The sequence below is a fragment of the Schistocerca serialis genome, chromosome 5, assembly GCF_023864345.2.
Source record: "Schistocerca serialis cubense isolate TAMUIC-IGC-003099 chromosome 5, iqSchSeri2.2, whole genome shotgun sequence".
NCBI lineage: Eukaryota > Metazoa > Arthropoda > Insecta > Orthoptera > Acrididae > Schistocerca > Schistocerca serialis.
In genome coordinates, this window is record NC_064642.1 from 786,431,993 (window position 1) to 786,576,171 (window position 144,179).

Consider the following 144,179-nt stretch of genomic DNA (forward strand, 5'->3'; position numbering starts at 1 on the left):
ATTGCTTTGGGCTATGCGAAACATACAAGAGGCGGCGTGGATTGGCCTCCCTATTCGCCAGACATGAACCCCTGTGACTTCTTTCTGTGGGGACACTTGAAAGACCAGGTGTACCGCCAGAATCCAGAAACAATTGAACAGCTGAAGCAGTACATCTCATCTGCATGTGAAGCCATTCCGCCAGACACGTTGTCAAAGGTTTCGGGTAATTTCATTCAGAGACTACGCCATATTATTGCTACGCATGGTGGATATGTGGAAAATATCGTACTATAGAGTTTTCCAGACCGCAGCGCCATCTGTTGTTGAAAATTGTAACTACTGTAATTTCGAAAGTTTGTCTGCCTGAAAATGTACTATTGTCCCAAGCATATTGCAACAAACGGTGTATTTCTATCGCTGCTCGTTTAGTTTTTATTGCCGTTTCAAATATACCGGTCATTTTTGAAACACCCTGTATATTCTGACTGATAAAGATATAATTGTTTACAAATAAATATTTTTTTCTCACTATATTTTCAAGATAATTATCTTTCCGCTTAACTGTGTGATTAATTTAAGGTATTTGACTACAGGGAGTACACTAATTTCGCTTCGACTCTACTGTCATAGGGGGAGAGAGTACAGTTGGGCGAACAGTATCTGAAACCATACAGATGAAATCGAATGAGTTGAAATACGCCTACATAACATGTCTTACAGAAGATCAGTGGAAAAGAACTGCTGAGCGCTTTCAGCCCCTATGGAGCCTTCCAAAATGTATGGCGGCAACAGATGGGAAACATTTTGGCATAGAGAAAATTCCTGGTACTGGGTCGACTAACTTTAATTATGAATCATACCACTCTATAATACTACTAGGATAAGGTGATGTCGATGGTATTTTAACGATGAGTGAAACTGGGTATGCTGATAAAACAGTGATGGAGGCATTTTCAGAGCCTCAGCAATTAAAAGCTTTTTATCTAATTCACTATTCAACATACTACCGCCGTCTAAGCTTCCCTTAGAGGACTGTGATGGCTGTGTTTTTTCTTATTACTTTGCAGAAGATGAAGCCTTCCCACTATATCCCGATGTTTACTAAGACCTGACTCAAAACGTACTCTTGGCAAAATTAAACGAACTTTCAACTACCGCATAAATTTGGGTAGGAAATCAATTTACTGGACGTATGGTATGATGACTGAAAAATTCCAAGCACCGGGTGTTCAGGAAGTGAGGACGATTTTGAATTTGGCGCCGTTTTATCATAAAACGGTTGGCAACTGTGTTTTTTCATGTTTGCTGTCTGATATCCTCCCCGTTAGTAGCATGATAGCTTTTGCGTGGTGAGCATTGTTGTTTGATGTTTATTTTCGTCATACAGCAGATGGCAACGTATCCAGGTGATAAAAAGTTATTACAAAAACAGTGAAATCCCACGGCAACCGTTCGCTAATTGCGTGTGACTCTTGGAGATAATGCTGTTCCAACCGAATCACCAGTTCGGCAATTGATCCCGAAGTTTCAGACCGTGTTCTATCCGAACACAAGAAAACACTGCTGTCGTGCGTGACGAAGTGACCGTGAGCCCCAGAAAATCGGCACACGGTTGAGCTCAGCAAGTGATTTTATCACCAAGTTCACTGCCAGAAATCCTTTTAAAAGGTCTGAAAATGCATGCTTACAAGATTCAACTTACACAAGAATTGGAGCCTGGATTTTATTGGGAAGAGTCATCTCAAACAAATGTGTGTGAAATCTTATGGGACTTAACTGCTAAGGTCATCAGTCCCTAAGCTTACACACTACTTAACCTAAATTATCCTAAGGACAAACACACACATCTATGCCCGAGGGAGGAATCGAACCTCCGCCGGGACCAGCCGCACAGTCCATGACTACAGCGCCTGAGAACGCTCGGCTAATCCCGCGCGGCGGAAGAGTCATCTATTTGGGTCGACAAGAGGAGAAGGAGAACTCACAAAGAGAATAATTTTATCAGACGAGGGGTACTTCAACTTCATTGGGTTTGTCAGTTAGCAGAACTGCAGAATTTAGTGCAACGAAAATCCGCGACTGAATGTGGAAGATGAGATACATCCAAAACGCACGACTATGTGGTGTGGATTGTAGGCAGCAGGAGTGATCGGCCCGCAATTTTTTAAAAATGGTGAGGGAGCTGCCGTCACTGTGAACGGCGACCGTTACCGAAACATGCTTTCTGATTGGTTTTTCCCTCTTATTGATGAAAATGACGATGTTTGGTTTCAACAAGATGGTGCGACATGTCACACATCCCGTGAAACGATTGCACTGCTGAATGAAAAGTTTGCTGAAAAAATTATCCCTTCGCGGGGCAATCAGGAATGGCCTGCCATATCATGCGATCTTACGCCTTGCGTTTTTTTTTTTTTTTTTTTTTTTGTGGTGATTTGTGAAATAAAAAGTGTCCGTGGTGAAACCACAAACACTACACCAACAGAAGGATGAAATTAAAAGGGTTATTAACGATATCCATCAGATGTTTGTGAACGCTTCATCGAGAACTTCTATGAACGCATAGCTCGTTGATGCGCGGCCTTGGGTGGTCATTTGGAGGATATAATTTTTCATACATAAATGGGAGAATTTACAAAATGTTTTTGTAAAAAAAAAATTCATTACGTTTTGTATGTTCTATAGTACTTTAACATTCGTCCCTACTTCCTGGACACCCTCTACTAGGTACTGTGATACCTGTCGGGATAAGGATACGATCGCCGGCCAGGGTGGCCGAGCGGTTCTAGGCGCTACAGTCGGGAATCGTGCGACCGCTACGGTCGCAGGTTCGAATCCTGCCTCGGGCATGGATGTGTGTACTGTCCTTAGGTTAGTTAGGTTTAAGTAGTTCTAAGTTCTAGGGGACTGATGACCTCCGAAGTTAAGTCCCATAGTGCTCAGAGTCATTTGAACCATTTTTTAAGGATACGATCAATAGCATCATGAAATGTCTTTGCCTGCTTCATAACTGCGTTAGAAAGGAGAGATGGATATAATACACAGCACAACGAGTGTACCAAAGTGTCAGTATCACTGGCTCTGCAACCCCGTTGGCTTTACCTTACCACCTCGAGCCAAAATACAAAACCATTCTATTGCTAGAGACGGTTTAACATATTATTTTCTGACTCCAATGACATCACTGTCCTGGCAGTGGAATTGTTGCATTTCAGAGATACACATAGGCTTAAATACGTGTTCAATGTGGCCGATTGTGTACTTTCTACTTTAATCATCTTTATTTGTGTATACTTTGTATTAATAATGTAATGAGCTATGGAGCGAGTATGTTATAAAAATAAGACTGGATATAAATACGTGACAAGGTTAGTTCCTTAGCAATCTCATTCCTCACTTTATCCGTACACTTCCTTCTTAAATATTCTTGGAGGGTGTAGCCGTGTAGCTGAGGATAGTTATACACTCCTCCCACAAATTTTATGTTCAACAACGAGACGAAGAAGTTCATTTTATTGTTATTGCCCTTATTATTCCGCGATACTAAAACAATCTATGGAAAACCTTGATGGTAATTGTTAACTCGCTATTATTCCCCGTACGATCTGACTTTGTTGGCACTTACTCTATGAAATTAGTGCATGTTGATTCTGAGGCCACGAACTAAATTCATGCATTTGTCTGATCATGTTGTATATTATGTAGTTCTTTATTTATTTATTTTTTTATTTATTTATTACAAGTTGATTTCAGTTATTGCACATATATCTCATGGGCTCTACATTGTTCTGCGTACTAGAATTTATATACACAGGGTGGTCCAAGGATAGTGACCGGGCCAAATATCTCACGAAATAAGCAGCAAACGAGAAAACTACAAAGAACGAAACTAGTCTAGCTTGAAGGTGGAAACTACATGGCGCTATGGTTGGCCCGCTATATGGCGCTGCCATAAGTCAAACGGATATCAACTGCGTTTTTTGAAATAGGAAACCACATTTTTTAGTACATATTCGTGTATTACGTAAACAAATATGAATGTTTTTGTTGGACCACTTTTTTCGCTTTGTGATAGATGGCGCTTTGATAGTCACAAAAGTATATGTACGTGGTATCAGGTAACATTCCGCCAGTGCCGACGGTATTTGCTTCGTGATGCATTACCCGTGTTAAAATCGACCGTTTACCAATTGCGGAAAAGGTCGAAATCGTGTTGATGCATGGCTATTCTGATCAAAATGCTCAACGGGCGTGTGGTATGTACGCTGCTCGGTATCCTGGACGACATCATCCAAGTGTCCGGACCGGTCACCGTATAGTTACGCTATTTAAGGAAACAGGAGGTGTTCAGCCACATGTGAAACGTCAACCACGACTTGCAACAAATGACGATGCCCGAGTAGGTGTTTTAGTTGCTACAGCGGCTAATCCGCACACCAGTAGCAGACAAATTGCGCGAGAATCAAGAGTCCAAAAGCGTCGGTGTTGAGAATGCTACATCAACATCGATTGCACCTGTACCATATTTCTATGCGCCAGGAATTGCATGGCGACGACTTTGAACGTCGTGTACAATTCTGCCACTGGGCAGAAGAGAAATTACGGGACGATGACAGATTTTTTGCACGCGATCTATTTAGCGACGAAGCGTCATTCACCAAGAATGGTAACGTAAAACGGCATAATATACACTATTGGACAACAGAAAATCCACGATGGCTACGACAAGTGGAACATCAGCGGCCTTGGTGGGTTGATGTATGGTGCGGCATTATGGGAGGAAGGGTAATTGGCCCCCGTTTTACCGATGGCAATCTAAATGGTGAAATGTATGCTGATTTCCTACGTAATGTTCTACCGATGTTACTACAAGATGTTTCACTGCATGACAGAATGGCGTTGTAGTTCCAACATGGTGGATGTCCGGCACATAGCTCGCGAGCGGTTGAAGCGGTATTGAATAGCATATTTCATGACAGGTGAATTTGTCGTCGAAACACCACACCATGGCCCGTACGTTCACCGGATCTGACGTCCCCGGATTTCTTTCTGTGGGGAAAGTTGAAGGTTATTTGCTATCGTGATCCACGGAGAACCCCTGACAACATGCGTCAGCGCATTGCCAATGCAAGTGCGAACATTCCGGAAGGCGAACTACTCAGTGTTGAGAGGAATGTCGTTACACGTATTGCCAAATGCATTGAGGTTGACGGACATCATTTTGAGCATTTATTGCATTAGTGTGGTATTTACAGGTAAACACGCTGTAACAGCATGCGTTCTGAGAAATGATAAGTTCACAAAGGTACATGTATCACATTGGAACAACCGAAATAAAACGTTCAAACGTACATACGTTCTGTATTTTTATTTAAAAAAGCTACCTGTTACCAACTGTTCGTCTAAAATTGTGAGCCATATGTTTGTCACTATTACAGCGCCATCTATCACAAAGCGAAAAAAGTGGACCAACTATAACATTCATGTTTCTTTACGTACTACACGAATATGTAATAAAAATGGGGGTTCCTATTTAAAAAAAAACGCAGTTGCTATCCGTTTGCCCTACGGCAGCGCCATCTAGCGGGCCAACCATAGCGCCATCTGGTTTCCCCCTTCAAGCTAGACAAGTTTCGTTCTTTGTAGTATTTTCGTTTGACCCTTATTTCGTGAGATATTTGGCCTGGTCACGATCAATGGACCACCCTGTATGTATAAGGTAGTTTACCTCGTGATGTGCCATCCGCTCGTCACGCTGGAACTTTGGCGTGCACTGCTCGCAACCACTTCGAGACGAGTACGAGATGACTGCGGACCGACGCGTTGTCGGCTGGCTATTCACTTACGTGGGCAGTCGAATGGGGATAGAATCACGTCGAGAATGAGTGCGAACTGACCCAAGTGGCTCTGAGCACTATGGGACTTAACTACTGAGGTCATCAGTCCCCTAGAACTACTTAAACCTTAACTAACCCAAGGACATTACACACATCCATGCCCGAGCATGCGGTCGCGCGGTTCCAGACTGTAGCGCCTAGAACCGCTCGGCCACTCCGGCCGGCGGCGAACTGACCCAGGGTCGTCTCTTGCGTCCTGCAGTGTACAGGAAGTTACGAGCGTGACGAGCGGACAGCACGTCATGGAGATCATTTACTTTGTATTTGCCCATTAATTTTCTGTATTTCGAATGCATGTAGCGCGGAAACACATATGCGGTAGTTGAAAAATCGTCTTATATTCTCAGGAGTCCATTTTCAGTAAGTTCTAAGTGAAGCATAGACAATGGTGGTACTTTAAATAATGAATTATATAATAAAATTTTAACTGCTGATGCCCTGAAAATACCTCCATTACTGTTTTTACCAGCATACCTAGTTCCAGGCGTCATTAAAATACCATGAGCATCAGATAATCCCAGTAATACTACAGAGTGGTTTGATTTATAATTAAAATTAGTCGAACCAATATTAGGAATTTTCTCTATGCGAACATGTATCCCATGTGCTGCCCCTATACGGTTTGGAAGGTTTCATAGGGACTGAAAGCGTTCAGCAATTCTTCCCCTCTGATCTGCAGTAGGTCGAGTTATGTAGGCGACTTTCAACTCATTCCATACGAGCTGCGTGGTTTCAGATACTATTCACCCAACTGCAGTCTCTCCGAAACAAAAGTAGAGTCACAGCAAAATGAATGTACACCCTGTGGCCTAATATCTGAAATTAAGCACACAGATAAGTGAATATATTATATTCAAAACATGTTGAGAAAAACATTTATTTATAAAAAGTTATGACCTTATTAATCAAAAACTATGCATTTAGTTTTCAGCTACAGTGGCTGAGTGCAAGTGAAAGTGGAGGATCCCGAGCAGTACGTTCGTGGAGAATCTCAAGCCCAGACCGAGTGGTAGTCGAGCAACAAACAAGAAACTCTTATACTTGACAGATGCAATGTAATTTGCTGTTCCTTTCGTATAAGTATCTGGCACGCCTACAATCCGTCATTTCTCACCAACACCAGAATGGAAAATTTCAACGAATTAACACTCTTCTCAGAAAATATTTCGTCCGAGCTTGAAGTTATCACAACTGACCAGTAACATCCACGCTCCTCTCCATCATCACCGACACATAGCGACGGCAACACCACCGCAGTCATCTCCGGCCGTGATACCAGGACGACCTTCGGCATTTCGTGAGAATAGGGTGATAGCATCCCCTGATCCCACGGGTAGGGGAAGACTTGTCAGTAAAGGAAAATGTTCAAACTTTCTAAATGCGGAATATTTTTCATGAAAGGCGGCGAAGATTTCATGCACCTCGTCTGAAATAGATGGGAAAGGCCAATGTACACAACTCTCTGGTCAGCCTCGTCCCAGACCTCACGGAGACAAGTGATTTTCAGTTGACGTGTATCCCAGACGAAGGGTTGCGCCATCCTAGCAGGACAGGGAAGGATTCAACGTCAACGACAACCAGTTTCAACATTCTTCCATCACTGAAGAAATACCCACGAGAAGTTGTTTTTCCATGTTGACAGAGCCACCAAATCACCTTGAACATTACATCATTCCCCTTATCACTAGAATTGTTCATTATACAGATGATCGTGAAAGGAAATACGCAACAAAGGTTTTCTAGCTCCCTCTTGTAAGTCAAGACCTGCTTGAAGGATGGCGGGCGCCCACGGCGACTGATAATCGGCCAGTGTGTGGACGGCCCAAGACTTGTATAGGAGCAATGTATACTGCTACGCCACAATGCCTAGACAGTCCCTTGATTTTAATTAGATACCTGAAGTACACTACCAAGATTCTCATGATCTAGTGTTACGACATGCTTTAAGGGGGGTAGGACGTCAAACGGGCCGACTTGGAGCAGGAGAGTCACCACAGGACATTTTAATTTCCACAGTCTATACTTTTACAAGTAAATTCATAAAACTTATTCAGCATGACCAGGAAGAATTCAGGATTCACACTCACAGCAGTGGAGGTTCAAGAACATAAAAAAAATTATTTTCATATGAAATTTCGTCATTTTTTTCACTTACTATTTGCTGCATTTGTTTCTATAGGTACACTTACCATTGTAAATAAGGGAGATTCTTCGATGAATTTTGCAGAGCATACAAACCATACTTAGAGGTGTATGAAACTCTAGAATTTACTTCATTTATGAAAAAATGAATGAACTGTTACGTTTAAACTTCATGTGTAGAAAAACTCAAATTTTGTAGTTAACTATCTCAATTTTTACCACAGTTTCTAATAGATTTGGAAAATTCTAGAGTTTTCATTAAGGAGTGTGTGTTTAATAATCATACCAAGTTTGAAAGTAATAGGGTATTTATTTTGGATGTAATAGGTACATTAGAACAGAAATTTGTGTTTTGCGGAAAGTGGCCGTTAACGTTTCTGCTTGTATTTGGCATTTTTTGGAACTGTCGAGCACCATAAGCAGGTTCTTTTTTTTATTTTATAAATCAGTTTTCTTCCTTCTCACGTTACTATGATGCAATCTTCTTGATTTTATCACCTCCAAAAATGATTTATCTGCTTTCACTACACGCTCTCTGTCTGTCGCATACAAGGCTTTGATGCAGTTCACTCCGAACGTAATTCCCATTTTCCCTGAAATATATTTCCTGCTTTGCACACCATCATTAAAACATGAAACTGCATCATACACACCAATAGAAAGTGCATTTCTCCCCACAAAAATGGTTTATGGCAATCTTTCCCATACTCATTGGTTAAAACAATGCACGTCGATAGCAGCAGAGAAAGTATCGATGTCAAAGTTCGTTTCACGTATGACAGTCTCTGCCGCAAATATAAACATTCGAACTCTACAGACCCGAATACACTTATGTCTGACAGAAGAATGTTGTGTAAAGGGGTGTGACGCTGCATCTTGATACACTACAGACCAAATAACGTGCCTTATAATCTCTCAAATATATATGTTTTATAAATCAAACCATTCAGGAAGATGTGCGCTACAGAATAGGCATATTTTGGAAAAATCGAATATTTTTAAATTTTTCACGTCCGAAGTACCGAAGTAAGTGGCTTTTCTTCCTTGTCCGTTCTGAAACGAAATCACTCTTTCAGCAAGGTTTGCTGCTGCTATGATGCAAGACGTAGTTTATTGAGTATAAAAAGTGGTTCCCATATCCGTAAAAGGTGAATGCCCGTATTGTTGCCGGCTGGTATGGCCAAGCGGTTCTAGGCGCTTCAGTCTGGAACCGCGCGACCGCTACGGTCGCAGGTTCGAATCCTGCCTGGGGCATGGATGTGTGTGATGTCCTTAGGTTAGTTACGTTTAAGTAGTTCTAAGTTCTAGGGGAGTGATGACCTCAGATGTTAAGTCCCATAGTGGTCAGAGCCAGAGCCCATATTATTAATATTCTCACGTCCATAATGTGCATGTACCCCTTTGAAGGAATCCTGCCCTCATCAGCTGTGCACGAGGAAGTAGCAACATTCTCAGAAAATATATTTTTTCGCAGGTTTCACATGACTTTCTTAATGTGGAGCTTCACGTTAGTTTCGCCAGCGAAAAAGCACCTGATAACAGCGACACCGAAATAGGTACCTGAGAGCGATGATTAGCTCAAAAATTTTGATGTATGATCCGAAACAGCACAGAATTAATTTTGTGCTACTGCATTCGTCCGTCATTTGCTACGATGGACGCTCGAACAGTTGTGCAATAGGTGCGTGAATGCAGAAAATAAAAATTAGAGTAGGAATGGTTAGGGGATCGAGTGTGTTGCGAAAAGGCCGGAAATGGTAGTCCACGTTCGGCAAACCACGTACTGAAAAACAAGACCTGCTGGAGGTGATATTGAACCTCTATCAAAGTATAGCCGGCCGGAGTGGGCGAGCGGTTCTAGGCGCTACAGCCTGGAACCGCGCGACCGCTACGGTCGCAGGTTCGAATCCTGCCTCGGGCATGGTAGTGTGTGATGTCCTTAGGTTAGTTAGGTTTAAGTAGTTCTCAGTTATAGGGGACTGATGACCTCAGAAGTTAAGTCCCATAGTGCTCAGAGCCATTTGAACCATTTAAACCTCTATCAAAGTATCAGCTAAATAGCAGTTGAATTTTACACCACAGAAAGAAAGTCGTTATAAAAGAAGCGTCTACAAAATACTGCGGCCCTCAAGTAGTTTCTTGGAATATTCCTGCTACAGTCCTGAGAAGGAAACGCAAATAACTCAAGATAAAGTGTTTTCTTGGCAGGTAGCTCTTCTGCGTCGGCTGCGACAGCACTTCGTCTACCATGCGGTCGATTACAACTTCCAGCAGGCTACGTGCAACCTTTGCGACGCTTCCAGGTTCTCAGTCTAGGACGTACACGAAGCTGCGTCGTTAGGTGGCGATGTCGACGCCTGACATCACGGCATGCTGCGCGGCGGTTCTCCACTGCAACGGTGTGTCCACCAAGAGCTGCAGGGCGCTGCAGTGGTGACAAGACAGATGGGCAAGTGGGAAGTCGAGCTACCGCTAGCCGAAAGCGAACGCTCCATGTAAGTTAAGTCGCCAGTTTAAAGACAGAAACAGCAAGGTACCAACATCGGCAAACTCACGCGTGAGGCGTGCGGAATTCAGCTTAGAGGCTTGAAGACCGACGAAGGCAAATACAGTTTCCGCAGGACGCCGAGCGGGATGTAGGCAGTACGGAAACGGTTATTGTGCAGGAGTGACTCAGTACTGGAAATAACGACCGTGTTGTTTAATGCAGTTTCCATTTACTACGAGTCTGTCCATGAAGAATGAGTTATACAACGGGCAGTCTCATCACCCACACGGTTGGGAAGCAAAAGCAGAAAAGTATTGGAAGGGAACTGATATTTCAGTGTAAATACGGAATAATACACAGAAGTGACAAAAGTGGTACGATAGCGGCACACACATATGTAGATAGCGGTAGTATTGCAGACACAAGACATGAAACTGCAGTGCACTAACGGAGCTGTCATTTGTATTCAGGTGAGTCATGTGAAAAGGTTTCCGACGTCATTATGGCCCTCCGACGGGAATTAACAGACTCTGAACGCGGAGTGGTGGTTGGAGGTAGATGAGTGGGACATTCCATTACGAAAATCGTTAGGGAATTCGACATTCAGAGGTCACAGCATCAAGAGCGCGCCGGCAATAGCACATTTCAGGCATCGACTCTTACTGCGGATAATGCAGTGGCCAACGGCCTTCACTTAACAACCGAGAGCAGCGGCGTTTGCCTACAGTTGTCACTGTTATCGGACAAGAAAGACTGCGTGAAATAACTGCAGAAATCAATCTCGGACGTACGACGAGGCTAGTTGGCTATGGTAGCGGACGACCAATGTGAGTGCTTTTTCTAACAGTACGACATCGACTGCAGCGCCTTTCCTGGGTTCGTGACCATATGGTTGGACCTCAGACGACAGGAAAACCGGATCCTGGTCAGATGAGTCTCGATTTCAGAGCTGATGGTAGGGCGCGAGTGTGTCGCAGTCATGAGGTCAAGTTGTGTAAGCTGGTGTTGGCTCGGCAAGAGTGGGCTGAGTTACTAGCTCCTCTCGATTTTCGGCTACCTGGACGCCATTTTCAGCCATTCATGGACTTCATGTTCCCAAACAACGATTGAATTTCTATGTATGACGAAGAGCCATGTCACCAGGCCACATCTGTTCACGGTTACTTTGAAGAACATTCTGAACAGTTCGAGGAAATTATTTGACCACCCACGTCGCCCTACATGAATCCCATCGAACATTTATGGGGCATAATCGAGAGGTCTGTTGGGGCACAAATGTCTGCACTCGCAACGCTTCCGGAATTGTGGACGGCTATAGAGGTAGCAAGGCTCAATATTTGCTCAGGGCACTTCCAACGACTTGTTGACTCCATGCTGCGTCGAGGTGCTGAACAACGGCGAGCAAAAGGAGGCCCGACATGATATTTGGCGATATCCGATGACTTCTGCCACGTCATTGTATAGTGACAGAGACGGACGTGAGTTACAAGAGACAGAGGAACATGGCCTAAGGCAAACAGGAGGCCTTAGACGCATTGCCCGAGGCTGACTGCTCGGGAGCAAAGCTAAAATCCGCGAAAGCGTAATCTCACGGTCTCTCTCTCATCCTTGCTGAATGGTTTTTGCGAAAATGGTGACCTACGCCGTTTCTTCATACGGAACCTATACTGCCCTCGGACTTTGATGCATCGATTCAGCGCTAACACAGCATCACTTGTGCTGGGCTATAACGACTGTAAATAAAACTAACATGTTAATAACAAACAAAAAGACAATAGAATATATTAATTTGCACGGGGTCCGCAATTAAACTGACGTCAGGAGTTTACACGTGTAAAAAGACAGCTACAGTTATTATCTGAATGTCAGGTTGCCTTTACACTGAGATCATTCCAAATATTAGAAATACATCTGACACGCAGCAGCAGAGAGGTAGTTCCAGTAACTGACCTAAATTGTTTTCAGATTATGTAGTCTGTTAATTTCCCTGACAGTTTTAACATAATAAGTCGTAAGACCTTATCACACTATAGCAGTATCATTTAGAGACTTCTCCTCGAATTCCCTGCACAGGTTTCTTCTAATTGATTGCAGAACTACGTTATAAACAAAATTTGTCAGGTGCGAGTAGCACTCTCGCACCGAGGCTGCCGCACGAGCTTAACTATGTATACAGACAGTTCATCCATTCTGGGAATCTTGAATCTCGACCATCTTCACCTACTACTGTCACTGACACTGGTGAGATATCCGTCCCAGGGATTCTAAGATTTTCGAGAATATTTTAATATCCATAATATAAATGTTATATAAAGTCATGTAGGAGGCAGGCGACTTTTATTGGAATAACGAGTAGTTCTCCATTCATGCTCACTCGGTCGTACAGGTAAAAGCCAAATATCGGCATACTTGAAACGCCATATTTAAGTATATTAATCACTCCTGGATATCTGGTGACGGATAAATTCCGAAACGCGCCATAAGAGCAATAAAGTCATTCCTTGTCTGATCTTTGACTTTTACCATTGTGGTCCAGTCAGCGTCGGATAACAAAAAAAAATGGCTCTGAGCACTATGGGACTCAACTGCTGAGGTCATTAGTCCCCTGGAACTTAGAACTAATTAAACCTAACTAACCTAAGGACAACACAAACATCAATGCCCGAGGCAGGATTCGAACCTGCGACCGTAGCGGCCTTGCGGTTCCAGACTGCAGCGCCTTTAACCGCACGGCCACTTCGGCCGGCGTCGGATAACAAATGACAAAATGAAATGATGATTAAATGAACACCCAAGCTGCAAACAGGCGTTGATATACTTCACTGGGGACATGTTGAAAATGTGTGCCCCGACCGGGACTCGAACCCGGGATCTCCTGCTGTTTGCAGCTAGGGTGTCTATTTAATTATCATTTCATTTCTAGCAAAGCTGCATGGTCATCCACGGTAACTGTTCTTTCGGGAACAGATACTACCGTCATATATAGTTAAAATATGGCTTCCCGGCCATTGACCTTCTTGTACGAACGCACATGCTATGCCCGAACTCGTACGGGACTTGGTAGATTAATCTGCCACGAGTAATGAGTATGATGGGCAAACATCTATTAGGTGCACTACGAATGTAGTGTTGTGGACATGTTGGGAATGTGGATCTCACGGGGAGCGTGCAAGGGATAAGTCCCTGCAGACGCACTATCCTCTGTGCCCTCGGTGGCTCAGATAGTCAGTGCGGCTCTCGCAGCCGAGCGACGCAGACGTGCGGTGTGTGCTCTCCGCTGTCAGAGAGAGCCCGCGCGCCTTGTTTACTTTCTTCGGCCGACACTAACGTGACGCCGTAGCGCTACAAGACCATGGCAAACCAATACAGAAGATCAACCTTGAAATTCACATTTCGGAACGACTTTACCCGACCACAGGCGCTCGAAGTCGAACGCTTTTTAAAAGATGAAGCCAAGATCCCGGCTGCCGACATTGTCGGCATTCACTTTTCGATCGTCAGTAGCACGGTCTATGTAAAGCTCATAAACGAAACTACATGCGACAAGGTGCTTCGTGAGATGAAACAAGAACTCCGCTTCTGCCACGCAGATGGCAATGTTGGCAACGTCGAGGTCGGCCATGCCGCAATGGGACTGCGGACTATCCGCATATTCGAACTTCCATTTGAACTCCCGGCGGCAGAAGTTGTAGCGGCGCTCCGCCCCTACGGCACGGTACATGAACACGTGGCTGAAAAATGGACCCAGTTTAAGACGTATCCAGTACTCAATGGAGTACGCCAAGTGCGCATAGATCTCCAACGACACGTGCCATCCTATCTACAGATAGGAGGATGCCGGGCCATAGTTATTTATGACGGCCAGGCGAAGACGTGTTCCGGATGCGGCAAAGAAGGACACCTTCGTTCCGAGTGCCTCCAGCGTCGGATCACACAACTCCCACCGAAGGACGTTGCACCACCAGCGGCGAAGACTGTTCTACCCGTGACTTACGCGGCGGCGCTCACGACGTTCTCCACACAACAGACACGGCCGACCGCTTCAGCGGTACAAGAATCACTTTCCACGGACAAAAACCTGGCTGATCCGCCGACCTGGCCAGTGGTGGAAAATAGTACTACGACTCTGGAGCTACCGAACGCGACAGACATTGACGCCGGCAAGATGGCAATTCATTCCCTTATTGTACCGACCGAAGCGTTTGTTCCGGCGGAGCGTGAGTCAGTGCCGTCTTCCGACAATGAAGGCCATGTACGGAAACAGCGATCACCGAAACGCCGAAAGCGCCGTCGTCGGACCGTGTCGGAACACAGCGGTTCGCATTCGGCCGGGGAAGAACAACTGACCCCTCAAGAATCCAGCCGCGAAGCTGAGGCTGTTTCCACTGACTCCAACCTTGCAGAACAGACAGAAAAACATGCAGCTTTCGAACATCAGCCCATTGAAAGAAACAGTGAGCAGCGGGAAGGTACCAGTGCAGGCAGCGAAGTCGCCCGGTCCCTTACTACCAATCATTCCGAGGCTATGGAACATGAACAGACATCCGCGCCCGCTTCGTGGGCCGAGGACGTCGAGACACAAGATCCCGACCCGCGGCCAGCTGAGGCGCCGCCGGATCATGCAGCATAAGCAGCACAAAGAGTACCGCGTTTGGCGGGGGGTGACATCACTTCCGATGTTCGCTTCTCTCCAATTTCAACATGGATAACCTCTCCCAAACAACGCGTTGCCAGGCTGGCGACAATGAATATCAACATGATCAGTTCTCCTGTCAAGATCCAACTTTTGAAAGAAACCATACGAGCCATGGGAGTTGACTTTGCTTTCCTACAAGAAGTGAAAACGACTGCACTCCCGCACTTTTACGGTTACGCCACACATGTGACGCCCGGTAGCCCTGCAGACACCGGAGTGGCAATATTAGTGCGTGAAGGTATTGAAGTTACCGACGTCACGTTTCTTCCCTCCGCGCGGGGAATAGCATTTACGGCACTCAACACCCGATTCATTAATGTTTACGCGCCGTCGGGTACCACAAGACGGCACGACCGCGCCAGATACTACTCCACAGATGTCGCTCCCCTTTTCCTTGGACGATACGACCACAGCGTCTTCGCCGGCGATTTTAATTGCGTACTTCACCCCAAGGACCAAATCCCACATTACATGCCTTGTCCGGAACTGGGTGCGATGATCCAAGAACTTCACTTGTGCGACACGTGGGAAAAAGTCCACGGTAACCGCTCTGGCCACACTCATCTTACCAGTCATTCGGCCAGCCGACTTGACCGCATATATGTGTCACAAGATCTCACACAAGGTGTGGTGGACGCCGAATTATGGCCTCAAGCTTATTCCGATCACAGTGCCTATATCTGCACTATACACCTACGCCCCCAACAAGTCTGGCGCAGCAATGGCTTTTGGAAGCTCAACATAACTCATCTCCAGGACCTGGATTGCCGTCGGCAAGTTGCAGCAACGTGGACTGACTGTGAACGCCGCCACCCACGATACACCTCGCCCCTGGAGTGGTGGCTCCTCTGTGCCAAACCAGCAATCCGTAGGACACTTATGCGATATGGCAAAGACGTGACTGCGTGGCATCGACAGACCCTCGATTTTTACTACGCGGCACTCAGGGACCTCGACGCCTTACCCCCTTCCCCGGAGAGACAACATGACCAAAGCAGAATCAAGGCTCACATACTATCATTGACGAAGCGTCGACTAGAAGGTGCAGTAGTCCGCTCGCGACGGCACGACCGAACGGTTGCAGAGGAACCCACTATGCACCACATTGCGGCGGATAAGCGCCGACAACGTCGACATTTAATCACACAACTCAGGACACACGACGGTCGCTTATGTACGACCCAAGCAACCATAGTAACGGCGGTGGAGGATTATTTTCGTCATCTTTACAAGGAAAGAACAGTCATTGACGAGGCCACTACTGAAGTGTTACAGCAGATAACACGTACTACCGACGAGGCTACCGTGAATGCACTAACAGAGGAAATCTCACTCGAAGAAGTCGAAGACGCCGTGGACAAAGGTGCGGCCAATAAATCTCCTGGACCTGATGGATTGCCCATCGAATTCTACCGGACTTTCCGTGACATCATGATGCCTCGCTGGGTTATAATGTTCCGCGAACTTATGTCTCCAGACTGTGTTGTGCCGCCAGCGTTTGTAGAAGGTCTCCTCATACCAGTACACAAGCCAGGTGGAGGGCTATCGATTAACGACTATCGGCCGCTTACAATGTTGAACGCCGATTACAAGATTTTCACCAGGATTATGGCGAGCCGTATTAAGACGACTTTGCCGATGATCCTCGCTCCAGAACAGACGTCGCAGGGGGGAGAAGCCAACATACACATGGCCACCGGTGACTGCAGGGACTTAATAGCGATCGCTTCTGCGTCCCGTCTGAGAGCGGCGATCGTCTCCGTCGATTTCAACCGCGCCTTTGATAGAGTGCACCACAACTTCCTCCTACGAGTGATGGACTGTATGGGATTCCCCCCGGGCCTCATCGACACCCTACGGCGTCTTTGGACCGCAGCCAGCTCACACGTCCAGGTCAATGGAAGGACTGTAGGACCAGTACCCATTAAGAGGTTTCTACGACAGCGTTGTCCCCTTTCTACCTACCTTTATGCAATCGCACTCGAGCCACTCCTAGGGGGCCTTAACCACCGCCTATCTGGTATCACGCTGCGGGACGTCACCTTTCGCTATAGGACATACGCTGACGACCTGCTACTGCTGGTTCGTTCCAATGACGAAGTTCAAAGCGTACTAACCTGGATTGAGCGATACGGACAGGCCGCAGGCAGTCTTCTGAACATCAACAAGTCGGCGGCGTTGGACACTGGGCGTGGTCTCGGACCGGAAGCCCTCACTCCCCTCCCACCAGTTTCTGATCTGCGATATTTGGGAATCACGTTCAAGAAAGATGTACGTAAAACAGCTGCAGCAAACTACCGACGGTTATTACAGATCATACGCGCAATGGTGCGACAGAACCTGCTCCGGGACTTGAATCAGCTACAACGTGTTGAATACCTGAACCTCTACGTAGCATCCAAACTCAACCACGTGGCACAGGTCCTCCCACTACCGCTGCAGATAGGTCGCTGGCTTCAGGCGGCCTTCAGTTACTACGTTTCCACAGGTCATATCTTTAATGTACGATACGACACTCTTACCCTCCCAGTGCACAAAGGAGGGCTGGGATTGGTCAACGTCAGGGCGAGAGCAGCTGCCCTTTACATGAGCAACATGAGGAAACGATGGAAAAGTCAATATACCTCTCTCACGGGTCGTTTACTACAGGTTCTGATGCCAGCCTCTAACGTCCCGCCGGTGTAGGTTGCGCACGTCGCACCACAGCTCTCCCATGTGTCGACCTTCATTCTTGATTACAGCTATGTCAGCTTGAACCTCTCCGCCACACGTCCACCAAAGGCGAAAGATTTTTATACCAACCTTCTGCGGGCTGTTCACCATAACGTGGTGGGAAACAAGTACCCTACGGTTCACTGGCCAAGAGTGTGGAAAACGATACACCACCACTTTCTGTCATCCACGGTGCGTTCGAAGTGGTATCAGATCGCCAACAAAAAATATGCCACACGCCAGCGACTTCACACTATTGGACTGGCAGACTCCCCTTATTGCCCAGATTGTCACCTTTTGGATACCGATGAACATCGTTTTACTTGCGCATCATCGTCCGGAGTTTGGCGACTAACACAGAAGATATTGGCTTGTTACCTCCGGGTCACACCTGATATGATTGACCCGCAGACCCTACTCTGTCCCGATGAAACTTACTTTCCGGCTGCAAAATATCATGCGCTTACATGGTTCAAAGGACTTACCGTCGCCTACATCTTTAGCGACGGAGAGAAAGAGCAGCTTGATTACTGGTGGTTCCTACAAAATGCTCACAATGCCCTCGAACACACACCGAAATACCGTACGCTCTTCGCAAATTATTTACGCAGCGTTTTCGTTAACCCCCCACTCAGCTGGGGAGTGCCAGGCTGTGGTTAATGTGCTGTGCCGCATCACACTAACGGCTCAACGTTCTGCCTTGTCAGCCATGACCAAAGGAAGAGGCAAGCTGCTGCAAGGATACTGTTTTCCTTGAGGCAGTAGCGAAGCAGAAAGCCTCCGTTGCAGATGCCCTTCAAAGGCGCTATTGGAGATTTCAGATAACGATGGCAAGGCTCCAAGTGGAACCAGTTACATTATTGAAGAACCTTTTAGTTAGAATTACATCAGTGGTTTATATTTTTATTTTTTTGATTACTCTTTTATGCCACCTTTGTTGTTGTAACACTTACTTGTAACACTTAGTTACCAGACTTCTCATTTGTACACGCTCCCTAAATGTAATCATATAAAAAAAAAAGAAAAAGTGGCAACGGATAGCCCTAACCTTGATTCCCATACCTCCCCTGGTCTATAGGCAGCTCTCTGGGGTGGGTTTCCTCAGGAGACAACGCCTGAAGTGGATCAGATTTTTTTTGTTATAGGATGACAAGTGGCGGTGGCACTTAGGTTTTTTTTAATTTTTTATTTATTTATTTATTTATTTTTTTATTTCCATTTTCCTAAGGGGCTTTTTAAGGGAAAAAAGTGGTCCAAAAAGGGGGTAGCGTCTAAAAAAATTAAATGAAAAAAAATAAAAAAAATAAAAAGAAGGGGTAAAAGAAAAAAAAAGATGGATAGAGCGTCTGCCATGTAAGCGGGAGATCCCGGGTTCGAGTCCCGGTCGGGGCACACATTTTCAACATGTCCCCAGTGAAGTATATCGACGCCTGTTTGCAGCTAGGGTGTCTATTTAATTATCATTTCATTTCTAGCAAAGCTGCATGGTCATCCACGGTATGTGTTCTTTCGGGAATAGATACTACCGTCATATATAAATGACAAAATAAATACACTCCTGGAAATGGAAAAAAGAACACATTGACACCGGTGTGTCAGACCCACCATACTTGCTCCGGACACTGCGAGAGGGCTGTACAAGCAATGATCACACGCACGGCACAGCAGACACACCAGGAACCGCGGCGTTGGCCGTCGAATGGCGCTAGCTGCGCAGCATTTGTGCACCGCCGTCGTCAGTGTCAGCCAGTTTGCCGTGGCATACGGAGCTCCATCGCAGTCTTTAACACTGGTAGCATGCCGCGACAGCGTGGACGTGAACCGTATGTGCAGTTGACGGACTTTGAGCGAGGGCGTATAGTGGGCATGCGGGAGGCCGGGTGGACGTACCGCCGAATTGCTCAACACGTGGGGCGTGAGGTCTCCACAGTACATCGATGTTGTCGCCAGTGGTCGGCGGAAGGTGCACGTGCCCGTCGACCTGGGACCGGACCGCAGCGACGCACGGATGCACGCCAAGACCGTAGGATCCTACGCAGTGCCGTAGGGGACCGCACCGCCACTTCCCAGCAAATTAGGGACACTGTTGGTCCTGGGGTATCGGCGAGGACCATTCGCAACCGTCTCCATGAAGCTGGGCTACGGTCCCGCACACCGTTAGGCCGTCTTCCGCTCACGCCCCAACATCGAGCAGCCCGCCTCCAGTGGTGTCGCGACAGGCGTGAATGGAGGGACGAATGGAGACGTGTCGTCTTCAGCGATGAGAGTCGCTTCTGCCTTGGTGCCAATGATGGTCGTATGCGTGTTTGGCGCCGTGCAGGTGAGCGCCACAATCAGGACTGCATACGACCGAGGCACACAGGGCCAACACCCGGCATCATGGTGTGGGGAGCGATCTCCTACACTGGCCGTACACCACAGGTGATCGTCGAGGGGACACTGAATAGTGCACGGTACATCCAAACCGTCATCGAACCCATCGTTCTACCATTCCTAGACCGGCAAGGGAACTTGCTGTTCCAACAGGACAATGCACGTCCGCATGTATCCCGTGCCACCCAACGTGCTCTAGAAGGTGTAAGTCAACTACCCTGGCCAGCAAGATCTCCGGATCTGTTCCCCATTGAGCATGTTTGGGACTGTATGAAGCGTCGTCTCACGCGGTCTGCACGTCCAGCACGAACGCTGGTCCAACTGAGGCGCCAGGAGGAAATGGCATGGCAAGCCGTTCCACAGGACTACATCCAGCATCTCTACGATCGTCTCCATGGGAGAATAGCAGCCTGCATTGCTGCGAAAGGTGGATATACACTGTACTAGTGCCGACATTGTGCATGCTCTGTTGCCTGTGTCTATGTGCCTGTGGTTCTGTCAGTGTGATCATGTGATGTGTCTGACCCCAGGAATGTGTCAATAAAGTTTCCCCTTCCTGGGACAATGAATTCACGGTGTTCTTATTTCAATTTCCAGGAGTGTATTTTCGTCGTGTGATATAATTACAAATTAACAATTTTCGAAATTTTTCCTCTACTTATATTGTGAAACCTTACTTATTTCTAAATTTCATCAGTGTACATCAGCGAGAAGTATGCTATAGGTTTTGATGACTGACTGTGCGAGTATCAAAACATATGATACAAATGGCCGTTTGTTTTGACTTAGTTAGGATTTTTTGCTTTCGTTGCACTTCTTACTGCCTAATTCCATGATTCTAGGCGAACGGGAAGTACCGTGTAGGCTTTGATTACATGTAAATTGAAGGCGGACGGGGAGAGAGGAAAAGAAAGGGAAGGAACGAGGGTTCACGACAATGACAGGCCGCGGAGCGTAAGTCACGAAAGCAGGTGTGACCCGCTCGTCGCTCAGCTCAGCACACAAACTACGCTTCTGCACCTGTTAACTCGTAATTGCGGGTTTTCGTACAAATGAGAAATGCATGTTCTACTGTGAATGTGGAATCAACGCTCGATGCCACACATGTTGGGGGTTGCAGTTATCGACCGCGGTCCGTATTAGTGTCCTTGTACCCGCGATTCTCGATCAGCGTCGCTAGCACCGCTCCGCGGCTTGTGTCAAGTTTCTAGCGAGCCCTCGTCCACTCTTGCTCGGGACGTCCAGTAGTAAAGTAGCATAGCCTTCAGCTGATAGGAAGCAACCTCTTACAAGGCGCTTAGTAACGTATGGCCTAAGAGAGGGCTCAAATTATTTTTAACAACGACTTCTAGTTATTTTAGTCGTTGCAGATCCAGACCATGCAGCCAGGCACCATGACTCGTTCGTGGTCGTCGTAACAGTGAATCCGCGATTGTGGAATCTGATTGTTTATTAGTCCTACAACGATCGAAAGTCCATATGTCTAATAATTTGCTATATGTAATAAAATTTTATAGGTTCGATTGGGTACTACATCTTGTATGAAATGAGGACTGTTAAGCAATAGAGACTAAATGCTATAAACGAACTGTTATACCATTTATGCAGAGCATAGATCTTAAATTACAGCCACTGCACAGTTGCATATTTTGTTGTAATACTAGTAATCAGTAAGGCAATAAAAGCAGATTTCAGTAGAATATGCAATTCTCGTTCGAACGTAGACACCCAGTTACGATTTAACATGATAGTAAATGCATTTCGTCTGCTGAGCTGAGCGAGCGAGGTAGCCCAGGCCCACCCTCGTGACGTAAGCGCCGCGGGCTGCCTTTGTCGTAGGCCTCGGGAAAGGAACTGCTGCATCGGGACGTCACTCGGAACGGCGGCGCCGAGTGAAAGTGTGTCCTGGACCGGGATCAGAGCCCGCGTCTGCCCCTGTCTAGGAGGTGCGTTAACCACAGTGCCGTCCACGACACAGTGTTAGCACAGATGCGCGGACTATCTCGGCACTGCTCAAGGACGGCGCACATCACCACCGAGCGCCACCTGCCCGCGGTCCCTGTTCAATTCCTTCGGACGTGTCCGAAAGAACAAACATCACCCATTCATATAATCTGATGAGTGAGTTTGCGAGTACTAAAACTGCGAGTGTTAAAATATGTGACATAAATTGCCGTATATTTGATTTGAATCACTTTGAAGCTCAGTTTTTTACACTGTCATGGGACCACAGACTACAGTGTATGACAAATTTCAACTCGATACGTCTGTCCGTTCTTGAGGAAAACGGTTTCCAAGAGTCGGACAGACAGACCGCCGAACAGCAAAGCGCTCCTTTAAGGTATGTGTGGTTTCTGTTTCTTCGCACATGTCCGAAAGAACAGACGCCAGATTTATATAATCAAGGCGATGACGGCCAGTAATCTACATCTACATCCATACTCTCAAGCCACCTGACGATGTGTGGAGGAGGGTTCTTTGAGTACCTCTATCGCTTCTCCCTTCTATTCCAGTCTCGTATTGTTCGTGGAAAGAAAGATTGTCGGTATGCCTCTGTGTGGGCTCTAATCTCTCTGATTTCATCCTCGTGGTCTCCTCGCGAGATATACGTAGGAGGGAGCAATATACTTCTGGACTCCTCGGTGAAGGTATGTTCTCGAAACTTCAACAAAAGCCCGTACCGAGCTACTGAGCGTCTCTCTTGCAGAGTCTTCCACCGAAGTTTATCTATCATCTCCGTAACGTTTTCGCGATTACTAAATGATCCTGTAACGAAGCGCGCTGCTCTCTGTTGGATCTTCTCTATCTCTTCTATCAATCCTACCTGGTACGGATCCCACATCGGTGAGCAGATTCAAGCAGTGGGCGAACAAGTGTACTGTAACCTACTTCATCTGGTATCAGCCAACTTTCCGTCCCTAGTACTAAGTTGGCATTGTGATCGTTTATTAATGAGAACAGTTCTGGGACCTTTCTATAGACGCTCCTGCAGTTTACTGTTACCACATTAATATTGTTATTCCCTGTTGCGGTTTGCCTACTACTAGCTTGGCGCGTCTCAGGAGGCGTCTTGTCGGGCCTAGGGAGTGAATTCTCGAACCTAAAAAACCCACATGTGCACTCCATACGTACTCCGCTACCCTTGTAGCCACTTCCTGCGTGTAGTACACGCCTGACCTATTCAGGGAGATCCTACATTTCTCCACCCGATAGTGGAGGTCGAGAAATTTGCACCCTAGATCTCCGCAGAATCGTCTGAGCCTCTGGTTTAAGCCTTCCACTCGGCTCCAAATCAGAGGACTGCGATCGGTTCTTGAAAGGACACTACAAATAGTTTGCTCACATTTGGTTTCCGTCTTCACCAACTCCGCAACTGCCTGTACGGACTGAGAATGACCTCTGAACCCAGACGGCAGGTGTCATTGGTGCCGACATGAGCGACAATTTGCAGTCGGGTGCATCCAGTGCAGGGCCTCGTCCACATCTCGGATGAGACCCCCCGGCAAGCAGAGTGAACACTGGCCTTGTTCCCCGACATTTCCGCTATTTCCCTAAGGGGCTCCATCATTCGCCTAACATTGGAGCTCCCAATAACTAATAAACCCCTCTCCCCGTGTGCCTTCTCGGACCCTGCTGAAGGAGCGGCCACATGTCCACACACAGGCAGAGCGGGCGATGCCACACGGCCAGCCTCCACAATGACCCTCCGCCTCGTGCGACGCGAACGCCGCTGAACCCGCCACTCCTCTTGGGGAGAGGGTAGCTCATCCGCGCCCGGCACCGGCGAAGATGTCTCGGCAGCAGGGACAGTGGGTGAAGCATGTAACACCTGGGGTGTACCACGCGACGCACCAGACTCCCCACTGCCACTACACTCCCAGGCAGTAGCCTGAAGACGGCTGACCGCGGCCATCAACACGTTCAGCTGTTCGCGAACAGTGGCCAGCTGCTCCAGCCTCCGTACACAGTAGTCACACATCCTATCCATCCTAACAACAATTTACTGTAGAGAGTTAATCAACTTTTAACGAGACTGCTAATTCACTAAAGGCGGCTGATAGCTTACTAAACTGTGGTTACTAGACACTTCTTGTTGGAAACAATGAAAATAAGCACTACCTTTCTCTGGACTGTATTCAAAACAAACACGAAATCTATGGAACACTATTACTAGTAATCGAAAATTAAAGCTTCCTAAAAGCAAAAACATACGGAAAAAGAAGTTACAAGTAAGAATAACACAGTTAATACTTAAATTTACGTAGCTTGCTGCACAGCAGATGTGAAGCAGACGGCAGTTACGACGACACTTCAGGGGAGCGAAAACTGGGCTCTAACTCTGACGGGAATCGGCGAAATGCCGCGGATAATGAACATAATGGGCAAGGGGCTCTAAGTTCGTAGTGTACGGATGAGTTGGGAAGTTGCGTTCGAGGGTCGCGAGCCAGGGTAGTCAGTGCAGCTGCGATAAGCACTGTGTCCGGACGGTTCAGGGGTCAGAGCGACTGCCTAGTAAGCAGCAGACCCGGGGTTGATCCCCCTCTGGCAAAAGTTTCAACTTTCTCCACTGATTTACATCAATGCTGACTCGCAGCCAACGTCTGTAACTCATGTGTGTCTTCATCCTAAAAGAGTTCCGTTTTTAACGATTGAGGCACGGAACGGTAAAAACGATGCATGAATGCAAACAGCCACACCACGGGGCATGCGTAATAAAATATTCAATGAGACTGAAGCTAGGTGAATGCATAACCACACTTGCCATCAACATCAGGCGATAGTCACTCAGAGTGAAGTTGTATAAAATTATTTATGTTGCACTAAGGTCTTTTGTCAAATCTAATCGATCGATGCCTTTAAGATATCCTTTACTAACGTTGTCCACAGGTTAAGCAGAAATTGCTGATCGACACTTCAGCGCTGGTGTTGAAGAAGAAGATGCCGTTTATGGCGTTCATAATAGGCGACGACGGGCTGGCGTGTTCGGGCACCATTCCCTCGCTGACCACCGTTCTGACCACGGCGCAGTGCATCACCGGTGACAAGAAAATGAGTGAGTCGGCGCTGTTAGCCTTACTGTTATACTTACCTGCCGTTTGATCATTAGTAATTCCTCGCGGTGTCCCAGGGAGCGTAAATGTGACTGTAACGAAAGATACGTCATAAGGTAGATATGTAACATTAAACCATCTATTATTTCTTCGTGTTTATTCATGTATCCTCTTCGGGTTATAGCCTTTAGGCCGTCCCTGACATTGGACTTGGTTTTTACACATACTATTTTCATCATAGTACTTGGAAACGATTATAAAGTAACCGTTGTTGTAATACGATGAGCTGCGACGACTGCTTTGATCAAGCCCTCCACGCTGTTCTGTTTCTTGCAAATACTTTGATCCCTGTGTAACTACTGAAATGTTCAATCATTTGCATCTGCTTACTATAGCCAGGCGTTTATCTTCCTCTAAAGTTTTTAGCCCCCACAGTTCCCTGCATTACCAAATTTTTCACGCCACGCGATGTGTCCTATCAAACAATCCCTTTACTAGTCAATTTGTGCCATAAATTGGAATCGATTTACAGCCTCCTTATTACTCACTAAATTTACCTATACAGTGTTCAACTTTCTCCTGCAGAATCACTCTTCAAAGGCTCCTATTCTTTTCTTGTCTGAACTGTTTATCGTCCACGTTTCACTTCAGCATCTGACTACACCCAAGACAAATAACTCCGAAACGATTTCCTAAAATCTAAATTTATGTTCGCTATTAACAAATTGCTCTTTTCCAGAAATAATTTTCATTCTATTGCCAATCTGTAGATTGTATCCTCGCTACTTTCATCGTCATTTACTTTGCAGCCGAAATATCAAAACTTGTCTACTACTTTAGTGTCTCATTTCATAACATAATGGTTTCAGAACCACCTGATTTGATCAACTACTATTCCATTATCCTTATTTTACTTTACTTTTTTTTATGTTCACCTTATAACGCCATTCCAAGGCGGGTAACACTCCATTCCGTTCAACTGTTCTTCCCAATAAATTGCCGTCTCTGACAGAACTATAATCTCATCAGCATATCACAGACTTAATTTCTTTTCCTCGAACTTTAGTTCTCTTTCCTACTTCCTTTCCTTTACTGCTTGCTCATTACTCAGATTGAATAGCATCGGAGATATGCTACAACCATGCTCCTCAATGACTTGATTCCTGTGTGATGTCCATAGGTTAGTTAGGTTTAAGTAGTTGTAAGTCTAGGGGACTGATGACATCAGATGTTAAGTCCCATAGTGCTTAGAGCCATTTCAGCCTCTCTTCAATTTCTTCTCCTTTGACACTTGTAACAGCAGTCTGACTTGTGTAGAAGTTGTAGATAACTTTCCGAATATCCTATTATTTCCCTTTTGACTTTCCTGTCAACTATGGCAAACGATTTCTTCAAATATGCAAATGCAGTGAACGTAATTTTGACCTTCTTCACCCTATCTTCTAAGATTACAAATGTACCTCCTCACGCAATGGTGCAACCCGACTATAATATGGAGAGCAACATTAAGGAACTCAATACATTTTACTACTTACTCAGACCCATATAGATATTTTCTATCTTGTATTGTCATTATTATTATTGTTACTATTATTATTAACAGTAGTAGTAATATTGCTACTATAATTAGCATTAGTTCACAGTCAGTATGGTTATCCCACTGGGCGGTAGGTACATTTAAATCATTTTGTTACTATTTACAAATTTTGCAGAAATGTTAGAATCTTTTCGACATCTCACATGAAGAAAATAATTCATTTACAATTCGGTAGCGTTTATAATTGCAGTATAGTGACGTCTCATTAATGACTTAACTCTTGCAATATTTTTCATGCATTAATCTCAACTAAGCCCTGGATAATGATGTAAAAATTGCACTTTTAGCACTCCGACGTATTTTGCAGATATTATAGACTACTGCAACATCTTCGCTGTGACGAATAATTAATCTACGACCCATTTTTTTATTTTTTTTTTATACTGTAGAGCCATCTGTTGGAAACCGTGAGATCTACTTACTCATTGTACAACCAACGACGTAAGGCCCATTTCAACACTGGAGCCATTTATCACTGTGGTACAGGTACTGGTCGCATTAAGGACTCTTGTACCGTGGAGCAGTCTGATAGCGATAGCAGAAAGTAGGATGTGAAATTGGACTCGCATGAATTTACGTTTTCAGGGTGTTTGAGGTAGAAAACTCACTTTCGAAAAACAAGAATTCCTATTCTTTGTAATCAAATGTTGGTTTTCAGTTATGTGCCATGGTGAATGATATTTAGCTTTAAATCAAAGTTACCGGTATTACTGGGGTGCCAGCCAGTCGTTAAACGAATTTTTGGAAGTCAGTAATGGAAACATAGTTAGCGAATATTTCGGCAGTTCATATACTTTAAGATAAGTATTTGACTGGAGAGGAGGACACTCGGGGTCGGGGGTGATTCAAGCAAAATTTGCAGAAGCGCAAGGGGTGGCGGGGGGGGGGGGGGGAGGTCCTCCCCTGTTTGACCTCGACGTGTGGCAGGATATGATGATATCTGGAATGACCTAAAACATACTGAAATGCTGATACTGACATCGGCGAAATATGACATGCGGAACAGCGTAATTTTATCGTAGCTGAAAGGTCTGTTCTAACGCTCAGTTAAATGTCAAGTAAAGCCCACATTGCTCTATTATTCATAGCGCAGTGTACTTCCGTTAATGGTTATGTATTGTCTACATTTTCTTCCAGTCAGACGTTATTGTTTCCTCTCTTTCACAATCTGAATTTTTACGGAATTGTCGCCAAAATAAACCTGCTCTTCACCTTGTCACCCAGTCTACATCTAATAAGCCATCCACACATCAATTCAATTGTTCTAAAGTTCGCACAGTACACATTTCTTCCTCTGTTTCATTTTCGCTCTGATCTATTACTTGTATATCGCTCTTTTTTTTCGAACAATCTTAGTTACTTAAATCTGTAAATATGGTCTTCTTCTTATAGCTTTACATCAAGTAAAGAAGTTCCTACTTTATCTTCAGTCTCTGAATCTTAACATTTCGCTATACTTTCTTCTGGCTTGTGTAGTATTTGCTGAAAAAATTTTCAAACTGTATAATGTTTTCACTTTAATGGAAGGAGTTAGTTTCATATTTTTGTTTCATTCATGGCCATTTCTTCTTTCTGTTAACTTTCAGGTCACTTTGAATAAGAGGTGGTGATGCATGCAACATTATCACTAATTTCACCTGCCACAAATAATATCAGTAGTTGAGTCTTAACATCTTGTAGAGTTCTAACACCATTCACTTTGAATCGTCACCTGCTATTCCACAATCCAAAATTACGACTGTTTCAGCCATATGCTCTGCCACAGCACTTCTTTGGAAAATTTCTTCATCATCCTGAACTGTTGCTGTTGCATATTGTCGTATCCATGCCCAAGATAATCTTGAAATTTTTTCAGTTTCACTTTGGGAATACATCTACATCTACATCTACATCCACATCTACATCTACATCTACATCTACATGATTACTCTGCAATTCACATTCAAGTGCTTGGCAGAGGGTTCATCGAACCACAATCAAACTATCTCTCTACCATTCCACTCCCGAACAGCGCGCGGGAAAAACGAACACCTAAACTTTTCTGTTCGAGCTCTGATTTCTCTTATTTTATTTTGATGATCATTCCTACCTATGTAGGTTGGGCTCAACAAAATATTTTCGCATTCGGAAGAGAAAGTTGGTGACTGAAATTTCGTAAATAGATCTCGCCGCGACGAAAAACGTCTTTGCTTTAATGACTTCCATCCCAACTCGCGTATCATATCTGCCACACTCTCTCCCCTATTACGTGATAATGCAAAACGAGCTGCCCTTTTTTGCACCCTTTCGATGTCTTCCGTCAATCCCACCTGGTAAGGATCCCACACCGCGCAGCAATATTCTAACAGAGGACGAACGAGTGTAGTGTAAGCTGTCTCTTTAGTGGACTTGTTGCATCTTCTAAGTGTCCTGCCAATGAAACGCAACCTTTGGCTCGCCTTCCCCACAATATTATCTGTGTGGTCTCTCCAACTGAAGTTGTTCGTAATTTTAACAACCAGGTACTGAGTTGGATTGACAAGCTTGAGAATTGTACTATTTATCGAGTAATCGAATTCCAACGGATTTCTTTTGGAACTCATCTGGATCACCTCACACTTGTCGTTATTTAGCGTCAACTGCCACCTGCCACACCATACAGCAATCTTTTCTAAATCGCTTTTCAACTGATACTGGTCTTCGGATGACCTTACTAGACGGTAAATTACAGCATCATCTGCGAACAACCTAAGAGAACTGCTCAGATTGTCACCCAGGTCATTTATATAGATCAGGAACAGCAGAGGTCCCAGGACGCTTCCCTGGGGAACACCTGATATCACTTCAGTTTTACTCGATGATTTGCCGTCTATTACTACGAACTGCGACCTTCCTGACAAGAAATCACGAATCCAGTCGCACAATTGAGACTATACCCCATAGGCCCGCAGCTTGATTAGAAGTCGCTTGTGAGGAACGGTGTCAAAAGCTTTCCGGAAATCTAGAAATACGGAATCAGCTTGAGATCCCCTGTCGATAGCGGCAATTATATTGTACTTATGCAGTTCACTGTTCGAAAGTTCCTCTCTGTTCGTATACTTCTCTCAGTTTATCCTACGAGCATATTTTTTTCACCGGAGATTGCCTGCTTGCGGCAGCCACGTGTAAAGGCTCTAATTGGTGTTAGAGTAAATACAGGTTGGATAAGTGCTAGGTCAAACAATATGCCGGTTATCGGAAGGAGTTAAATGAATCTTCACACGCAGTAACACTATCGAGCCACTGTTTATAACACTGCAAACTGCTCTTTTTCCCAACATAACTACAAACATCTTAGCATTTTGGCTATTCATATTCTCTGAACTATGCTATCAGGGATTGATGCCAGCTGCCGTGTGGTTTATGGAGAACATCTACGGTGAAGAAGAACGTGGGGGAGAACTAACTGGAAACATATTATTAAAGTAACTTCTTTCGTGCTGGGCACACTTCTTGCATAAGATCATAACATGACACTTAAAAAAAAAAAAATAGGCACACGACAAGCTTGTTTCGACATTTCTGTCATTTTCAAATGTTCCTGTTGACATTACGTATATACGGCAATACAGCAAGCATTTCGATCTACCAACAACTAAAAAAAAAGCTCAGATCAGGAAAAAGTGATATCGCTATCTTTTCTAACGCAGGTGTGTACAATTGTTTTTACACTGATCAAACAGGACGAAGTTCTACAGTAAAACTTAAAGAACACAACATAAGTTCCGGAACCAACCAATCAAGTTTTAACCTACGCTTAAGAAATAAAAACCACAGAGTGAACAGAATCGAAAATGCTTTGCAAATTCTACATAGAATATAAAAAGGTCAAACAGTGAACATTTTGGAAGAACTAAATATTTGTGTGCACAGAAATAGGTATCCGAATGACATCCTAAACGAGCAAATCAACCTCAAACATTAAAATTATCTGGGAAATTTAAAGACAATAGAAAAGGAAGAAGGATGAACACAACACGATGAACAAAACACAATAGACAACGTCAAGATCACACATCTACGTAATGAAAATTATCTCTGGCAAATGATGTATCTGACTGCCTAAGATGTAATATACCTATAAACAAATGCATGAATGGAACGATCCGTCATTTGACAGCTTTTAAAAATAAACCGAAATTTCTATAGAATGTAAATACTTGACCTATATTAACAACGCAGTAAACACAAGAAATTGCGTTCCAAGATGTTTTATGGACGTTACTGCATCTAGACATAAATTACATAGACGTATAATAAAACGTTTTTTAAATGTAATATCAACAGTAACACTTGAAAATGGCACAAATGCCGAAACAACCTTGTAGTGTACCTATGTACAAATAAAAATAAATGAACTATTTGCAGCTAATTTTGTAAGAATATAAAGAAGTTACTATTAAAGCCATAAGTGATGGTGAAGATATTGCCAGTACTCCCCAACAGCGAAGCCGACAATAGACGGTACGCTGCAGTTCGATTAATGATGAGGAGAACCAGAGTAGCGAACCATGCAACCGGACTGTGATGTACATCGAACTGTGAAATGAAAAACACAATAAATTTATGTTCTGAACAACGGCAGTGATCGCAAGAACGCCATGGAGCAGATCAAGACAGCAAGAAGTAACGTTGTAGATTTGCCTAGTATTGCACCAGCACAATTTTTGGAGGTAGTTGTTGTATTTTTGAGTGTAAAATAGCATGTGAAACTAACTTTGCTGGATCTGTATCTTACATATTTATGCAATTCAGTTAGTGATTGTTAACATTGTTCCACTGCAAACTATTGTTGTGGTACAAAGAGAAACATCGAGATAAATAAGAACCTCGATCACAACAAAATGGAACAATTAGACACATCTACGGAACCAACGTTTTTTGATGGTAGTGAATCCGGAGTGGGAAATAATATTTCATACAGTACTGCACCTTATTCAGGGTCGCCTAAGATCGACAAAAGGTGGTTGTGATATAACACTACAAAATCACATTAAAGTATTAATGAATCTATTAATAACGGAGAAGGATGAACTATAGGCACAATAATTAAAACAGGAATGGGAATGGGAGACGCAACGGATAAGAGAGACGAAGAGCTTGAAGAAATTCTTAAGTCAATAAGAACTTACAGCCAAACGGGAAGAATTAGTTATAAACAGTCAGAAGATAGTTATCGATTTAGAATGACGACTAAGAAAACCAACCTTAATGAGTGACAACTATGGAAAAGGATATCCGGGCGAGTGCGGGTTCATCAAAGAGGGAAACGCCGCAGTAGAAAGGTTAATACCAGCAGCGCGTAATAGCGTCACCAAAACAGAGAACACCGTAGCGAAAAAAATGTCATGCCTCTATAAGCAAATGGTAACAGCAAGGAGCGTAAACGCCAAGGGCACTATCAGGACTGAAGACGTCAAACAGGAATGCATTATAGAGAAGTTAAAGGCAGAATCGCGTACAATCCACAACAGAATCATAATCGTAAGCCGTCACGTCTCTCCGTTAAATAGAATCGACAAATCTAATCCGGAAGCCAGAGTCCAACCTCTCGCATTTGTAGTTAACTTCAAAGAACGCTGGCCTACCAGTTTCCCGAAGGATGAAAACCTGTGTTTTGTATCAGGAAAGCTTAAGGGAGACACAGACGAGTGAAGTATGTACGTAGGACCGACAGTAAAAAACTTGCAGATTTTGAGGCGACGTTCCTGGAGAAATACTGCTCGGAGGAAAACGAAATAGATTTAAAGCTGACGTTACTGAGTGTCTACGGTTACCGTCGATGGAGTTGAATGGAACTACGGTACATGAACTGCAATTACTCTTCTGTTCTGTTGCATTTCTCTCTGTATTCATGCCTCTCCAACTTCGACTTGTAATTTTGACTTATACCTTTAAGCAAATTTCAGCTTCTTAGTGTATGGTGGGGTTCCTGGTACACTGATTTTAACTGATTCTTACGACCCGGCTTTAACGACGTGTTTACTGGTTCTACATGGAACCTAAAACGGTAATTAATTTAACAGTGCAACGGATCACGCTAACTATACCTTAACCAACACATTCATTATAGAGGCCAGTAACCGACAGGTTTTTCATGACTGTAGTTAAACTACTATTGACTTCTCTTCCATTAAAGTTTTAATAATTCCTCCTGCAGTCTCTTACTTTATTCTTTTCGTTGGGGTCGAAGACATCTGTGCCGTTGGGTTCTCCCTGCTTTTGAGTTATGTACCTGTCTCCTTCCGCTCTCTTTGGCTGCACATCAGCTATTCCTCATGTATTTCGTCTCTTCCGATTCATTCCCTTTTGGTTGCTACACACATCCACTAGACCTCTGTTCTCCTTCGAGTTTCTCGTTTTTATCGCAATAAAAAATCAGCGTCTCTCTTCTTTGTTTGATCAGCTTCAAAACTGCTTCAATATATTAAACGCAAATTCGTCGCCCTTGGCCAAAAAAAGATATGCTCTCTTGGTGGAAACCAGTCTTCTCCATACCCACAGAAGTTTCCCATTATTACCCTCATTAGTTATGGATTTCCTATACTTCGATCTTTGCTCTGATGAAACACATAACTTCATCATGGCAACAGAATTTTTTACAGATACTCTACTTTGAACAGCTGAAATTCGTAGCCCAACATAATTCGTAACTAACTGAATGGCGGTCCTGTGTGTAGATTATTTGACTCAAAATAATGTTACCCTTTATCTACTCCTTTTCATTTTCTCCTGCTTACCACCTTGTTAACCACCTCCGTATATGCCATGAGCCTCTCTCCCTGATTGGCACCCTAATAAATGACATTCTTCTGACATTCACAAACCTTCCCTACGGCTTCAGTGGTCTGTGCACTGCTTAGCAGTTCCTACTACGTTCACATCAATGCTGCTGAATTCCAACCATTCCGTTTTCAAGCCTTTTGCTAACATCAACAACATCTTGTCTGACACCTTCAACTTCTTGTTGAAGTGATTCTGCTGCTGTCTCACTTCCCGTTACCACTGCAACTAATCTCTCCTCAGTAATAGTGATTCTCTTCAAAGCGCTGGTTAATGACCCATTTTTTTTCGTTTATCATATCTTTTAATTTCTGAATCACATTTAAAAGATTCTGCCTGTGTTCATATGAACCTTGCCTCTGTTCCTGCCTCATTTCATTTGTGCTTCTCTTTCTGTCTCGTAAGTTTTCCGCTCTGTGATGTACTCCACGAGTCTGAACGGATGGCTTGCATAGCGTTTGTTCTGTGCCTGCACGGCAGCACAGCACTTACGAGCGAGCAAGAAATGGCGTATCTGTTGCAAATCACAATGAGTAAGAAGTCACAAATATCAGAACAACGTTACAGAATCTGACTGCGATTTCAGTCACAACTAGGAGTCGCCAGATAGAATTTAACATTCAACGCCATGTGTAATCTGTTGGCTGAATTTCGCACTTATTTCTGTGAACCTGGCGTTTTACTACCGAGTCTAGATGCGATTTCAGTGAAAAGTCTCAAGTACCAAAAATGAAATAGCGCAGTTAACACATGCAACGGCTCGACACACTGTCGAATCTGACTGCAATTTCTGTGACGAGTCGCAACTAGAAGTCGCAAGTAGCAAGTAAAAGGGCAGCTCACATTAGATTCCGTATGCCATCTGTTGACCTACGTCCGTACATCGTTCTTAAGAACCTTTTGTATCACGATATGGATGTTTTACATACTTACGGTTGAAGAAATGAACCAAGAAGCTAATTTGCTCAGAGAAAAAAATTATATTCGGTTGAGAACTGGTGCAGTCAACGAATGTGAATGCCTAATAAAGGTTGCGCTAATAGATAGATCTATATTGTAGAATGAAATTTTCGAGACTGATTTAAACACACTTTTCCACATAAATGTAAAAACTTAAGGGTAATTTCAGAAAACAGGTAATGGATAAGGCTCTTATGAGTATTTTGATGCACATTACACACATGTATCGTACATAAATTACTAAAAATACAATCTGGCATCCAATATGTAACTTTTACCATATGTTTAACAACTGTATTCACCAGATGGATATTTTTTCCCCGATAGTACAATACACAGTTAAACTTTTGTCTTTATTTCCTATTATTGCATTTTCAAATATTGCACTAGTAGTATCCCCAATATGAACGTTTAACTGTATGATCAGTACTTTCGCCGGCCGGTGTGGTCGTGCGGTTCTAGGCGCTTCAGCCTGGAACCGCGTGACCGCTACGGTCACAGGTTCGAATCCTGCCTCGGACATGGATGTGTGTGATGTCCTTTGGTTAGTTACGTTTAAGTAGTTCTAAGTTCTAGGGGACTGATGACCACAGATGTTAAGTCACATAGTGCTCAGAGCCAATTGAACCATTTTTGAATCAGTACTTTGCACTGTTTTATCTTGCACATCATCAACCTTGAAACACGCAGCCTTCCACCGTAACCTAGACCTTGGGTTACGCTACAGGTCAGTCTGACATCGCAACCAAAATTTCAAGGCGAGACTGATGAACGTTTCAATATAATGAAGCTTCAATATTTACGTAGTTAAAAGCTCAGTGTCCGAAGTAATAGCTGTATTGAGTGGCAAAAGAATTACAGTACACTACAAAAAAGAAGGAAAAACATAGCGAACAGTGTGAAAAACTTCTAAATGCAATATTGTGCTTTTGTGTCGGTAATGAAATGGTAATGCACCTCCAGACCAGATGAGAGGAAACGCAGCTCACTGAAAATCACCCCACCGATGATGCGTTATAACAAGAAAAACCGAAACGCGTATGGGGAAAAACAAATTAAGTTGTAGCAAGAAAAGGTGGTTTTATTGTTGCTGACTGTTTTGTTGATATGAAGTTTTGTCTGTGGGCTAGCGTATCTTTCATATATCATGTAACAGCTGACGAAGAAGCGCTGGATATATTAACTATACCTTTTCACATAACTTTTTGTGAGTTGGGTTATTGAAACAGTAATCTTAGGTAATGCTAAGTAATCGCTTGTACAGGCGAGAACGTATTTCTTGACTGTGTTGACGAAATTCACATCTTACTTCCGACTAATAAAGAGTAATATCTGCGGTGAGAATTCGCAGAAATCGCGTAAAGCTGAGAAATCGCAGAAGTCACAGGAATCGCAGAAGTCGATGAAATAGCGTGAATCGCAGGAGTAGTTAAAATCGCAGAAGTTGGGGAATAGGATTACTGGAGTGCGGAGGGATGCAAGTTGTGAGTTCGTTAGCTACGATTAGTAACTGCACAAATCGCAGCTGAGAATCGCAGTTACCTAAAAGTAGCATTCACAGAAGTCACTGATATCGGAAAATCGCAATTTAGCCCCTACATAACTGCGCTCCTCGTGGCCAGCCGGTTCGACTGGGCTGATAAATCCCTGAGTTTCCACGCCATTGTCCCGAAATTCTACCTGTGTTGCGTCCCTTCTTCCTGTCCTTGACATTAGCTGAGACTCCCGTCCAAGTCACCTACTACGATAAGTTCCTGCCCTCTAGCTAACCTGCTGTACTCGTCTGCGCTCTGTGATTCCTCCATAGTACCAAGACTTTTCGCATGCGACCTTGTAAGAATAAGTGCATCAGCTAACCTACATGCTTGTAATACACGCGCTATTGCAATACTTAAAAGACACGAGCACCATCACAATAAATTCCCTCCTTAGCATACAATTATTACTAGTAATGCTTACATCACACAAAAGAACATAAAAATTATCCTCCAAAATAGTAACATACAGACAGTATAATACATTTAACGTATCAACATAAAACGTTTTCTGAACTACAAAACGGAATTGTGCCTGAATAAACGATAAGTTGTTATTAGTACAAAACACTGTGACTCTTTGCAGATGGACCTGCAGCTCCGACTAAATCGTAAGCACAGGTCACGACGTGCGTAGTACTGTAGGTGGGATTAGACTGAACCGATATTTTTGTGGTCTTCATTCAAAAGTCTGGTTTGATGCAGCTGACCATGATACTCTAACCTGTGCAAGCCTCTTCATCCCCGAGTAACTACTACAACCTACATCCTTCCGAATCTGCTTAGTGTATTTGTCTTTTGGTCACCCTCTACGAGTTTTACCCCCCATGCTTCCCTCCAATACTAAATTGATGATCCTTTGAGACATCAGACTGTGTCCTACCAACCGATCCCATCTTCTAGTCAAGTTGTTCCACAAACTCCTCTTCTCCCCAATTCTATTCAATCCCTCCTCATTAGTTATGTGTTCTACCCATCTAATCTTCAGCATTCTTCTGTAGCACCACATTTCGAAAGCTTCTATTCTCTTCTTGCCTAAACTGTTTGTTGTCGATGTTTGACATCCATACATGGCTACACTCCATACACATATATTCAGAAAAGACTCCCAGACACCTAACTCTATACTCGATGTTAACAAATTTCTCTTCTTCAGAAATGCTTTCCTTGCCATCGCCAATCTAAATTTTATATCCTCTCTACTTCGACCATCATCAGTTATTTTGCTACCCAAATAGCAAATCTCATCTACTACTTTAAGTGTCTCATTTCCTAATGTAATTCCCTCAGTACCACCTGATTTAATTCGACTATGTTCCATTATCGTCGTTTTGCTTTTGTGGGTGTACGTCTTATATCCTCCTTTCAAGATACTGTCCATTTCAGGTTTTTATTTCTTCTCCCTGGATTTTAATTCCCACTCTAAATTTTTCTTTTGTTTCCTTTACTGCTTGCTCAATATACAGATCGAATAGCATCGGGGATACGCTACAACACTGTCTCACCCCCTTCCCAACCACTGCTTCCCTTTCATGTCCCTCGCCTCTTATAACTGCCATCTGGCTTCTGTACAAATTGTAAAAGCCTTTCACTACCTGTATTTTACCCTTGTCACCTTCAGGACTTGAAAAAGATTATTCCAGTCAAAATTGTGAAAAGGTTTCTCTACGTTTACAGATACTACAAATGTATGTATGTCTTTCATTAACCTCTCTTCCAAGATAAGTCGTGGGGTCAGAATTCCTTCGCGTGTTGCTACATTTCTATCGAATCCAAACTCATCTTCCCCAAGGTCGGCTTCTACCGGTTTTATCATTCGTCTGTATAGAATTCGTGTCAGTATATTGCAACCGTGACTTATTAAACTGATAGTTCGGTAATTCTCACACACATGTCTGCCCCTGCTTTCTTTGGAATTGTAATTATTACATTTTTCTTGAAGTCTGAGGGTATTTCGCCTGTCTCATACATTTTGCTCACGAGATGGAAGAGTTTTGTCATGGTTGGTGCTCCCAAGGCTATCAGTAGTTCTAACGGAATGTAGTCTACACCCACGGCCTTGTTCCGACTTAGATCTTGTTGTACTCTGTCAAATTCTTCACATAGTGTCATATCTCTCATATCATATTCATCTACGTCCTCTTCCGTTTCCATAATATTGCTCTCTAGTACATCACCCTTGTGTAAAGCCGGGCGAAGTGGCCGTGCGGTTAAAGGCGCTGCAGTCTGGAACCTCAAGACCGCTACGGTCGCAGGTTCGAATCCTGCCTCGGGCATGGATGTTTGTGATGTCCTTAGGTTAGTTAGGTGTAACTAGTTCTAAGTTCTAGGGGACTAATGACCTCAGCAGTTGAGTCCCATAGTGCTCAGAACCAACCAACCCTAGTGTAGACCCTCTATATACTCCTTCCACCTTTCTCCTTTCCCTTCTTTGCTTAGGACTGGTTTTCCCTCTGAGCTCCTGACATTCATATAGGTGGCTCTCTCTGTTCAAAGGTCTCTAATTTTCCTATAGGCGCCATCTATCTTACCCCTAGTGATATACACTTCTACATCATTACATTTGTCCTCTAGCCATTCATCCTACGCCGTTTTGCACTTCCTGTCGGTCTCATTTTTGAGACGTTTGTATTCCTTTTCGCCTGATTCATTTACTGCATTTTTATAGGTTCATCTTTCGTCAATTAATTTCAATAGGATTTCTACTGGCCCTCGTCTTTTTACCTACATGGTCCTCTGTTGCCTTCACTATTTCAGCTCTCAAAGCTACCCATTCTTCTATTCTTCTTCTACTGTATTCCTTTTCCCTGTTCTTATTAATCGTTTTTTATTCGTTATTAAACCCACTCCTACATTACTGTTATTTGATTTTGTATTTATAACCCATAATCACCTGACCAGAAGTCTTGTTCCTCCTGCCACCTTTCACCGAAATTACCTAATTCACACGATATCTAACTTTAACTTACCCATTTCCCTTTTCATATTTTCTAACCTACCTGCCCGATTAAGGGATCTGACATTTCGCGCTCCGAACCGTAGAACGCCAGTTTTGTTTCTCCTGATGACGACGTCTTGCTGAGTAGTCACCGCCAGGAGATTCAAAAGGAGAACTGTTTTACCTCCGGAATTTTTTACCCAAGAGGACACCATCATCATTTAACTATACAATTAAGCTACATGCCCTCGGGAAAAATTACTACTGTAGTTTCCCCTTGCTTTCAGCCGTATCAGCACAGCAATGCTGTTTTGGTTCATGTTACAAGGTCAGTTCAATCAATCGTCCAGACTATTGCCCATTGAACTACTGAGAAGGCCGCTGCCCTCTTCAGGAACCACACGTTTGTCTGGCTTCTCAACCGACACTGGTCCGTTATGGTTGTATCTAGGGTACGGCTATCTGTATCTCTGAGGCATGCAAGCCTCCCCACCAACGCCAAGGTGTAGGTACAGGAATTGCTTTTATTCTCCTATTCTTTCATATGTCCCCCAGTATTAGTGCCTCTGTGACTTATACCTTTATGCAAATGTAGACTTCTTACTGATGTAACCATATGGCAAAAACTCTCCTCTTTGGGTTCTATCAGTGACCAGAATCTTGTTCAGATATCTCTAATGGTTTTCAAGAAATGAGGGATGTTACGAATATTCCATTCTCGTGCTCTTGCGATTTGAAGTGAACATGCAACTTGAAATCCATTTTCCCGCTATTGGAGACAGATAGAGGTCTCGTCCCAAGTCTAAAGAAAATTTCAATGTCAGCTAAATTTCAGTTGCAGCAAATGATGGTGTAATACGCAGCTAATGCAAAGTAATAGTGACCTGTGTTTTTTTCGTTCTAATGTTTTCGAATTTGCTACATATATAGCAAAAATCGCACTAGCTGTGACCCCAAACGGAAATGATGAGCATTCTGCCATTAAGCTGACATATAAGGCTATAAGTACGGAAATAAAGTTTTTACTGACTATATTCTGTAAGATGGTTTGAGAAAGACTGCAGGGCGTTCACCTCAATTCTGTCGGTGCTGCGGCTCATCAAACCTGGCCTGTTAGTGTAACGTCACACCGAGCAGTCTTCTCTTTAGATGGCGCTAGATTCATGCACGTGAACACTGTCCACCACACAAATTATGTTTTATACGATAAGGATGGCCACCTCATCCAGTATCTTCGTGTTCAAAAAAGATGAGGTGGATTGACTCCATAAATAAAACCTAATGCGAAGTTTAAAATCTTAGGTACATTAATGAATTAGTCTCTGATGGTCTGTCATTCCATACCAAGGGATTAAAGCACACTACTTGAATGAGCATGTGGTAAGTAACACACAATGGCCGAAAACATGAAGTCCCTTAGGATTCACGAAGGCAACTCACCAAAAATGACCAAGTTATTACGTAGGACTTGGCTAAGGGCCATCAAAATCGTTATACTGTACTTGAAAAATGAAACAACATCTGAATCACTGTCCATTTATTTACCACGTAGCTTCTGCTACACACATACTCATACCTCACATATAAAGAAACAAGTTAAATACGAACCAGAACTCTCACAAAAGGAGTATCAAATTTTTCAGAATCACTTTTCCAAACATGAAGACAATTTAAGACACTCAAATACATTACGTGGATTTAGAACATATTTCATATGGACATATGATGAGCACTGAAGTTCCAGGACTAGACACAAAGAAATTACCCGAAACTGATAAAATGACTGAATAAAATTAGTCTGAACCAGTTTCAGTATTCTTTAGTAAATATTTAACACGATTAATCATCCATAAAACTTTAAATTTCAACTTGTTAATCTCCGCTCATAGAACTGGCGCAAATTCTAATATGCTGTAAGCCTTGTGAGAAAAAAAACGCATAAAACTAAAATTTCTCCCACAAAAACTACAATATTTGTAATAATGAAATAGCCCGACAGGTTCTCCCAAATGAACGAATTTTTTCGACAGTTATCTACAAAATAGAATGCATACATATTGGCCAACACTCATTCTCTACCATCACAACCACAATTTGCCTGTTTCTCTACACTGAGGTGACTTAAGGCATGGTATAGCGATATGCACATATACAGGTGGCGGTGGTATCGCGCGTACACGAGCTATAAAAGTGAGTGCATTGGTGGAACTCTCATTTGCACTCAGGTAGTTCAAGCGAATATGTTTCCGTCGTGATAATGGCCGCATGGCGGAAATAAACACACACTGAACGCGGAATGGTAGTTGGAGTTAGACGCACAGGACACTCCATTTCGGAAATCGTTAGGGAATTCAATATTCTGAGAGTCACGGTGTCAAGTGTGAGCTGACAATACCACATTTCAGCCATCACCTCCCTCCATGGACAAAGCTGGGGGCTACAGCCTTCACTTAAAGACGAGAGCAACGACGTTTGCATAGAGTTGTCAGGCAAGCAGTACTGCATGAAATAACAGCAGAAAGCAGTGTGGGAGGTACGAACGAATCCGTTAGGACATTGTGGCGAAATTTAATGATAACGAGCTCTGACAGCAGACGACAGACGCGAGTGCGTTTGCTAACAGCTAGACAGCGGTTGCAGCGGCTCCCTTGGGCTCGTGACCATACCAGTTGGACCCTAGACGACTGGAAAACCCTGACCTGGTTAGATGAGTCCTGATTTCATTTGATAAAAGCTGAGAGAACGGTTTCAATCTGTCGCAGACTTCACGAAGCTATGGGGCAACATTGTCAGCAAGGCACTGTGCAAGCTTGTGTTGGCCCCATGGCCGTGTGGGCTGTGTTTACATGGAATGGGCTGGGTCGTCTGGTCCTGCTGATCCGATCGTTGGCTGGAAATGATTATGTTCGGATACTTGGTGATCAGTGGCGGCCATCATGGACGTCTTGTTACCAACCAACGATCCCATGTCACGGGGCCACAATTGTTCGCAATTGGTTTGAAGAACATTTTGTACAATTTGAGTGAATCATTTGGCCATCCAGATCGCCCGACATGAACCTGAGCGAACATTTATGGCACATAATCCAGAGGTCCATTCGTGCGAAAAATCCTGCACTGGCAACAGTTTCGCAACTATGGACGGCTGTAGAGGGAGCGTGGCTCAATATTCCTGCATACGACTTACAACGACTTGTTGGATCCATGCCCGTCGAGTCGCCACACTACGTCGGCCAAAAGGACGTTAGACCTCATGTTATGAAGTATTCCATGGCACTTGCAACCTCAGTGTATCCATAAAGATTATGACGATTAAATCGTCTTTAAGACTTCCCTGATTACAATGACTCTAAAAGACCCGTTACGAGCAAGATCGGCAACGATGTAACTCATTTGTATACCTTTAATCCACCATACCACAAGAGCTCCACAACAGCGTCCGCATCTCAGGTCAGCTTGTCCAACAGTGACCAAGCATGGCGGACTTCCAGAGATGAAGTATCCTTGTTCGAACAACTTGAAAGGCATCGTCTCCTTTTGGGTGTTTTTGGCTAGTACCTCATCTTTCCATATGCGATCACAATCAAGCTTCATATAATCGCAGGCTCATGGCAGCAAGTAGACAGGAAATGGCAAGTGCGATAAATTTGAATAAAACGCGGGTGGTTCCATTTTCATGTCCACATACCATGTTCTCTGAGTAGAACAGAAAAATTCTTGTTATGCCACAGATTACCACGAAAACCAATCCATTGACACACAGTTTGAAATGGAGTGTATTGAAAGTACCGCTTCAAATGGTCTAAAATACCGAAGAGAGAACGTAGGAGGAAGGAATTCACGACGGCGAGGAAAGAATAATACCAGAACAATATGGGAAAGCAGAACGGATAAGAAAAACTTCTCACCAAAATCAAATTTGTACTGAAGAAGAAAGGACACAACGCATGTTACGGTGTGAAAAGAAACGGAAAAGGATGTAAAAGACAAGCTGCGAGCTTCCTTATGTAGTGCAGTAGTAGAAGCCGGAACGTACTGGCGTTTGTTAAAAAAAATGAATTTATTAACCTTCAAAATGATAGTTGTAATGAAAAAGGGCTACAAACGCAGGAATGCTGGGAGAAAATAGATTGCGTGGGGTGAAACTGAAGCTCTGTCAGCAGGGCCGGATGATAGTGTATGGTGGCTTGGAGCAGGGCTTACCCTCCTTAGTCAAAGCAAACTGTTTCAAGGACTAGACTGCAACTCTGCACAGTTGCACTACAAATCTGATGATTCACCGCCACTGCAGTGGGCACGGCTGGTCGTGAGCTATGCACATACACCGTGCCAAGTAGGTTATATCGGGTGGAGCACCCACCCTGTTCCGCTCGCATCACCTTATCTGTCGGTGTTCATTCACAAAGACCACGCTCCAGTAGCGCCGATGACTACCTGCTACCGCTCCACCACTATGGAGGAGGAAATATATTGTAATCTAATGAGAAAATATTTACATGCACTACATGTCGAAGGGAATTACAAAGTTGAAGGAAAGAGTGTTCAAATGTCATGATTTGTTGAAGCATCAGACAGACGCACAAATGCCAGTACATCACAGTGTCAATATCGCAACCATGACAGCAAACAAAAAGTAATATTAATCGGTGAATTAGTTGTTTCAGAGAATATAAAGACGATAGATATTAATTAGTATTTATTAACTTGCTGAAGAGTTCAATAATCTACTTTTATTTATTTTTTACTACTACTTGTTCCATAGATCAAGAATACGACACTTCGCAATGATTTGGAACGTGTCAGGTTAATAAAAGGTGTCTATCCAAGATATTACATTACACAAAACATTACATGACACTTAATATTTTTAATTTTTTTGTGTGTGGAGGTGTGGGGAAATTACCCACTTACTATATCCAAAAATTCATCTAATGTGTAGGAGGAGCTGTCATTCAGAAACTATTTTAATTTTCTTTTAAGTGTTATATGGCTAACTGTCAGACTTTTGATGCTATTAGGTAAGTGACCAAAGACTTTTGTGGCAGCATAATTTACCCCCTTCTGAGCCAAAGTTAGATTTAACCTCGAGTAGTGAAGATCATCCTTTCTACTCGTGTTGTAGCCATGTACACTGCTATTACTTTCGATTTCGTTTGGATTGTTAATAACAAATTTAATAAGTGAACATATATATATATATATATACATATATATATGTATATGTATATATATATATATATATATATATATATATATATTGTGAGATTACAGTGAAGATCCCTATCTCTTTAAATAAGTCTCTGCAGGATGATCTTGGATAAGCTCCAGCAGTTATTCGGATTACGCGCTTTTGTGCAATGAACACTCCTTTACTCAATGATGAGTTACCCCAGAATATGGTGCAATACGAAAGCAGAGAATGAAAATAGGCGTGGTAAGATAAATTGCTGAGATGTATATCGCCAAAATTTGCAACGACTCTAATAGCATATGTAGCTGAACTCAAACTTTTCAACAGATCTTCAGTGTGTTTTTTCCAATTCAACCCCTCATCACTGCATACACCTAGAAATTTTGAAAATTCTACCTTAGCTACCGATTCCTGATCTAAGTCTATATTTATTAATGGTGACATTCCATTTACTGTGTAGAACTGTGTATAATATGCTTTGTCAAAGTTCAATGAGAGCCCATTTACAGAGAACCACTTAATGATTTTCTGAAAAATGTCGTTTCCAATTTCATCATTTAATTCTTGCCTGTTGGGTGTGATAGCTATACATGTATCATTGGCAAAAAGTACCAGCTTGGCATCTACGTCATTATAGAATGGCAAGTCATTAATATATATTAAGAACAGCAGAGGACCCAAGACCGAACCTTGTGGCACCCCATTCTTGATTGTTCCCTAGGTTGAGAAATCACCAGTTTTTTCCATATTATGTGAACTGGTTATTTCAACTTTGTGCACTCTTCCAGTTAGGTATGATTTAAACCATTTGATCGATGTCCCATTCATACCACAGTACTTTATCGTATCTAGAAGTATTCCATGATTTACCAAAGAAAAGCCTTTGAGAGCTCACAAAAAATCCCCACAGGTGACTTCCGGTTACTCAGAGCATTTTATATTTCATTAGTGAAAATATATATATATATAGCATTTCCGTTGAAAAACCTTTCTGGAAACCAAACTGACATTTTGTTAAAACTCTATTTTTACAAAGGTGTGAAGGTACTGTACAATACATTACTTTTTCAAGAATTTTGGATAAAGTAACCTATACAATATGGTGTATACAGGAGGTTATGCATGTACCTCTCCCATATCTTTCAACAGACAAGAGAAAAATGGAGAATGGATAATGGCTGTAACATTCTTTTAAATTTTCCGCAATACGCCGAGAGCGAAAATAGGTGCAACAAGATTTAAAACTCACTTGCAAAGCATCTATGGATGCCTGCGATATCTATTGCAGAGGATATTAGTGTAATGGTCTGTGAGGTTCTACTGACTTGATATTATATTGTACATAATGTGGGAAGACATTTTTGCTTCTTGAACATGTCTCCTGCCATTCTAGTACCAGTCACATTACTATTTATTTGAGTCTTTGGGTGAAGGTCATATTACTTTTCTTACTATTTCTTTCCTAAAGCTTTATTCAATGCTTTATTCTTTCATTTTCTTTGATTTTGTATTAATAGAAGATTATACAGATAAGAATGTATTGAGATTCAAAGTTGACATCTCGTTAACACACAGAAAAATATTTTTACAAACTGAGTGACAAATAAATATGAAAATGAAAGAAAATGAATTTACAGTAATAAATCTGTTTCGTTCAGCACAGAATATTTCAGTAAAATTAACTTTTCCTTGTAGTAGTACATAGGTTATTGTTGTTGTGGTCTTCAGTCCTAAGACTGGTTTGATGCAGCTCTCTATGCTACTCTGTCCTGTGCAAGCTTCTTCATCTCCCAGTATCTACTGCAACCTACATCCTTCTGAATCTACTTAGTGTATTCATTTCTTAGTCTCCCTCTACGATTTTTACCCTCCACGCTGCCCTCCAATACTAAATTGGTGATCCCTTGATGCCTCAGAACATGTCCTGTCAACCGATCCCTTCTTCTAGTCAAGTTGTGCCACAAACTTATCTTCTCCCCAATCCTATTCAATACCTCCTCATTAGTGATGTGATCTACCCATCTAATCTTCAGCATTCTTCTGTAGCACCACATTTCGAAAGCTTCTATGCTCTTCTTGTCCAAACTGTTTATCGTCGATGTTTCACTTCCATATATGCCTACACTCCATACAAATACTTTCAGAAATGACTTCCTGGCACTTAAATCTATACTCGATGTTAACGAATTTCTCTTCTTCAGAAACGCTTTCCTGGCCATTGCCAGTCTACGTTTTATATCCGCTCTACTTCGACCATCATCACTTATTTTGCTCCCCAAATAGCAAAACTCCTTTACTACTTTAAGTGTCTCATTTCCTAATCTAACTCCCTCAGCATCACTCAATTTAAGTCGACTACATTCCATTATCGTCGTTTTGATTTTGTTGATGATCATTTTATACCCTCCTTTCAAGACACTATCCATTCTGTTGAATTGCTCTTCCAAGTCCTTTGCTGTCTCTGACAGAATTACAGTGTCATCGGCGAACCTCAAAGTTTTTATTTCTTCTCCATGGATTTTAATACCTACTCCAAATTTTCCTTTTGTTTCCTTCACTGCTTGCTCAATATACAGATTGAGTAACATCGGGGAAAGGCTACAACCCTGTCTCACTCCCTTCCCTTTCATGTCCCTCTACTCTTATAACTACCATCTGGTTTCTGTACAAATTGTAAACAGCCTTTCGCTCCCTGTATTTTACCCCTGCCACCTTCAGAATTTGAAAGAGAGTATTCCAGTCAACATTGTCAAAAGTTTTCTCTAAGTCTACAAATGCTAGAAACGAAGGTTTGCCTTTCCTTAATCTAGCTTCTAAGATAAGTCGTAGGGTCAGTATTGCCTCACGTGTTCCAATATTTCTACGGAATCCAAACTGATCTTCCCCAAGGTCGGCTTCTACTAGTTTTTCCATTCGTCTGTAAAGAATTCGTGTTAGTATTTTGCAGCTGTGGCTTATTAAACTGATTGTTCGGTAATTTTCACATCTGTCAACACCTGCTTTCTTTGGGATTGGAATTATTATATTATTCTTGAAGTCTGAGAGTATTTCGCCTGTCTCATACATCTTGCTCACCAGATGGTAGAGTTTTGTCAGGACTGGCTCTCCCAAGGCCATCAGTAGTTCTAATGGAATGTTGTCTACTCCCAGGGCCTTGTTTCGACTCATGTCTAACAGTGGTCTGTCAAACTCTTCATGCAGTATCATATCTCCCATTTCATCTTCATATACATCCTCTCCCATTTCCATAATATTGTCCTCAAGTACATCGCCCTTGTATAGACCCTTGTATAGAACATAGGCTATATCATATTTAAAATTCGTTTTCTTTTCATAGAATCATTCCACTTACTCTATTTACTTCTTTTATTCACTCATGGTGTTGGATTGTATTTTCACTCTGGATGAGAAGTTTCTTGATGCTGTTCCACTGTTTAGTAATGCCTTGTGGAAAACTAGGAAAACCTCAAACTGAGCCTTCGACTTCATGAGGTATTTAATCATTAATATTTATTTGGATTTTTAATCACAATGCTTCGTGACATGCAAAATTTTTGGTAAAATTTGCAACAGCATTATTTGATACAAATCTTATTTTTCTGTTGTTTTTTAGTATTGTCCATTTCATTTGTTAGTGAAGCTCGATTACAAGATGTAACATAACGTAGGGAGGTAGGTGTAGTAGCTGTATTTATTTTCGGTGTAGTGTGGTCTGGAACCTCAGTCAAAGCTATGATGACTTGGATCAGCATAGGACCGTCAGGACGCTTAAGCCTACAGTTCCCATAATCATCAATCACCGGATGGCAGGGTAAGAGAAACAGTCATACTATAAGGATCAATAAATAAGTAGAAACAATACGCTTCTAAAAGCTAAACAGTGTTACAGTTCCAAAATTCTTTTAAGTGGAGGCAGCGGTATTCATTCTCCTGAAAATCCTCTTAACCTAGCATAGACTGAAATAATGACGATCCAGGTAAAGCTGTGTGCAGAACATCTCATTCGACAGTGGCAAAAGATTTTGTCTGCTGGCTGAAGCAGTTTCGAATCCATTATCTCATGAGTCACACCAGAAGTTACAGTTAACTGTCCATAACGTCGAAAAGAACATTCACACATTGTTCTTGCAGATCGTTAATCACAGTATTGGCGATTTCCTATTATATTTAGATAATATGCTTAGTGCAAACAGTTTACCACTAACAATGTAGTCTGGCCAGTTTGATTGTCGTCTCAGAGTCGATTGCACGGAACTGATACGTTCTTAGCAGTTTTTGTGTGTGGTATATCCATGTGCGCCCTTCATGACGTATTAGAATTCGTGTTGATGAACAGTTTTGCACTCACCACACATCAACGTGTTTTCCCATTCACACTATCACTGTCATTGATTTACGGAAAGTGACCATTCCCAGTTTTAAGAATGCATAACCGAAGTCTAGTGTACATCACTCACACTTTACTAGCTGTTCATTCACAAGTGGTTCACTCAATCAGTGCTCATGTACTTATACTGCCAATCTGTAAATACAAGTTGATAAGGCTTACATTGCATCTTCACGTAAGAAAATTTTGCACTCTCATCTTATATCACATATTTAACCTACGCATATGATTAATTAAATTTACTGCACTAGTATTACAAACTCACCTACTCTTCAAGAAGTAATGAATAAATTGCACCTCTTTTTCTGAAACCTTATTTTTTTAGACACACCTTTAACTGGCAAATTATGCACAGGTAGTTGTTAAATACAGAACATAGGCATGCACTGTGATCAGCGCTGGGAATTAGTCATGGATTGTCTCTTTAGAGGTACATTTTAAAAGTGCTCAACAAAGGTGTGCAGGTGCCACCGAGGGTGTTGACAAACTAGAGAGCCTTAGAGGAACACTTCGCTGTTTCACTCATGCAAGTATCTATGTCGCACCACCACGTTATCACGCCATAGGAGGGCGCAAAACAGGATTGCTGAGAAAGGACGAAGACTCTTTTCTGCTTCAGATAATGTTCAAAATTCGCCAAATGGTTTTGAAGCGTCCTTAGTGGTTCAACCCTATATACCAGAGCAAACATGGCTTTAGTACTACTTTCCGAAAGGGTCAGATCACGTTCAGTGGGACTACAGCCTCACATTGTTCTTAAACAGGGCTGAATCGCCAGGGTATGTCAGCGACGTCCAACGTTGTCGAGATCTCCATTCTATTGCACAGTGCGCTGCGAAACGTCCTTTGTCACTACGAAATGTAAGTAAATGACTGCCCCAAGACAAGGAGTGGTTTCATTAATACCCTTTATGCCACCTCCTGAGGCATTATCGTATGAGTTTTGAATGGCGTTGGGTCTGAAATGTTTTCCTCAGGCACCCATAAGAACACCACACGACTTCACGTTTGGCTGTCGTAGTTGTAGCCTTCTTCGGACTGGTATCAAGAGAAGGAAATAACGTCGATGACAGTGCTGCTATAACAGAGTTACGAAACACAGCCTTCCGAAATTCCTTCACCAAAGAAGATGAAGTAAATATTCCAGAATTCGAATCAAGAACTTCTGCCAACATGAGTAGCTTAGAAGTAGATATCTTAAGGAGTAGTGAAGCAACTTAAATCGCTTAATGAAAGCAAGTCTTCTGGTCCAGGATGTATGCCAGTTAGGTTGCCTTAAGAGTACGCTGATGCAGTAGCTCTATACTTAACAACCATGTACAACCGCTCGCTCAACGAAAGATCTGTACCCAAAGACTAGAAAGTTGCAGAGGTCACACCAATAATAAAAAAACCGCAATAGGGGTAACCCGCTAAATCACAGGCCCATATCATTAACGACACATGCAGCAGGAGTTTGGAACATATATTGTGTTCGAACCTTATGAATTACCTCGAAGAGAAAGGTCTATTGACACACAGTCAACACGGATTTAGAACAATGTTGATGTAAAACACAACATGCTCTTGACTCACACGAAGTGTTGAGTGTTATTGACGAGAAATTTGAAATTGACATCGTATCCCTAGATTTCCAGAAGGCCTCTAACACTGTACCTCACAAGCGGTTAGCAATCAAATTGCGTGCTTATGGAATGTCGCCTCAGCTATCTGACTGGGTTCCTGATTCCCTGTCACAGATGTTATAGTTCGTAGTAATTAACAGAAAGTCATCAAATAAAACAGAAGTGGTTACCGGCGTTCCCCGAGGTAGTGTTATACGCCCTCTGATGTTCCTTATCTATACAGGGTGGTCCATTGATCGTGACCGGGCCAAATATCTCACGAAATAAGTGTCAAACGAAAATACCACAAAGAACGAAACTTGTCTAGCTTGAAGCGGAAAACAGGATAGCGCTATGGTTGGCCCACTAGATGACGCTGCCATAGGTCAAACGGATATCAACTGCGTTTTTTAAAGCAGGAACCCCCATTTTTTATAACAAAAAATGGTTCAAATGGCTCTGAGCACTATGGGACTTAACTTCTGAGGTCATCAGTCCCCTGGAACTTAGAACTACTTAAATCTAACTAACCTAAGGACATCAAACACATCCATGCCCGAAGCAGGATTCGCACCTGCGACCTTAACGGTCGCGCAGTTCCAGCTGGAGCGCCTAGAACCGCTCGGCCACCCTGGCCGGCTTTTTATTACATATTCGTGTAGTACGTAAAGAAATATCAATGTTTTAGTTGAACCACTTTTTTCGCTTTGTGACTGATGACGCTGTAATAGTCACAAACATATGGCTCACAATTTTAGACGAACATGTGGTAACAGGCAGGTTTTTTAAAATTAAAATACAGAACGTAGGTACGTTTGAACATTTTATTTCGGTTGTTCCAATGTGATACATGTACCTTTGTGAACTTATCATTACTGAGAACGCATGCTGTTGCAGCGTGATTACCAGTAAATACCACATTAATGCAATAAATGCTCAAAATCATGTCCGTCAACCTCAATGCATTTGGCAATACGTGTAACAACATTCCTCTCAACAGCGAGTAGTTCGCCTTCCGTAATGTTCGCACACGCATTGACAATGCACTGATGCATGTTGTCAGGGGTTGTCGGTGGATCACGATAGCAAATATCCTTCAACTTTCCCCACAGAAAGAAATCCGGGGACGTCAGAACCGGTGAACGTGCGGACCATGGTATGGTGCTTCGACGACCAATCCACCTGTCATGAAATATGTTATTCAATACCGCTTCAACCGCACGAGAGCTATGTGCCGGACATCCATCATTTTGGAAGTACATCGCCATTCTGTCATGCAGTGAAACATCTTGTAGTAACATCGGTAGAACATTACGTAGGAAATCAGCATACATTGCACCGTTTAGATTGCCATCGATATAGTGGGGGCCAATAATCCTTCCTCCCATAATGCCGCACCATACATTAACCCGCCAAGGTCGCTGATGTTCCACTTGTAGCAGCCATCGTGGATTTTCCGTTGCCCAATAGTGCACATTATGCCGATTTACGTTACCGCTGTTGGTGAATGACGATCAAGGTCGTCGCCATGCAATTCCTGGTGCATGTAAGGGTGCAATCGATGTTGATGTAGCATTCTCAACACCGACGCTTTTGAGACTCCCGATTCTTCGTCTGCTACTGACGTGCGGATTAGCCGCGACAGCAGCTAAAACACCTGCTTGGGCATCATCATTTGTTGCAGGTCGTGGTTCACGTTTCACATGTGGCTGAACACTTCCTGTTTCCTTAAACAACGTAACTATCCGGCGAACGGTCCGGACTCTTCGGTGAGGTCGTCCAGGCTACCGAGCAGCATACATAGCGTTTTGATCACAATAGCCATACATCAACACGATTTCGACGTTTTCCGCAATTGGTAAACGGTCCATTTTAACACGGGTATGCCAATACCGTCCGCACTGGCGGAATGTTACGTGATACCACGTACTTACAGGTTTGTGACTATTACAGCGCCATCTATCACAAAGCGAAAAACGTGGTCCAACTAAAAAACATTCATATTTCTTTACTTACTACACGAATATGTAATAAAAATGGGGGTTCCTATTTTTAAAAAACGCAGATGATATCCGTTTGACCTATGGCAGCGCCATCTAGCGGGCCAACCATAGCGCCATCTAGCGGGCCAACCATAGCGCCATCTGGTTTCCCCTTTCAAACTAGAAAAGTTTCGTTCTTTGTAGCTTTTTTGTTTCATGCTTATTTCGTGAGATATTTGGCCCGGTCACTATTAATGGACCACCCCGTATAAACGATTTAGGAGACAGTCTGACGAGCTGTAAAAGGTTCTTTGCAGATTAAGGTGTCCATTATCGTTCAGTAAAGTCGCCAGAACGTCAAAACAAACGGCAAAACGATTTAGAAAATATATCTGTACGATACTAAAAGTGGCAATTGTCTCTAAATAATGAAAAGTGTGAGGTCATCCACATGAGTGCTAAAAGTAACCCATTAAACTTCGCTTACACGATAAATCAATCAAATCTCAATGTCGTCAGTGTTGCTAAATACCTAGGAATTAAAGTTATGAACGATTTAAATCGGAAGATCCCATAGAAAATGTTGTGGAGAAGGTGAGCAAAAGACTACATTTTATTGGCAGAACACTTAGAAGATGCAGCAGATCTACTAAAGAGACTGCCTACATTACCCTTGTCCGTCCTCTTTTGGAGTACAGATGCGCGGTGTGGGATACTTACTAGATGGGATAAATAGAGTAAATTGAGGAAGTTCGCAGGAGAGCAACACGTTTTGTACTACCGAGAAATGGGAGAGAGAGTGTCACTGAGATTATATAGGGTTTGGGGTGGACATCATTCAAATAAAAGCGTTTCTCGTTGCAGCGGGATCGGCTCATAAAATTTCGATCACCAGCTTTGTCGTCAGAATGCGAAAATGTGTTGCTGAAGCCGACCTCCATAGGGTGAAATGATCATCATAATAAAATAGGGAAAATGAGGGCTCACACGAAAAGATACAGGTGCCCGCTTGTTATGCGCGCTGTTCGGGAGTCGAGTAATGGAGAATTAGTGTGAAGATGGTTCGTTGAACCCTCTGCCAGGCACTTTAGTGTGAATCGCGGAGTACTGATGTTGATGTAGATATAGAAGGGGTGAGACAGAGGTACGGCAGGGGTGTTGACCTTCCCAGCATGTGACACGTCCACCGAGTCGTTGGGCAAAGTTTTGGTGAAATTTGATGCCAGTTTGATGTCGTTAACCCACCACACATCTCACATGAAGTTTTGAGTTGTGGCCCTTTTTTCGCGTGTGTTGCCACCCTGGGGTTGACGTCATAGGGCGCCACGCCTTTGCTCGATTACAGATGAAGGTAGTGGGCACCTTTCAGCCAAATTTCACACTTCTGGGTCGTAATGGGGGAAGTGACTCTTTGAAATGTTTGCGTAGGTATGTGTTTTATAAAAATTATTTTTTGTTGTGGCTTAACTTTGGTATCCTGTAATGTTCTCATATCTCCAGATGGTACATTCTGTGTGTCACACGCTTCATCAGTATGATTTTAAATTGCGAAGATTGTTCATTTCAGTGTGGTGTACGTTGTAAACCTCCAGGTAGGCAGGAAAATGCATCTCCTACAACATTATTTTCAACCTTCATCATCACAATCATCGTCATGAGTCACACAACAGCTCTTTGTGAGACTTGGCCTTCTGTGGAAGATCATTCCATTCATACCTGTATAGTACCGAATTATTCAAATTCTGGATTTCAATTTTCCGTATGTCTTCCCATCTTAGGTTTGATCTACCAACTCTCCTGATTCCTTTCAGGCAGTGCACTGCATATGGTATTAATCATTCTGTCGTTTGCTCTCAGTACATGCCCTGTTGCTTCGAGTCTTTTAATCTTAATGTTGCTGAAAATGTCTGGTTCACTGTACAGATCATATAATTTGTGGTCGTATCTCTTCCTCCATTACCATTTTTCCTCTACTGGTCCAGATATTTGTCTCAAAATCTCTTTTTCGGATGTGTCCAGTTGCTTTTCATCAAATTTTGTTAAGTCCTTGTTTCAGCACCATATGTTAGCACTGGGGTCACTAAAACTTTAAACATAAGAGCTTTAGTTTTCGTGAATAGCATCTTAGATTTCAGATATATTCCGAGGCCGTTGTTGGCGAACAATGTTAGCCTTTGGATTGCAGAACTGACATTGTTCTTATAGTTTACTTCTGATCAAAGGTACATGAAGGTGCACACGACATCAAATTAAAATGAACCAATTTCTGTGGGTGGAGACTGAGCTGGATAATCTTTCTTCATAACAGGCGTATTGTTAGTTTGCCTTTCATTTAACTATATGTTTATCTTTCTAGCAGCTCTTTCAAGACTTGTTAAGGCTTCCTTGATTGCTCTTGGGGTTCTTGCAGTTAAATCGATATCATCTGCAAACGTCTGCACCTTAACTGGTTTTTAGAAGATAGTCCCTCTTGTACTAATTACTGCATCTGTTATAACCTCTTCCAAGACTATATTAAACAGAAAGCAGAATAATGAGTTTCCTGTCTTAGTCTTTTTTGTGGTCACAGCACTTGATAACATATTCTGTATTTTAATTCGCCTCCAGGTGTTTTCCATAGTAGCTTTCACTTAAGCAATCAGTTTACCAGGAATGTTTAACTTTTTCACTGCTTTACACAGATCCCTCCTGTCAATGCTATAGTAGGATTATCTGAAATCTAGAAAGAGGTGATGTGTATCAGTCCCAAACTCTTTGAATTGATCTAGTATTTGCCCTTTTGTGAAGCTGTCCTTGAATAAACCAACATTGACTGCCTCCAACAGAATTTTCAACATAGGACATGGGCCTCTTAAAAAGGATGTTGGAGAATATTTTACATACTGTAGGTAATACGATATTTCCCCTGTAGCTGGAGCACTTTTTAATATCGCGATTCTTGTGTACTGGGCGTTGGATACCTACATTCCAGTGAACAGGGATACTTTCATCTATCCAAATTCCTAGTTACAAGCTTAATTACAAATCTTAGACAAACTGTTTTCCCGCATTTCTAATCAGTTACTCCTGTATTAGATCCATTCCTGGGGCCTTGTTATTCTTCAGCTTCCACCACTTCCTCTGAAGTTGGTACAGGTTGTTTTGTTTCTGAGTTCCTTGTATTTACAGACGGTAACACGCTTTCGTTCTCAGCTGTGCCATCATCCAACAGCTTATCACAGTGTTGAGCCCATTTTCTACATATTGCTTCATCACTACTCAAAAGTGAATCATCTGCATTTCTACATAAATTCGACCTTGGCTGGAAATTCATTTAGCTCTTATTTAACTTGTGTCCGCAGCTCGTGGTCGTGCGGTAGCGTTCTCGCTTCCCGCGCCCGGGTTCCCGGGTTCGATTCCCGGCGGGATCCGGGATTTTCTCTGTCTCGTGATGACTGGGTGTTGTGTGATGTCCTTAGGTTAGTTAGATTTAAGTATTTCTACGTTCTAGGGGTCTGATGACCATAGATGTTAAGTCCCATAGTGCTCAGAGCCATTTGAACCATTTAACTTGTCATAAAAAGTTCTCACTTCATTCACCCATTTCAGACGTTCCATTTCTTTCATGTTCGTTCTTTTTCTTTTTTTCGGAGCCTCTTTCCTTACATGAGATCCACGTACCTTCCTGGAATTAGGCATTCGGCTTCTGATTTTTTTATTTTTTTTTTGGTGAAAGGTATTTCCATTTGGAAATTTCCACATCCTTTTATTATATTTTTGTGATTAAAAGTTCTACTGCATTACTATACTTCTTGAAGAAGCAAAGTGTACAGGTCTGACCTTACTGTCATTTGATTTATCATGTATACCGAATTTTCCATTAAAAGACTGATATTCACCATCTTTTCCTATTTTAGCATTTATGTCTCCTAAAATTATAAAAAACTATCTTACAGTCTCTTCTAGGGCATTCAGTGTATACATCATGTACCGGTACATCATAAATTCCATCCTTCTCTTCTGTGCTCTTCTCTTCAGGTGCGGCATGAGCACAGTTAAGACTTTAGCCGAAAACTTCTATTTGATTCTGAGTCTGCACAAGCTGTATGATTTCGCATGGAAGTCCGTAATGAGATGTTTTTTGGTCTTATTTACAATAAAACTAGTATCAAACATGTGAAATTTCTATTGTCAGCTGTAAAAAATCATGTGAACCTTCTTCTCTATCGCTCCCTCACGAAACTGTCCCACCTCTTGAACAGCAGTAATATACAGACGGTACTCATCCAGCAGTTAACTCCAGCTGCATAGACAGTTATAACATTCCATGACCTCAGTCTCGAGTCCATTTGGTATCTGCCATTTCGTCGTTAACATACCAGGTTGGGTATTACTTCGTTAGATTTCGAAAATTAATTTTTACAGTTTGGGTTGTGAGCCCAACGCCAATCCCCAGCGATCCTGGAGTCCACTGTTTTCTGTTAGGTTGGCTCCCGTAGCTTATGGGTCACCACCTGAAAACGTCGGTTACTCGCTTTGCTGGCCTTTACGGAAAGTTGAAAAAGAGAGAATGTGAGAGGGAGAGATACCTTCTCTTTGTTACCATAGATGACGTGTCACTGATCTCATTTGTTCTAAGACTGCAGTACACGCGAGGTGGCTATTTGCTTCCACCGCCCCAAGTGGAATGCGTAAGTTCTAATAAATATTCACCAGCTTGCAGTCTTCTATATAGTCTATTCACCGAGAGCTGGGACGAAACATAAGCAGTGTCACGTGAGCGACTACACTCGTTTCCAGAGAAAGCATTCGGTGTTAACGTGATACGTAGGGGTGTGGAAAATCCTTGGCGCACGCTTTGCAGCTGGCGGCGTTTGGCTGGCTGCCGAGCTGTCACCGTGAGAAACATGGGCAACAATGTACGAAATAAATTTAACAATAATTTTAAAATAATGTTAAACTGAGTTCATTCTGTAGAAGCAGATTTATTTTCATTCAGGTTGCTAACAAAACGCTCCATTCAAACACAAATAATTGTAAAAACAATACCAGTAATAATAATGATAAAGGGCGAAACAAGGTTCACTCTGTCGAACTTGAACTGTTTTCATTGAGGTTTATAACAAATCGCTCCTCTCTCTCCTCTACAATGCAGTCTAATTTCCACATTTGAGTTTCCACGTTTTCTACGACATGGGGGACGCACTTGTTCCAATCCTCTGCAGTCACTGTTCTTACTGCTTCTTCTATCAGTACTTTAACTTCTGACATTTTGCATGTTTTGTTTTTCGCTGACTCGATGGCGTTTAGTTCACAGTGGTACGGAGGAATTCTGAGAACAGTTTTTCCTGCATTCTTCGCCATTTCATTTATTGCGTATTCGTTGTGCGCTGTTCTGTGATTTTTAACTATATCTAAAAGATATTTCTTCAACATACCGTCTTCGAAATCGATGTTTTTAGATTTTAGCCACTCTGATATTTCGTGCTTATTGGAATTCGCATTAACTGCATTTTCCTGAAGCCGAGGAAGAACATCTTGAAACCATTTCACGAAGGTTTCAGCGCACATCTCCTCATGATAATCTCCACTTTACTTGGATTCGAAAGTCCACAAACATCCTTCAACGAACCCTGCTTTGCTGCCAATATGTGCGATAATCAGACGTTTCCCTTTACCTGATGGGCCTTGCTTCCGGTGGATAATCCGGACAGCAACGCTTGTTTTGAGGAATTTATAGTGTCATCTACCCAGACGTAACTTCGAGTATGTCCTGCGCTCACCCACGTCTCGTCCAAATAGTAAATGGGTCTGCCTTCATCCCTCAACCGTTTAATGGTTCGAAGATAACGCCGCCTCCATAAAATGATGTCATCCCTGTCTATTAATATGCTATCGCGCCCACGCCGGACATATTTGAAATTCATTTCTCTCAATAACTTATAAAATGTAGTTCTCCGAAAATTGCCCAGATCTGCATCTTCGTTCACGACTGTAAGCACTTTATCGATTGTTGGCACTTCGTTACGAAAAAAAAATTCGTGTACTTTCCTTCGTATCACATTTCTATCGAAGTCATCAACACTTTCAGAAAGTTTCTGTCGTAATTTTCCTTTCTTGGGAGACTTCAAAGACTGTGTGGCCCTGTACTCACTTATCACACGATACACTGAAGAATGTCCATCACCTGTAGCTGCAGCTGTTTTCGAAACAATGTCACTCATCGACTGCTCTGGATGTAACAGTTCCGTTTTATACACATTAAGCACCATGTGCTTCTCAGAAGAACTTCTTTGCTCGCTTCTTTGGTGGACTCAGAACTGACACGTCGACCTCGCTCGTTGAATCCGTGGATGACATAATGAGGACAGCCGTATGTGATGCTAATGAAATAAGTGAATATATAAAATAAGAAACCATGCGATGCTATTGGATGCGCACATAAACAGTGAATGCTCAGCGAGACTACAAACACATATACTTACTCTAATAATCAACAACTAGTCTTTCAAGCGTCTTTACAGATGAACTTAAGACATCCTGAAATCGCCGCTGTACAATACCTACTAACGAGCTCACACCTGCAACTGAGACGGCCACACTGACTGAGCGCCGCGCCTGCGAACTGCACAATGCATCGCTCATAAAGGACAAACGGTTGCACCCATCGCATTCGAACAACTACAAAATTAAATTCAAATCTTTCTGAAACTTTTCTCGCTTACACCCCCACAAAAAAATTTAAAGGGGGAAAGTTTGTCGCTTACTATATTTCGGATGATGATTTGGTAAAAGTTCTGCATCGGACGTGAGATTTTAATTTATTACTTCACAATTACTGACTCCATTGGGCAGAAAATTTGCAGTCGTCATCAGAACGTAGTACTGAAGGCAATTATAAAATTATTTTGCTGTGACACACACAGATTAGGAGATATGGAGTGATGAATATAGAGTAACGCGAAAAAACAACTTTTCCTGAAAGCTTAAATATTTTTCTTTTTCAGTGACAATAAATTTTAATGTAATGTAAAAATGGTGTCGGAAGGTAGTTCTCGGATCACATTATCATGTTCAGGTGCAAAATTATAAAAAACACGACTTTCATTTTTTAATTTCTGGCGCCCCTGCCTTGTACACCCCTCCGGCGGCAGCGCTGTGGTCACGCGCCTTGCCGTGTTTACAGTACGTCTCTTGTTTCGGTGAATGGAGTATAGTTGTTGTACCCTGCACAGTTAACAGCACGTAGGTCTTGAATCTGTTATCTTGAGGCTGTAACAACTCTTAGCGAGGAACTGTTATTTCAGAAATGATTAAATTTCCAATCAGTTTGTTTTCGTGGGATGCCGCTCGATTTTCATCAGCAGAACACGAGAAACGGCACAATTACATTCCACTTTAAAGTCACAAATAACTTTTATTCTTCAACAAATTAATGAACTGCATATTTCTGTAGTTAGTATTGAAGGGTATGTGCTGAGATTCGATCAGGATAGAGCCAGTGAAAAATGTCGATAGCTCCCAACCGCAAGGTTGGACGAGTAGTACATCTTCGAGTAGTAAGATCTTTGACAGTTAACAGAGCAAGGTGCACACCGTGAAAGTTTGAATAGTGGTGAAGAGATGCGCACAGACAGCAGACGTGTTTCGAGTCGGAGCTAGATGCCTTCAGGAGGCAGCCGGGTCGTGACAGCATCAAAGTAAGAATTGGCGCTATGCACATAATAAGCTATATATTGAACGAAACTCGGCACATACCTGGGGAAACTAGACATAATAATTAATAAAATAGGTTTTCTTTGGCTAAATAATGTCGAAAAGCTAGATAGAAATCCCATTGTTGATGCAATAAGCATTTTGTGAAACGTTTTTTTAGTTTTTCACATGCGCCTTAAAAGTTTGAACAATAAATATTTTTTAGATAAAATTAGAGTTTCATCTCACACCTTATGTCGTTCTCCGCATCCTGTGCTTGCATTGAACCAAAAGGCACATTAAAGTAAAGTTCCCACGAGTAAAGCTAATAATTTCATTTATCAGAGTAAAAAGTTGGCAAACTATTCAGATCACGACAGAATTTTTATTAAGTAACAAACAGGGCCAAAATGAGTAAAGTTATCTAGAATGACAATTTTATGCCATTGCACAGACGCAGTCAGATGCAGGTTGGTGACTTTCATTTATTTTTACCACTAAACTTTCATGCAGTCAGATGTGTATTTTGACTATTAATTTTCCAACAAAATTTTCATGCAGTCAGATAAAGTTCAGTGTTGTGGTTGGCAGGAGAGCCAACACCGATTTACTGAAGGAGGCCGAAATGCAAGCGTTTAGCTCACGCAGGCTGGCGTGAGGTCTGGAACAGGACAAGGAAATTAGAATTTAGAAAAATGGATGTAGCTGTTGGAATACTTAACTTTAATCCATTAAGTATGAACGTCGCTCTTGACGGTACATGATTCACAATATCAATATTAAATGAATAGGGTGCTTTGCTAGATTGTAGCAAATGACGTAGCTGAAGGCTATGCTAAACTATCGTCTCAGCAAATGAGAACGTAAGTAGGCAGTGTAGCAAAGTCGGCTGTACAACTGGGGCGAGTGCTAGGAAGTCTCTCTAGACCTGCCGTGTGGCGGCGCTCGGTCTGCAATCACTGATAGTGGCGACACGCGGGTCCGACGCATAGTAACGGACCGCGGCCGATTTAAAGGCTACCACCTAGCAAGTGTGGTGTCTGGCGGTGACACCACATTCCTCCCCTGCAAATCGGCGTACGGTTGTGGCACAAGGCTTCCGCCCACCGTGGTGAGGACCTCATGTTGACGTATGCGACAAGGTGGGGACCCTAACAATAGGCAAGGCTGTGCCACCCGCACCCTGCCATTCGGACCGCGGGGAGGTAGGAAACGCCTGAAAACCTGCTCCAGGGTGCACGCCAACATGTGGTGCATGCGCCCATAGAGAGACAGGAGGTGCCGAAGGGTCGACCTCCATCTGGCCGGGGCACCCGACGGGCGAAGACGACAAATGGTCCGGAGCGGGCAAGAGCTCCATGTCGGAGGACAACTGGCCACGGGAAGCGATTGGCGGCGCGTGACCCAGGGAGGCGCCCGGCCGCTGCAGCGACGTGTCCACTGCGGGCGTCGCCGGCGGGAGAACAGGCGGCGGCGGCGGCGGCGGCGCGTCGCCATAGTTCAAAATGGAAGGCAGCATCAGTAACACCTAGGGCTGAGGCGAGCCAGTAGATGGGTCCCCAGGGCGCTGACCGGACGGCACCATCGCTGAAAGCAGACGGCGAGTGGCAGATCCTGTGCGACGACAGAGGCGCAGCTGATTGAGATGCCGACGCACCTCACCAGAGGCCCCCAAAACCACATGCTTAGCAGTGGACCGATACAAGATATCGTAGTGGCACTGTGAGAGGAAAATACACCAGCAAATGAATTTCTGCGCTGTACGTGGAGGTACAGGCTTGTTCGGATGAAAAAGCGACGTCAAAGGTTTGTGGTCTGTGATGATGGTAAAGTGACGACCATACAAGGAATCATGGAACTTAGTAACACCAAATACGAGAGCCAAAGCTTCTTTCTCGATCTGTGGATCATTTCTTTGCGCCGACGAGAGCAATTTGGACGCAAAGGCAATAGGGCGATCATGCAACCCATCTTTGTGCGCAAGCACAGCACCGATCCTGAAATCCGATGTATCTACCATCAACAAAAGGGGTTTATGGGGATCGAATGGCGTAAGGCAAGTATTAGAAAGCAACGCCGATTTCAACTGGCGAAAGGCGCGTTCGCATTCCGTCGTCCAGACGAACGGAACACCTTGACGGCGTAAGCGATGAAGCGGAGCTGAAATGGAAGAGGAATGTGGCACATATCTGTTATAGTAATTTATTTTTCCCAGCACGCTCTGTAGCTGCTTCAAATTCTGCGGCGAAGGCAAGTCTTGTATGCCATGAAGGTACGTGGGACTGGGATGTATGCCTTGGGCATTTAGTACATGTCCCAGGTATGGTAAATCACGAGAAATAAACACATATTTGTCCCTCCGCAAGTGAAGACCATTTTGTCGCAAGACCTGAAATAATGTTCTGAGATTGGCCAAATGTTCTTCTTCTGTCTGTCCGGAGATCACAACATCGTCCAGATAATTTGCTGCAGTAGGGACCAACGCACAAACAGTTTGTAGATATTGCTGAAACAATGCAGGGGCGGATGCTCACCCAAATTGCAGTCGTTTGAATTGATACAACCCAAGATGCGTGTTAACCACCAAAATGCGCTGGGATTCTTCGTCCACCGGTATTTGCTAGTACGCATCTGCGAGGTCCAACTCGCGAAAAATATATACCCGGGCACAGTTCGTCAAAAAGATCTTCCGGGTGGGGTAAAGGAAAAGTTACAATCACTAGTTGTGGGTTCACTGTTGCCTTGAAGTCCACACAAAGTCTCAATTTTTCCAAAGGTTTTGGCAAAATTACTAAGAGAAGCCCGCACAGGTTCAATTACACCTTGTGATTCCAAATCGTGTAATGTTTTTGCGACCTCATCACGCAATGCGTGGGGAGCTTGCGTGCTCTGAAAAATTTCGGTTGCGCATTTACTTTCAGTTCCAAATGTGCTTTATAGTTCTTAGCGCAACCAAGGCTCGGTGCAAAAATGTCTGCAAATTCTTCACATAGACGAGAAACACTGGCTGAAGGCACAGTCTGGTTCACTGATAGGACCTGATTTACTATAGACAAGTTAAACAACTGAAATAAATCGAAACCAAACAAGTTCACTGCAGAAGAAGAACGAAGGATGTATAATGAGACAAGTTTTGTTTGTCCTTTGTAGGGTGCAAGAAGGCTGCACTGTCCTAACACAGGGATCTCTTGACCTGAATAGCTAGTTAACTTAACATTTGCGGCATGCAACAGAGGTGTGCCCAGCAGTTTGTAAGTGTCTTGATTGATCAGTGAAACTGCAGCCCCGGTATCGAGCTGGAATGGCATCACTTTGCTGTTAATGTCCAGGTCCACAAAAAGTTTATTGTCCTGGTGACAACAAGAGCGACTGTCTCATGCTGTGTGAACTGACACTGGTACATAATCACTTGCGACTTGACGGGATTTCCGGCGATGTCAACGCACACTATTTGTGGGATGAACACAGTCACTGTTAGAGAGAGTGGCACTGAGCGGAGTGAATGAACTACATGAATTTCCATGGGCGAAGTTTCACGAGCCTGAGTATCCTTGGGTCGAATCTGGCGTTAAGCAAAGGGCCTGGAATGGCTGTGAGTTTCCGATCTGAGCTTTTTCTGGCAAACACTCTGTACACGTCCTTTTTTATGACAGGAAAAGCAAATAGCTTGGCTTGACGGACAATTCTCACGCGAATGTCTAGTAGCGCACCGCGGGCATGATTTTAGCACTGCATTTGCTTGCCGGCGTGGCACACGTGGTTGAGAGCCTGGCTGCAGCGGCGCGGACGGGCGTGAGGGCTGTTTACTGTTCCGTGCAGCTCGCCCAGCGGGCTGGTTAACCTGACACATGGGTGGCGAAGTTTCAAATGATTCCTGAGCAAAGTCAAGTGTGTCCTGCCGATCCAATATGTCCATCACTTGTTGAAGGGAAGGACTGACTAGTTTCAAAATCTGTTCCCTTATACGAACATCAGACACATTCTGTGGAATTGCATCACGTACCATAGTATCTGAATGAGGGAGTCCACATTGACACTCAAAAGCACAATCCCTAGTAAGGCCTTGCAAGGTTGCAACCCACTCCCGATTAGTCTGACCTGCTGTATGTTTTGTACGAAAGAAGGTATACCTTTTCGCAATTACATTGACTGATTCTTTGAAATATGCATCTAATGCAGACAAAATTTCTTCGTAGGACAGAGTTGCTACGTCGCGTCGGGGAAATAATTTGACTACCACATGGTACGTTCGTTTGCCGACCGATGATAAGAGATAAGGCTGCCACTCGTTACCTTGAATTCTGTAGGCGGCGAGATGCAATCCAAATTGGCGTGACCACTCCATCCAGCTTTCCAGTGCAGCATGAAAAGGTCGAAAAGTTGGTGCAACAGTGTGTTGTGGCTGCGTTAGCAGTGGAGCGGTGGCTGCCGCATCGTTTTGCATTGCACGTTGACCCAGGATGAGTTGTCCAAGGTCATCCAGTAATGCCTGCGTCTGCTGATTCTGCAAGCGATAAAATTCGGACAGTACATCTGGAGATTGTGGCGAAGCCATGACACAAGTAAATCAGGGCAATATCGATAAGAACGCGGTTTTGCCTCGTCGCCAATGTTGTGGTTGGCAGGAGAGCCAACACCGTTTTACGAAAGGAGGTCGAAATGCGCATGTTTTAGCTCATGCAGGCTGGTATGAGGTCTGGAACAGGACAAGGAAATTAGAATTTAGAAAAACTGACATAGCTGGTGGAATACTTAACTTTAATCCATTAATTATGAACGTCGCTCTTGACGGTACATGATTCACAATATCAATAGTAAATGAACACGGCGCCTTGCTAGGTCGTAGCAAATTACGTAGCTGAAGGCTATGCTAAACTATCGTCTCGGCAAATGAGAATTTAAGTAGAACCATCGCTAGTAAAGTCGGCTGTACAACTGGGGCGAGTGCTAGGAAGTCTCTCTAAACCTGCCGTGTGGCGGCACTCGGTCTGCAATCACTGATAGTGGCGACATGCGGGTCCGACGTATAGTAATGGACCGCGGCTGATTTAAAGGCTACCACCCCCATGAACCATGGAACTTGCCGTTGGTGGGGAGGCTTGCGTGCCTCAGCGATACAGATAGCCGTACCGTAGGTACAACCACAACGGCGGGGTATCTGTTGAGAGCCCAGACAAACTTGTGGTTCCTGAAGAGGGGCAGCAGCCTTTTCAGTAGTTGCAAGGGCAACAGTCTGGATGATTGACTGATATGGCCTTGTAACAATAACCAAAACGGCCTTGCTGTTCTGGTACTGCGAATGGCTGAAAGCAAGGGGAAACTACGGCCGTAATTTTTCCCGAGGGCATGCAGCTTTACTGTATGATTAAATGATGATGGCGTCCTCTTGGGTAAAATATTCCGGAGGTAAAATAGTCTCCCATTCGGATCTCCGGGCGGGGACTACTCAAGAGGATGTCGTTATCAGGAGAAAGAAAACTGGCGTTCTATGGATCGGAGCGTGGAATGTCAGATCCCTTAATCGGGCAGGTAGGTTAGAAAATTTAAAAAGGGAAATGGATAGGTTAAAGTTAGATATAGTGGGAATTAGTGAAGTTCGGTGGCAGGAGGAACAAGACTTTTGGTCAGGTGACTACAGGGTTATAAACACAAAGTCAAATAGGGGTAATGCAGGAGTAGGTTTAATAATGAATAGGAAAATAGGAATGCGGGTAAGCTACTACAAACAGCATAGTGAACGCATTATTGTGGCCAAGATAGATACGAAGCCCACACCTACTACAGTAGTACAAGTTTATATGCCAACTATCTCTGCAGATGACGAAGAAATTGAAGAAATGTATGCTGAAATAAAAGAAATTATTCAGATAGTGAAGGGAGACGAAAATTTAATAGTCATGGGTGACTGGAATTCGAGTGTAGGAAAAGGGAGAGAAGGAAACGTAGTAGGTGAATATGGATTGGGGCTATGAAATGAAAGAGGAAGCTGTCTGGTAGAATTTTGCACAGAGCATAACTTAATCATAACTAACACTTGGTTTAAGAATCATGATAGAAGGTTGTATACACGGAAGAACCCTGGAGATACTAAAAGGTATCAGATAGATTATATAATGGTAAGACAGAGATTTAGGAACCAGGTTTTAAATTGTAAGACTTTTCCAGGGGCAGATGTGGACTCTGACCACAATGTATTGGTTATGACCTGTAGATTAAAACTGAAGAAACTGCAAAAAGGTGGGAATTTAAGGAGATGGGACCTGGATAAACTGAAAGAACCAGAGGTTGTACAGAGTCTCAGGGAGAGCATAAGAGAACAATTGACAGAAATGGGGGAAAGAAATACAATAGAAGAAGAATGGGTAGCTTTGAGGGATGAAGTAGTGAAGGCAGCAGAGGATCAAGTAGGTAAAAAGACGAGGGCTGGTAGAAATCCTTGGGTAACAGAAGAGTTATTGAATTTAATTGATGAAAGGAGAAAATATAAAAATGCAGTAAATGAAGCAGGCAAAAAGGAATACAAACATCTCAAAAATGAGATCTACAGGAAGTGCAAAATGGCTAAGCAGGGATGGCTAGAGGACAAATGTAAGGATGTAGAGGCTTATCTCACTAGGGGTAAGATAGATACTGCCTACAGGACAATTAAAGAGACCTTTGGAGATAAGAGAAACACTTATATGAACATCAAGAGCTCAGATGGAAACCCAGTTCTAAGCAAAGAAGGGAAAGCAGAAAGGTGGAAGGAGTATATAGAGGGTCTATAAAAGGGCGATGTACTTGAGGACAATATTATGGAAATGGAAGAGGATGTAGATGAAGATGAAATGGGAGATACGATACTGCGTGAAGAGTTTGACAGAGCACTGAAAGACCTGAGTCGAAACAAGGCCCCCGGAGTAGACAACATTCCATTGGAACTACTGACGGCCTTGGGAGAGCCAGTCCTGACAAAACTCTACCATCTAGTGAGCAAGAAGTATGAAACAGGCGAAATACCCTCAGACTTCAAGAAGAATATAATAATTCCAATCCCAAAGAAAGCAGGTGTTGACGGATGTGAAAATTACCGAACAATCAGTTTAATAAGCCACAGCTGCAAAATACTAACACGAATTCTTTACAGACGAATGGAAAAACTGGTAGAAGCCGACCTCGGGGAAGATCAGTTTGGATTCCGTAGAAATACTGGAACACGTGAGACAATACTGACCTTACGACTTATCTTACAAGAAAGATTAAGGAAAGGCATACCTACATTTCTAGCATTTGTAGACTTAGAGAAAGCCTTTGACAATGTTGATGGAATACTCTCTTTCAAATTCTAAAGGTGGCAGGGGTAAAATACAGGGAGCGAAAGGCTATTTACAATTTTTACAGAAACCAGATGGCAATTATAAGAGTCGAGGGACATGAAAGGGAAGCAGTGGTTGGGAAGGGAGTAAGACAGGGTTGTAGCCTCTCCCCGATGTTATTCAATCTGTGTATTGAGCAAGCAGTAAAGGAAACAAAAGAAAAATTCGGAGTAGGTATTAAAATCCATAGAGAAGAAATAAAAACTTTGAGGTTCGCTGATGACATTGTAATTCTGTCAGAGACAGCAAAGGACTTGGAAGAGCAATTGAACGGAATGGATGGTGTCTTGAAGGTAGGATATAAGATGAACATCAACAAAAGCAAAACGAGGATAATGGAATGTAGTCGAATTAAGTCGGGTGATGTTGAGGGTATTAGATTAGGAAATGAGACACTTAAAGTAGTAAAGGAGTTCTGCTATTTGGGGAGCAAAATAACTGATGATGGTCGAAGTAGAGAGGATATAAAATGTAGACTGGCAATGGCAAGGAAAGCGTTTCTGAAGAAGAGAAATTTGTTAACATCGAGTATAGATTTAAGTGTCAGGAAGTCATTTCTGAAAGTATTTGTATGGAGTGTAGCCATGTATGGAAGTGAAACATGGACGGTTAATAGTTTGGACAAGAAGAGAATAGAAGCTTTCGAAATGTGGTGCTACAGAAGAATGCTGAAGATTAGATGGGTAGATCACATAACTAATGAGGAAGTATTAAATAGGATTGGGGAGAAGATAAGTTTGTGGCACAACTTGACGAGAAGAAGGGATCGGTTGGTAGGACATGTTCTGAGGCATCAAGGGATAACGAATTTAGTATTAGAGGGCAGCGTGGAGGGTAAAAATCGTAGACGGAGACCAAGAGATGAATACACGAAGCAGATTCAGAAGGATATTGGTTGCAGTAGGTACTGGGAGATGAAGAAGCTTGCATAGGATAGAGTAGCATGGAGAGCTGCATCAAACCAGTCTCGGGACTGAAGGCCACAACAACAACAACTTAGCTAGTGTGGTGTCTGGCGGTGACACCACATTCAGTTCAGTCAAATACGCAGTCAGATGCAAGTTTTATTAAAGATTAAAGCAATCACATGCAGTTTAGTCTAGTTTAAATAGACAGTTTTTATTAACAACACTTTCAGTATCACGCTGTTCCCAACTATATATACAAATAATCATAAATTGCTAATAAAATCTTAGCTAACACTGACCGCGGTAGACCACATGTCTGTTAAATTCCATGGCGTGGATGTGGATGAATCGGACTTTCTCTGCCTCGTGATGACTGGGTGTTGTGTGATGTCCTTAGGTTAGTTAGGTTTAAGTAGTTCTAAGTTCTAGGGGACTGATGACCATAATGTTAAGTCCCATAGTGCTCAGAGCCATTTGCATCGGACTTGGTGCGGATATGCGGTTTTTCCTGTGTTTGTTAGTACACTTACACCAGCAGGAAATACACCCACAGGGTCTCACACTATTCCTTTGACCTTCGTTTTCGCCCTTGACGTGAATTATTTCAAAATGAAAATCTTGCTGAATTTGTGACCATCTGCCTCACGGAACTTGCTGCTCGATAGGAAGGTTACAGCTTGATGATCAAATATATTTTGGTACGACTCCCTGTAAGGTAATAATTCAACTTTTGAAGGCCCAGGTTACTGCGAGGGTTTCTAATTCAGTTTTTCAGCAAACTCTCTCTCAGTAAGATAAACTTCGAATTGAAAACTCTATACTGCAATTCATAGTTTTGCTGTCTACGTTCCTTACTTGAAACACAGAAACTCTGATGTCGATGCAGGAAACATTAGTAGCAAGGCAGATCGCAAGCGACGTATTTGGGTCATAGAGCACATTACATGTTGCTATAGCATGTTCTATTTGTCAAATACCACTTGTCAGTTTTTCGACCACTACCAAATTACTTGTTCAACAGTTGATCTGCTTAAAATTTTCGAGCACATTGGATGTTTATATACCAGTTCTAATTTTGTGAAATGCCACTTGTCAGTTTTTTAATCACTGCCACAGTACTTGTTTAACAGATTATCTGCCTAAAATGATCTGCAGAATGTTGCCAGCTTAAGGAAAGACTTTAACTGTTGCTTAGTCTGAGGGTTCAGAAAGTTTTCTATTCCACTTACTTTATCATTCTATGGAAGTATACCATGAGGTGTAATTAAATGTCTCAAGAATATGTTCTGCCCGTGCTCAGACTGAGTTTTGTTAGCTGGCAGTAACACCAGCTTCCATAAACCTGCATTGTACCTTTTCCTTAAAATCAGAAGTATTTTGCCATCTTTGTGTCACTGTTAATAAGTATCTTCGAACTGGGTTACCCTGTCAAGTATCTCAGGTTCTAGCATGGACTCAAGTGCTGTAATAAATCTATCTAAATTAATGTTCAAGACAAACGGTAACACCTTAAATTCATAGGTTCTACTTGCACAGACAAAGAGTGTACATTTCCTTGACATCTCAGCTAGCTGAATCTGCCAGTAGGAGTATTGGATGTCAATGCTAAATAGCAATTTCAACCAATGGAAATTTTCCTGTCTGATCCAGACTGCCAAAGCTATACTGTTAATAGCGCTGTCATCTAAAACAAATACAACGTTTGAAACTTCCTGGCAGATTAAAACTGTGTGCCGGGCCGAGACTCGATTTCGGGACCTTTGTCATTCACGGGAAATTGCTCTACCAACTGAGCTACCCAAGCACGACTCACGCCCCGTCCTCACAGCTCATTTGGGGCGTGAGGGATGGTCTAAACCATGAGCGGCGAGAGGGAAGCACTTCTTCTTAGGCTGTAGGAGTGATTGCTTCGTTTCATGTCTGCAGCATTGTGCTCTATTAACACTACAGGTAACCTCTGCCTCTGATCGTGGAAAGTGAGTTAAGCATGTGCACCACTGACGAAAGACATTTTGTGGTGACCGTGAAGTCCACACTGATTTAAATTAGTTTCTGGTATTCTTAAGTCATCCACACACCCAGCAAGTTCAACTGAGTATGCACTTTGGCAAGGGAACTGATGCATGCATGTCCTTGTCTGGGTCTGATCCTTCATTCACATAGCTGATTCACCAATCAATTATGAATCAAGTGAACATAGTTAATTTCCTTCCTCATCATCACCTCCATTGCAAGTTTACCACCCTTTTCCACGGTATAATTATGTACATCGATATATTTCATTTGTAAACCTCATGAAGCTAATACTTGGTTGTTTAACCCTTTATGTCTTCAAAGCGAAGTCCACGCATTTTAGTAAGACACAGGTCTTTACAATGACCATTTGGTTCATTCCTTAGCTAGATGTAACACTATTCATCATATATTTGTCAGGTATGGTGCCTATATTTCGTGTTCGGCCTAAATTCATATGTCTAATACAACTGTCAGTAGCACAAATTTTGCTTAATAATTCACGTTATTACATGGGACACCGGTTTCACGTCTCAATACCATTTCATGATATGATTAAAGCTCAGATGCAGCTTTACCACAGCTTCCGGGCGGCCTGCTTGAGTTAAATTATATTAGGAAAGTTTAGCGGCCGCGCACAGACAACAGAGTGTGCTGTTTGTCCGAAATTTCTCTCGACATATATCTTGTTTTAACGACAAAGCGTCTTGGTTTCTAGAAATATCTGCTTGTCTTACGGATATAGTCAACTGCGTGGATGAAATGTCTGATGCACAATTTAAGATTCCGGGTATTGACCTTGCCATTAGATCAATAGTTTGATAAACTGATAATTTTATTGTTAACCTTGAGTGGTAAATTAACGTTGTCTGTGGGTTGAAATCTACATTACTTTTCTTAGATCGATTCGTCTATAATTGTTTAGCTATTCTTTAATAACATCAAAGTTAAAAAAAGAAATTTCGTAATATTCTTGACCTTACTATTGGACAAATAATATATTTGCCTGCACTCCCGGACGAACTATAAGACATTATATTAATCTTTGAAAAGGAATGCAGAAGTTGCAGGTTCAGAAATAAACACATAAAAAAAAGTTTAACATCACCTCGGTTCCGAGAGTTCCGGAACCTGTACAGAAAACTGGAATAGAGTCAACGTAAACATCATTTCCGCTCTTTTTATTGCTCATGAAAACCACACATTGCATGTTGTACCACCATACAGCGAGACCTTCAGAGGTGGTGGTCCAGATTTCTGTACAGACAGGTACCTCTAATACCCAGTAGCACGTCCTCTTGCACTGATTCATGCCTGTATTTGTCGTGGCATACTATCCACAAGTTCATCAAGACACTGTTGGTCCAATTTGTCCCATTCCTCAACGGTGATTCTGCGTAGATCCCTCAGAGTGTTCGGTGGGTCATGTCGTTCATAAACAGCCTTTTTCAGTCTATCCCAGGCAAGTTCGATAGGGTTTATGTCTGGAGAACATCCTGGCCACCCTAGTCGAGCGATGTCGTTATCCTGAAGGAAGTCATTCACAAGATGTGCACGATGGGGGAGGGAATTGTAGTCCATGAAGACGAATGCCTTGCCAATATGCTACGATATGGTTGCACTATCGGTCGGAGGATGGCATTCACGTATCGTACAGCCATTGCGGCGCCTTCCATGAGCACCAGCGGCGTACGTCGGCCCCACATAATGCCACCGCAAAACAACAGGGAACCTCCACCTTTCTGTACTCGCTGGACAGTGTATCTAAGGCGTTGAGCCTGACCGGGTTGCCTCCAAACACGTGTCCTACGATTTCTGGTTGAAGGCATATGCGGCAGATATCGGTGAAGAGTATCCTGAACGGTCCATTCAGCATGTTTTTGGGCCCATCTGTACCGCCCTGCATGGTTTCGTGCTTGCAAAGGTGGATCTCGCCATGGACGTCGAGAGTGAAGATGCGCATCATGAAGCCTGCTGCACACAGTTTGAAATGTAACACGACATCCTGTGGCTGCAAGAAAAGCATTATTCAACATGGTGGCGTTGCTGTCAGGGCTCCTCCGAGACATAATCCGTAGGCAGCGGTCATCCACTGCAGTAGTAGCCCTAAGGCGGCCTGAGCGAGGCGTGTCATTGACGGTTCCTGTCTCTCTGTACCTCCTCCATGTCTGAGCAACATCGCTTTGGTTCACTCCGAGACGCCTAGACGTTTCCCTTGTTGAGAGCTCTTCTTGGCACAAAGTAACAACACAGATGTGATGGAACAGCAGTATTGACTGTATAGGCATGGCAGAACTAGAGACAACATGAGTTGTGCACATCCTTCCTGGTGGAATGACTGGAACTGATCGGCTGTCGGATCACCTCCATCCAATAAGCGCTACTCATTCACAGTTGTTAGTAGTAGAGTTACCTCCGTTATGGTGCATTTTGTTAGTGCAGGTTGCGTACATCAGGGCTAGGTATGCACTCAGGGGCAAACCTATTGTTCTCCTTTGATTGATAAGTCCTTAACCTTCTGTTAAGCGCTTTTCCATGTCACCCCCATTTCCTTTTGATTGACAGGCACTTAACGTATTTTGCCCCCCCCCCCCCGCACCTGTTCCTCCCCCAACTCCCTCCTCCCTCGCTGTTACAGGTACACTTTCTGGTCTGAGTTATTGGAATAGGCCCCTCACTCTAATCAATTTGATTGACTACTTAGTTAAACTGATCAATTACTTGACCTCTCTGGTGGGAAAGTGCCATGCCCCCTTGCCACGCCCTCCAGGTGGGAAGCTCAAATTCCAGCAGGACACCGCAACCTCTACTAAGCTAAGAAAATGGCAGGGAAGAAAGGGCACCCCTACTATCCTAAGTCACGTGACCGCCACCTCTTCTTAGGAAGTCCTGGGCAGAGACTCAGTTGATCCATAATTTGGAGGGTATTTGATTGTGGTGTATGAAATGTTGTTTAAATAATTTAAACAATTTGAAGGCATTGTATGGAATATATGGAAATTGGTGGAGAGGAAGGATCTCATAACAGGAAATTCAAGGTTATATTTTTTATTTATAAAATAATCTGTTTGTGGGGGTGGGGTTTCTCTTGCTCATCATTCCCTGCTGTCTGGCAATACATAGGTTTTGTAATAAGTAATTACATGGAGCAATCATGATACATAGCCTAATGTTCGACACAACACTGGGTGTCTTACCCTAATGTTTGGGGCTTTGTTGGCACTTAACCTATTGTTCTGTTAAGTGGTTTTCCATGTCACCCCCATTTTCTTAAAATATTCTACCGCTATTGATACCAAATTAAGTAATTAGTTGTGTCCTCCCACAATTTTCTGGAACACTTTTCGAATTTCACACGCTTTTGAACGTCATTTCTGGCGCATTCTTCTTTGTCACCACTCCCTTAAATTACTGTGCTGCATTTTACATAAAAAATATGCAGATTAACCTAGTCTTATGCATATAACCAGCTGTTCCGCTCCATGTCACCACTCACGTTCTCCCTCCCATTAACTACTCTACTTCTAACACCACATTGATATACAAAATTTATGCAAATTAATTAAATTGGTATTCTTCACATGTATGGTGTAGTTTTTCTTAATTCACAGCATCCTATTGGTTGGTGAAATCGATGAAATATAGTTTAAACTAAAGATTGCTAATGAAGTAACACATCCTGCCACTCGATGCCTGACGCTGCCGCTGCCACCGCCGGACACAAGCCAGTGTGAGCCATCACTCTCACACACTGCAGGTGAAATTTGGGTCTATTTTCGTGTAGGCAGTGGCCAAAGCACCGAGGATGTAAAAATATGCTGGCAATGGGAAGGAAAGCTTGTCTGAAACACCGGAGGTTTGTAATATGAAACAGAAATTCATGTGTTGGGCAGTAGTTTCTGAAATTATTTGTCTGGAGCGTACTCTTCTATGGGAGTGATGCGTGGGCGGTTGAAAATACAGTAAAGGTGAAATGTGAAAGTTTAGAAATGTGGTACTAAAGAAGAACATTGAAGATTAGTTGGGTAGACCGCTTAACTAAAGAAGAGGTACTGAATCAAATTGGGGAGAAAATATGTTTGTGACAGAAGGAAGTGCTCAAGGAATCATCAGGTTGGGTAATATAAGTAAAGAAGGGATAAAAAAATTATAGAGTCTGACCGAGGGTTGAGTGCAATAAGCAGGTTAAAACGCCCATGAGGTAGTGATGCAGAGATGAGGAGGTATTCACGGGACAGACTACCGTAGACAGCTAAAACAGTCTCATTTTTCGATTGCATATCACAAACAGCAACAAAAAATTGCATAAAGAACAGTCGGGTACAGTTACGTTTAATAGAGATCTCAGTAGAAAAAGACTGTGCGCTTGACAGATCGTAATTCTGTCAGAGACGTTAAAGGACTTGTAAGAACGGTACACAACAGAATCCCATTACAGCGTTACAGTAAAGCCAACTCTAACATGGAGTTTGTGAATCTGTAGTCACACGTTGGAGAAAATTTGTTGCTGCTCTTCTTAGTTATCTTTTGATACTATTGTCCCCGTTGTTTAAAACCACGCTTTGTCCGTAGCTCTGTATATTTAGGTGATAGAGCCGTTTCCATATACTGTTTTGTCATCATCCTGAAATAATGGTGGGAATGGTGGGATGTGGCGCTGCTCTCTCTAACTGAGATTTCTTTCTACAGTGGCTTGGGCGGGTACGAACCGCCTACGCAAGAGGCCGGACTTCGCACCTCCTACCCAGCACCGCTCCATAGAAAAAATCGTTGTACCGGACGAATACTATGTGGAGATAGACGACATTGGCGTCGCTTTCTTGCGAGTACCCTGGAACCAAGACGACTACGTTAAGCCAATTCAGATCTGGATTCAAAATAAGCTGTAAGTATTTACTTTTATTTCCTACTGTGTGTTAATAGCAGTATACCTTTTCTTTATAAAATGCCGTCAACTTAATAACTGCTACTTAACAACTTACTCTGCATTTTAGTTTTGCAGTGGGAAAGTGTTTTCTTCTTGGGAATGCATGGAATTTTTTTACCATCTATCGGTCGTTAAGCTATTGTGTATTGTATTGTGATGTTGTATTAATCGATCAGTTTTCGAAACAAATCTACACAGTCATATTTTTCCATATTGTTGTAGCTGGGACCGTCATCCTTGTAAAACAGAATGGTGATTCATCTTGTACCTTTTGCATCAAAACTCTAGTTTTATTACCGCATGACTTTCGCCATTGAAAAACCTGGAACATTCAATTGCAAGAGTGTCTGTAAATGAATCAACACCAATACTATTAGGTTTATCTTTCATCACAATACAGTATGCAAATGTAAAAAATACGTCAATAACAATCAAATAATATTTGTGTTTTTAACATTTGAAAAATGCAGAGTGCTACGGGCTGAAGTAAGTTGTTCAGACACGCAATAAATAATCTCATACACTTGTATCGCCCACTGATTTCTGATGCAATTCGCATGTTGAAGGACTGAGCTCTCGTATTTAGAAATGGGATCGTGAAGCAATCGTGATTATCCTCTACGAAAGTAATTTATGTTATAATACTTCTGGGGATCATATCTATACCTGCATCGATATTCTGCAAACCACTGTGAAGTGTATGGCAGACGGCATTCCCTCTGTACCAGTAATTATGGCTGTACTCCGTTCCATTCACGAATGCAGCGGGTGACAAACGAGCTCTAAATGCCTCTGTGAGCGCTGCCATTGATCTAATTCTACCTTCGCAATCCCAACGAGGGTTCTAATATAATCCTGGATTACGCATTCTAAGGCCGTTTCTTGAAACTTTATAAGGAGGCTCTCTCGCGATAGTTTGCCTTTATCTTCAGGCGTCTGCTAGTTCAGTTACTGCACAAACTCCGTGTCAGTCAGAAACGGGTCGGACAAATCTGTGTATCTTCGTGCTGCCCCACTCTGCAGACGTTCAGAATCGTCTGTTATTCCTGTTTGGAAAGGATCCCATACACTTGAGCACTGTTCTAGGATAGGACGTACGAGTGTTTTGTAAGCAATCTTCTTGCTACACTGATTGCATTTCCCTTGTATTCCACCAAGGAAACGAAGTTTCCTATCCTCTTTACTCATAACTGAGCCTATGTGATCGTTTCATTTGAAAGCCTTGCACTGCTTTATACTTGTGAGTTCGTAAGGGGCTAGGACCTGGGTTTTACTGCATTGAAACATTATCCCTGTATATAGAAATTGATCCATATGTCAATAAATATAATCTGACTATATTTGTATTTAAGTTACGAAGGGGGACAGGGGTTACAGAAGTTAAACCGAAACAAACTTCAAAAATATAATCCTTGCAACATGTCTGACTCAGCTGCTTGCTGTGTGCGTATATGAGTTACACATTATAGGCGATGTAAACGATTACGGTTTACAACGTACCACAGTGGTGTAGGTGAACTCAGAGGGAACAGTTTAATGTGTGGCACTTGTGTTCTGTCAAGTCAGGAAGCCGCCACATAGTGGCTTTGTACAAAAGTCGCCTTTAAGCTACAGCGCTCCCCGGATTTTTAGTATGCTCTCGCCCTCTTATTACCTTTCCGTTTTCAAGAAGGGACGTCGAACAGATGTGCAGAACTATAGACCTATATCTCTAAAGTCGATCCGTTGTAGAATTTTGGAACACGTATTACGTTCGAGTATAATGAGTTTTCTGGGACTAGAAATCTACTCTGTAGGAATCATTGGTTTCGGAAAGGACGATCGTGTGAAACCCAGGTCGCGCTATTCGTCCACGAGACTCAAGAGGGCCATACACACGGGTTCCCAGGTAGATGCCGTGTTTCTTGACCTCCTCAAGGCGTTCGATATAGTTCCCAATAGTCGTTTAATGAACAAAGTAAGAGCATATGGACTATCAGACCAATTGTGTGATTGGATTGAGAAGTTCGTAGATAACAGAACGCAGCATGTCATTCTCAATGGAGAGAAGTCTTCCGAAGTAAGAGTGATTTCAGGTGTGCCGCAGGGGAGTGTCGTTGGACCGTTGCTATTCACAGTATACATAAATGACCTTGTGGACGACATCGGAAGTTCACTGAGGCTTTTTGCGGATTATTCTGTGGTATATCGAGAGGTTGTACAATGGAAAGTTGTACTGAAATGCAGGAGGATCTGCAGCGAATTGACGCATGGTGCAGGGAATGACAATTGAATCTCAATATAGACAAGTGTAATGTGCTTCGAATACATAGAATGAAAGATCTCTTATCATTTAGCTACCATATAGCAGGTCAGCAACGGGAAGCAGTTAATTCCATGAATTATCTGGGAGTACGCATTAGGAGTGATTTAAAATGGAATGATCATATAAAGTTGATCGTCGGTAAAGCAGATGCCAGGCTGAGATTCATTGGAAGAATCCTAAGGAAATGCAATCCGAAAACAAAAGAAGTAGGTTACAGTACGCTTGTTCGCCCACTGCTTGAATACTGCTCAGCAGTGTGGGATCCGTACCAGATAGGGTTGATAGAAGAGATAGAGAAGATCCAACGGAGAGCAGCGCGCTTCGTTACAGAATCATTTAGTAATCGCGAAAGCGTTACGGAGATGATAGATAAACTCCAGTGGAAGACTCTGCAGGAGAGACGCTCAGTAGCTCGGTACGGGCTTTTGTTGAAGTTTCGAGAACATACCTTCACCGAAGAGTCAAGCAGTATATTGCTCCCACCTACGTATATCTCGCGAAGAGACCATGAGGATAAAATCAGAGAGATAAGAGCCCACACAGAAGCAAACCGACAATCCTTCATTCCACGAACAATACGAGGCTGGAATAGAAGGGAGAACCGCTAGAGGTACTCAAGGTACCCTCCGCCACACACCGTCAGGTGGCTTGCGGAGTATGGATGTAGATGTAGATGTAGCACCACATTTAGAAAGCTTCTATTCTCTTCTTGTCCAAACTATTTACCGTCCACGTTTCACTTCCATACATGGCTACACTCCACATAAACACTTTCAGAAACGATTTCCTGACACTTTAATCTATGCTCAATGTTAACAAATTTCTCTTCTTGAGAAACGCTTTCCTTGCCCTTGTCAGTCTACATTTTATATCCTCCCTACTTCGACCATCATCAGTTATTTTGCTCCCCAAATAGTAAAACTCCTTTACTACTTTAAGTGTCTCATTTCCTAATCTAGTTCGCTCAGCATCACCCGACTTAATTTTACTACATTCCATTTTCCACGTTTTGCTTTTGTTGATGTTCATCTTATATCCTCCTTTCAAGACACTGTCCATTCCGTTCAACTGCTCTTCCAAGTCCTTTGCTGTCTCTGACAGAATTACAATGTCATCGGCGAACGTTTAAGTTTTTATTTCTTCTCCATGGATTTTAATACCTACTTCGAACTTTTCTTTTGTTTCCTTCACTGCTTGCTCAATATATCTGCGTCTATTCTCATGCCAACGGCTTGTTCCAGATGAAAACTACGCCTTAAGCACGCCAAAAAAATTACATAATAACGAAATTTTTTTCTGATATCTGTCAAATACAAAACCAAGTCGTATGCAGTGGTATTGCAATGCTGTTTAAATGCGGTGCGTTCGCACTTTCCCCTCTCCTCTCTCCAAGTTTTCAGACAGCGAGCCGCGGTGGTGGGGGGAGACGTGCGCTGTGGCAGCCTGCGCCAGGCACGGCCCGTGGGCTGAGGCCTTGCGCTGACCTGATGTAACGCTCCTGTGCGTCCCTTGCTAATTTCCCTTCAGGAGTAGAGTTGTGTACCGGGTATGAATTGTTGATGTTTAACAAACCTCTACACTTTTGCGTATGCTTCCTCTTGATACACGAGGCAACATGTTTCCCAACTACTGACGTTACTCTCACGGCCTCTGTTTTGGTTTCTTTAGAAGATAGCAACTCGAACGTCTTGTGTAAGGGGATAGGTGCAACATCATGGACTGTGGGGAAACTGGAACAGAAGAGAATCGAAGCTTTTGAGATGTGGTGCTACAGAAGAATGATGAAAATTTAGTGTACTGGTAAGGTATGAATGGAGTGGTAGGGTAAAGAGCGGAGAGGTTCTCAGCAAAATCGGCAAGGAAAAGAATATGTTGAAAACATTGACAAGAAGAAGGGACAGGATGGTAGGACATCTGTTAACACATCAGGAAATAACTTCCATGGTACTAGAGGGAGCAGAGGGTAAAAACTGTAGATGAAGACAGAGACCGGAATACATCCAGAAAATAACTGAGGACATAGGTTGCAAGTGCTATCCGCAGATGAAGAGGTTTGCACAGGAGACGAATTCATGGCGGGCCAAATCAAACCAGTCAGAAGACCGATGACTCAATAAATAAATAAATAAATAGCATCCTGAGTTCTCGCCCGATCCTGTCTTCCATGTACAGGTCGTCTGCCATTACGCATTCACAGTCAAGTGGAAAATTAATGATAGTTCTCCTACTTCCTGTGCTTGTGGTGCCTGTGGTTACTCTAATACATCTCTCCATAGCACTCCCAACACAATTTCCTGCAGCTTCCAGTCGCTTCACAGTAAAACTTTTTTGACACTATAGTCACTAAAGAATTAGAAAAAAGCGTTAATGTACGATAAATGCAGACAATATACACTTTTGCTAAATGGGAAAACTAAATGAGACACGATATGAAATAACTGTAAATGGGAAACTGTAAATCAGAAACACCGACATATACTAAATATGTTAATCACAATACACTTAACTTCCGAAAATTCTCAAAATATGCATTTATTCACGTAGATATATATTTTAATTCGGAATAATTATCTGAACTACGATACTACTCATAAAATTGTATAAAGCAGGAATGTTGATTACAACTAACGTTATAAAACAAAATATGCCTTTCGCGACATTCGGATTACGAAAATATACAACGTATCACGAATCACTTACGAATTCTACTTTCTTGATACTTTCTACAATAGCGTGCCAAAGATTAACGCTGTGGCATAAAAACAACGTAAAAATGTGGAGCACAACAAAGCATATCATCTGCTTAGGGCAGCTTACAACGTTCGACATGAGTAGAACAGTACAGACATTTGTCTGGAGTGGGAATAAAGGCGACGTACAGACATCAGAGTGTCTTCTAATAGCTTTTTAACATTTCTGTTTCTATTACTAGAGATGAAATGCACAATTACGAATTTACTCGTTGGAAATACTGATATCACAATTACACTTTTGGAAAAGAGCCATCGGTAATAGACAACACAGTCGTGTGAAAATTATCTACAATAATCTAAGTGTGAAAAATTCTGGCCTTGTAACACTAACCAAAATGGCCTTGCTGTGCTGGTACTGCGAACGGCTGAAAGTAAGGGGAAACTACGGCCGTAATTTTTCCCGAGGGCATGCAGCTTTACTGTATGGTTAAATGATGACGCCGTCCTCTTGGGTAAAATATTCCGGAGGTAAAATAGTCCCCCGTTCGGATCTCCGGGCGGGGACTACTCAAGAGGACGTCGTTATCAGGAGAAAGAAAACTAGCGTTCTACGGATCGGAGCGTGGAATGTCAGATCCCTTAATCGGGCACGTAGGTTAGAAAATTTAAAAAGGGAAATGGATAGGTTAAAGTTAGTTATAGTGGGAATTAGTGAAGTTCGGAGGCAGGAGAAACAAGACATCTGGTCAGGTGAATACAGGATTATAACTACAAAACCAAATAGGGGTAATGCAGGAGTAGGTTTAATAATGAGTAAAAAATAGGAGTGCGGGCAAGCTAATACAAACAGCATAGTGAACGCATTATTGTGGCCAAGATAGACACGAAGCCCACGCCTACTACAGTGGTACAAGTTTATATGCCAACTAGCTCTGCAGATGACGAAGAAATTGAAGAAATGTATGACGAGACAATAGAAATTATTCAGGTAGTGAATGGAGACGAAAATTTAATAGTCGTGGGTGACTGGAATTCGAGAGTAGGAAAAGGGAGAGAAGGAAACATAGTGGGTGAATATGGATTGGGGGAGAGAAATGAAAGAGGAAGCCGTCTGGTAGAATTTTGCACAGAGCATAACTTAATCATAGCTAACACTTCGTTCAAGAATCATAAAAGAAGGAAGAAGGTTGTATACATGGAAGAATCCTGGAGATACTAGAAGGTGTCAGATAGATTATATAATGGTAAGACAGAGATTTAGTAACCAGGTTTTAAATTGTAAGACATTTCCAGGGGCGGATGTGGACTCTGACCACAATCTATTGGTTATGAACTGTTGATTAAAACTAAAGGAACTGCAAAAAGGTGGCAATTTAAGGAGATGGGAACTGGATAAACTGACTGAACCAGAGGTTGCACAGACTTTCTGGGAGAGCATAAGGGAACAACTGACTAAAATGGGGGAAAGAAATACAGTAGAAGAAGAATGGGTAGCTTTGAGGGATGAAGTAGTAAAGGCAGCAGAGGATCAAGTAGGTAAAGGACGAAGGCTAGTAGAAATCCTTGGGTAACAGAATAAATATTGAATTTAATTGATGAAAGGAGAAAATATAAAAATGCACTAAAGGAAGCAGGCGAAAAGCAGTAAAAACGTCTCAAAAATGAGATCGACATGGAGTGCAAAATGGCTAAGCAGGGATGGCTGGAGGACAAATGTAAGGATGTAGAGGCTTATCTCACTAGGTGTAAGATACAGGGTGTTTCAAAAATGACCGGTATATTTGAAACGGCAATAAAAACTAAACGAGCAGCGATAGAAATACACCGTTTCTTGTAATATGCTTGGGACAACAGTACATTTTTAGGCGGACAAACTTTCGAAATTACAGTAGTTACAATTTTCAACAACAGATGGCGCTGCAAGTGATGTGAAAGATATAGAAGACAACGCAGTCTGTGGGTGGGCCATTCTGTACATCGTCTTTCTGCTGTAAGCGTGTGCTGTTCACAACGTGCAAGTGTGCTGTAGACAACATGGTTTATTCCTTAGAACAGAGGATTTTTCTGGTGTTGGAATTCCACCGCCTAGAACACAGTGTTGTTGCAACAAGACGAAGTTTTCAACGGAGGTTTAATGTAACCAAAGGACCGAAAAGCGATACAATAAAGGATCTGTTTGAAAAATTTCAACGGACTGGGAACGTGACGGATGAACGTGCTGGAAAGGTAGGGCGACCGCGTACGGCAACCACAGAGGGCAACACGCAGCTAGTGCAGCAGGTGATCCAACAGTGGCCTCGGGTTTCCGTTCGCCGTGTTGCAGCTGCGGTCCAAATGGCGCCAGCGTCCACGTATCGTCTCATGCGCCAGAGTTTACACCTCTATCCATACAAAATTCAAACGTGGCAACCCCTCAGCGCCGCTACCATGGCTGCACGAGAGACATTCGCTAACGACATAGTGCACAGGATTGATGACGGCGATATGCATGTGGGCAGCATTTGGTTTACTGACGAAGCTTATTTTTACCTGGACGGCTTCGTCAATAAACAGAACTGGCGCATATGAGGAACCGAAAAGCCCCAAGTTGCAGTCCCATCGTCCCTGCATCCTCAAAAAGTACTGGTCTGGGCCGCCATTTCTTCCAAAGGAATCATTGGCCCATTTTTCAGATCCGAAACGATTACAACGATTACTGCATCACGCTATCTGGACATTCTTCGTGAATTTGTGGCGGTACAAACTGCCTTAGACGACACTGCGAACACCTCGTGGTTTATGCAAGATGGTGCCCGGCCACATCGCACGGCCGACGTCTTTAATATCCTGAATGAATATTTCGATGATCGTGTGATTGCTTTGGGCTATCCGAAACATACAGGAGGCGGCGTGGATTGGCCTCCCTATTCGCCAGACATGAACCCCTGTGACTTCTTTCTGTGGGGACACTTGAAAGACCAGGTGTACCGCCAGAATCCAGAAACAATTGAACAGCTGAAGCAGTACATCTCATCTGCATGTGAAGCCATTCCGCCAGACACGTTGTCAAAGGTTTCGGGTAATTTCATTCAGATACTACGCCATATTATTGCTACGCATGGTGGATATGTGGAAAATATCGTACTATAGAGTTTCCCAGACCGCAGCGCCATCTGTTGTTGAAAATTGTAACACCTGTAATTTCGAAAGTTTGTCTGCCTGAAAATGTACTGTTGTCCCAAGCATATTGCAACGAACGGTGTATTTCTATCGCTGCTCGTTTAGTTTTTATTGCCGTTTCAAATATACCGGTCATTTTTGAAACACCCTGTAGATGCTGCCTACATAAAAATTAAAGAGAACTTTGGAGAAAAGAGAACCACTTGTATGAACATCAAGAGCTCAGATGGAAACCCAGTTCTAAGCAAAGAAGGGAAAGCAGAAAGGTGGAAGGAGTGTATAGAGGGTCTATACAAGGGCGATGTACTTGAGGGCAATATTGTGGAAATGGAAGAGGATGTAGAGGAAGATGAAATGGGAGATATGATACTGCGTGAAGAGTTTGACATAACTACGTCGCAACAAGGGCCATGAAGTAGACAACATTCCATTAGAACTACTGACAGCCTTCGGAGAGCCAGTCCTGACAAAACTCTTCCATCTCGTGAGCAAAATGTATGAGACAGGCGAAATACCCTCAGACTTCAAGAAGAATGTAATAATTCCAATCCCAAAGAAAGTAGGTGCTGATAGACGTGAAAATTACCGAACTATCAGTTTAATAAGTCACGGCTGCAAAATACTAACGCGAATCCTTTACAGACGAGTGGAAGAACTGGTAGAAGCCGACCTCGGGGAAGATCAGTTTGGATTACGTAGAAATGTTGGAACATGTGAGGCAATACTGACGCTACGGCTTATTTTAGAAGCTAGATTAAGAAAAGGCAAACCTACATTTCTAGCATTTGTAGACTTAGAGAAAGCTTTTGACAATTTTGACTGGAACACTCTCTTTCAAATTCTGAAGCTGGCAGGGGTAAAATACTGGGAGCGAAAGGCTATTTACAGTTTGTACATAAACCAGATGGCAGTTGTAAGAGTCGAGGGACATGAAAGAGAAGCAGTGGTTGGGAAGGGAGTGAGACAGTGTTGTAGCCTCTCCCCGATGTAATTCAATCTGTATATTGAGCAAACAGTAAAGGTAACAAAAGAAAAATTCGGAGTAGGTATTAAAATCCATATGGAAGAAATAAAAATTTTAAGGTTCGCCGATGACATTGTAATTCTGTCAGAGACAGCAAAGGACTAGGAAGAGCAATTGAACGGAATGGACAGTGTCTTGAAAGGAGGATATAAGATGAACATCAACAAAAGCAAAACGAGGATAATGGAATGTAGTCGAGTTAACTCGGGTGATGCTGAGGGAATCAGGAAATGAGACACTTAAAGTAGTAAAAGAGTTTTGCTATTTGGGGAGCAAACTAACTGATGATGGTCGAAGTAGAGAGGATATAAAATGTAGACTGGCAATGGCAAGGAAAGCGTTTCTTAAGAATGGATATTTGTTAACATCGAGTATAGATTTAAGTGTCAGGATGTCTTTTCTGAGAGTATTTGTATGGAGTGTAGCCAAGTATGGAAGTGAAACGTGGACGATAAATAATTTAGACAACATTTTGCATGGCGAGCGCACTGTTCCTGACGGAGTAAACAAAATAGCGCAGGGAAGGAAGAATTCAAGTGTCTCAATTCGTATGGAAGCGTGACAGAGCGTGCACTTTACACGGAATTGCATCTTCACCTCTCCTCAACTCTGGTACAAAATTTTCCTCGTATGTCGGCTCCAATTTTGCCTGTCTCAACCTTGCCATTGAGGGGAAATTTATAAACAGAACACTAATTATCGACGTCGAGCATCATCCCATGTGGTGACACAACTAGTGTTTCCACTACAAGTGTAAGGTCTAATGGTTATTTTTTCCCTTTTTTTCAAAAATGGTCTAGTAACAACGCGTGCTTCATGATCCAGAGAGCGCAGAATCAAATAGCGTTCAGACCACAACTTTTTCACTATGATTTTTAACGGAGCATTCACTCTCGCAGATGTTGGAGTGGCCATGAAAGACATGTGCTTTGGATTCCACGTTAAACTGCAGGTCTCCAATTTCCTATTACGTAACTGGGGAAGGTTGGGGGCACGTAAGTAGCTGCAGTGGTGCCCAGTTGAAAGACCTGAAAGAGGCCTGTTGGGTACACCAGACAGAATTCTCTTTTGCTCGTACTTGTTAACTTGTTTTCTCCAGTGAAAACCAGGCTTAAACTACACAAACATTTTTTTAGTGACTTCACATCGACAGTTCAATTCTTGCACATGTTATTCTGATACAAGTGGCTAACACAGAAAATAAAATCATGGCACTGTTTGATGTCACAGACGACTTCCATCAATGAGAACTTGTAATTTGTTGAAATGAAATGTGTATTACAGTACTACATTCCTTTGAGCCGTTCCTTATAATAATTTTTGAATGTTGTAAATTTGATTATCAGTGAAAGACCTCTTTGTTTATTCCCTGTAGTCGTGACAAAATTGCGAAGTGGTTATTGAATGACAAAAACAAACATTTTTCTTGCACCAGGCACACCGGAGAAATGAAAAATTGGTGCAGTCAGGCACTTCGCAGTAACCGCTAGTTTTATTTAGGCAGACCTGCAATGGAGTCAGAAATGGTGCCAGCCGTTGTTCTGCATATTGCGCTGCATACCAGGCGTACTTCATCAGATTCGTAAAGCGTGCGGAAGAAAACTGGCAATGCACAAATGACTGGAGTTTAAGAATAATGTTCCGCTGATAAACCTGAAAAATGCTTTCCACTGTCGAAAAACTTTTATATCGACAGGTCGAATCGGACTAGTAGTTCCAGGCGGAATCCACATTACATTTACCGATTTTTCATCATCTCCCACAAAACCAGGGGCGTAATAGTAATGGAAAATATCATAAAACCTGTCAACAATGTCGACAGCAAACTAAATGTCCAGACCATGAATCCAACAACAGCAATGGACTAGTTTCTGCAGCTGGTAGGAATACGTTTCCAACGAAATGTTGAAAATTATTCTTTCCCGTTTTACCAGATTTTGATACTTCGATTACATGATTTTTGCAATTAAACAGTCCATTTTTTTTATTTTTGGTCCTCATTTGCCTTGCGGTTCTTGAAGACAGATATACAGGTGCGGAAAAAGTAAACGACTCAGACTTATTACTGGCATTATCGTATATGAATGTGTCATTGCATTCATTGACTGGCCAACTTACTACGTATACTTTTCACCCCGAAATGATTAAGCGCGGTGTACACGCAGTTCTTTCAGGAAACCTGACTGATCAGCGTCATAAACAGCAGTTATGGAATGACAGCAAGTTTCGTCTTTACGACAGATACGAATTTCTCTATAGCATTGTTTATAACTGGCAGCAGCTCTACTCGTTTTCGTGACGTAAACCTTGTAATTTTGCGACTTCCTGCTCTGTATGATTTCTTGAACCTTTGTAGCAGGGTCGACGAAGTCTGGAAATTAGCAGTGTTAATATCAGATGCAACTCGGACGGCCCAGTATCGTAGGTCTCCATCGGTAATAGTGCATGTACTCTCACGAACAGTTCTAAATCTTTCGAATATTTTCTCATTCAGATGGTTTCGGCTTTGGCGCATATTTCTTACTTCATGTAATTCATTCTTTCATTTGTACAGTTCACGCTCCGATTTCATGAAAAGAAAACACCTTTCCTCACTGCGTAACTTCAAGCGACTTTTCTCTCCTTCGTTTAACCAATATTTCACGGTCTTTTCTTTGTCGCTGAAAACAGTTGCAGTACGTGTTTTTTTTTCAGGCTTCGAAGGTAATGTCCTTCAGAAGTGTTAATGACACAACTGACGTCGTCCGAACCACAATTGATGGAATTGTCACAGTTATTTCCGATTTCTTCTAACCTAACCACAAATTCAAACGAAATGTCGATATCATTCGAATGAATGTCAAGGAAATCAAGTAACATATGACACATATGTACGTCCTCGAGAGAAGTAGGTGATTTCGGCTGGAAACCACGCTCTTCGTATTTCATCATTGTTAAACTGAGACCGTTAATTGGATTCCACATTACTATGAAACTGGAAGAAAGAAAAAGTGCTATCAACAGGTATGCCTTAGAAAGCACGATAAATGGTAATTCAACTTTATTTGTATTGTCACTACTTACGAATAATGCAAAAAGCAACAGATAATTTCTAATAGGGGCCAATTCGAGAGAATAGTAACTGTGTACTGTAGTGTCAGAGAAACTGTCAACGAACGGTAATCTGAAATGTCTTTACAAATTACGATCGGGTTGTATCGTGTTTCACGTTTACAAATTTACCGCCGACCTCGGCTGTGTGTGTGTGTGTGTGTGTGTGTGTGTGTGCGTGTGTGTGTGTGTGTGTGTGTGCCTGCGTGCGTGCGAGCGTGCCTAGTTGTGCATGCGCAATTGCTACAGCGCCAGTAGGGGTGTACATTTCTACTGCCGTCTTCTTCCCGTGTAAAAAATTTCAGGGTAGATTTCGACATGTCTTATTGGACCATTCCCTTGTAAGATCTGTAAATTTCTCTTTCTTCCTTGCTGTTCCCATTGTATATTAAAACCCTGGCTGACGATAGTGAATTAGGATTTTTCTCTGTTGAAGGAAATATATAAAGTGAAATGCCCTAAAAAAATACTGCTCAAATACTCAGTAAGATACTAGAAAGTTTCCAAAGTTGTGCAAAGACTGGGAACTAGCTTTAAAAGCTATGAAATGCAAAGCTATGAACTGCACAAAACGAAGAAATGGAATAACCTATGAATTCAATATCGACGATGCACAACTAGAATCAGTCAATTCGTACAAATGTTTGGATGCATAAATCTGTAGTGATATAAAATGTAACTGGCACAGAGGCTCAGTCATAGATAAAGCAGATGGGTCATTTCGTTTCATTGCCAGGATATTAGAAAAATGTACTATGTCTACAAACGAGATGGCTTACAAAACAGTGGTGTTACCTATTCTAGAACTTTTCTCAAGTTTGTAGGACCTCACAGAAATAGAACTAACAGAGGATGTTGAACGTATAGAAAAACAGGCGGCATTGAAGGTCACAGGTTTATTTGACCCGTGGGAGAGCGCCATGGAGGTGCTGAAAATCTTGAACTGGTAGACGCTTCAAGAAAGAGGCAAACTGTCCTTTTAAAGTCTTGTTTACAAGTTTTGGTGTACTGGCTTCAAGTGATGAACCCAGAGATTTATTACATCCACCAGCGTACTGCTCCCATAAGGATTGAGAGGAAGAGATTAGATTAATAATTCCAGACACACAGGCATTTTAGCGATCATTTTTTCCGTGCTCCATAGGAGGCGTAGAAACACTATTAAATTGCTGCAACGGGAAGTAACCAGTCCCTTAACTTCACAGTGATTTGCAGAGAAGACGTACAGAAGTAGAATCTGACGAGTGGACTGTGGTGTTTCAGACTGCCGTTCGACTTCAACGTTCCCCTCCAGGTGGTCGGCTGGGGTTATGGGAATCAAACCGGCCTGGACCGCTACCTTCGCCAGACGGTCATGTACGTCGGCAGCAGCATGATTTGTCCCACGACTGCTCTCCAGCATCTGCGGCAGCTCATGTGCAGCATGGATATCTTGCATAAGGTATTCGCACTCTAGATACCTAGGCAGCGCCTCATTAGAGAAACTTTTCCCAACTCTGATCTCTTTGCCTGTCATTCAAAAAGCGATAATGCACACATATGTCGAAACACTGAAAAGGAACAGAGCCTATGCAAAACTCTAATTCATACAATGTAGTCTCTAGCGGCCAGTATTTACTTCAGTTAAGACTTCCTGGATGAGACAGCCTGGTAAGACTATTCCCTGACGTTTCGTCCCCGACTGCGGGAGATATCTTCAGAGATATAACGGCAAAGTCATCAAGGGCTCGAGACGATCCCAAATTTATAGAGTTTATCGGTCTCACGAAAAGATATATCGCGTATAGGAAAGCATTTTTACAAAGAAACTGATGGGATGGGCGCGGGCAGCCTTCTTAGCCCAGCTGTTGCCAACATATTTACAGAGATTTATGAACAATGGGCATATGAGACAGTCAATGAAAGGCCAGTTAATTAGTGCACCTATGTGGATGATACGTATGACAAAAGTCACAGAAAAATGTGTATTTGATTTCTTTTTGTTAGGTATTAACTTAATCTTAACAATGTATGGACAAGATATTTAATATAAGTTTTTTTCTGTCTCATACTCTTCTCTCAGATAGTGACTTCGTATAAAATTATAAAATTTGCAAAACGCGTATAATTGGAATTAGACGAAATTTCGTTTTCCAATATTAATAAATACAATATTGAAGGGTGAATATATAAATACCTTTTATTTTACATTGTAATTATGTGTCCATTGGCTTATACAGTGAGGAGCCAAAGATACTGGTACACCTCTCTAATATCATGTAGCCCCCCCCCCCCCCCTTCCCGCGAACACACAGAAGTGCCACAACACGACGTGATATGCACTTGACTAATGTGTGAAGTAGTGCTGGAGGTAACTAACACCATGAATCCTGCAGGGCTCTCCATAAATCCGTAAGAGTAGGGGGTGGAGATTTCTTCTGAACAGCACATTGCAAGGCATCCCAGATATGCTCAATAATGTTCATGTCTGAGGAGTTTAGTGGCCAGCAGAAGTGTTTAAAATTAGAACAGTGTTCCTGGACCCACTCTGAGCAATACTGGACGTCTGAGGTATCGCATTGTCCTGCTGGAATTGCACAACCCCGTCGGAATGTACAGTGGACGTAAATGGATGCAGGTGATCAGATAGGAGGTTTACGTACGTGTCACCTGTTAGAGTCGTATCTACACGTATCAGGTGTCCCAACTGCACACGCCCCACACCATTTCGGAGCCTCCACCAGCTTCAACAGTCCCCTGCTGCCATGCAGGGTGCATTGGTTCACGAGGTTGTCTCCATACCTGTACACGTCCATCCGCTCGATAGAATTTGAAACGGGACTCGTCCTACCAGGCAACATGTTTCCTGTCATCAACAGTCCAACGTCGGTCCTGACGGGCCCAGGCGAGGCGTAAAGCTTTGTGTTGTGCAGTCATCAAGGCTACACGGATGGGCCTTTGGCTCCGAAAGCCCATATCTATGATGATGTATTCTTATCGAGTTATCAGCCGAGTGATGGCGTCGTCTTGTCACAACGTTTCGATGAATTTCATACCCATCATCTTCTGGCGCCACCACTTGGCTGATAGCCCGAGAAGAATTCGCCGAAAAAGACTGCAATCGCGTACATACCTATGTTTCGTTGAATAGTTCGCACGCTGACACTTGTTAATGGCCCAGCATTGAAATCTGCAACAATTTTCGGAAGGGTTTCACTTCTGTCACATTAAACAATTCTGTTCAGTCGCCATTGCTCCCGTTCGTGCAGGATCTCTTTCCGGCCGCAGCTACGTCGGAGATTTGATCCTTTAAGGGATTACTGATATTCACGGTACACTCGTGAAATGGTCTTACGGGAAAATCCTCACTTCATCGCTACCTCGGAGATGCTGTGTCCCATCGTTCGTGCGCCGGCTATAACAGCACGTTCAGACTCACTTAAATGTTGGTAATCTGTCATTGTAGCAGCAGTAACCGATCTAACAACTGCGCCAGACACTTGTAGTCTTATACAAGCGTTGCCGACCGCAGCGCCGTATTCTGCATGTTTTCATATCTCTGTATTTGAATACGCATGCCTATACCAGTTTCTTTGGCACTTCAGTGTACTTCTTTCTCCTTGAAGTATCTAATATAGCATTTTTTCTTCTGAAACGTCAGTTGTAGGTCTCAGTGAAACGACCAACGGTAGTCTTGCGTACTTTTAATCCAGTGGCACTGATACCGTCTTTTTATCAAGGTGATTTCCTTAGAGAAGCACTCACCCTGTTACTGTCTGACATCACCCAAATATCAGAGAAAAAAATCAAGGTACTTGGTGGAGAAGTTAATCGTGAGACTCATCAAGCAGCCTAAATGATTGAATTATTCAAGCACATTGACTACACAGAAAATATTACGTTGGTTCTTGTTTCGCCTAATAACCTAGTAACATATTCTTTGAATCATGAGCAAGCCTCCCTGTAATCCACAGCAATTTTCAATTCAGAATTGAAATCTAACATACTTTTTCGAATGCTAGTTTCTACAAATACATCGTAATTCAAACTTGCTTCTGATACATAATGAATTTTTTCACAGAGATGCTTGGAATGTTGTCCACCTTTCGAAAAGCCTTTCACGATATTTTTTCATTAAGCGCATTACGTGTGATTGTTCTTTATTGATGCGCAGAGTTCTGGAGCAAAATGCTTTCTCTCCACCCTTCAGAGATTTCCTTGCTGATGAGTATGTTTTAGACCAATGTTAATTTATCACACCACAATCTTATTCACGCAAGAAACGTATTACCTCAAAAACACCGGCAGAAAATGAAAATTTTTACACGAGATTACCTTGACTGAAAGCTGCTATAAGGATGCTCCAGTGTTCTACGCCTGTGAGATATGCTGACAAAATCTTTTCTGTTCCTCAGTCACACATACCTGTTAGATGTCATTACTCACCCTCGACAGTAACGCAACAAGAAAACTGCTTAACACTATTTAATAAGACAGTCATTTATTAAATGACATACAACCATTGCTCTCTTTCTCTCTCTCTCTCCTTCTCTCTCTCTTCCTTCACATATGAACCACTGTTTCTTTCTTTTCCTCCATATTTCTCGATGGTTCTCGCTTCACTTTTCTGTGCATGTGGCTCCAGGCTTCTTAATCAGTTTTCCATGAATACTTTGGAATCTTGCAATTTATTTTTGATTGGCGACCGTTCCCCAGTTTCTTTTGGAGTTGTCTATGGCCCTTCCAATTGCTTTGCACTCTGTGTTATTCATTTTCACTTTCGAAAACAGGTGAAGAGTCGTTTTGTTAGTCTATTGAGGCTCACCCTTTGAATGTGACCAAGGAAAACTATGCACCTTTTCCGTATCATATCTGTAATTTTTTTGAATATGAGTATGAAGTTGTAATGTATTTGCTCTATACCTTGTCCCAAAATTTTCCTTAGTATTTTTGTTTCTGTGATTTCCAGGGCATCCATCATCCCCTTCTTATCTAGAGTGAAACGTTCTACTGCGTAAAATATTTCTGGGAGGATTACTGTAGAGCAGTCTATATTTAGCATTAAGGGACATTCAGTACTTATTACATACAGCCTAAGTGAACTAGAACGCTGTTTTCATTACATTAACTCTTACTTTAATGGCTTCTTTCCCTGGAATTTCTTGTTCAATTATTTTCGAATTTCTTAGTTCTCTCAATTTTTTCACGTTTATCTGTCATTAGCTTGGGGGCTACCTTTACGTTTGACACACATTTATTTTCTCAAAGGAAATTTGAAAGCCTGTTTTTTCAGCTTGTTGTTTCAGTAGTTCTGTGTGCCCACAGGCTATTTACATTGAGTCTGGGAAAAATAGCTTGATCCTTTACAGACATGTGGTCAATTTTGTAGCCTAATCGAAGTCCCTCATTAATTTGACTCTCTCTTAACGACATTCGACGTGGACTTATGGCCGTTTATAGAACACGGTTAAAATGCAGCAGAGAGAGACCATCTCCTCGTCTGACTCTAATTTCACTTTAGAGTAGGTGTTCGTTAGAGTTTGTTTATTAGAGCTGCAGCGTTACTATTTAACTCCTGCTCGTTCAGAATTTCAAACAGTGAGTACCTACCGACTGCGTCATAGCCTTTTCTGAAGTCAACAAAAGTGACTACGAAATATTTAGATCTTTTCTTGAGATACATTACTAATGACTTTAAGTTGAGAACTGGTTCTGAATATGATCTATTTTTTTCTAATATCAAATTGATATTCTCCAGTGTAAGGGTGGAGCAGTTGTTCTGCCCTAACTATTAATGCTTTTGATAAGATTCTGTAGGTTTCCCATCTATCACCTGCTTGTGGAGTCGGTAGATGAAGCCTATTTTCAAGTCTTGCGGAGTCTCTCCCGTTAACCAAAAATTTCGGACGATTTAGGTTAGCTTGTTCAGGGACCAGTTATTTAGATATTTCCAGAGTTCTGTAATTGTGGAATCCTCCAAAGGCGCTTTATTGCTTTTGATGAATTGGACGATTTCTTTGGTTTCCTATTTAGTTTCCGTATACGAAGTCGGGTACCGAGTGTGTTCTCGTGTAAAGCTAAATCTTCATTTAGAACATTCACAATTTCGTAAACTTTAATACGTGCCTTCGGGATGCTGGAAGCGCTTGATCAAGTTGATGTAGCCATATTTTTGGGAGATGCTCATTCGTCGCATCTGCACACAGAGGATAATTTTGCACTATTGCGAAATGTCATCTACATTCTTTGTCGTCAATCGCTATGTTGTTATTTTTGTTTGTCAGGGCTACAGTTTTGAAGATCAGCGAAAATTACGCAGTATTTCTTTCAATTCCTGCAACTCCTCGGACTCTGTTTGCCTTCATTGACTACCCTGCTTTGTATCTGGCATCATATCACTTCAAGTTTGTCTATTACAGCTCAGACAATGCTTTCCGATTTCTCCTACTGATTTCGATATATGCTTGCTTGAAGCATAAAAACAAATGCGTATCTTCTGTGTCACTCTCTGGTACGGGTTGTATTCTGTCAGATTCCCCTTTGCTCAGTACCAGGTTCCTCTCAGTTGCCATAGCAAATGTGTCAACTTTTCCCACGACGCCGCCGACCTCAGTCACAGGTGTCTGCAGTGCAACTTTTTGTCGTGCCACCTATTGACTCTTGCAGTCACGTTTCTAGTCTTGTTCCGCACGCATCTTCTTAATTTGCTCACTATGTGGTGTCATCCGGACATGAACCATCAATTCATGCTTAATGGCCATTACATGGTTCCTGAAACGCTCAGCTATGTCCCAAACACCGTGCTGTTACCACTTTCTTCTGAATCGACTGAATAGTCACTTAATTCTTAGCAACAACATATTCCGTTTTGCCTTCGAGTTCATCAAAATCTCCTATTTTGATCGACAGTTTTTCTATCCTGCTCGTCGTTTATTAATGATCACTGTCTACTCATCTCATTTCTTACAATGTTTGCCTATTTTGTTGTTTAGACTCTGCAAGAATAGCATGACTCAACCAGTCAGCGAGTATGTTGAAATAGTCAACTCAGGCCGGTGAGGCGATTCTAGCAGGCTGTACCCTTGTCTCAATACACGTGCTCACATCTAACGGCCTCGTGGCGGACTGTTATTAATGTCAGAGATTAATTCATATGACTTCAGGTAATAAAACGGTCTACTCGCAAATACTTTCATTAATTTTCCTCCAAAGAAATGTACACACGCCCACAGTAGTAGTCAAATTAAGACAATTTTGTTGGTCAATACCAGTAATAACACAAACAGAATCTTTCCATCCTGAAAGAAATAAACTACTGATAATTACACACTATTATAGTTACCCGTTTTACACAAGGAAAAATCTTAGGCAGGAAGCCACGCGAAAGGGGGTAAACACAATTTCACTTCTCTTTGGTAATTATATTTCTTATGGGAGATTACACTTTAAGATGTGCTTCTGAACACATGACATTCTCTGATTAAAAGCCCGTCTTATTACAAGAATAATCTGGCCTGATAATCGAATTACTGTATTTCATAGTACAGTATCAAACGGCACCACATCTCTTAGCACAATATTCAATGAACAACGATTAATAGCACAATGAATAATGCATGTGCAGGCGAGCAATCATCGAAGTTAACGTCTCGAAGGAATTCCAGCTTTTCCTATACAGATGATTCCTATTTCTATTCAGTACTTTGGCAATCATCGGTTCCCCATTCTAAGCGTATTGCTCTCTTGCGAGGAACCTGACTTTGATGTGAGAAACCATGGCTTAGGTGATCATTTACTTGGCCAACAGGGTGTCTATTTCATTTGTAGTCGACGTTTATTTTCTTAAATTCCGTGATTTGGCGGGAAAAATTTGGGGCACCTTTAACACATTCATTATACAAACTGGTATATAAATTATCGGATTAGAATAAATGGCTCATGTTTGGTTAACCTTCTTACACAGGATATGACTGGGAATGGACAACAAAACTGACCAGTGGCTGATTCATGTTATTAGCCCACCCCATGTTCATCCACTTAATAAAATTGTGGGCAAACATATAGGCTACAAGCTAGGGTGGGATAGCTGAACAAAGAGCGAGCGCACTGTCTAGCTTGTGAAATTCATATCAAACACACATCCACATCCACAGGATCGCAAAAACTGAGGAAAATGGTTACTGAAGTATGATGAACATAGCATCGAGTTATTTGTTATACACAGACTGAAATGTTCTACACAATGGAGAGCACCACTGCTTGATAGCTTTGAAACCATGTGCACCTGGGCTAATGGGGGACGAAAACGGACACGATAATAACAAATAAACAAACATAAGGATGTATTCAAATCGTCTCAAAAACTTCTCTTTTATCTTTACTGGTGGATTAGTTTAATATATAATCAGTGTGGCTGTGAGTGAAGCCCATTATAAATACACACATCCATGAACGACAAGCTCAAATAATTCTCAGAACAATATAGGCACTGGTTAATATTTCACTCGACGTTTAGTGACTCGTTGTATCCAGAATTTAATACATACAACATTGGAGAATGCTATACTTTGACAGCTGTGAAAAATGAGCACGTGGGATGATGGTTCTGCTGTCCTCAGAGAAACCAACACTAGAATTGACTGAAACTCATTTAAAAAACTTAAACTTATTTGTTACGCTGTAGAACTACCTTAAAAGCACTCCGTCTTCAGGCCACGAGTGGCCTACCGCAACCATCCGACCGCCGTGTCATCCTCGAAGGCGGATGTGGATAGGAGGGGCGTGGGGTCAGCACACCGCTCTCCCGGTCGCCATGATGGTATTCTTGACCGAAGCCGCTACTATTCGGTCGAGTAGCTCCTCAATTGGCATCACGAGGCTGAGTGCACCCCGAAAAATGCCAACAGCGCATGGCGGCCTGGATGGTCACCCATCCAAGTGCCGACCACGCCCGACAGCGCTTAACTTCGGTGATCTCACGGGAACCGGTGTATCCACTGCAGCAAGGCCGTTGCCCGTAGAACTACCATAATTCAACAACTGTAGAAAAACGAAAACATGAATTGGCGGTGAACAAAGATGGGCATACTAGTCGCGATGAAGGAAATGCTACAACTGAATCAAGTATACCCGAATTCCTATGTGAACTATCTGTTACAGGATATTAACTAGGTTCTAATACCTAAGGCATGTGATTCGTAACCACATACCGGTGGTTCAACATTGCACAAACCAGTCGCGATCAGACTGCACTCTTCCAACAGAATTTACAAATATAACCATAATCTGATGGCCTCATGGCACTTTGCTAACATAGATAACCCTGAAAGTAAAGGGATCTGTTGATATTATTAGTAAAATACTCATTCCAATACCTGAATCCACAAAACGAGTCAGATGCTCTGTGCTCTAACAGATCAGTTACTGACTTAGAACTTCAGAGACCGAATGCCAATTATCAGGGTCTCTGAGAAATGGCTCCGTATTCAAAACAATGGCCCGGGGGGGGGGGGGGGGGGGCAGGAAAACCTGTTGGTTGGCGGTGACCAAGCATAGAAATATGACAAGATAAAGTTCGATCCATGGTATATCTTTGAAGCATCCTCATTGTCTTTCTCCTTTCCTAAACTTTCGCATGAAGTTAGGTTAGCAATTCCGTGCTAGTCGGGCTCTGTGGTTGCCTGGCACAAGCGTCGAAACTTACAGTACACTCGTTTTGATGCAGTGAAGTGAATTAATGAACAAGTTGGTCCATTTCTTCTCCACAGGCCAATGGTTCACAGAACAGCTAACAAGAGAGTCAATGTTGTAGGTACGCAAATCTCATCAGAATGATAATAAAGAAGTTGTATTATGGTCTAGTTTCGAAATAATTGGGATGGGGAGTATAGCGCCCATATGATTGTTATACTGACAATTAGTTCACTGTAGTGCAATGACTGTAGAACGAGTGGTGAAGAGACTGACTCAGGGCGATAGTGTGGTAGTAAGAGTAGGTGCAAGTCGTCCCAGAGACCTAGACTACGAGTTATTTCGTAGGATTGTTTGACTGACTCTTATGAGTAGACAGATTACGAGAGCTGGAATGCGGGCATAAGTTACAGGTGGAGTGTCATCACCAACAAATTAATGGAACTACATTGAGCTCGGGAGAGAGGATATCACAGGCAACGGTGATTTGAGTGGTTTAGGTAGAGAGTCAAACGGGACACTGAATGACGTGTGTGTAGTTTAGTGATGAGTCTCACTGATGTCTAAAGCGGTCTGATCGACGCTAACAAGTATGTACTACGGCGCTGTGGAAGCTCACGGGCAGTAATGATTCCACACCATCACCTGCCCAGGTCCTGACATTACGGTGCGAGCACAAAAACGGGATTAGCTTGATAATAGTTGAAGGGAGGCAGAATTTTGCAATTTGTGGCAAGAACTTCTAACCGTGTTGTCACATCCTTCATCACCAGGACGGGATATTGCATATTCCAGCAGGAAAATGCAAGACTCCCAACTGCATTTCAGACCACAAACGTCTTGAGGAGTGTATGGATCCTGGACTGCCTTGTCCTTTCCTCATAATGTATGTTTGGTATATAATGGGAAAGATGGATAACTTCATACCAACCTCCAGCCATCAGCGTTCGTGATCTGACAAAGCATGTGTTTCAGGCATGGCAAAAATTCGTCAATATGTTTAGAGTCTGCTTGCTTCCGTGCCATAATGAATACACGAGTATATCTGTGCTCCTCGGGGCAAACCTCATACTGAAGTATGTAAGTTTAATGTAAGTTTCCGAATGTAAGTTTAAGCATTAGAGACCATTTATGAGATGAATACCTCCAAAAAGTTTGATAAATATGAGACTGGTGCTTCACGGTGTAACACTCTCCGTTTCCGTCATTGTGGACAGGAAATATAAGTCACTAAACTCGAAAAACATGCAGTTGTAACTGTAGGAAATGTTGCGTGCATCATTTTTTGTTTTGATTCTTGTTATTGTGTTAGCATTCAGCACAGAAGAAACTCCACAAGTATTAACCGCTTCCATTACAAAAGAGCGTTCGTATTTGTCCCATGTATTGCATTATACTATACATCGCAATACATACTAAATTCATTCACGGTAATAACAAATAAACTTAGTGTTATGACGACGACGAACGAATCGTCGCCAATGTGAACGACTTCTCTGCATATATATAAGGTTTGTCAGTGAAGTCGATAAGGAGCTGGCTGCATGGTCTGGGTCTGCAGCCACTAAAATAATTAGAAGTCGTTGGTAAAAAATAATTTATTGCACTTAACTGGTGGTACAGGAGTCTTCATAGTTAGGAGGAATATAATTATAAACAGAGAGCTGTAGAGGCATCATATAGGCCATACTTTAACTAAGCAGCCTCGTTAGAGGCTGCTTCCTATCAGCTGGAGGCTATACTACTTTCCTACTTGACGTTCCGAACAAGAGCGGCCGAGTGCACGCTAGAGACTTGTTGCAAGCCGCGGAGCGGCGCTAGTCGCGACCCACTGGTCCAGCGATACTGGTACGGATCGCGGTCGATAACTGCAACCCCTAACAAGTGTGGTATCGAACGTTGATACCACACATTGGACAGGACGAATTATTTTGGTAGCCATGTGTTAATGAGGATGCTCGATGTACATTATAAACAGGCGTCGCATCCTCTCTCTTGCATTAAAGTAATCCTTTAGTTGTTATTCCATTTCAGCAAGAGAATGCTTGTACACTTTTTTCCTCAACAACTTCCTTGAAGAATTTGCCTGGCTATTAGCCTAACGAGTTTTCATTGTTTTCAGACTATATGCAAGGGCGATCATGGAGGCGCAGTCGTGTTTGAATTTCCGACGTTGGGTCACGTACAGCTGGGAGTCATCAAGTCTCAAGAGCCGACTCAAGGCGAAGCGCGTCGCGAACGGAAAGCTGGTTTTGATCCAGACAGGTCGGACGAGTCGTGCCACGTGCCGGCGCTTGCCAACTTGTTTATGTACACCGGCTACTACAGGTAATGGTGCCTTGAGCGAAGCTGCAGTAGGGGTCTTGGAGACTGCGGCCTCGTGTGGTTTCGGTATCCTCATACGTCTAGTTACGGAAGTACTGATACATATTTCTTATCTTAAGTTTTCGGTTGTTTCTGTTGTGTCTAGACAAGACAGCCTAGACACAATGAGAGGAAGCCGAAAGGCACGCGCTTAAACTCACGCAGGCTGGCGTGAGGTCTGAAACAGGATACGTAATGAATGCTATAAAGAAAAGTACGTAGCTTCTGGAATACTTAACTTCAATCCATAATTGTAGAACATCGCCCTTGATGATACATGCTTCATATAATAAGTATCAATTGAATACGGCGCCTTGCTAGGTCGTAGCAAAGGTAGCTGAAGGCTATGCTAACTGTCGTCTCGGCAAATGAGAGCGTATTTGTCAGTGAACCATTGCTATGAACGTCGGCTGTACAACTGGGGCGAGTGCTAGTACGTCTCTCTAGACCTGCCGTGTGGTGGCGCTGGGTCTGCGATCACTGACAGTGGCGACACGCGGGTCCGACGTATACTACCGGACCGCGGCCGATTTAAAAGCTAACACCTAGCAAGTGTGGTGTCTGGCGGTGACACCACAGTTTCAACCAACGGTGAGTGGCTTGCCATGCCTGGGAAATCTGTGTCTAACAATAATGGAATGCGAGTAGATAATGTTGTTCGTGGCTGGCAAAAAAGTAATAGCGTCTCGCAGTAGAACAAAGTTTTTCTGTTCACGGAAGTTGTAGCGTTCAGTGCCTTCAGACAAGAGATAGCATTCAGTGCCGAATGAAATCATGATGATTATTTCCATATCGATAATGAAGTTTGAGTACGTTCTAATATGCTACGGTAGTTACTGTGAATACTATCAGTCTGCATCAACTCTAAAAAAAAATGTTGTTCATTTCCAATATTAAATAACATAATTCACACCTATGAATGGTAAACACACTCACATTCGTTAGCAGTGAAGAGAAAATAATTAATGTAGCGCTGTTCAGCTTGTAATAGAAGCACATAGCGTCATATGAGATGGAAGCGATATGTCGACTACGATGTCTGCAAAAAGATCTTCGAAGACGCTGCCTGCCCGCCATCGGGAGGACTACGGTGAGCGTTTTTCAGATTCTATAGCGGAACAACGAACTTTAAGAAATAACAATGTTGAATAAGAAGTGATGATTGAATTTTCATTATCGAGAATCTGATTTTAATTATGGTAGTGTTGTCGACTTCAAATTAAAAATCAAGATAAACCATTAAAAGGTAACTTTTGAAGTGGACACTCTAGTTGTGTTTTCAAAGCACTACAGAATCCCTAAATTGGTTCTCTCCTACTATGTGATAGGGTCGACTCAGCAACAACAAATACCTCTGCAAGACAGAGTCCACTGCGATGTAATGAGAATTACTTGATATGACACGCTCAAACCACAATCCAGTCCGTAGCAGTAGTTGCTGTGTCGAGATGTTGGAGATCGCTGAAATACTCGTACAAGTCACACGCTCATGTTCCGATGTCCTCACACAGTGCACCAATCCCCTCATACAGCCCCAGCACCAGCACTCAGACGTCACAGTTGTGGACGCACATGTATGCCAGAGTGCACCACCCCCCAGCCATGGAGGACCCTGGGGATGATTGGAGTAATAGGAATTCGGATGTTATAAATACATCCGGCGCCAATATTTGCCATTCATCGATACTGAGTTGCTGAAATTTATGCAGAGAATACATGCAATGTACGTGATCACAGAGGCAGCCCAACGCATGCTGAGTATTAGTTCGCTATACAGCAATCGCGATGGCGCCGCCGCTGGGACTTGTCCCAGCAGCTGTGGGCAGGAACTGACTAATCGGCCAGCCGGAACTTTTCATTGTATCCGCCATTTGTGAGAGCCTTAAGCCGGAAATGCCCATTTGTTCTGGCAATGGCTATGTCTACCATGCGCCTTGCATGCCAAACAATATCATCCTAGGAAACCATTGGGTTATTTATCAGTGTAATTACAATTAAATATTACAATTTCAGACCCAATCAGATGACATTCTACAATGAGCGAAATATTGGAAAAACCGCTTCCTGACGGCTGTGGCTCTGGAAATATCAATATCTACATCCCTTTTATTATTGGACATAGTTGTAGTTTTACACATAAAGTCCTTCATCTCCGTTTTGGATGTCGGTGTGTTGAACTCGCAATCTTCCACGTCAAATCTGTACCTCCTTCACGATCTGACATAGTCATTTTTCTTTGCACATGTCACAACAATGACCGCAGTAGCTTTACAACCCTACACAATCCTTATAAGCCTGCTAGCTATAATAAATCTATCACACAATTCCTACTAAGTATAATACTTCATCTATAACAGAAAGCTGGTGGCACCAAACAATACTGAGCGAAAATCTGCAATGGATGGACATGCCTCTTTCGATTTTCATTCGAGTAGTACCAGTGTGTCTTAGGAAGACAGACGTAATCGTCTTATAAGCGACCCGCTATTAAAAACGCGATCACAATTATCATTTTACTGCCCCCATGCATAATAAGTGATCCTAGTTCTACAGACACTCAAAGTATCGCTAGCGATATCCTCGTTAACAACAATACACGCTCTATAAATCGAGGTATGGTATTACTTTCAGATGAAGTGGTCTTCCACACAAATACAGACGGCAGTATTAACAGACTGAAAGTGTGGCTGCACATCACCAGTGGTGTAAGCTCATAATAAAATCATCCTTATCTCCGAATTTAGAAAGTGATTCAGCTAGAGAAAGTGGTATTAAACTGATATTTGCAACTCCCTCTTGCTGTTGTTACACATCCCCCAGGCTAACAAACGGTATTTGTAACGCATTCTATTGAGTCGATATCATGTAGATAGTGTAACGTAGGTTCTGTCATATATCCACAGGATTATAGACAAGGAAGGATGATGCTTGACTGAGAATAATGACATACAGCAGATGGCGTACTACGTGAGGAATCACTTAAAAATACAATGATTGATTGGGGTCATAAGAAATGTATAAAATCCTATGACTAATACACTGACTTTTCACATCTATAGTGTTACGCATTCTGGTAGAAATGCTATCTGCAATGTGGAATCAAGTCTCTCCATTCAACCACATACGTGTTTTGGATCCTATGGAGATGTCTTAATTGTTACAGCCACTAGTGAATCACATTTGTGGTACTCTCATATTTAGAAACGAGTCACCTTTTTCGAACCTGTCTGCCAAGGATCCCATATAGCAAAACTCCAGCATGGTCAGTCCCCCTGCGCCTTGTTATTGTTCCTCAGTCTGTTCCTGCCCTCCCTGCAACTTTGTCAATGTAATCGGTCCAATTTAAGTCGAAACTGTGCAGGAGATGGGCAGCGCTGTATCTAAGACCTTCTGCATCCCGTGAAGAAACAGGATGTGTTCAGTTAATGCGACAGGACTATTCGGTGGAAAGGGGAACATGTTGTCATAGCTCTGCCAGCCATGCACAATGAGAAAGGCCTGCGCCAAACGAAGGTTTCTCCTGCAACATCAGGTAGCAGAAAAGACAGTACTAGGAGTTATGGTGGTGTTTCTTATCAGGAACATTAGGAAGATTCCATGTCATGTGGGAACTGGAAGAAAGATAGGGATTTTGCTACTGCTTTGCAGTGCATCTCCAAACTACATACAGGTACTGCAACCCAAAGGAGATCTACACCTCCCGGGGTGCATTCGTTTCTGTTACCCAAGCTTTCCCTTTATCCTTGTTATATTGTACCATCCAAAACAAAAAAAAACAACGAAATACAAAAACTTCGCTAAAATCATCTGGTAGAGAACTTGAGAAGATATTACTGCGCTCTCTCCTTCAATACATCGAAAACAAATAGTCTGCATGCTGATATCAAGCATATGTGGTGATCCTATTAAATATATTGATGTTGGTCCACTGGAGCAGGTGGCCAGTTATCGGAGTTGCTTGTACGGAACTGTGTAGAGTTTCATCACCTGTACTGTTGGAGAACCATATCCCACGGACTATCAATCGCAAGAGATGGTCCCTGTGTTGTTCCTTCATAAGCAGATCGATACATTGTTTTTTCTGCTGTAACACATCCAAGCAATGTACGATTACACCTTTATACACTGCCACACATTTTGTTTCTCCACCACTGCTTCGAGATCTTCATCAGGTGCTAAACTGACATAAGCATGTTTCGATCCACTACCTCTCGTAGAAAGCTGGACATTGTATGGAGTAAACTATGATGCTTCCACAACACACAGGGTAGTTGAAACAAAAATATGGAAGACATCGCAACATATAGAAACTGAGACAGTCTGTGGCAATTTCGAGCTTTTCCAAACAGCTGCCTGAAAGTGTTGACCTTTTCATTTAATCTCATCTTTCACATGATGGGGTAGCATATGTCTAGGTGTTCCGTTTCAAAGAGACAAAGGGCATTGATTCCTTATTAACCAGCCATGGATTTTGATGTGGATTGGCAGGAGACAATCCACGGGGTTTGGAGGAAGCCGAAAGGCACGCGTTTAAGCTCACGCAGGCTGGCGTGAGGTCTGGAACAGGTCAAGTAATGAATGCTAGCAAATAAAGTACGTAGCTTCTGGAATACTTAACTTTAATCCATAATTGGTGAACATCGGTCTGACGGTACATGCATCACAAGATAAATATCAAATGATAATGGCGCCTTACTAGGTCGTAGCAAATGCCGTAGCTGAAGGCTATGCTAACTATCGTCTCGGCAAATGAGAGAATAATTTGTCAGTGAACCATCGCTAGCAAAGTCGGCTGTACATCTGGGGCGAGTGCTAGGAAGGCTCTCTAGACCTGCCGTGTGGCGGCGCTCGGTCTGCAATCACTGATAGTGGCGACACGCGAGTCCGACGTATACTAACGGACCGCGGCCGATTTAAAGGCTACCACTTAGCAAGTGTGGTGTCTGACGGTGACACCACATTCCTCCCCCGAAAATCGGCGGACGGTTGTGGTATAAGGCTTCCGCCCGCCGTGGAGAGGACCCCATGTTGGCGTATGCGACGAGGTGGGGAGCCTAACAACAGGCGAGGCTGTGCCACCCGCACCCTGCCATTCGGTCCGAGGGGAGCTAGGAAACGCCTGAAAACCTAGTCCAGGGTGCACGCCAACATGCGGTGTATGCGCCCTTAGAGAGACAGGAGGGACCGAAGGGTCGACCTCCATCGAGCCGGGGCACCCAACGGGCGAAGACGACATATGGTCCGGAGGGGGCAAGAGTTCCATGGCGGAGACAACTGGTCACGGGAAACGATCGGCGGCGTGTGACCCAGGGAGGCGCCCGGCGGTTGCAGCGACGTGTCCACTGCGGGCGTCACCGGCGGGAGAACAGGCGGCGGCGGCGGCGGCGGCGGCGGCGGCGGGTCGCCATGGGGCAAAATGGAAGGCATCGTCGGTAACACCTGGGGCCGAGGAGAGCCAGTAGATGGGTCCCCAGGGCGCTGACCGGACTGCACCGTCGCTGAAAGCAGACGGCGAGCGGCAGAACCCGTGCGACGACAGAGGCGCAGCTGATTGAGATGCCGACGCACCTCACCAGAGGCCCCCAAAACCCGATACATAGCGCGGCCGAGGCAGCGAAGAATGCGCCCTTCGAGCCAACGCCGTGAACCTCGATAGTTACGATAGTAGACAACGTCGCCCGGAGCAAAAGCAGCTGTCTGCCGCTGCACAGGAACATGATGCGGCGGATGTAGCAAAGACATCAAGGTGCGATGAGGACGACCGTGGAGCAACTCAGCCGGCGAGCGACCATCTCGGGGCTGGGAGCGACACGAGGACAAAAAGAGCAATAACGCGTCCTCCCGAGAATGCGACTCTTTCAACTTCAACATCTGTGACTTGAAAGTCCGGACCAATCGTTCAGCGGCACCGTTGGACTGTGGCGAAAACGGCGCGGACGTCAGATGTTGAATACCATTGGCCTTGCAGAATGACTGAAATTCTGCAGACATGAATTGTGGGCCATTGTCGGAAACAATAGTGTGCGGAAGACCTTCAATGCAAAAGATAGCAGATAACGCTTGGATGGTGGCAGATGACGTCGTGGAAGACATCCGGACAACAAAAGGGAAATTACTGAATGAATCGAGCACAACCAACCATCGAGCATTCCAGAATGGACCAGCAAAATCGATGTGTAACCGTTGCCAAGGGGAAGTGGCTTTTGGCCATGCAAAGAATTTCCGCGGTGGTGCGGATTGTTGTTCGGAACACGCCATGCAAGAAGAGCACATATTCGTAATCGCAGCATCGATTCCGAACCAAGTACAGTGTTGACGAGCAAGTTGTTTCGCTCTCACTATACCCCAATGTCCTTGGTGGAGAAGCCGTAAGACAGAGGACTGTAACGTACGTGGGACCACGACCCTGGACTGATCATTATCAGAACGCAACAGCAAAACACCACGTCGTACAAAAAGTCTCTCCTTGTGAGCAAAAAATCGGCGAACCAACGGATTCTCGATCCGTGACTTTGACAAGGGCCACTGCGTAGCAACAAAACGCAGAACGGAAGCAAGGACAGGGTCTGCAGCTGTGGCTGTAGCTAAACGATGAAAATCAATCGGAAACGATTCGACCACGTCATCGGTTTCCGAATCAATGAACATGCAAGCAAGTTCGGAAGAATCGAATGCTCTATCCTCAGCAACAGGCAAACGGGACAACCCATCGGCGTTTCCGTGCTTAGCGGTGGACCGACACAAGATATCGTAGCGGTACTGCGAGAGAAAAATAGACCAGCGAATGAATTTCTGCGCTGTACGTGGAAGTACAGGCTTGGTCGGATGAAAAGGCGATGTCAAAGGTTTGTGGTCTGTGATGATGGTAAAGTGACGACCATACAAGAAATCATGAAACTTAGTAACACCAAATACGAGAGCCAATGCTTCTTTCTCGATCTGTGAATAATTTCTTTGTGCACACGAGAGCAATTTGGACGCAAAGGCAATAGGGCGATCGTAAGAACCATCTTTGTGCGCAAGCACAGCACCGATCCCGAAATCCGATGCATCCACCATCAACAAAAGGGGTTTCTGGGGATCGAATGGCGTAAGGCAAGTATTGGAAAGCAACGCCAATTTCAATTGGCGAAAGGTGCGTTCGCATTCCGTCGTCCAGACGAACGGAACACCTTTACGGCGTAAGCGATGAAGCGGAGCTGAAATGGAAGAGGCGTGGCGCACATAGCGATGATAATAATTGAACTTTCCCAGCATACTCTGTAGCTGCTTCAAATTCTGCTGCGAAGGCAAGTCTTGTATGGCACGGAGGTGCTCTGGACTGGAATGTATGCCTTGGGCATTGATTACATGGCCCAGGTAGGGTAAGTCCCGAGCAAAAAACACACATTTGTCCTTCCGCAAGCGAAGACCATTTTGTCGCAAGACCTGAAATAATGTTCTGAGATTGGCTAAATGTTCTTCTTCCGTCTTTCCGGAGATCACAATATCGTCCAGATAGTTTGCTGCAGTAGGGACCGACGCACAAACAGTTTGTACATATTGCTAAAACAATGCACAGGCGGATGCACACCCGAATGGCAGTCGTTTGAATCGGTACAAACCAAGATGCGTGTTAACCACCAAAACGCGCTGGGATTCTTCGTCCACCGGTATTTGCAAGTACGCATCTGCGAGGTCCAACTTCGAAAATTATTTACCCGGGCACAGTTTGTCAAAAAGATCTTCTGGGCGGGGTAAAGGAAAAGTTGCAATCACTAGTAGTGGGTTCACTGTTGCCTTGAAGTCCACATAAAGTCTCAATTTTCCGGAAGGTTTTGGCAAAATTACTAAGGGTGATGCCCAGAGAGAAGCCTGCACACGTTCAATTACACCTTGTGATTCCAAATCGTGTAATGTTCTTGCGACCTCAGCACGCAATGCGTGGGGAACATTGCGCGCTCTGAAAAGTTTCGGTTGCGCGTTTGCTTTCAGTTCCAAATGTGCTTTATAGTTCTTAGCGCAACCAAGGCCCGGTGCAAAAATGTCTGCAAATTCTTCACACAGGCGAGAAACACTGTCTGAAGGCACAGTCTGGTTCACTGAGAGGACCTGATTTACTATAGACAAGTTAAACACCTGAAATAAACCTAAACCAAACAAGTTCACTGCAGAAGAAGAACGAAGGACGTAAAATGACACAAGTTTTGTTTGTCCCTTGTATGTTGCAAGGAGGCTGCACTATCCTAACACAGGGATATTCTGACCTGAATAACTATTTAACGTAACATTTGCGGCACCCAACGGAGGTGTGCCCAGTTGTTTGTACGTGTCTTTATTGATCAATGAAACTGCAGCTCCGGTATCGAGCTGGAATGCTATCACGCGGCCATTAATGTCCAAGTCGACAAAAACTTTATTGTCCTGGTGTCGACAAGAGCGACTGTCTCGTGCTACGTGAACTGACACTGGTACATAATCACTTGCGACTTGACGCGAATTCCGGCGACGTCGACGCACACTATTTGTGGGACGAACACAGTCACTGTTAGAGAGAGTGGCACTGAGCGGAGTGGAATGAACTACATGAATTTCCATGGGCGACGGTTCACGAGCCCCAGTATCCTTGGTTCGATTTCGATTCCGGCGCGAAGCAAAGGGCCTGGAATGGTTGTGAGTGACCGATCGGAGCTTTTTCTGGCAAACACTTTGAACATGTCCTTTTTTTATTACAGAAAAAGCAAATAGCCTGGCGTGACGGGCAATTCTCACGCGAATGTCTAGTAGCACACCGTGGGCATGATTTTAGCACTGCATTCGCTTGCTGGCGTGGCACACGTGGCGGAGAGCTTGGCGGCAGCTGCGCGGATGGCCGCGTGGGCTGTTTACTGTTCCGTGTAGCTCGCCCGGCGGGCCGGTTAATGTGACACACAGCTGGCGAGGTTTCAAATGATTCCTGAGCAAAGTCAAGTGTGTCCTGCCGATCCAATATGTCCATAACTTGCCGAAGGGAGGGATTGACTAGTTTCAAAATCTTTTCCCGTATACGAACATCAGAAACGTTCTGTGCAATAGCATCACGTACCATAGTATCTGAATAAGGGAGTCCACATTCACACTCAAAAGCACAATCCCTAGTAAGGCCTTGCAAAGTTGCAACTCACTCCCGATTAGTCTGACCGGCCGTACGTTTTGTACGAAAGAACGTATACCGTTTGGCAACTACATTGACTGATTCTTTGAAATATGCATCTAATGCAGACAAAATTTCTTCATAGGACAGAGTTGCTACGTCGCGTCGGGGAAATAATTTGACTATCACACGGTACGTGGCCACTCCGACGCATGAAAGGAGAAAAGGCTGCCACTCATTACCTTGAATTCTGTAGGCGGCGACATGGAATCCAAATTGGCGTGACCACTCCGTCCAGCTTTCCAGTGCAGCATCAAATGGACGAAAAGGTGGTGCAACAGCGTGTTGTGGCTGCAGCAGTGGGGGAGCGGCGGCCGCCGCATCGTTTTGCATTCCACGTTGACCCTGGACGAGCTGTCCAAGGGCATCCAATAAGGCCTGCATCTGCTGATTCTGTAAGCGATAAAATTCGGACAGTACATCTGGAGATTGTGGCGAAGCCATGACAAGTAAATTACGGCAATATAGTTACGAACGCGAATTGGCCTCGTCGCCATATGATGTGGATTGGCAGGAGCCAATCCACGGGGTTTGGAGGAAGCCGAAAGGCACGCGTTTAAGCTCACGCAGGCTGGCGTGAGGTCTGGAACAGGTAAAGTAATTGAGACTAGCAAGTAAAGTACGTAGCTTCTTGAATGCTTAACTTTAATCCATAATTGGTGAACATCGGTCTGACGGTACATGCATCACAAGATAAATAGCAAATGATAATGGCGCCTTGCTAGGTCGTTGCAAATGACGTAGCTGAAGGCTATGCTAACTATCGTCTCGGCAAATGAGAGAATAATTTGTCAGTGAACCATCGCTAGCAAAGTCGGCTGTACATCTGGGGCGAGTGCTAGGAAGTCTCTCTAGACCTGCCGTGTGGCGGCGCTCGGTCTGCAATCACTGATAGTGGCGACACGCGGGTCCGACGTATACTAACGGACCGCGGCCGATTTAAAGGCTACCACCTAGCAAGTGTGGTGTCTGGCGGTAACACCACAGATGTGATCACTGTTTCAGTGCTGGCCACCCCATAGAAGGTGTTGCTCTCCATCTGAAACAAGTGGTGTGAGTCAACCAGTATGTAGTAAACAACAGGATGTCACTGGATGGATGGGATGCAAAAGACACTGTAGATATGGGACAATGTACTGCAATAAGCACCACAGTTGATAGTGTGATCCGTTTTAGCAATTTTACCAGTTTTTCTGCAATTTCAACACCAACCAATGACACGGCAGCATGCTTCCTGATTTCTGTATCATCACCAAACCACCCTTCCGCTACTTTGTGGACGCCATATGCTAGATGGTGAATGTAAACAGATGACTGTGCAGTACATTCATTCATGGTTAGTTCTCAAACAAATACACAAAATTATACCAGACAGCCTCCTATGCAGTTTGGTTATCTATATATTTCTAGCACTTCGATCATAGTGCATAATTTATGATTACGGTTAGCCATATTTCCCTATGTGGATGGGAGTCTCGGAGTATTCTCGCATTCATAGGATATAGTTGGAGATTGAAAGGTCTCCTCACATTGTCTTTGACCAACCATCCATACAACAGTGTCGCTGATTTAATTTTCAGCTGACCAGAGAGTTATACCCACTATATTACACGTATTTTAAAGGAACAGTACAATCTAACTCCGTAACTGCTCTTCAGTGAAGACCATTATTACATACGGCACCCATCCAAGTGCAGAATGTCTCTCAAGATACCCAGGTTCACACTTGCTGAGGAGGTTAGCACCCCTTACTGGTGTACTGTAGACTTGAGAGTGTTTGTGATCACATAAGAAGAAACGTGTGGTTTACACATGATGGAGCTCCAGACAGACAGAGTTTGAAGCGTTTTACGTAAATCAACTGTGCTACCAATTCTAATGTATTTTATTTATATTATTTTGCATATGGCTCGCTTCAGTCTGGAACCGCGCGACCGCTACGGTCGCTGGTTCGAATCGTGCCTCGGGCATGGATGTAACCATTTTTAGCGTATGGCTAGCCACGCGGGAATAGCCGAGCGGTGTAGGGCGCCGCAGTCATGGACTGTACGGCTGGTCCCAGCGGAGGTTCGCGTCCTCCCTCGGGCATGGGTGTATGTGTATTTGTCCTTAGGATAATTTAGGTTAAGTAGTGTGTAAGCTTAGGGACTGATGACCTTAGCAGTTTAGTCCCATAAGATTTCACACACATTTGAACATTTTTTTCCATATGGCTAATACAGACATGCCATAAAGTTAAAGTACATATACATACGTACAGTCATGCTCAAAAGTATCCGAACGACCTGAATTACATTTAGCCTGATCCGCATGCAACCCACATAACGCAGCTGTCTAGCAATATGCTCTGTATCGCAATAACTCAAGGTGTAAAGCAATACCACGATACTACAAATATCAGGGAACACCTTATTACAGACAAGACTGACCTTAAGGCTTGTAAGCTCACATTTATTGCAATAAATGACATACCTGAAATGTTACCACTCTCATTATTACGTCAGATAGGTAATGCACGTAATACGTTCGTCGTATTCTTGATTACCTCTTCAAAGTAACATACCATACTTGTTATTTATCACAAAATGACATTAAAAATTTAAGTTATTCACCAGCAGCTAGTTGATAATATGTATCGACTTCAAATGACATGATGAACCGCCTCGTTCTGCCTATAGATTCAAACCCAGGTCATGGAGACTAAGATTTCGTGACTGACAGAAACTAACCGTCATTTCTGACTAGGCATATAGAGAGTGATATACCTCGAATTTAGACAGTATCAGTTAGCAAATATCAACTTTAAATTACACAACGTAAACATTTTTAACGAATGCGAATTCCTACCCAGCATCTGTTGTCTCTGTTAACGTACTACGAGAGATGTTAAAGATTGCTTCTTCACAAGTAACTTACTTGAAATGGCGTGAGGTAAAGCTTTGTGTTGGACAGGGATTCGAACCTAGAACCTAATCGGATTGTTATCGAGGCACAATCAACTGTGACATATCGGATTTTCTCGGCAGTAGCTAGATGTTTTAAGTGAAATGACGAGACGAAATATTACTTTCTTCCTTCCCAGGAGTCCAACCCGGCACCTATCGCTGTTATATTCTAGAGAAAACGAAGGTTAAATATGGGTTTGTTACACCAGCAGCGACATGTGAGCATGTTTGAACTAGAAATAACATGACGAAGACTTCAGTGCTGACTGGGAATCGAACCCCACACATATCGTTGTTGACTACACACAAAGAGACGTCAGCTACTGAATTTTTCGCCACCAGCAGCTCGGAATAACATCTTTGAACTTACAGTCATCTTCAAATAGTTCTGTGTCTCACTGGGAGTCAAAACCGTCAGATATCGTTAGTGTTGACAAGGAATGAAATGCATTAAAACTCAAAATTAGTATCCACCAGCAGATAGGTGTTCTCATGCTAGAGCTTGATAATACGCAATGAAAACTTTAGTGCCGACCAGGATTCGAACCCATTAACGCGCAATGTGTGGAGATGTTGAGGAATCTGCAGTTTTGAACAAACAACAAATACCAGTCGGCTGTATTGTCACGAAGGGATCAAATCCCGCGTTAAGGGCGGTCTGAGTTGCATTCCAAGTTCAGAACAATTTTTATCGGCATACAGAAGCTCAAATAAAAGATAGAATAAGTGTCCTGTGACCCTACATAGCGTTTGTTTCGTCACTACAAATAAATGACTAGTATAAGAAGGGTTACTGGTGATAGAATTCCCACATTTCGCCACTCCTGACTTTATTGTGGTTCAACCTAACGTCTACTTCGTAGAGAAGGAATATCATGTTTAATGTGAATTTCAGCCCACAATGCCATTACAACTTCTCCGTTGGCACAGCCAGAAGAGAATAGAATCTGCCTCTCCCTATTAAAAATCATTGGCAGACATTGGAATCGAACCCAGACCATCACCCTAGCAACCTATCATCAATCCATCAGACCACCAAAACCTCGTCTGTGAGACTCATTTTTCAATCATAACACTGTTGTGGCACACTCGATGAGAAGTCTGACACACAGTCTCCCTGAAGCGGTTTGCAGCATGTTCAGTACATGCATTTACTTGGTTGACCGAATCGCCACGAACTAGCTGCCTCAGCTATCCAGTGCATACATTCGATTCTATTTTGTAATCACCGGAATAAAATCCCGTAACTGTCACCTACACAGAACTGCCAACAGTGTAGGATGCAGAAATTTAAATAAGAAGTGTTCCTTTGCATTGAAGTACTCTATTTTGCGCTATCTGTTTGTTGAAAACGTCGTGCAGTGCAAAAGAAAAGCATTAACTGTCTGTCTCTCAGTAGTCCAGATCCAGCCATATGCATTATCTCACAGCACTGTGGAATGCGGAAGTTCTGGAGGACCCATTGTCGACTTCTGGAGCTGCTGCAGCTATATGACAGCTCGCAGCATAACGGTAAGCGTCGCGCGCCGCATGTAAGACGTCGAGAGTTCTATTACATTCGCTGCTACATTTTTAAAAACGCATTTCTGCTGTCTGCTGAAGTTACCAATTTAATGTAACTTTGAACATAATTCCCTTCACTTCTCAACCCAAAATAGTCGCATGTGGAAAAACGGCTAACTTCTGCGACATTTTGTTCTTTTCAGGTTTAATAGAGTGCCAGGCAGCAGGTGCATGGCTGGCTCTGAGCACTATGGGACTTAACATCTATGGTAATCAGTCCCCTAGAACTTAGAACTGCTTGAACCTAACTAATCTAAGGACTTCACACAACACCCAGTCATCACGAGGCAGAGAAAATCCCTGACCTCGCCGGGAATCGACCCGGGAACCCGGGCGCGGGAAGCGAGAACGCTACAGCACGACCACGAGCTGCGGACTGCAGAGGCATCTCGAAGCTTTTGTATTATGTATGGGGATAGCGCATCGTGCCAAAATAGTCGGAAAAGTATTTTCTACATTTGCTGTCGTCTGGTAGTAGCATTTTATTCCTCTTCAAACCATGTTTGACGGCTTTAACTCAGAACAGGTTTTCTACATGCACGTAATCAATAAACTGCATGTGCATTGTCAGACTGTTATAGATAACATCAGAGAACTCGCATATATCGTTGATGATTAATTTCTCTCTCATGTTTAGTATTGTTTTAACAACACTAAAAGAAACCTTACGATAATTGTGCTCTGTATTATAAGAACTGAAATAAAACTACCCACGATAACCTTATGACGAAAGTCTGTTTAATTAAAACTCAGTATCTGCACACAAGCGTGCCTCTATCGGCACGAATTAGTAAAATACTTCTCACTTAGATTTCGATTGGGACTGTGTTTAATTGGTATGCTGTGTCATACTCAACAGGTATGCAAGTATGGCATTTCATAAATAAAGTTATGTATTCCTAGATACCCAAAATTTGCCTGTCAGCAGTGGAAAGAGGCGTTACCTGTTGTGCAGCACTGTAAGTTTTTCACCGTTGCACTATAGGTTGGAAGCATTTTCTTACGATTTCCTTATCGATGTTTGAGCTGACTGCTTGTAGCTCTTTCACAGAAGGGATGAAAACGTTACAGACAGCGAGACTGGAACCGCGACCATGACAGAGGCTTTTTCGCATGTCAGCACGTCCCCGCGCACCTAGGGAAGAGGTATGCGTTGGGCCTTCCTCTTACGAGGCCAATAGTGGCTAGAACTCGTAAATCACTATTAGTTGCAATTTCCATGTGGAACGGCTTTGCTGGTCTGAAAACAGTATAGCCGCAGTGGCCATGCGGTTCTAGGCGCTACAGTCTGGAACCGCGCGACAGCTGCGGTCGCAGGTTCGAATCCTGCCTCGGGCATGGATGTGTGTGAGGTCCTTAGGTTAGTTAGGTTTAAGTAGTTCTGAGTTCTAGGGGACTGATGACCAAAGAAGTTTAGTCCCATAGTGCTCAGAGCCATTTTTTTGAAAACCGTAAATTTGAATCTTTTTTACACCTCAATTGATAATAACTCAGATTATTCAATGGAAATGACAGGAAAAATCAAGTGAACTTTGAGGCTTAATTCCGTGCACACCAGGAAGTAACTCGTCGATCACAGAGTTGCCAAACGTACCTTGCCTTGTTGCCAAATCTCAGTTACAGTACCAGCAAGAAGAAGACGAACGAACCTATGTGATCGTACAGCAGGCTGGGAAGTGACCATAGCTGGCGTCTCAAATACGCGGCTGTTACGGCTTGGAACACGTAATGCGTCTGATTCGCATTTCTTTAACTAGGTTTAGAGACTCGATCGTAGTTACTAATAATACTCAGAGCTGACTTCAAACTATGCATCATAAATCAGTAACTCTAATAGTTGTTTTCATACTTCTTTCGTAAGTGTACTCAATACTAAGAAACACATTCACGGACGTTTACGTGCTTTGCTGATAGTCGAGCAGACCAAACAAATAAAAATAAGAAAAGAATGTGTGGGTATGTATGTGTGTGTGTGTGTGTGTGTATGTGTGTGTGTGTGTGTTGGAGAAAGAGAGAGAGAGAGAGAGAAATAAAAAAGAATGAGAGAGAGGGTAAAAAATTGTTGAGTACCGGTATGTAAAGAAATCTTTCATTAAAATGACACGTTCCCCATCATTACGAAATGTCATATTCATGATCTATGGAACAAGTATTAATCTAATCTAATCTAATCATATCATATTGCTGTCTAGCCTTGAAGGGTTCTGAATTACCGAAATTTTCGCCTATATCAGTAACCAAATCTAGACTTGAAAATAAAAGGCGACAGTTTTTGTAATAAACCGGCACTCCTATCAAGACCCTTTCATCCCTGTTAACTAACCGTGAAAGATGTCTGATATACCTCAATTCAGAAGTAACGAGGTGTGTAAGAATATAAAGATGAAGCGCATGATGTGAAGTTCTGCGACGGAGATACGAAACAAAGACGTAATCGGATTGTTAACTAAGTAAAATAAAATGTTAGGTATTGGTTTTCTTGCCAGCTGCTAGGTGTTTAATCTAAAATAAGGACACAGATTTTTCTGCCTGAGCTACACTCGAACCGCACTTCTATCGTTCTTCTTTATTGTCCACGAATATTGGTTAAGTATCAATTGCTTACTCGCCAACAGTAAGATGTGTGCGAGTTTGTCCAGAAATTGTTGGCAACACATGAACAGACATTAAAAATGCTCGTTAATTTTCACTAGCAGGCCGGTGTGTACGTGATAGGGCTTGAAATGAAATTAAAAATATTTTTGTACTGGAGCAGGAATCGGACCCACATACTTACCTTTGGAGGAGACCTAGAGACGATTGCAGTCTTGGAAAAAGGAACGAAATGATTGAACTATACTATTCCGAGAGACTCAGATCCTCGAAAGAGGAGATACGAATTCGAAATACAGTCCAGCACCAAATTTTTCAACGTCTCTTGTTCAATCAACTACAAGTAAAATAAGTGCCCTGTTCCTTTTCATCAATTAAAATAAAATTTTCTAATGTAAGTACGTTTACTGGCGACAGTATTTCTATTGACCATGACCTCCACCTATGTAATTTCCCAACGTAAACCGGCTCTGCCCAGTTGGGAAAGAAGGAAAGTGATGTTTAATACGGATTCTGGATTATAACATCTTCCTCTTGAGGTTATCAGAGGTAAAGTAAATCTGTTTGTGCCTCTTAAAAGTAAATGCCTGAACCCACGCATTCCACTTGTGATAGTTCGTTCCACCAGACCATTGTGGCCACATTTCCCAGCCCCAGGAGTGTGCTGTAACGGATCATATGCTTAGCTTACAAAATTAGTCACGGTGGAAAAAATGCGAGTTTATTAAATGGTTAAGTAGTAGCAAGCTTCTGACGCGGAGATTATGCTATTCTCACGTCAGCAGGATGTAAAGACTCTTTAAGGCATCATAGCCTCTATGTGAAGCCATTTCCGTGCGGCTCTAAGCGCGTCAGTTTGGAACCACGTGACCGCTACGGCGGCAGGTTCGAATCCTCTGTCGGGCATGGATGTGTGTGATGTCCTTAGGTTAGTTAGGTTTAAGTAGTTCTAAGTTCTAGGGGACTGATGACCTCAGTAGTTAAGTCCCATAGTGCTCAGAGCCATTTTTTTAAGCCATTTTGAAATTTTCTCAAATTCAGGAAATTTCTTAGTTCGAGAAAATGCACTGTGAAGGGTGAAGTTACCGGACAATTCGATTATTACCGTCATTATTACTATCATTTTCTTCATACTGCTGCTGGAACATGTGCTTGAAGATCGTTTAAGGCCTTTTGGTCATTATAGAAGTAGCTGCCCAAGAACAGGTTCTTTCCCTGTTTACGGAATCCTTTTCATGTTAATATTAAACATCAACAATTACTCGTAGATTACATTAAAACTAAAGTAATTGATGAAGACGTTACTTGATAACAAAAACGCGCTGCCTTTCTTCAATTACGTGCGCCTACAAATGGCTGTCGAATACTGCCAAACCAAAAGGCAAGAGATCTTACTGCCTTCCGATATACGTCGCTGTCAGTTCTTCCATATGATTTGGTCGACATGACCGTTCCAAGTTGCGTATGACAGACAGTGTTTTAGAAAATCAATTGTTATCCTTTGCAATAAACAGAAAGATTTCATTCTAAGCTACCCACGTCAAAAATTTTCGCAATATTTGTTCAAATTTAATATTCGCTTCTATAATGTAGGAAAGTATTTCACAGATGCAAAAATTCGCATCCGACTCATTGTCCTTACACTTAGTCGCTGAACATAAATTTTGGCTCAGAGTGACACCAGTTTAAGTAACCTAATGTAGCTAAGACTGTTTCCCAGTGCTCTTCTCACCGGAAAATATGCAATTCACTCATTGGGCTCCATAAGTACACTGTAGCAGTAATTTCTGTGTGTATGCAATGCATACGGACTGTAGAATTTAGTAGTGCTCTCTCTTCCACTTCGTATACAATATGTCTGACGTAAACGGGCCCTTTATTATTACAGGCCCTGGGCAGTGCAACATCATTTTGACAACAGTAATGTGCTTATACCGACAGCCTCACTTTTCGTTTTAGCTGATATTGTAATCATTTAAATAGAAAAACATGACCTTTCAGTGGGAGACATTTCGTTCCTCTTTTCCTTGTGTGAAATTTGTCAGTAAGCTTTTTGCCTTCCTACCAGCGAAATGCGGCAGAGTACAGCCAGTAAACGATTCACAAACCACGATTTAGTGCAGTTAAGACGATTTCTTTAAAGATTGTCATAGCTGAAGGAATTTGGTTTCTTCTTAAATCGTCTTATGCAGCAACGTTCACAGATATCTCAAATAGGAAAAGCTCTTTATCCAGGTACGAAGGTTGTAAAACAAACTTCCCACAGTTCGTGTCAGGTTGATCTTTTCGTCTGAAGGCACTGCATAAGTATTATGTCGAAGAGGTATCACAAGTAGTGTTGCTGTAGCTGTAGGAATGATTGGTTGAAAGCGAGTTTAATACCAGTGGATACAGTACTGCTAAATATTCAAAATGATGTAACTCTTCAGGCTTTCCCGGCGATCTAATGACATCTTGGGTTGTCGGGTGTTCTGCCGGATATCAGCGTCGTACTTGCACGATATTTCGGTCACGTAGCTCGAGACCTTCATCAGGTGCGACCTGAGACTGCTCCTCCCCCCTGGAGGGGGAAGGCCATAGGCATAAATACTGGACCAGGTCCACTCGAGGAGCAGTCTCAGGTCGCACCTGATGAAGGTCTCGAGCTACGTGACCGAAATATCGTGCAAGTACGACGCTGATATCCGGCAGAACACCCGACAACCCAAGACATCATTCAAAATGATTATCAACCTAAGTCTGAGTTCATCCACAAACTGAGGCGTATTTATAATATTGAAGCTAGACTGTGTATCCTTGTCTTCCTTGAGTGGGCATTGGAAGGCGTTTACACACACGTTTACGAGGGTAATCCCATAAGTAAGGTCAACTAAGCGACACGCATGTGCCAACGCAGGCACAATCGAGAGATGGTTAATTTTAATGCCAATCAGAAACCTCATCAGCAGCTGCATGGTGGCAAAGTGATGAAGAGCAAGACTACGCATACGAAGGTCTCGGGTTCAATCCCTCGTCAGGCCCACGATTTTTACCTGCCATTTTACACTTATTTCCCATCAGGCAGTGTTTGTTAATGTGAAAAATGCCGAGTTGCACTGTCGTCCGATAGCCATGTTATTCTGTAGGTTCCCATATTAACTGGCTAGGAAAGTCAACTCAAAGGTCGGAGGAAAGCAATGGCATATCACCTCCAACAAGACCGTGCCTATTAAAGCACTGTGGTGTTCAAACCACTCTTCCGACTGATGACTACTTTACTTTACTACGGGTTCCAACGTTAATGATCTTCGGGTTATTAACATTTTTGTGTTTTCATGCTGTAGCTTTCATACCAGTAAACGTAAGTAACCGGCCGAGCACTGTCACCGTTCGAGTTGTCAAGGTGGGAGACGACGATGCTGTCGACCTCAGTTACAATCTTGGTCACGGCTATGTTTCAGTCGAATACCTCTATGTGACTTACTGCGTATTTCAAGATATACTTTTATACACTGGGTACGCATCCAAATTGATATCTGACACAGCTATTTTAAGCTGCATGAGTCAGATATGTTTACCGTGCAATATATCGGACAACAAGTCAGTGCAGCGAAATTTCGTTTATGTGTTGCGCATGATGCAAGAAATATTAGTGTTTTGCTTGCTTCTGTGATAGGTTTCACCCCACTGAATGGGAGGAGGCTCACGAATAGACTGTCAATAACTGGAATTACGCTATAGTATACTTAAAAGTTTTATTTTTGCATTATGTGTCCCAATGAAAATAACTGTAAACAGGTTATATGCCTACTTGCCTATTATTAGCGCTTCTCGATGCTTTCCTCAAAAAAATAAAAATAAAAATAAAAATAAAAAGAGAGAGGGAGACAGAGAGAGAAAACAGAAATGTATTTCAACTATCATCTCGGTGACGCCATGTTCGTTTCATGACGTAAAGCAATAATAGTTGTTAGGTAATATCTCGTTGTACTAGCGATATGTATGGCTACAGGGTTTTTTTCTTTTCTCTCTGCAAACAACCAGAACAGAATTCAGTAACAAAGTGGTAAGAACACCTATGCAGTGGGCCAATTAAACACTCAGCCTTTCTTTGGAAATTTTTTAATCGTCTGTAATGCAGTAAACATGCTTAATTACTGATTTGTTATTACTACCATTTTCATTGTTATTCGTCACCTCAAAACAGCTTTCCTATCACTCATTGCTGCCGATGCACGTAACGAATGGATCAGGATGAATGGAATGTGGGGATGTTTCGTCACGGAGAATATACACATTTATCTCGGCGTCTTGTGTTCAGGGTAATATGAAAATCTCAATAACAGAAGACGACAATGGGACGCCGGTGATACAGGCAGTAACGCCCAACTATTTCTATCGACTTAACACCAGTGAAGAAAAAAAAGAAAAATTCGGAGTAGGTATTAAAATCCATGGAAAAGAGATAAAAGCTTTGAGGTTCACCAATGACGTTGTAATTCTGCCAGAGACAGCAAAGGACTTGGAAGAGCAGTTGAACGGAATGGACAGTGTCTTGAAAGGAGGATATAAGATGAACATCAACAAAACCAAAACGAGGATCATGGAATGTTGTCGAATTAAGTCGGGTGATGCTGAGGCAATTAGATTAGGAAATGAGACGCTTAACGTAGTAAAGGTGTTTTGCTATTTGGGGAGAAAAATAACTGATGATGGTCGACGTAGAGAAGATATAAAATGTAGGCTGGAAAAGGCCAGGAAAGCGTTTCTAAAGAAGAGAAATTTGTTAACGTAGAATATAGATTTAAGTGTCAGGAATTCGTTTCTGAAAGTATTTGTACGGAGTATAGCCATGTATAAAAGTGAAACATGGATGATAAATAGTTTGGACAAGAAGAGAATAGGAGCTTTCGAAATGTGGTGCTACAGAAGAATGCTGAAGATTTGATGGGTAGATCACATAAGTAATGAGGAGGTATTGAACAGAATTGGGGTGAAGAGGAGTTTGTGGCACAACTTGACCAGAAGAAGGGATCGGTTGGTAGGACATGTTCTGAGGCATCAACGGATCACAAATTTAGCATTGGAGGGCAGCGTGGAGGGTAAAACTCGTAGAGGGAGGCCAAGAGATGAATACACTAAGCAGATTCAGAAGGATGTAGGTTGCGGTAAGTACTGGGAGATGAAGAAGCTTGCACAGGATAGAGTAGCATGGAGAGCTGCATCAAACCAGTCTCAGGACTGATGACCACAACAACAACATAACACCATGACGACAGACAAATTGGCATATAGCTCTATTTTGATTATAATTCGTTAGCCTTCTTGCGACCTCGTTTTAATACCTCGTGGGAGCAGGCATAACATTTTGCATTTTGAACACCGAGAAATAACACACAAAGATAGTAGATGAAGGGATACAAAGAAACAATCAGACTCATTGCGTGGATCCAGTTCATTACTAGAAGAATAAACGAGAGGGAAACATTACGAAAGCAATGGATACACTGGTTATCATTCATACTTTGTATAGATCTGAAGATGAAAAAGCGCAGATCTGGACAGTGCCCGCATCTACACTTTAGTTTCTGTCTTAATGGGCATAATAATTAGTTTCTTCTTTTCTGAATTTTCAAATAAATTGATTATCACGTGGTACAGAATAATTAGTTAAATGTGTATCTTACAGCTTCCATTCGCACAAAAATTTTTCTACATTCTCGTGAAATTCATGAAATTCTACTTGTATGATCACAAGGCTGCACATAGATGCAATCGATTTCTAGGTGCAAAGTGTTTGTTATCTTAGTTTTCGTCTCTTCTGCCGCTCCCTCTCTCTCTCTCCCTCGCTCTCTCTCTCTCTCTCTCACACACACACACACACACACACACACACACACACACACACACATTCTTTTCTTATTTTTATTTGTTTGGTCTGCTCGACTATCGGGGAGGCACGAAAACATCCGTGAACGTGTTTCTTAGTATTGAGTACACTTACAAAAGAAATAAGAAAACAATTATTAGAGTTACTGATTTATGGTGCATAGTTTTCAGTCATTTCTGAGTATTATTAGTAACTACGCTCGAGTCCCTAAACCTAGTTACAGAAATGCGAATCAGACGCATTACGTATTCCAAGCCGTAACAGCCGCATCTTTGAGACGCCAGCTATGGTCACTTCCTAGCCCGCTGTACGATCACATAGGTTCGTTCGTCTTCTTCCTGCTGGTACTGTAACTGAGATTTGGCAACAAGGCAAGGTATGTTTGGCAACTCTGTGATCGACAAGATACTTCCTGGTGTGCACGGAATGAAGCCTCAAAGTTCACTTGATTTTTCCTGTCATTTCCATTGAATAATCTAGTTATTATCACTTGAGGTGTAACAAAAGATTGCAAATTTACGGTTTTCAGCCCAGCAAAGCCGTTCCACGTGGAAATTGCAAATAATCTCGTCCTTTAAATAGTGGTTTACGAGCTCTAGCCACTATTGGCCTATTAAGAGTAAGACCCAACACATACCTCTTCGCTAGGTGTGTGGGGATGTGCTGACATGTGAAAAAGCCTCTGTCATGGTCGCGGCTCCAGTCTCGCTGACTGTAACGCTTTCATCCCTTCTGTGAAAGAGATACAAGCAGTCAGCTCAAACATCGATAAGGAAATCGCAAGAAAATGCTTTCATCCCATAGTGCAATGGTGAAAAACTTAACAGTGCTGCACAACAGGTAACGCCTCTTTCCACTCCTGACAAGCAAATTTTGGGTATCTAGGAATGCATAACTTTATTTATGAAATGCCATACTTCCATACCTGTTGAGTATGACACAGCATACCAATTAAACAGAGTCCCAATCGAAATCTAAGTGAGAAGTATTTTACTAATTCGTGCCGATAGAGGCATGCTTGTGTACAGATACTCAGTTTTGTTAAAACAGACTTACTTTCGTCGTAAGGTTATCGTGGGTAGTTTTATTTCATTTCTTACAATAAAGTGCACAGTTTTCGTAAGGTTTCTGTTAGCGTTGTTAAAACAATACTAAACATGAGAGAGAAATTGATAATCAACGATGTATGCGAATTCTCTGATGTTATCTATAATAGTCTGACCGTGCCATGCAGTTTATTGATTACATGCATGTAGAAAACTTGCACTGAGTTAATGCTGTCAAACAAGGTTTGAAGATAAATAAAATGCCACTACCAGACGACAGCAAATTTAGAAAATACTTTTCGGACTGTTTTGGCAGGATGCGCTCTCCCCATACATAATACAAAAGCTTCGAGATTCCTCTGCTGCCTGGCCATCTGTTAAACCTGAAAAGAACAAAATGTCGCAGAAGTTAGCCGTTTTTCCACATGCGACTATTTTGGGTTGAGAAGTGAAGGGAATAATGTTCAAAGTTACATTAAATTGGTAACTTCACCAGACAGCAGAAATGCGTTTTTAAAAATGTAGCAGCGAATGTAATAGAACTCTCGACGTCTTACATGCGGCGCGCGACGCTTACCGTTATGCTGCGAGCTGTCATATAGCTGCAGCAGCTCCAGAAGTCGACAATGGGTCCTCCAGAACTTCCGCATTCCACAGTGCTGTGAGATAATGCATATGGCTGGATCTGGACTCCTGAGAGACAGACAGTTAATGCTTTTCTTTTGCACTGCACGACGTTTTCAACAAACAGATAGCGCAAAATAGAGTACCTCAATGCAAAGGAACACTTCTTATTTAAATTTCTGCATCCTACACTGTTGGCAGTTCTGTGTGGGTGACAGTTACGGGATTTTATTCCGGTGATTACAAAATAGAATCGAATGTATGCACTGGGTAGCTGAGGCAGCTAGTTCATGGCGATTCGGTCAACCAAGTAAATGAATGTACTGAACATGCTGCAAACCGCTACAGGGAGCCTGTGTGTCAGAATTCTCATCGAGTGTGCCACAACGGTGTTATGATTGAAAAATGAGTCTCACAGACGAGGCTTTGGTGGTCTGATGGATTTAATGATAGGTTGCTAGGGTGATGGTCTGGGTTCGATTCCAATGTCTGCCAATGATTTTTAATAGGGAGATACAGACTCTATTCTCTTCTGGCTATGCCAACGGAGAAGTTGTAATGGCATTGTAGTCTGAAATTCACATTAAACATGATTTCCTTCTCTACGAAGTAGACGTTAGGTTGAACCACAATAAAGTCAGGAGTGGCGAAATGTGGGAATTCTATAACCAGTAACCCTTCTTATACTAGTTATTTATTTATAGTGACGAAACAAACGCTATGTAGGGTCACAGGACACTTATTCTATCTTTTATTTGAGCTTCTGTATGCCGATAAAAATTGTTCTGAACTTGGAATGCAACTCAGACCGCCCTTAACGCGGGATTTGATCCCTTCGTGACAATACAGTCGACTAGTGTTTGTCGTTTGTTCAAAACTGCCGACTCCTCAGCATCTCCACACATTGCGCGTTAATGGGTTCGAATCCTGGCCGGCACTAAAGTTTTCATTACATATTATCAAGCTCTAGCATTAGAACACCTATCTACTGCTGGACACTAATTTTGAGTTTTAATGCATTTTCATTCCTTGTCAACACTAACGATATCTGACGGTTTTGACTCCCAATGAGACACAGAACTATTTGAGAGATCACTGTAAGTTCAAGGATGTTATTCCGAGCTGCTGGTGGCGAAAAATTCAGTAGCTGACGTCTCTTTGTGTTTAGTCAACTACGATATGTGTGGGGTTCGATTCCCAGTCAGCACTGAAGTCTTCGACATATTATTTCTAGTTCGAACATCCTCACATGTCGCTGCTGGTGTAACGAACCCATTTTTAACGTTCGTTTTCTCTAGAATATAACAGCGATAGGTGCCGGGTTGGACTCCTGGGAAGGAAAAAAGTAATATTTCGTCTCGTCATTTCACTTAAAACATCTAGCTACTGCCGAGAAAATCCGATATGTCACAGTTGATTGTGCCTCGATAACAATCCGATTAGGTTCTGGGTTCGAATCCTTGTCCAACGCAAAGCTTTACCTCACGCCATTTCAAGTAAGTTACTTGTGAAGAAGCAATCTTTAACATCTCTCGTAGTACGTTAACAGGGACAACAGATGCTGGGTAGAAATTCGCATTCGTTAAAAATGTTTACGTTGTGTAATTTAAAGTTGATATTTGCTAACTGATACTGTCTAAATTCGAGGTATATCACTCTCTACATGCCTAGTCAGAAATCACGGTTAGTTTCTGTCAGTCACGAAATCTTAGTCTCCATGACCTGGGTTTTTAATCTATAGGCAGAACGAGGCGGTTCATCATGTCATTTGAAGTTGATACATATTGTCAACTAGCTGCATGTAACTAACTTAAATTTTTTATGTCATTTTGTGATAAATAACAAGTATGGTATGTTACTTTGAAGAGGTAATCATGAATACGACGAACGTACTACGTGCATTATCTATCTGACGTAATAATGAGAGTGGTAACATTTCAGGTATGTCATTTATTGCAATAAATGTGAGCTTACAAGCCTTAAGGTCAGTCTTATCTGTGATAAGGTGTTCCCTGATATTTGTAGTATCGTGGTATTGCTTTACACCTTGAGTTATTGCGATACAGAGCAGAGTTTTCTAGTGGTGATTTTTTGGAACCATTTTCAATATTCATACGACTGTACCAAGGAATGATTAGAGGGCCTGCTAGACAGCTGCGTAATGCGGGTTGCTTGAGAATCAGGCAAAATGCAATTCAGGTCGTTCGGATACTTTTGAGCACGACTGTACATATTTACACATCAAAAACTTAATTTGGCTTTACAACTGAATCTCCTGTCCTTCATTCCAGCGCTCTGCGTCTGGAGTTGCTAGCAGGAAGTCCTCTTTGGCGCCGTGATAGGCTCGAAACCTGCATTCACTGACAGTGTGGTGAACAGTCTGGTATGGAGCCCCGCAGTCACAGGCTGGATTAGGCAGCTTCTTCCACTTAAAGAGAGCATCCCTGCATTGGCCATGGCCGGTACGCATTCTGTCCAGGTCTTGGATGGTAGGTCGAATCCACTTGGAAGCTTAGCACCTGAGAAGATGTTATCCAGGCGCACATCTGTCACTGCTTCCTACTGACGTTCCCACTCTTCAAGGACTTTAGAATTCTTAGCAACCTTGTCACCAGCATCACGCAGAGTTGGATGACGTGATTAAGGTCTCTTACGATTTAAACGTGGCAGGCCGCTATGCACAGGTATGTTAGCATTCCTGGAGATCTTGTGGAATTCCCTCATATGTGGAGTACATCTGCGTATATCAAGAGGCATTGTACCGGTTAACAGTGGAAACCAATAAACTGGAGTAGATCTGATTGATCCAGATATTATGTTCGTTGTCGTATTCAGCTGGGTGTCAACAAGCCTTCTATGACGACTGTCCATCCAAACAGCTGCACAATACTCAGCACTTGAGTACACCGAACCCAGAGCTGAAGATAGCAGGGTTGTTGCTGAAAATCTCCAGGTAGTTCCGCGTAGCTTATGGAGGATGTTGTTTCGAGTCCCCACATTTTGAGCTAAGTTAAGAAGGTGTTGTTTCAAGCATAGTGTACGGTCCAGGTTGGCACCAAGATATTTTGGGTTCCAATTATGATGAAGAATTCTGCCTCTGAAACTTACTTCCAGTTTTACGTTTGCCAACCGCTTATTTAAATGGAAGCATCACACTTCTGTTTTACTCACACTGGGTGGCAGTCTCCAGATTATGAAGTAATTGTCCAATACAGACAGGCCGTTGTTTCGAATCTCTTCTGTTGTCTTCATTTCCTGGTGTTGTACAGCTAGAACCAGGTCATTGGCATAGCAAAATATTCTGGACGAAGTGTCAGGTATATCAGATAGATATAGGTTGAATAGTAATGGTGAGAGAACTGATCCTTGGGGCAATCCGTTGTGTCGCTTCCTTTCCTTACTTATGTTGCCTTCAGTGGCTACCTTTAACCCCCGATCGCTTAGCATGCTGTTAACCAGTCGAACCATTGTTCTGCAGGGTATGATGTGGGGAAGTTTGCAAATAAGGCCTTCCCCCACACAGTGTCCAAGGCGGCAGTTAGATCAACAACGCCACAGATGTTTTTGCTTCATTTGGTATCCTGGCTCTATGAAGGATATGAGAGGCAATACTTGGTCGCAGCAGCTACGCCCTGGTCTGAAGCCTGCCTGATCAAATGAAACATTCTCTAGGATAGCACTACTTATTCTGTCATATACTAGCCTTTCAAAAAGCTTGTAGCAGCAGCTAAGTAAGACAATGGGGCGATAGCTTTCCACCACGTTTCTGGGTTTGCCAGGTTTGAGAACAGATATTATTATCTTGGCCTTTTTAAGCTCCAATGGAAGTTGACCAGTCATCAGGATGTCAGTGAAGAATTCTGCCAGCCATATCTTAGCTTTACCTCCCATATGGATCAGGAATTCTGGATGGATACCATCGAATCCAGGCGCCTTAAGAGGTTTGAGGTCCTTCAGTCCAGAGTCATTGTGTAAAACTGTGAAGGGATGGGCATACTCAGACGAGGGAGATGCCATCTTTTTCAGCTCACAAAGCTGTCATCTGATATGTCTTGTATGTTTCTTGTCAGGAGGCACTTTGAGGTAGTAATTATGTGGGAAGCAGTTTAGTCTGGTGTTACTTCAGAATTTTTTCTGCATTCTGGTGCACTTCCTTCTAATCTTCTCAGAAGACTCCATGCTTCCCTACTCGAGTAGGCAAAGTCCATATTTTTTACTTTTTCTGCCCATTTCTGCCCCCGAGACATGTCCAAGCTAGGCAATAGTTCCGCAGCTATCTCTGGGTGACCACTTTGCTGGAAGTTTGGTACAGTGTTTCATTTTCATCATTCCATTCTGGAACATATTCTTTTTGGTATCCTCTCGGCATGCACTTTCTAGCTATTGCTGTAACTGCACCAATGAAGCGTTGATAGTTCTTATGTGATGGTGGAATCCAGCGAATTGTCTTATCCAGTTCCAGTGAGAACTTCGTCCAGTCAGCTTTCTGGAAATTCCATTGAGCATGCAGGGTTGATCATATGACAGGAACCGTACAGCCTATTTGTGTTATTACAGGTCTGTGTTGACTGTGAGGAAAGACATCTATCACTTTCCTTGTGGCGTTGATGGGAAAGCCACTTCCGTTGCAGCTAACAAAGCATAAGTCAGGATTTGAATCCTTGCCCCAAGCAGCTGACCTGAAAGTGCCTTTATCTTTTGCATCAAACAGTAGATGAAGATTATTCTCTTCAACCCATTCTGCAAGCATGCTCCCATTTTCGTCATTTTGAGAGTACTTCCAAAGTCCGTGATGGCTATTGAAGTCTCCTACGTAAATTACAGGATATTCTGCTGCGTGTAGGACAAAATCGGGCCATATTGTTTTGGGTGGTTTGTAAACATTTGTAATAGCAATACCGTGCAATTCTATGACAACTGTATCTATATCTGGCTCCACACTGACAGAAATCAGTGAAGTTTCATTTATGTTGTTGCGGACATTCGTAGCAATTCCATGCACCTCATGGTAAGTTACACCAAGTGCAGAATACCCAGGAATTCGACCTCGGCTTCGGGATATTTCTTCGCTGGAAACGCGACTTTCCTGAATGGGGACGACATCGATATTGTTGTTCAGAAAAGCTTTAGACAGGTCGTCACGCTTTGCCCTGCTAATGCTTTCGATATTCAGTTGAAGGAATCTGATAGTTGGTCCAATGTTTCTTGTTAATGGGCTCTGAAAAGAACTGTTCCTGCTATTTAGTTGATATGTCATTGCCAGGGGATCCTATGGATAGTCTGATGCCTATAATCACTTTTGCTTAGTTAGCACCACCCAGGAGGGACGTGTAGGGCATTTTAAGGTTAAATCTACGGACGTGAGCAACGCAACGTCCCTCTAAAGTATTGTTCTAGTGTCTGGGTCAGTACCTAGAAGGTATCAGCAAGAGAGAAGTGGTCGCAGAACGTAAGCTCGCAAACTCCTAAGGCTACATGGATCTGCATTAAACACGCTATAGTATTAACTCCATGTGGTTCCCGAAATTTTAGTCATGTGGAGTGCAAATCTCTTGATACTCTAATGCAGGTCATACATGTCCAACATCTGACATACAGGCACCCTGCTAGTTTGATATCCACTGACTGTGGTGGCAAACGTTAGGCTGATAAAACTACTTTCTTCTACATCAAAGAAGAACATAAATTGTTTGTGACACGTGCACAATATAGTTTTCTAAAGGCATATAGCGCCCATTGTTCACATTAGATTATGGATCAGAAATTATACTATGCTCTCATCAGTCGTATAAAATGGTAGTCATAAATTGAAAATATCTCCTACAGGGAAAAAGACAAATGCGTAGCAGCAGTGTTTAACATGTGAAATTACATCCCATGCTACAACGACTCTGTAAACATGACAACTGTCAGGAAATTGTATACATAGGGTTTGTAGTACCTCACAAACGCCTGTTCTAAGTTAGAATCACTGCAGTTATGAAACTGAAGACTCAATTCTTGTCCAAGATGTAGCAGAGAAATGGAGTACTTTGCATACATCTTTGTTCGTCTAGCAAAGAGTGCTGAAATAGGTTTTCCATGATCGACATTATTCATCACACACATGTGTTGAAACCCCTCTGTTGACTGTGGTAAGCAGACATTTGCTGCTAACAACTGCAGGTAGGTAGCGCTCTAAATCACATACAGAATACCAGACAACTGAAATTGTTAAATGCGAGATAAATTACCTTCAGCAATATCTCCCTGTCTCTAGAATGCATCATCAGCCTACCATTAAATCATACCTCGTTACAAACCCCCTCAACCAATCACTCCACCAACTTTCTTTCATCCTTTAACTCTGATCAATGTCAGTTTAGAGGCAGAATGCATCAAAGACAGCAGTCAACTGGCAGGTGTCACTATTACCTCAATAGACATACAGTAGAATGTTGTTAAAAAACTATACAGTAATTGTTCTGTGAGGTATTTGTTAGGTGACACTGGATGGTTATGATTGGTAGAGAGTACAGAGAAGTACATTGTAAATACTATTTTTAGGGTTTAAAACATCTAAACAGTCTTGCACTTGGTCAGACACGCTATCCATTCTATTCTGTAATGGTGTATTGCACTCCCCTAGCTGGTAATACAACCCTCTTTAACTAAGGACACTTTATAGAAATCTATAACGTGTGATTCTTCATTTTCTCCACTGTATTTCATGACGAAATAAATCTCGGGTGAACAGCCTGGTGTGAGTGTACAAAGGACACAATATTTCGGCAGTCGACCTTGTTGCCATCATCAGGTATGCTGATGTACTGTCAAGGCTCGCTCGCTGTAAAACACTGGCGACGTATGCCAGGTGTAGAGGCAGTGTAAGCAGCTGAGCTGCTGTTCCTGCGCTGACCTGTGGTGTTGGCAGTAGGGCCTGTCTTGACGAGCTGTCCTCAGTGGGCGTCCCTGGCTGTAGAGAGGCTCTTTCTATCTTCATCGGGACTACGGGAGAACTACTCCCGCAGTAGGTCGGGCCAACGTGTTGTCGGCCTGTGGTGGACCTGTTGGCCTATCCCACTAATTTAGCGGCTGCCAGAGTGTTCTGCATTGTTGTAGAACACCCTGGCGATTTGCCGGAAGCGATCCTGCAGGGAAGGGATGCCTGCTTCCTCCTGGAGCAGCCTCGTTGTGTAGCGAGGCGGCTTGTGGAGCGCAAGTCGCAGCGCCCCATTTTGAACCCGTTGGTGGGTCGCAATGTGCGTCGCTGCTGCGTTACCCCACTGCACGGCCGCATATTCCAGAACCGGCCGTACCGAGGCCAGGTACACGGAGAGGCCGTGGCGTGGAGGTAGTGTAGACGAAGGGTTGAGCAGCAGGTACAGCGCACGTAGTCTCCCCACTGCTCGCCCTCTGACATCGCGGACGTGTGGCAGCCACGTAAGGTGCCTGTCCAGTGTGATCCCGAGGTATTTGCCGGTCCGCAACCATGGGATGGGGCCCCCACGATCGCGACCAGCGGTAGGTCCGGAGAAAGCCTCTTCCTGCTGAAGACGACAGCCTGGCTCTTCGCAGCGTTGTACTTTAGGCACCACTTCGTGGACCAGGAGCCCAGGGCGTCACATCCGAGCTGGAGGCGGCGGCACATCTCGGTCGCATTCATGGTGCCGTTGAACAACGCGGTGTCGTCAGCATAAAGCGCTAACTCGACGCGTTCCCCCTGCGCAGCGTCGTCGGTGTGCAGGGTGCACAGCAGGGGCCGAGAACCTACTCCTGCGGCACCTCCGCTCGATTCTGCCGGTCGGTGGAAGTGCCGCCATCTGCTCGGACGTGGAATGTGCGTCCAGAGAGATAACGAGCGCAACGGGACCACGCGTGACGTCGGTACCCCGTGAACAAAAAGTTTGTACTAGAAGGCCTTGGAGACGTCGAGAAGCACCACCCCTAGGTACTCCCGCGTCTCCAGCACTCGCATCGCCTGCTCCACTAGGCGCAACAGCTGCTGACTGGTTGAGTGGTCGCTCCGGAACTCGAACTGTTCCACGGGGATGAGCTGCTGCTCCGTCACATGGCGTAGCAGCCGCTCCACGTACAACCTCTCAAATACTTTTGAGAAGTACGGGAGCAGGCTGATCGGTCGGTAGTTCGCTGCCTGGCGGGGGTCCTTACCGCTCTTGTTGAAGGCAACCACTTGCGCGTGTTTGCCGGCCGAAGTGGCCGTGCGGTTAAAGGCGCTGCAGTCTGGAATCGCAAGACCGCTACGGTCGCAGGTTCGAATCCTGTCTCGGGCATGGATGTTTGTGATGTCCTTAGGTTAGTTAGGTTTAACTAGTTCTAAGTTCTAGGGGACTAATGACCCCAGCAGTTGAGTCCCATAGTGCTCAGAGCCATTTGCGCGTGTTTCCACGTGGAAGGGAAGGTCCCAGAGCGGAGGATGCTGTTGAAGATGTCCGCCAGAGACTAGTGTACCTCTCGCGGTAGCATCCTCAACAGGTGGTTGGTGACCCCATCCGTGCCAGCCGCCTTCTTGGGGTTGAGGCGACTGAGCTGTAGATCTACTTCTGCAGCCGTTATCATCTCAATCTTGTCCTCCTCATGTGCAGCGAGGGAAACCGGCAAACTGTCCTCCACTAGCCGGACGTGGTCGGCATCGACCACGCCAGCGGTGGGTTGGAAATTGTCCACCATCGTGTCCCCGATGATGCTGGCTCTCTCATACGGCTCGCAGACACCGTTCGCGCCCGTATGGAGCGGCGGGACTCGCTGGTGACGACGAAGGAAGCGCTTGGCCGTCCCCCAAGCACTGCCACCCGTCGCCGTTATGGTGGCCACAAGTCCCGCCCTGTCACAATTCCCGAGTCTCGCGTTGTGTCTTGTTGAGGCGGCGCTTCGTCTCGGGCAACCGCGTGAGCTGCCACTCCCGAAAGAGGCGATTCTTGTGTGCGATCGTCTCTAAGATGTGCGGCGAGAGTTGGCTCGACATCTCTCGCGGCCGTCTCGGCCGTCTGGGAATGGCCGCCTCTGTGTCACGTGAAAAAGGACAACGCGTCGTCAGCTCCTTGCACGTCTTGATCGGGCGTGCTCTCGAGGAGGTCTAAGATCTCGGCACGAAATCGTGCCTCATCTATGCCGCAGAAGTTGCGGCGGTCAGTCGGCATAGAGGCACCGATGACGTTCATGTCAAAGACCACCGGGAAGTGGTCGGACGACATGGCGCGTCTAACGGTGCCAGACGTGAAGTGCCCACCTTTTAGTAGCCGGCCAGGCTGGCAGAGCGGTTCCAGGCGCTACAGTCTGGAACCGCGCGACCGCTACGATCGCAGGTTCGGATCCTGCCTCGGGCATGGATGTGTGTGATACCCTTAGGTTAGTTACGTTTAAGTAGTTCTAAGTTCTAGGACGGTGTGGTCATAGGGCCACAGTACTATCGCGCCATGCCGTTGTGTGGCGCGAAGGAGGCGGCTGTCGCTGGCGTCGGTGATGCGGGAGTTCCACTGCGTGTGTTTGGCGTTAGTCGTCCGCAATGAAGATCTTCCCGCGCAACGCCAGCAGGGCGTCCAAGTCAGCCTCCTAGAGCTGTCTCCTTGGCGGCCTGTATTCCGCAACGAAGGTGATAAGCCCCGCCGTAGTGGTGACAGTCACTCCAGTGGCCTCCACCGCGACGAGGGGCGGGACCAAGACTTCGTGATGTTTGAGGGACGCCTTGACATAGATGGCCGTCCCGCCACCGTGGGTCAACCTGTCGGTGCGGTAGCACCGATAGTTGGCCGCCTTGACATGAAATCCTGGCTTCAGGAAGGTCTCGCACACGAGGCAAATGTCAATTGCCCCGTCACGCAAGAATTCCCTGAATTCCTAACTTCCTCTTGCTGGGGGACCAAACTGTTCGCGTTGATCGAGCAAACTGTGAGGCCATGTATATGGCTATTATCCATGGCTGGGTGAAGTAGCAACGCCGGCCTGGGGGGCCGCCATGACCGCGGTGACGAGCAGTGGGAGTTGCTCTACCAGCTGGCTTAACGACCGCAGAAGCGATCGGAGCTCAGCTGCGTCGGGTGACGAGGGGCCGGTGGGGGTCGGTGGGGCGGCCTCCGCCACTGGGGCGGCTGGTTGCAGCCCCTCCGTAGAGGACGACTGCCGTGTAGCATCGGCACCGGTCGCAGTTGCGGCGCAGCACGAGCTGCCAGCTGCTGCCGCGGCAGAGTGTCGGCGGCAGTCCGTTGCGCAGCGGCAGGGGTGGCCCAGCCCGCGCACCGGCGACGCCTGCGCGTAGCGGCATCCCGCGCGACTGGCGTGTGTGTGTGTGTGTGTGTGTGTGTGTGGGTTGCCAACTCCACGGGCGAAGCCGTGGACGGCCCAGTCGATTGCTGCCTCTTGCCAACGTCCGGCTCCGAACGTTGGGTGGAGGAGGCAGGTGGTCTGCCCTTGGAGCAAAACTAGTGGACGGGTGCACCTTACGGGAAGGAGCAGCCTTGCCCCGTTTATGGTTTCGGTCCCTTTTGAAGTCCGAACAGCCTCTGTAACTGGCAACGTGCTGCCCGCGGCAGTTTCAGCAAGTCGGCTTTTCTTCTCGGGTGAGCTCGCAGGACTTGCTCTCGTGCTGTCCCGCGCACTTTACGCAGCGGGGCAGCATGGAGCAGTATCGGGAGACGTGGTCCAGCCTCTGGCATGAGAAGCACTGAGCCCTCTTACCTTTGGCCCGAAGAGGTTCCACCTCGACCTTGACACGGCCTACCCGCTGCACCTGGAACATCTTCTGGTTTTCCAGGTTGTCAACGAGGACAAACTGGTACAACGGCATGTCAAGGTGAGTGCGAAGGGACTTCATCATTAACAATGTTTCATTGTTCTTCTCGTTCTCCTGTCATAGTGTTCCCCTTAGTGCACTATAAACAGCTGAGGGTGGTGACGAGTAAAATCTCCTTCTCTGGTTGTGTCAAAAGTACAATGCAACAGCTGGCGAAGAGAATGGCACAGATTCTGCTGTAAGTTACGGGATTAATATTTGCTTTTGCCCAACCACCCACCCTTGTTACTTTTATTTATTTCTTGCTATTTCTTTTTATATATCTGGTACATTAGTGTGTGGACTTTTGACTCAGGACATACGCTACTACTGAGACGAGTATGTTATTTTGTAAGCAGCGTCTAATGCGAATTCCTTACAGGCATGGCTTTTGCATTACAAGACGGTTCTCTAATGCGCGTTATTCAGTCACAGAGCGAGCAAATCCAGCAGTTGCTGTAAGCCGTGAAGCAGCTCACTCAACAACAACACAAGAAATTACAAGCAGCACAGTAACCGCAGTCATAATCTCCATCAGCCATTCCATCATTCTGCAGTTTTAACAAACACCGTGAGGGCTGCTCGGAATTCTTGGCGCAATTGATGAATCATATGGAGGCACACCAATTGCAAAGTACGAAGATCAAAGCATGTTTTTCTTTTCATAGTAGACACGGAAGTTTACAGGCTCATACTGAAATTGTTTCCTGGCAAACAATCAGAGTAGTTAGATTTTGAGGCTTTACTTAGCAAGTTAACTACTTAATTTGATGAAGAAATACTCGTGGATTCTGCAAGGCTCAAATTTATCTGCACTCAGCGGGCATCAGGTCAAACCCATAAACAGTGGATCACTAAATTACAAGGTTTAAATAGACACTGCAAATGAGATTTTCACTCTGCAGCGGAGTGTGCGCTGATATGAAACCTCTTGGCAGATTAAAACTGTGTGCCGGACCGAGACTCCAGCTCGGGACCTTTGCCTTTCGCAGGCAGTTGTGAAAGGCAAAAATCCCAGGTTCGAGTCTCGGTCCGGCACACAGTTTTAATCTGTCAGGAAGATTCAGGCACTGCAAATTTTTGTGTCGTTGTGGACAATGATACAGTAATGTCTTGATGCGTGACACTGTATTTTAAAATATTTGTGACGATAGAATTCGTGCTTCTCTTTTGAAACAACCTGATCCTTCTTTAGATACATTGTTACAGTTAATTGAGGCACAGGACACTTATGTTTTAGCTAAGTGTGAGATGAAAATGTCAAATATTAACTCATTATATAGTGACGGTGTTAGAAGTGCTGCACAAAGTTAACAGTCCCGTACACGCCCGACCCGCGTGACACAGCGTGTGACGTTACATGCGGAGACAAAGAGCGCCATACCGCCTCGGCAGAACGCCGGTAGACAGAAGAACATAGCAAAATCATGCCCTAAGTGCTTTATTTGCCACAAGCGTGCTCAATGCCCAAGTCGTGACGCTATTTGTTATTTTTGCGACACGAAAAGTGATGTTCAGTCACTAAACATGAAAAAGATGCGCGGACAGCAAATTCCCAAGCAACGTACCACTAAACCAGTTCATACCATTAATGTTGTCACGGTACAGCCAGCCACAGAACAGTGCGACCAGATGTCTGTGGTAAATGTTGTGAAAGTTAGCGAACGCTAGTCAGATGATTTTCTTGTGCCACACAAGTCAAGCCGACGCAAACACAGGTCTACCATTAAATCTTTGCGCACTTCACCTGTCATGTATTGTAGTAGCTCACAGTAACAGGCAGTAAGTGACAGTTCTCTCTTAGATGTGGAATGTAGTTGGGACAGGGTTTTTATTACTTTGACAGTAACTAAGAAAGATGTCAGACTGCAAGTGGACACTGGTGGCTTCGGTTACAATTCTGAACCAACTTACTACTGGACGATTAGATTCACCAATACTCAGTCCAGCTGCACATGTGTTGTCAACTTATAACGGACAGGAAATTCCAGTTTTAGTATGCCAGCCACCTTTCAAGGTGTAACGAAGTCAGTTGTATTCAATGTTATTCCTGCCAAATGTTTGAAGAATATTTCTGGCTGAGAGTCTTTTGAAATTTTCGGATTGTCAGTCCACAAGCCAGAGTTGCAAATTTCAACAGATGTGCCTACAGATAAGATTCAAGCTCTGTGTGACAAATTTTGTGAATTTTTTAGAACTGATGTCCATTCTTCCAACAACTTTTCAGCTCATGTGTCACTCAAAAACAATGCACAAATAAAGTTTTGTCAAGGTGGGAAAGTGTCCATTGCCATTAGAGAACAGGCAGCTGAACAATTACCCCAATGACAAGCTGATGGGGTCATGAAGCCATTCGTTGCAAGTCACTGGTCTTTTCCCCATTAGTCATCCTTCACAAACCTTCAGGATGTCTTCAGTTATGTGTTGATTTTAAGCTGACTGTGAACTCTCAGTGCCAGACACGTACCCTTTGACTCGTCCAGAGGAACTGATGGAGAAATTAGATGAGGGTCGTTATTTTCCCAAGACAGGCTTAGCGGATGCTTACCTCAAGTTGACTTTGATTATTAACACTCACTTCAGGTTGTTAGAATTTGAATGCTTGCCTTCCGGAGTGCCTCAGAACCAGCAACCTTTCAATGCTTTTTTGAACAAATGACTGCTCCAATCACTTGGATGACATTGTCCTGCCTGGACGTTCTGCAGAAGAATATTTACGCAATCTCGAGTATCTTTTCCAAGTAATGTTATCAGCAGGCCTCAAGTATCGCAAAGACAAGTGGTCTATTTTCCACAGGGAAATAAAATATCTGGGACGGTTTTCACACCATTCAGACACATTTGCAAGCCATCAAAGATTTGTCAGCTCCCAAAAATGTAAAGGAACTGTAAGCAGTGTTAAGCAAACTGAACTACTACTTCAAACTCATTCCTCACACCTCTCAGACGGCAGTTCCACACTTCACAAGTAACAGCATAAGGCTGTTCTGTTTGCATGCACCACTGAGTGCCAGATGGCTTTTGATCTGGCTACACCAGTGGTGCTAGGAGTCAGTGATTCTTCTACTGGCATAAGCGCCATTCTGTCGCATTGTGTCAGATCAGTGGATGGTCCAGTAGCATTTGGCTCCAATCTTCTGACTAAGACTCGGGAAAATTGCAGTCACATTGAAAAAGAAGCGTTGGTCATCATTAATGTGTAATCAAGTTTCATCATGTCCTCTATATGGGAGGTAGTTCTATTTGGTCACGGATCATAAGCCACTCACTTCAATCTTCCACCCAGCGAAGCCTACTCCTCACTCCCCCTCCCCCACACTCAGGGTGCAGAAATTGGAACAGTGAGCTTTATTGCTGTCGATCTACAACTACAAAATCTTGTACTACCCTACAGCTCAACATTCCAGCGCCAAAGTGTTGTCAAGTTTATGGGTTGACAAGGATGATCAGTTCGACTCCTCTAAGGCGTTGTGTTGTCAGATGGATGCTCTGGACACTTCCAGAGTTGACAGTTTTCCGATGGACTTCCATTACATTGCGCACGAGGGAGCTGTGGATGCAGATTTAAGCATTGTTCTGAATTAAATCTGCTACACCCACCAACAAGGAGTACCAGGTCACTGCTCAAAAGGCTCTGGAGCCAGCGTTCCTTCTGAGACTCCATGATCCTGCTGCTGCATTTCTTTTTACAGATTCAACATGCAGCCAGGAGCCAGGATCATGGCTATCTACTATGGAGAAGATGGCATATCAGTCAAAGATGCTTCCCATGGCAGTGGATGCACCCTCGTCCCTGATGCCATGATCACAGCAACCCACGTCGCTTTGGGCGACACCTCTGCTCCCCGCCATCTTTCCCTTGTAGGGGCCCTCCAGCATTCGAGAATCCGGCTCTGGATGTCGACATGCACCCACCCTCCAGCTGGCCAGGAATTCCCGTGGGGACTCAGGGCGAATGCTGGGGCATAGATGGGAGCCTGTTTCCTGCTTCAGTCCTGGTTCCTCTCTCATCTGCTGTGCCTCACCCAGACCTGCCATATGTGGTCAGTTCGCACTGCATCTTGCACAAGAGATTTCTTTTTTTGGGAGGGGGGGGTTGGGGGGGTTTAAGCACAGGAGGCTGCACAGAGCAGCACCACAGGTGTGGATAGGTTGACAATTTGCTCCAGAGACGGCGTATAGCCCAGCGATTGCCGCAACTTGAAGCTGCAGTGGTGGCGCCGCCTGAGAAGTGAGACGCACTGGCGCCACAGCAGAGTGGTCAGTTCCAAGTCAGCTCGACTACCGAGAAGATTTCCTTCTACTTGTGTACTTCACGGTGCATTGTTTGCTTCTAGTGAGTCCACGCCAGCCCATCTTCAGTGAACATTGTAGTGGGACAGGAACTGTTTACTATCCACCCTTAGCTTCCAGAAAAGTTTCTGAACTTCAGGATTTGCTTCCTGAGCTCATTTGTACAAAGTTAAGTAATTGTAAGTAAGCGTGTATGTTCTTCTCACCCATCATTGTCAGTGTTTCAGTGTTCTCCTCACTCTCCTCTCATAGGGTTTCCCTCAGCGCACTATAAATTGTTGAGGTTGGCGACGAGTAGAATCTGCTTCTCTGTTTGTATCGAAAGTACAATAGGACAACTGAGAAGACTCAAAACGCAAATGAGTGTATACATAGTATAATCTGAACAATGTTACCAAAGGATATGTTTGTATCCAAAAGATAAGTAGAACTAACACTTGACAGAAGCTGTTCCACATCTCAGTCAAGGTTGCTGTCTGAAGCAAGAAGAACAACAGAGACCACTCCACCGTCAGCAATGAGGATATGAAGGAGCAAAGTTGGAGACGAGCAGAAATGGAAACAGAAGGCCAAACGGTGCCTCGAATTTGAAAAAAGAAGAGAAGATTCATTCATCGAGATCGACGACCAATCAAGCTGAGGAAGCTTGGAAGAGAGCAGAAAGAACAACTTACAGCCCAGGCGGATTTTAAAGCAATGGCTAGGGAGTGATTGTGTTGTGTAACTTTGACTGCATTTATATCTAATTTGTGAAACTGAAACTTCAAATATATACTTTTTCATAGCATATATTCCATTATAAAATGAAATTTTTAATTAAAGCGCTCATTATCACTGCTAACAGTCCTAAGCACAATTTTGGAAAAAAATGAATTTTTAAAGGGAAGTATTTATATGTGAATGTCTTGATTGTTTCAATAAAAAGATTCAGAACTTTGAAAATTAATTTTAAAGTCACTATCATAGACATCCATAAAAGCTTACAGAAAACTGTTTGTCTACATTGGTAAATGTAGTCCTCAGCTTCTTGAGCACATTACAGTAATTTTACTACATAAGAGAAGATATTTGAAAACCCCTTCAACATAAAACAAAACAATAGCTGAAACTTCCTGGCAGATTAAAACTGTGTGCCGGATTGAGACTCGAACTCGGGACCTTTGCCTTTCGCGGGCAAGTGCTCTACCGACTACGCTACCGAATCACAACTCACGCCCCGTCCTCAGAGCTTTAATTCCGCCAGTACCTCGTCTCCTGCCTTCCAAACATCACAGAAGATCTCCTGCGAACCTTACAGAACCAACACTCCTGAAAGAAGTCGGTAGAGCACTTGCACGCGAAAGGCAAAGGTTCCGAGATCGAGTCTCGGTCCGGCACACAGTTTTAATCTGCCAGGAAGTTTCATATCAGCGCACACTCCGGTGTAGAGTGAAAATTTCATTCTAGAAAATAATAGCTTCTCAAAAACTGTTGGATAGATCAACTTGTAATTTTGTAGTTGTATTTAGCACGTTTAAAATTTGAGACCAATTGATAAATAGGGAAACGGAGCCCTATCAATTCAGGGAACAATGCTACAAATTGCGAGCTTTGCTTGTACCCCATACATGAGGCCAGGGGCCTTCATCACTTCCGCCAGCAGCCTGTATGAACTCAGGATGGCTTCAGAACCCATGCGACAGGCGTCATTGATGCCGACATGAGCCACAGCTTGCAGACCACTGCACCCCGCACGCTCGATATCTGCAGGTAGGGCTGACTCCACACTAGCATGATACCGCCTGGCAGGCACGGCAGACATACCGAGGGCACACTGACTTTCTTTCCAACCCTGAACACTATCTGTCTAAGGGGTTCCATAATGCGCCTAACGTTGGAGCTCCCCATAACTAGCAAGCATCTTCCCCTGTATGCCCGCTCGGACCCTGCTGAAGGAGAGGCCGCCTGTTCACTCACAGGCTGAATGAATGAGGCCAGACATCTATCTCCACTAAATGTTCAAATGTGTGTGGATTCCTAAGGGACCAAACAGTTGAGGTCATCGGTCCCTAGACTTACACACTACTTAAACTAATCTATGCTAAGAACAACACACACACACACACACCCATGCCCGAGGGATGATTCCAACCTCCGCCCGGAGGGGCCGCACAGTCCGTGACATGGCGCTCCAGACAGCACGGCCACTCCGCGCGGCTTGTCTCCACATTGGCCTCTTCTGTGAGGTTGCATCCACTGTGGCTGGTGCTCAAGGTGACACGGCAGCAGAACCTGTGGGCGAGACAAGGGAGCCTAAGGTACACCGGGATTAGTAATAAATAGGATAAGCAACATTATTTCTCTACTAATAACAATTTGTGTGTGTGTGTGTGTGTGTGTGTGTGTGTGTGTGTGTGTGGTGTGTGTGACTGGCGGTCAACGGCTCGAAGAAACCATTCCGAGGTATTTACCGTCTGTCACATTCGGTGATGGTACTAACAAATCTTTCCTCTATCCTATCTTCTTTTTATATTCTTCTTAAAAAAACAATTTTATTTATATTTCAACCTCAAATTATTGTTATTTAGAAAAGTATCATTCTTTGTAAATGTTGTAGATAAAACAAAAGAAAAGAAAACTATAAAAAGATGAAAAACGAAAATTGTAAGATGTACGACCTGTTTCAAACATCAGGTAACAGGTCTATAATTTGGCAATAAATAAATAAATATATAAATAGTACCCCATGCGCCAGATTCTCCGCCACCACTACAGCGCGAGGCAGCAGCCTGAAGGTTCCTGCGTCCGCTCACAGTAATCATGCATCGTACCCATCCTAGTAAGAGTAACTGAAGAAGTACACTATAAAAGCAGACAAATTCCGAGATGTGGAATTTGCTACCCTCCCGGTGTGTCATCAATGGACGCTGTTTCCTCAATCACCTATGTAACTGGCTGTTCAGAAGAGAAGAAGACTTCGCTACAGACTGCCTGAACTTACCCTTACAAAACGCGAGCTTACGCCTCACAACCAGAAAAACACGCACGTAATTTAAGAAATATACTAAGAGTAAAACACAGGAATAGACAGACACTTAACTTGCCGCCGTGTAGACGTGAATCACTCGAGAGCTGGGGCCTTACTGACGTAGCTTTCTAAAATGTTTGAAGAACTGAGAGTAGCTGTGATGACAAGGTGAGCACTCTCAGTAGAAGTTGAATTTGGTGGGATGAATTCATGAGTTCAAAATCATATGTAGTTGTTTACTGAGTTACAGTTTATTGGACCTCCAATACTGCTAATATCCACTGGCAGCATACACAACTTAAAATCGTTCTGTGATCGGTGGCCATTCCACTTGTAACGCCCGAGTGTGTTTCCGTGGATCAGATTATCTCTCTGATGGTTCGTAAAATCTTTCGAAGCTGAGCAGAATGAGTACGACGATCAATATCTACATTAGTGTGTGCCGACTTATATGAATATTCCTTGTTTGCCAAAGAATGATTTCATGGAGTCAACTCAGTGATAATGTTCCTATACCCACTTCTCTACGCCAGTCATTCAACGTTGTGAACGCAAGCAAGCCAGAGAAGGCATTAATAGTTTGAGAATCAGTGGTGATCATCAGAACCTGTGTCACTGCAGAGAACATAGTTTCTGATCCTTGTATCTTCATCTGTGATGGGATTGTCCCTTAGTTGTGCTCTTTTTCTTGCAATTTTGCTTTTTTGATTTATATAAATTTGTGGATGTTGCAAATATTTGCAGCTTATTACGTTCCCATGGCCATACACGTTACTGCCCTTTACCAATTCTGATATAAATTGAAAGTTCACCCCCCAACTGTTCAAGAAGCGTAACAATGATTTTATTTTGTTTTGGTACTTGCAGCTTCATTCGACAGAAGGGTGGTTGCAATATAATAAACGTTACATCTCATGGGAAGAACTTCAGTATTCATTCTTCCCCCATGTGAAGTCCACCATTTTCCCTCTCCCAGTGTACGATCACTGAAAATGACTGTGCTTATTCGAACAGAGATTGATGCAATGCATTTTCCGCCCCATGATGTGAAGTCATGATTCCAAAATTCCGTTGCATTTCTAAATATAATTTAGTGGGTTGTATTCATTAATGATTTCACATGACATTGAACGACAGTGGTAAACATAAAACAGAAAAGAAAAAGAAATCCCAAAAAGAGAACAGCGACAGCTGCAAGGATCTCCCATATCACAGAATTTTTCATTAGCAGTTAGGTTAAGCGAAGTGGCCAGTTGGTAAATTTCTGCTCCAAGGGTTACGCGTAGTGATCAGCAACATTGAAAGACGGTATTTCCTTTGTGGCATTTGTTGTTGTATTATAATGTTTTCGTTGATTTATTGCAACTTTTTATTTCGGTTGAGTGGAATTAAATATTTTGTTTAACGTGGGGAAAACTATTAATCGTCAGTACCGACTACTGTTCAATTGTGGGTAATTACTTTACTGGGTAGCTCAACTGGGCGTTTATTTCACATTTCTGCTCTGATGTGCATAGAAGCACAATGTATTGAAGTAAGAAAGGGCAGAAGGTCTCTCACACTAGGAAGGAAGACGGAGAGCAGTGAGTTGCTGGTTCCGAGATAGGAAATGGAATATATTCAGGAAACGTGAAACTGTACGTATATATCTTAGAGAGCAAAAGTAGCACCAAAGAAATTCGAAGAGAGCTAATGGGAGTTTGGTCGGAACTAAAAACAATAAATAAATGACGAGAAGAAATAAATAAAGACATTATTGAAGTAAATATGTATGTATCTTAGATAAATAGAAAGTTTTTTTATGTGACATAGCGGCAATCTAAAGCGACAGTGACGATTTAAAACTTAATTTTAGTTACAAAAAGCGAACTCACGGTGCGAAGCAATGCGGTATCCATTGTTAAGGTACAATTACGAAGTGATTTATGAAACCTTACATCAAGAACGCAAAGACGTAGGAAAGGTGTCAGAGGGGTTGGAGTTGCTCACTACCGTGGCTGAACAGCTTACAGTCCTAAAAGTGAGGACTGTAACAGCACTTATCCAGTCGCAGTAGGCAGCAGTGCAGAAGCTCAGTCACTGGTACTTTTGAAGCAAGATAACGCTGAAGTGAATACGGGAAACAGGAATGCAACGACAGAGACTCAGCAGCTCGCGAGACGATCAGAAGAGTGCAGGACGTAGGCGCAGGTGGTGTCAGCAGAACCGGAAACAAACGTCTGCGGACTGAATGCGGGAAACAGCACCATCTGGAGGAGAGCTTGTGCTGAATCCGTGAGACAGCCGAGTGTGCGAAACAGAGCGAACCGGACACGCTGATTGATTCCAAAATAACCAAATTAGGTGGACCGACTCCGGAAATAATATCCGTGCCGAACGGGAAGACAAGGTGGCAGGAATCCATCTGTTAGAAAATCAGGAGTTTGATACTAACAGAAACGAGGAAGAAACTGGTTTCGTTATTATCACCGAAGAAGATGGCAGCAATGAGTGGGAAGATCGGGATGGGTAACGAGTCGGAATCAGGCGAAGATGACTGTGAGGACCACAGTGGGACAGATGATGGAGGGCGCACATTATCCGACCAGATTTGCGTAAGTTGGTAGACGAACTGTTACTAGCACCATGCACTGACGACGACGATGATTGCAAACAGTGGCAGAGCGAGAACAACGACGAATTGGACTCTAGAGATTGTCAGGGCGAAAGAGGCAGAGAAGGAGAGCAGGCAATTTTGTTCGTGAAATTGGAACAAAAGAAGACGGTGGTGATCCGTGGGGTAA

General features: G+C 43.4%; 1 pseudogene; it reads right to left on the bottom strand.

The window, feature by feature from the left end:
- Positions 1 to 96,360: 96,360 nt before the first annotated feature.
- Positions 96,361 to 96,478, bottom strand: LOC126482929 (5S ribosomal RNA; annotated as a pseudogene).
- Between the last annotated feature and the right edge of the window lie 47,701 nt (positions 96,479 to 144,179).